Genomic DNA, 142589 nt, shown 5'->3' with positions numbered 1-142589 from the left:
TCAATTGTACTACTGATGCATCAGTCATACAGCGCTCGGGACCGCGCCTCATGACGAGACCAATTACTGCCACAGAAACAACAAAGAGATGCATTCTAACATAACTGTGGCATTACACTCAGATGGTGAGGGCTCGTTTAAAATATTGCACATATATAGGCCAGATTACTTGTTAAAGTGCAATGAAATACCTATCTGCAGATGATATACATCTGTTTGTGGATGGAGACTTTGTAACGGCCAAAACTCTGTATTTTGCATGCATCACATTATAGTGCGTTGTGCAAGAAAATAATAAAAAGGTGGCAGAGCGAACTTATCCACAGTGGTTCTCACGTAGTCCTTCTACGTCACCACATAGTGTGCGTTATAAGTTAAGTGATCAGTCTTTAAAGAGAAGGACTACGTGAGAATCACTATGGATGAAAAGTTCGCTCTGTCGCTTTGTTATTATTTTGTCTTTACTTTATTTGTAAGCCATGAAAGAGTTAATCTCTCATGTATGAGAAGAGCACATTATCGTGTAGCAGCCATTAAATGTGTGGGACATCCAACCCTTGTTTTCTATCCCTCTAATTTCATGTATTTAACGAGTTATCCGAGTCAAAGCAGACAACTTCAGCGACTACAAGCTCTAATCCTCCTGCGCTCGCTGTGTGTGTCTGTGAGAGAGACAAATGCGGTGCTGAAGTGAAATTGCTGGGCAGTTTGATAGCCGAATTATAATAAGCAGCCTAATAAAAAGAATAGTTATTATTATAATCTAATACATTTATAGTAAAATGAGCCTAATATCGTCTTGATTATCGACAGAGAAATCTGCTTATGTCGATATCTCTGACTATCGTGATACAGGATACTATCGCCTATTGGCACAACCCTACTGCAAATAGCTTCTGTCAAAACCACATTATCGATGCGTGGGGAGGGTTTCCTATAGCACAAAACCATACATCAAAAAAATATAATTTAGAAACTAACTAGGTCAATAGGGTAAAAGCTTCTGTCAAAACCACATGATCGATGCGTGGGAAGGGGTCATAGGTTAACCCATGAACTCATTCAGAAAGTTCAACCCATCCATCATAAGGTTACCGGAAGTTCATAAATCATCATGACAGAAGCTATAGGATAAGTACTACTGTTGTTATTGTTTATTATGTTTTATGATGCAACAAAACTTTAGATTCTGCATTTTGACTTTGACTCTGCAATAGGTGTATCTAGGTTGTGATTTATTTCTGTTATAGTTGTCTTCAACCATTTTGGTGTGTTAAATTTGATTCAGTTTTGGAACTTTCCATTTTTATATTTAAAAAATTTACATTGTGATAAAAAAGGTTGTGTTCCATATTGTGGTGTTCTGCAATTTTATGGACAAAAATAAAACCATTCAAATATTAAGTAAATAAGTATTGTGATATTTGGTGACACAGTGACACCCTTGAGCTGGGTCTTTACAACGCGAGCTATGATGACTTTAACCTTGATATTTTGGTGCAGATGTATACCTAGCCGAATCTGTAGGGGGCGAGAACGAGTCTTTAAACCTGTACGTATGCCTACTGTGAAATTACCACATCAAACGCAGAATTCACATGAGCAATTTTAATGTAGATTAATCTAGATTAATTCCAAAATAACAGTGAGATTAATCCAGATTTTAAAAATTTATCTATGACCACCACTAATATATATAAATAAAACACTGGATGGAAATGGTAAGATGTGCATAAAATATTGAATAATGTTTACACTCAACTGAAGTATAAACACATTTACTGAATTAATTCCTGGATGCACAACCAGAAACTCACATGGTTTTGCCTCAAAAGATCATTTGACAAATCAACTAACTAGGGAACCAATCTCATCGCACACCATCTTAAATATTGTCCAAGTCTTTATGAAATGCCTGAGCTGAAGTCATCAAAATGATTTGATGACTTCAGCTTATTATTTGAACACTTGGGATGGAAACGTTGTTTTATTCGCAAATGTTACATGCAATAGTTTTGTCACTGATTTAATCCACAACTTTGGATGAAAACATAGCTAGTGACAAGATATTATAATTTGAGTATCAAGCAGTATGCCAGTAAAGACCGAATATATTGCAATGCATGCAAATATTAAGCCTCAGACGTCATGCCCACCGACAGTTGGCTGAAAGTCTGATGCATATGATACAAAATTGGAAACACTTCAGGAGTTTCTTAATCAGATAGGTTGAATTATACTGGATTTTCGGGAGACATGTGTCACTTTCTTTGACATTCCTCCTGGAAACAAAGATGCGTTGATGCCAAACCTCATAGAGAAGAAAGCCATCGTGTTTACAGCTGTGAAAATGAGCGCTTATCAGGATCAGATAAACTCTGGATTTATGTGAAATATGTAAAGTTTGAGTTTTACACTCTGGTCTGTTTTTGTGGGGACACTTCCTCGCCCATATATACAGTATGACACGGCACAAAACTAACTTTGTGATTGGTTGCTTTACCTGTCTGTTATATGGCCTCTTGTGGGGGTCCTTGGCCATTTAAAGTGGCCAGAGTTCCCTGACCTTCTGCTGTCAGTCTGAAGGTCTGTCTACACGAGACTACAATGACTTTAATAAATACAGAACTGCATTTGGCCTACTTTTTTTGTTTATTTAAATACAAGAAATACAAGTAACATTTATTCAATTATTGTATTTTTTCATTCTGCATTTCAAATCAACAGAAGAAAAGCCACAATACAATCAGTGCATCTGAAAGTGAATATTGTACAGTAAGAATTATATTTGGTTTTGTCTACTGTTTTATGATTGTGGACTTCTAATCTAAAAACACAACTTTTGTGAAATTTGCTAGTTTTCACAGAGCTGAGAATGCATGATTTTACAAGAACACAGCACCCCAAAAGATTAATCAACATTCACTTTTAAGCAAAACCAAAGCACACTGACTAGTCTAACATCCTTCAGTACAGGAAATCTCGTTTAGCAAACAGATGTGTAAAACATGGAAACAGCCATCTTTGAATTATAGGTATTATAGGAATATCCCACACATGTTATGCAGCTTAGAATCAGGGCTATATGTGCAAATTGTGGACAAATCCCTCTTTTATAAGTCTATATTCTTTTAAAGAATCCATGATTCCGGTTTTAATCCAGGCCTATTCTCACTGTGTTGTGCATCATTGCTTATAGCCATCTAAAGGTAATGCAGATAAAGCCATTAATTTAATCTGATCAAACCTGAAGTATCATGACTCAGCTGAAGCCAAAGTTAACATATGAAGAGATGATTGTACTAAAAAAGCATGCACAAGTTTCTCTATCCTTCCTTCACACTGAAGTCATCATATTTTGTGGCTTCAACAATTTAAGAAAAACAATTGTGTCTAAAAAACAATTGTGTCTTTTCCTTGAATTTCTTTGCCAAGTCTAAATCCTCATGGCCTGAGAAGTACTGAATACTGCCAGAGGAGAATGACAGTTTGTCTGGCCGTAGTGACAGGCCTGCGATAGATTAGACTGCCGTCCCAGAATCACAAGGCAAATGAGATGACAGCAGTGGCAATGTCTCGCAGGACTGACAGTCCCATAGTGATGCCTGAAGCCAGTGACTCATGTTCACAGAAGAAGAAGATGAATGAAGAGTCCAAAACAGACAGCTGAAGCTAACGGTTCAATCGACTGAACAATCACAACACTGATCCTGCCACCTGGCACTCACAACCTGATTGCCTTATTAATATACCATACTATTTAAACAAATGTTCCGAAAAACATGGTAAGGTCATGGCAATGTTGTGTACTGCAGGAAAATTGTGTTGAACTTCATCGGTTATAAATGCTGACAGAAACTGTCAACGTTTTCAACAAAACCGTAGAGAAACAAAGTAGAGATTCATTTACAAATGGAGCATCACTACTTCTGATTCTAAATAGATGCCATAAAATTCAGAATACATCATCATTGCAATAATATTGTGAGAAAATGTATATAATTTCGGTGAATATTCGTTGATTTTCTTGACCAGACAAGGATTTATTATTAAGTCTCAAATTTTCTATTTAATACATTTCTTTATCCAAAAATATCCTAAGCTTACGAAATGTAGCGACACAGGTATATACAGTAAATAAATAAAAATTAATTATATTTTATGTAGGCACACTACTTAAATTACAATAAATAAATTCTACTATAGTTACACCACTGGCATGCATGCATAAATAAATAAAATTGGTATAAATACATATATACTGAAAATACATTTATTTAACATTATAAACTTTTTTTTTACCCCATTTAGACAAAGCATCACATCTGATTAAATAAATGTATGTGTATGTATCTACGGTGCGTGTTTTGTGGGTAGGGTCTGTGCTGGATTATGAGCTTAAATCATCCTGTTACCTCTCTGTTGACCTACTCTGAGCTCATAGAGGGGAAAACCAATTAGTCTGATGAGATTCTTCAAATGCGTTTCTGCTCTCCAGAAGTGATGTGATTCTTATCCACATAAATGCAGAATTTTTTTCATGCTCAACTAATATATATGCCAAATTTCCAATAGATTTTGGACTAAGTGGCGTTGTATGTCCATCTACAAAAATAACTAAAATTAGTCAGTCACAATTACTAGTTACTATTAGTCTTAATAACACAGAAACAGAACAGATGTTAGAAGGTTGTTTTTTCTTTTCTTTTTTTTTTTTCTTTTTTCTTTTTTGAGGAAACTATAGTCTCATCTTGCCCAACACTTAAAATAGTTCCAGTCTTGTTCTGACTCGACTGACATGATTCTTCTTTCAGGTGTGTGCAATATTTAGTTCAGCTAGAAAAAAGTACTCTGCGTGATCACAGATCTCTTCTGGCCAAGAATTTGGAAACACATATTTAACCTAAATATTGTACTGTCATGTTTTCACTTTATTTGAAGTCTCTATTTTTAAAAATGAATATTAGTATAATATTTTATATAACATAATAATCTATATGATTTTTTAAATTATATGAAATTGTTGAATATTATATACAGTATGTGTGTGCATACTCTACGTTGTAGTAACACCAGTAAATCTTGACCTTGTGAAGACTTTTTTGTTTGTTTTTTGTCCCTTTGAGGAAAACAGCTTAATCGTCATACAGCATGATATTTTTGAAAAATCTAAAACAGCAGAAAGTTTTGTTAGGGGTACGTTTATGGGTAGGGTTAGGGTAAGGGGATAGAAAATACAGTTTGTACAGTATAGAAACTCTCTCTCTCTCTCTCTCTGTGTGTGTGTGTGTGTGTTATCTGGCTGGTTATAGGTTTCTTTCCAGTCTTGAAATATGAGGGTGTGGCTATAGAGGGACAGTAATTAGCAAAGAAAATCACTGTTCCTGTTTCATTTGAGCACATTCATTGCCATCAGTCACATAACCTGCTGAAACAGGTAAGAAAATTCAGTGACAGTTGAATCAGTCTTATTGTGTTGTGTGTTATTGTAAAGGTCAGTGATTATAGCTAGATGTTTCATGTCAGCAATAGTGATTTCTGTTCTTTTTTGTCTGGTTTATGGTTATCAAGGAACCACTTCTTTTGTCTGTGTAATTGCTGTAGGGTATGTGTGACGTTTGGATAATCATAACACTAAGTATATGGCCAGAAACATACTAAAACTATTTTTGTTTCCCGGGGGTATAGGGAGGAGTGTAATCTAGGCTAACAAATATTCAGCCATAAACCTAAAAGATTCATGGTCTGAATATATTCTTTGTGTGTAAGGGTTATGATTTCTTTTGCAATCCATTGCATTTTTCCCAGCAGCATGTACAGGCTTAATACAGGCCCAAAGGCTTTTCTAGCAAACTCCCTGTGTTAGTCTTTAGCTTTAAAAGTTTTTCTTCTACATATGTGAAGGTAACTTTGTGATCAAAATGTCAGGTATATTTGATAGAAAACCTGTATGGGTTTACAACTATGTAGACATATCGAAACTCCCCTCATCCCCTGAGGTAACAACAACTATATTGAAGGGCTTTTACATACAGCAGTCAACATATAAAACATTTTTGTTTGAGCTAGAAAGAACTACTGAACATAAATAAAATGTGCAAAAGAATTTTGAAAAAATTGCCTTAGAAAGAGCTACTGTATTACTGCATTCAAACTCCCAAACTGACTCAAATGATTCGCGAACCCACTCCGAACTCCCGAACTGATTCAAATGAGTTGCGATCCCCAAACTGACTCAAATGATTCGCGAACCCGCTACTAACTCCCGAACTGATTCAAATGATTCGCGTTCCCCGAACTGATTCAAATGATTTGCGAACCCGTTACGAACTCCCGAACTGACTCAAATGATTTGTGATCACCAAACTGACTCAAATGATTCGCGAACCCGCTTTGAACTCCCGAGTTGACTCAAATGATTCGCAAACCCGCTACGAACCCTCAAATTGATTCAAATGATCCGCAAAGCCGTTCCGAACTCCCAAACTGACTCAAATGATTTGCTATCCCCAAACTGACTCAAATGATTTGAGAACCCGATCCGAACTCCCGAGCTGACTCAAATGATTCACGAACCCGCTCTGATTTCTCTAACTGATTCAAATGATCCGCGAAGCCGCTCCGAACTCCCGAGCTGACTCAAATGATTCACGCTCCATACTCTGAACTAGGAAGAATTATGAAGCGTGCATTGTGAAGGGCGCTCTGAAAAGCGGCAGCGCAGGCAAATGATTAAAACCTCTATTAAAACAGATGTCCAGATGAGCGTAGCGGTACGCTAAAAGCATGTTCTGGGCGCACTGAGAGGTGGTGGTACGCTCAACAGCTATATTTGGAAGTGGCGGTACTGAGTACCAGTGCTTACCAGCCCACTTAAAGCACTGAACAAATATATAATACTAATCTATAATTGTATTTATATTTTAAAATTGCATATTGATATAATATAATAATGTATAATTTAGAAGAAAGTAGCTATTCCAGGTGCCATATTCCATACAATATAATGGTATTGCTGACATGTTTTCTGTACTATAACAGCTAGCCAAATTCAGTTGGAATTTTGCTTGGTTTAATTAATAATTTACTGTATACTTTAATTGGGTCTTTGCACATTCAGTTACATCTCAAGTGACATAAGGATGAGTAATTGATGACAAAATTTGCATTGGCTGAACTATTTCTTTACAACATTTTTAAAAAGTATGCTTTAGATTATGTATTAGTGGAGCCAAAATGCAACAGTTTTTTGTCTTCTACAGCTGACTCCAGCAGTGAAAGCCACAATCATCACTGGCATGTGTGAAGGATTGTTGTTTCTGCACACTAAAGACATCGTCCACCAAGACCTCAAACCTGATAACATTATGGTGAGACTGAAAATGAGCTGTTGTTTTTTCAACTAAGTTTTCAACTAGGTTTCATTTGTCTTGGATATTGCTCCTAATAGTCTTCTGAAGAAATCATTGAGCAAAATTTGAGTTCTTATTGAAATCTATGACTTTTGATTGCAAAGACTCAAAAGCCTCTGCACTTGAAATCTTCTACACATTGTGGTGTATATTGACTAAATAAATAAACAGGTTCAATTTGATCAGCTTTTTTCCTAGAACATCAGAAAAGATACTTACTTCTCTTTTCCCATTTCAGGTAGAGCATCAAACCCATCGTGCCGTGATCATTGATCTAGGACTTGCTAAATTCTTTCGAAATGGACTCTCCTCTGCAGTAAACTTGGGCAATGAAGCATACTCTGCACCAGAGATCCTACAGATGAACGGTGTTCGTGACAAGCGCTCAGACGTTTGGGCCATGGGCAAAATCATAGCTGAACTCTGTGCCAGGATCAGGTTACCCACCCAGTTTGTCTCTCCCGTCAAGATTCGTGAAACTCTAAAAGACCAGCCGTACTGTAATCCAGTATCCAGAATGGTGGAACCCAATCCCAATTACAGAAGTACTATGGCTGGAGTCATTGCAGACATCAGGAGAGCTCCTTCAGCTCAACCAACAGACATTAGACCAAAAGACATCACAAGAGACGTTACAAAAGACGTTACAAGAGATGTTACAAAAGACGTTACACAAGACGTTACAAGAGACGTTACAAGGGACATCAAAAGAGACATCACAGTGACACATGGAAATGACATAAGGCCAAATCAAAAGTGGTATCCAGCAGGACCTTCTGTTCCTAAAGAGTTAAATAAACCTCAAGCTTTATATTATCGACAGAGTCCACCTCAACAGAGAGAGATGGGAAAGGCAATAGTACCGGTTAAGGGTGAGGCCTTGAATAAGCAGCTGTCCCTGATGTCATTTCCTTGTCCTCTCCCAGAAACCGGGAGAGTGACTCAGGAAAGCTACATCGAGGAGAATGGAGCTCTAGTATATAAAGAGATCGTCACGAAGGACGGGAGAATCGTTAAGTATGAGAAAGTGCAAATAACCAAAGATTCTTAAAAATAACACTTGTGAATAGACTTGTGTTGTTATAAACGTTGGCATGCACTTTAATTTTACACAGGTGAAATGCTTTTTTTAAATAGAAATTCCCACTGGAAAACTATTATAGTGAAGTTGGTGTTATTTTAGGTTTTTGTCTTTGCTGATATCCTGTTTATGTTCATTCAACAGTATTTTTTTTTTCATTTGATGTAAAGAATAACCATTAAAATGTCAAAAACACCAATGTGTTTATTTATTTTTCTGTCATTAATAATGTGTATATCACACACTGAAATGTATTCAAATTCATTTGCGCAATAATGGCAATCCGGTCTCCAAAAGTGGGGGAAAAGCCATACAGAGGAAGGATACTCTGAACTAATATTTTGGCTCCCTCTGGTGGACTGGAAAAGTTGGGACCTCAAATGTCACTTCATGCATTTGCTTCATTCATTCCGAGAGATATTTCAGTATGTTTCCTCCAGATATGCACCTTATGTTTTAGAATTACTGCTATATGAGGACAATACTGCATCTTTAAAAATAATCAGAACTGATAATTATGTTTCCTGCATTTTCAGTTTAAAAAATATTAGATTTGATTTTATCAATACACTACAAAATGTTTTAACTGCTTCATTTTACATTAAAATAATAATAATAATAATTTAAAAAGGCTGTCTCTCTAATGAAATAAATGGTAATTGATGTTATCATTGATTAAGAAATAATTTGTGGAGAGTTTCAAAAACTAGCTTGCAAAGCATGCAAGGAGTGTATTTTAGGGAAATAAATTATGAAGAAATCTTCCTTTTCTACAAGTTTGTCTTAAACTGTGCATTTCCCTTGATTTAGAACATGTGCTCAGGTTAGTTAAGAATGGACACACTTATTAATTACATTTATTTTATTTTATTAAATAAAAAGTCAATAATTTTAAATGTTGCTATATATTTAGTCTAATTTGTCAATTGCATCACATATACAGTACAGTAAGAAGATTTTCACTGCCATATCATATCCTTGATGTGCTGAACTTTAAACTGCACTGTAAAATCTTGTGGTAGTCTTTTCTGAACCAACATAAAATAATGGAGTGAACTACTCTCTGTTTGGCAAAAAAGATAAAAAAAATAATAATAAATAATAGTAATAATAATAATAATAAAAAGCCTTTACTGTAGGTAAAGTATAGTCCTAGTATAGCTTTTCCAAAATATGTTTTCAACGACATCTGTAGGCCTAATATTTACTGAAAGGGTTCAGGATTATGAGTTTTTCATATTCAGTTTTTTTGTATTATTATTATTTCTTTCACCAACTAAGGCCCTAGGAATTCCCAATGACTTACCTTACCCTCCTTTTGTTTAACCACTCAACACCGATTGTTACTATCAAGAGTTTCCTACTAAAGCGATTGAAACATCTATTTGTATTCTCAAAAATATGTCTCTGTATTAAGCACTATGTAAAAGCTGTTTCAGTTGCTCATGAAAAAGTTTGTAAAACAACAAATATTGCATTTAATTCTCTTCATCTGTGATAAAGTATGCAAACGCCACATGAGTGTCATTAACTGGAGCTGAAGATGTCCAACTTGACATGTCTGTTTTCAACTCTGCCCCCGACTGCAAGCAGCTACTCTCGTTGATCGCCATCTGTAGCCGTTCTTCAAGTCTAACTCACCCTATGTTAGGGCATAAAAGAACCAGTTCATTGAAACGAACTATCCGAAAGAACTGGTTCAGGGAAAAGAACTGAACTTCCCATCACTAGCCTATACATGAGTTGTACGGAGGACGAGAAATGACTTAAGAATAAATAAATAAATAAATGAAATACAGAGACGTTGGTTGAGACGTGCAATGAGCTAAAGTAACGAGCCTGATTTGAAAATGTAAGAAGCAAAAAAGTACAGATTTTTGTGTAAAAAAATGTAAGGAGTGAAAATACAAAGTAATCAGAAAAATAATTTAAAGTAGCCTACTGATACCAGAAAAATCTACTTAAGTACTACTTAAGAAGTATTTGTAGGCTACTTTGTTACTTCCCATCTCATAGGCCTATTTATAATATATAATGAGGTCCAGTTATAAAAATACTGTCCCCAGCACTTTTCAGTAAATACTTTTAGTTTCAATTTAGATATGGTGGGTGGAGCTGATGATCTTTCAGTCTTAAGATTTATATCTCTGTTGAACACAAGTTGATCCAGTTTGCTTCCACAGGGTTGAAGAGGTAATTGCGGACTGGACAAATACAGTGAGTACACATAATATTATTTAACCATTGTTTAAACGTACACTTCTTAGGGTGAAACCCAAATAGAAGTGAGCATCCCTATGCCCTATTACCTTCAAAGGGCAGAGCCCTTCAAGTGACTTATTTTGAAGGGTGTAGGGTCATTACAGTCTCATGTAAACTTTTGGAACTCCCTTAGCAAAGGGACTGACAGACTAAATGTTGTCTAATTTTGTCTATCGCTGAAGAAACTTATTTTGTATTACATTAAAATAAAGACAAATTGAATTATTTGACAAATTAAATTATTAAATTTGTATGTGAATTTGAAAATTTGCTTCAAAATGCACAGCAAGAACTCATAACCCAAGATCACATGACTACAATGAAATCACATCTTAAAAACTGATCATCACACATTTATTTTAACTGACAGACTTCTGGAAGGGCCCTTTGTAAAAGGTTACATTTGGTCAAATTTGTTCACTTTTATTTTTAAATGCCCCTACAAATGACATTCCCTTCATGAAGAGCCCTTCAAGGAAAATGTGTTAATGTAGTCACCATGAGATCATCCACGATCATCCATCTTTCTTTAATATTGGTGATTTTTTTATATTTTTCATGTAAATCTTAAATGAAATTCAAACTTTTGATCTTTAAATTAATAAGAAATAAAACATTTTTGAAATCCAAAATAAATAAATGAATAATTCTTATAAAAAATATATTCTGAGTTATATAAAAAGGATTACTGGAAAGTAAAAACTTTACTTATATAGACTTTTAACTTTGCTTACTGAATCTTTACAGACATGTCCAAAATAATTAATCATCATCCACTGGGAAAAGCTGATTGCTGGACATGTGGGTCAGTATATATATATATATATATATATAATTAATTAATTAATTAATTTATTTATTTATATGAGTCAATGAAGTAAAACGTAAAGTTTGGATTGGAAAGGATGATTATTTACCAAAATTCTAAATATAGAACATTATTCAGTTGTAATATATATATATATATATATATATATATATATATATATATATATATATATATATATATATATATATATATATCAGCATAATCTAATTCATGTTTAAATGTTCTTCTATTCTACATTAAAGGCATGATTGTTTTTCTGATCGGTCAAAATCCCATCAAGTCTGTAAGAGAAATGAGGCACCTTATTTTGAGGTAGGCACACCTCCTGAAACATAAAATATTTCTTTGAATTGTATATATATATATATTTTTTTTATATAATTTTTTGTAGGTCAATTTTTCAGTGATGGGTGGTCTGTGGGATATCTAACTTTAAAAGAACAGTTCAACCATAAATAAAAAGATTCTGAATATTCATACCTCTTCAGGCCATCCAAGATGTAGATGAATTTGTTTCCTCATCAGAATGAATTTGGTCAAATGTAGCATCTTTCATTAGTAGAGGCAGCCATAGAGGAAGAGGAAGTCAGATGCGGTATTGCACAAAATGTAGATAAAAAACAATATAAGAATAGTATGCCCTTATTCTCAGTATGTATAAAACAGTAGAAGAAAAGTACATGAAAATGGCAAAAATTAACTACTATTTCTGACAAGAGAAGAAAGAAAGTGTTTGGATTACTTAATGTTTGTGTAATGGGACTGTTAGTTTAAAAATAACCTTTAAGGGCCTTGTGGCAAAATAAAACCAACAATATCAATAATTTTTCTTATTCTTATCTCAGGCGAGCAACAACATCCAGAGTTCCATACACCTGCCAAGAAATGGTGTATTTACTCACCACTACAACAATATGGAGAACGGCAGTCAAACATATTCTATGAAAATTATAAAGAATGGCAGAATTGTTGCCTGTGAAGACATCAGCTTTGTTTATTCAAATTAAAAGTCAGACAGAACAAGCTTGAAGTAAATTATAAGATTGAAAGTTGTAATGCAAATTCAGACTGATACCGATAAAATGTATCTACTTTGTTTGATATCAGTGGTATAGATTTAGTTGTAAGCAGATGTATAATTAAAACTCTACAGTTGAAATACAGAGGTTTTGTGTAAATTTATTTCAACCAATTGTTGAATAAAAAGAGCTAAATAAACCTATGAGATTTTTGACCATATTTGTTATCTCCTCCCCTCTTGACTCAGAATATATAACATGCAAATTTGTATATAAAATATAAAAAAAAAAACATGGTTATTGGTTATTAGTTAAACCATGGTAAAAACAAAGTTTTGCTACACTAACCATAGTTTAACCATGGTATTTATAGTGGTTATAGGCTGTAATTGGCAATAAAAACGCCCCAAAAAAAAAAAAAAAAAAAAAACCTGGCTAGCCTACTATACATTTACAATAGTAATTCCATGGCTAATTTTCATAAGGGATTGTGTTAAGTAATGCAAAATAAACGTTAATAGATTATGACATCACAAAGTATCAGGGAGTGATTTTTATTTGATTGTGATGCAAAGTGTAAAAATGTAAGCCATGCAGGGGAAAGGACCAATGATAGTAGTGTAGCCTATGTGTGCTACCCGCTCAGTCCGTCTGTTTATCAGTCATATAAATCTTCATGTCAGTTTTTTTTTTCACATATTAGAAGTACAGAACGCCACATAGCAACTTTTCGGCACTGCTCTAAGCTAAAATCAATCGAAATCATCACAAAAAGTAAAGATCAAGTGCCTAACAAAGTCTTCGGCAATGGCGAACCCTGGTAGAGCATCCTCCAGCACCATGGGCAGTCAGACCAGATGAAGAAGTTTGACACCACTTTGATTTTGCTTTTTTGACAATGAACAGGTGAAAGAGAATAAATGCTTATCAGACCTAGTTGTTTTTTATGTTTCTTATGATAAATATACTCCTTTTCCCTCAATGAATGCAGTGTTACACACTGTCGTTTTCACTCTTTTTTTTTTTTTTTTTTTGCATCCACATGGAAGTCTTTAAACACATGAAATATGTGGCTTCTATAAATAATGCTTACAAAAGATTGGTTTTTGACATCCAAATGAAAATATATAAAACAAAAAATTGTATCCAGTAATTAAAAGCAAGGATAGTACACTCGAATAAAAGGTGTGGAACTTCTGCAAATATCAGGTGATCAAAGTAAAATTTCATAGTAATATGTTTGTGGTAACTTAATAAGTAATATTATATTAATGATAAAACAAAACCATTTAACATTGTGATTGTTAAACTAAACTAAAAGGTTATTTTTCATTTAAAACATTTATTTTACTGTTTAAATCCAACTAAAACATATAGAGGCCTCATAATGAGCTTCTGTTAAGCGCACTGATAAATCGGTCTTGTATCAAGGAGTGGACAACCAACATGATTTAGTAATGAATTTCCTATCCATTTTTAAGTTTGTGTGAAAATCTGTGTAGTCCATGTAATGACGTACTTTGTTATGGTTAAAGAACTTGCTTTTCAAGTCCAAATATGTAACCATGAATCTTTGTTTTGCCCATAGAAGCTGCTTTTCCTTTCTGTTTTACTCATAGTGGGTGTTGTTCATCAGTCTTACAACAGTGATTTGATCAAAGCATACAGTTCACAGCATTTCATGGAATTGTAGAATTTGAAATATTTTCCTATAAAAAAAAAGACAGCTAACAGAAAACAACCCTAATTGACTTCTGCCTAATATTCATGTCTTCTCTAAGATTGGCTTGTATACATGTCAAAAATCTTTATAATAAACTGGATATTCCAGTCTCTTCTGACAGACAATAGAGGTCACACTTTTCCTTCTTGAAAATATTCCAAAAAACAAGTTCAAGAGCCAGAGAATGGTTATATGGCAAATGGAGATTATGTTTCAATCTTTTGGAGATTATATATCAGAACTTTATTCTAGTCTCAAAGGTATTTACACCTATTAAAAACTTTTTAAATTAATTAGATTACCTAGTAAATAGCTAAACATTATTTTGGGGTGGAATTTTGGTTAATTCTGAACTGTGTAATATATAACACCTTTCATTCGCCCAAAGAATTCTATTTTAGTCTCTATTTTATCTACCTGAAATAAAATATGTTTGTAAAACACTGTTGTGGAGAATGTGTGGCCTTGTTAAGTTCATGGCATGAGTTTCTCATTCTTGTCCTTTATTTCTGTTTCTTGCTTGCCTTCCTCTGAAACGTTCCTGCTGACAGATGGGCGGAACGGTTATCACACGAAACTTACAGAGATCTCTGTGGAAAACTAGTCAGTTAGGTCAGACGTGAGTCACTAGAGGAGCATTAGCAGAGAAAATGGTAAGGAAATAATGAAATACATTAAAATTCACGATGAAATACAGTATTCTGTCCTTTGAGTTGCTTAAAATAAATATATTATCATATAGATATCTATTTTTATTTTATTTAATTAATGAGACCATTCAGTCTCATTAAAAAAATAAAAAATAACAGGCTTGCAGTTGTAAATATCATTTTTGTGATAAAAGGCATTTAGATTGAGTGCTGATGTGATCTTTTCTTACCAAACTACTAGGCAACAACATCCTGTAATAAATGTGGGTTGAAGAAAAACTACAATGGATCATTACCGTATGTATTTATTTCAGATGAATTATGGACTTTTGATGTGCATAGAAATATGTTTTTTACCTGTGGATAACTTCTGACACAACAAATTTTTAAACTTAAGGTTTAAATGTAAGTGTGACTCTGAAGAAGAGCCCTCCCCTTTTTCTCTGGTAAGAATTCCAAAAGAATATTTTTTTTTGTTTTGAATTAGTTTATATTTTCTGTTTACATTTCAGTAAAACTTTTTTTTTGTTGCCATTTTTATTAGTTTATTTATGTATGTATGTAGTTTTTATTAACTTTTGTTATTTTAGTAAATCAAGATAAACTTAATGAAAATGAGAAATGTTGCCTTGGCAGATAACTGTAATAAAATAAGTTAGTTTATATATCCATTAAAGTTTACTAAAATAACCCTGGATGAGTTTGAGTATATGCATTAGTGAGTGTGGTGGTGCTTATGGGGTATGGTCACTTATATTAACTGTTTCAAATGCACCCCTCAAAAATTCCTGCCCCCTTCTCGCCACCCCATCAATAATTTTCTAGATCCGCCCCTGCCCACCTGTGTCTATTAACTCATTAGTTCGGTCCCACTTTATATTAGGTGGCCTTAACTACTATGTACTTACATAAAAAAAACTAAGTACAATGTACTTATTGTGTTCATATTGTATTGTAATACACTTTTGCTGCTATTGAGGTGGGATAGGGGTAAGGTTAGGGAGAGGGTTGGAGGTATGGGTAAGTTTAAGGGTGGGTTAAGGTGTAAAGTATGGGTCAACAGTGTAATTATAAATGTAATTACAGAAATTAAATACAGATGTAATTACATGTAGTTTTTTTTTATATAAGTACAATGTAAAAACATGTATGTACAGAATACATTGTACTAAATTATTAATTAAAATGTAAGTACATAGAAGTTAAGGCCACTTAATATAAAGTGGGTCCATTAGTTCTATAGTTTAAAATCAGAGTGAATTCAATGACATTAATTTTGACAGAAACAGATCCAGTTTACTTTACTCTGGTTTCTTACTCTTGTATTAGGCTATATGTAAAATCATGTTTAGTGAGTTAAGTACTGTTATGGTTTATTGAATACTGTCGAATACTTTTCTATAAACCCACGACAAGCATAAATAAGATACAATATGATTATACACAGTTTAAATGATACAAAAACTTAAGACAGCACTAACCCTTTTTTTTGCAGTTAAACTCCATTCTGTACTATTGAATGTGTTCCAGTGCTTTTTTTGCAGTTCGTTTTTCCACCCAGCAGAGGGTGTGTGCGAACAAAAACTAGAGAAACTTCTTTCAGTTAGTAAGGTCAAAGTCCTTTTATAAATTGTCTCTGGTAAGGTGCATTCATTTGAAAAATAAAAAATAAAAATAAAATAATAATAATAATAATATATATATATATATATATATATATATATATATATATATATATATATATATATAGTCGTATTTACGTGGGAACAGTAGATAATTTCACCTATATTGATAGATAAATAAATTTAGATAATGCAACCTCCAACCTCAACAGCACGTGTTGCAACTGTGTGACACAAATCACTTATTTGTACACAAGTCAAACGTGTGTGATGTAACGGTTTAATTGTTTTATGAATTCACTGATTCCGAAGAGAAAACGGATATGTCGAAGTTGAACTATAACTGTTTTTTTTTTTTTTAATGGACCATAAATGTTTATTCTATTGCAGTGATCCATCTGTACAGTGAGATCACCTGAGGGTGTGAGCATCACGTGACAGTGAGAATCTGGATCATCAGTGGGGTGTGTCATCGGTGAAGCACCTCTAATGATTGGCTCACGGAGGAGAAAGAGAGGCAGAGAGATACATTACCTCATAGCAGAGGAAAAAGAGATGAGGTCATACTCACCTGACTCATATTCCCAACTCAGAGAAGCATTTTCACTCAGTGTAAACCTCAAGTGTGTGTGTGTGTGTGTGTGTGTGAGTGAGAGAGAGAGAGAGAGGGGGGGGGGAGGGGGTCAGTACAGTCATAGAGCTCAATAGCAGGAAGACCTGAGTGATGGTCATTGATAATAATATATCTTCAAATATAAATGATAAAGCAAGTGGATATAAGTACATATTATAATGAAGTAATAAGATTAATTTTGTTGTCATTTAAAAAATATATTTACCAATCATGTAGTCCATATTAAGTGTGACTAATTTATATTGAATTCATATAATATATTATATAGTCTATTATGATATTTTATATATTATGATAACTTATATTGTATTATATAATTTTTATACTATCTATTAATTAACTATTAATTAAACACACTTAATTTGAATTACATTATTGTCACAATCCATATTAAATCCATATTATTATTTGCACTTCAATTCCAGAAGGTGCTTAAGAAAAACATAGAAACTCATTTTGACAAATATTGTAGGTAAAAACAGGGAAGATGTTTTAATTATTATTATTATCAACATAAGTGGAAAATGTTTGTAGTTGTTAATTACAAATCTACAACATTTACAAATCATGTTATCCATAATAAGTGCAGTATTATTTAAGATGATGGTATTAATGCTGACTGATTGCTTTCATTGTTATGTGACACCACATTACGGCATCTGTGTGTACTGACAAATGCTCTTCTGGATGATGTCATATTAGGTCATTATTTACAGAATGTGGGTGCAGTGAGTACAATATGAGTATATGGGTTTATGCAAACATATAGGCTCTGCCAGGAAAGAGGATGTTCCGCACGGACTTCAAGAAACGCTTCCAATGACTAGATGAAGATTTGTTTGAAACAAGCAAAGTGAACGAGCGGAAAGACAGAAGGGGACTTAATAAACAAAAGACCCAGGCCCACAGACAGACGGGGCAGGCAGGGAAACATGATCTCTTATCCATAGTTGATATTGATTTGGGCCTTGGGTTCCCAGTGGGCACCATTAATGGAGGCAAATGACCATTTGGACATACTGACTGTCACTAAGGTGCTGGAACTGATCCAGAATGTGTGAGAAAGACCCGTCATGCACAGTACATCTCATATCAGTGATGCCATCTGATCAACTAATGCTGATGCAACTTCAAGTGACCAACTGTTTGACTGACCAGTTAAAACAATGGAAAACTGCAGAGGTAAATGGGAAGAGATTGAGTGTAAATAAGCACCTCTATATTTACCAAGAGAAGAATTTCATGAGCATTTCCTAAGGAATAAGATAAGTATGCTCACCAATTATGGTAAAGAAATACACAACACTACATTACACTACACTACAGCCTCATGTGGTCACCACAACTACATTTTTTTAATGTAGCTGATGCATTGCATGCATTTGTAAGTCTATAACTGCATATCATCTAAATAATATATTCATGTAATATATTTTTTTAACAAACACACATTGTTTTTTTTTATTCTTAGTATTTAAACTCTTTTACCTAACCCTACCTAACCTATAAAATACAGTGACAACATGCCCCACGTTGAGGTCAATGTATAGTAAATTAACTAAATTAAAATTAAAATGTAGATAAGAACATGTATTTTTTAAATATGTTAATGTTCAAAGAATTAAGTTGTACAATTTAATAGATTTAAATATATATAAAATAAGCAGCTGGTGTCAGTCCAATACAATTCAAACAAAAAATGTTGTATTATTATTATTATTATGTTGTATTAAGTTATAATATGTTGGTTCCATTATAATTTCTATTGACTAAAATGGTGTTTTTATTATTATTATTATTAATGTATTATTTAAACGGTTTTAAGTACATGTATTTTATGCTTTAAGTGAGTTTTAATAAAAACCCCACCTTGAAAATATAAAAAAATATTATATATATATATATATATATATATATATATATATATATATATATATATATATATATATATATATATATATATATATATATATAAAATAAATGAAATTATTAATTAGGTTAAAACTATGAGTGTTACGAGTGTTATCAATTTGCTTAATATAATTTTTTTAATGAATATATCAACATCTGGTAACATTTATACAATTCAAACTACGACATGTTTGTATTATTATTAGCAGTAGTAGTGTTAGTAGTATTGCTGCTGCTGCTGTTGTTGTTCCAGATTTCATCTTTGCCGCCAGGCGTGGCATCATGAGGACAGTGTCGTCTGAGGTGGAAACACGAATGGTCTTTGTTCAAGGTTTGCCTTCGATGTTGCTAGACACGTGCTCGCTCTCCTCTCTCTCTCTCCTCTCTCTCGCTCTCCTCTCTCTCTCTCTCTCTCTCTCTCTCTCTACCATAAATGTGCAGTGCAGATCCTGCAACGTCTGTCCGATAACTCCCCCTGTCTTTTCTTCTCAATGCCTTTCAGTGTAACAGCACTCCATGCGCAACTGTAGTCAAAACAACAACTCAGTGACCCGCTGCAACTAGCAGCAAACAGAGTGGGCGGACCCCCCAAATCATGTCAGTTTAACTCTTTCAGTTAAACTAGGGGGAAACTGTGGAAATATTGGGGACAGATGTTTCACTTCCTCTGTTTAAAAAGCCACCGACACTCGCCGCGTATTCTCGGTCATGTTATGACACTCAGCTGACCAAACATCACAACAGAAGTGCTGCTGTTGAGGAAGCAGAGCGGCAGCTGCATGCTGTTGTTTTCAGGCGCACATGTGTGATCATTCTGGCACGCCTCTTCTCACAACACAAGGCAATGAACTATGATGTCGTAACCTGATATTTACGGCATACAAATCATTTTTTGTATTATTCATTAGAAGTGAGTTGTTGTTGGTTGCTACAAAGGAGTCTGAAATGCAACGGGATGGATGGATGGATGGCTGGTGACTCTGTCTCAGGGAGGCAGGTTATGGCAAGCTGTTTGAACATTTTTTTTAACTAGTAGCTTATGCCTTTTAGAAATAAATAAACAGATTCCACAACAACAAAAATAATCGCGATTATTATTATTATTATTAATATTATATTAAGTTATTACAAGGGTACTATATTAAGTACATATAAAAGGGTATGTTCAAGTAATATGTTCAAGTAATATATATATATATATATATATATATATATATATATATATATATATATATATATATATATATATATATATATATATATATATATTTCTTAATAATATATTCAACATAATACAAACATAACCTTTTTCTTTTTGTATAATGCTGCAATTTTCTACTGGTGTTCATATTAATATTTTATGAATGATGATGACTCACTTGCGAATGATAATTAAATATCACCATGCAATCAATCAATCAATAAAAATAGCATGTTGTTAAATGTCACATTAGTGTATCTGGATAAGTATTACTATAATGAATTTAAATAATAAAACAATCATATTAATATATATATATATATATATATATATATATATATATATATATATATATATGAAATAATATATTTATTGCCAAGGGAAATTAGAACAATTGTAATAATATGTATTAATAAATGTTTTTGTATTAACCGAATACACATTACTACTAATAATAAATGAAAGTTATATATATTATTATATATATATAATACACCTATAAATAATGTTTTTTTAAAAGTTGTTGATCAACCTCGTTTGGGTCGCCTGGAAGAAGGTGTCTGTTGAAAGACCTGAAACACCCAATGACTCAAAAGAATCAACACTGATAATGTGTCCAAGTTGTGCATCAGAGCATGCATAAATAAGTGAATATTTACAAATTGAAATATTCAACTACAATTCTGTTTATCATTACTTAAGAAATTAATTAGTATTTTTGTAAATGTGTGATGTGCGAGTATAATTTATAAATATTTGAAACATTTTAAATTCAATTTTTAAATAAATGATTTACAATAAATATATAAAATGTTAGTTAATTAACATTTTATGCTTTTTCAACATAAATTAAACAATATATTTTTGTTAAAAACAAAATCATTCTGCACAATCTGCATACTTGTTAAAAAAATTTATATATATATATATATATATATATATATATATATATATATATATATATAATTTAAAAAAAAATGATTCTAGGGAATATAAGCATCAACGGCTTGCCATAGGCGGGGACTGAGTGAACCAGACGGGGTGGAGCATCGATTCGCCTGGCCCCTCTCGACGCAGACATCCTTGTGTCCCGTTTGCCTTGTGCATTTCAGAACCGGAGAGGGGGCAGGTCTGTGGGAGGGACTAGCGCATAGGGGGGACTAGGACCAAGAGGGGGCGGGGTGGCGGCGAGGGTGCTGTTCTTCCAGTCTCTTACCAGTGTCTTTGTCTCACACTCTTTTGTTAGCCATGCCTAGCTTGCTGGTTCTAGCAGGGATCATGGAGAAAAATGGGGGCTACGGCGGGGATTTGGCCGGCTCCGGCTTCGGCAGCGAGGGCCTCCTGGTGCCGCCCGAGGAGGAGGAGGACGATTCCCGTGCCCTTAGAGTTGCGCTGGGCCAACTGTCGCTGCTGGGTCTTGGAGAGGGCGAGGACGGGGCTCCTGCGGGTGGAGGTGGTGGTGGAGGAGTTCAAGACAGGAGTAACAATAACCACCACAATCACATCCAAGCCGAATCTGGGATGTTACAAGGGAAGAACAAGTTATGCGCCTTGTACGACAGCTCGCCCACCGAAACCAAAGGACGGGGCTGCAACATAACGGAGTGCGTCCCCGTGCCAAGCTCCGAACATGTGGCCGAAATAGTGGGGAGGCAAGGTAAATACAACGATGCGCACTTTCACATGCTTTCCAACTCGTTCTCCAGGGTGCGCAGCTCAAACTAAGTGTGGAGCTGTCTTAACAAAGAAAAAGGGAGTGGTGTTGCTTTTAACGTGTCTGTTTTAGCCACAATTCAGCACTCTGTTTCGGCGCGTAGATGGCATATACATGGGCATTTCCTGTCAGCTTTAAGCAAACTTATCAGCGGGTACGAGAACAAAGGCGTCATTCCACATCCACGCGTTCAATGTCAGCACGCTGCTTTCCCTTTGTCGTCTGAGCGCGCGTAATTCTGCTTTTTAAAAAACAGAAAATGGAACGCGTGGTGCGCTCGCTGGATACAGTGTAACAGTCAACGGTCTTTGTTGACTGGATACATTGTGTCGTTCGCTCCTTCGCGCGCCTCTGTAGTTCCTGCGGGCTTTCATATGCAGAACCACGTTGTTTTGTCGGGCTACCTCAGACAAAGAGGACTTGTAGGGTAACTTTAGTCCATCACTGATGTCCGAATGTGTCTTGAGCGTCTAAAAGTGATGAAATATGACAGCGTGGTCAGACAAAGAAGCAAAAGTCCTTGTCTGCTTTGAGGGCAGAGATATATAAACGTGACTTGTCGAAAAAGTTGCATTTTGAATGTGTGATGATATTTGGAATAAGTTGAGGAGGCAATTATGTGTTGTTGGATCACTTTGCTGACCCTGTTGTCTTATTACCATTAAGAAGCCACTTCGTGATACATTTCCAGTATCCTGGAAAGCCATGTTGCATTTGGTCCTGGAGAGACAGACTATAAAGACTGTATATGAGTCACGCCCCGTCTACCAGTACAGCAGCCCTGCACTCAGAGCAGGGGGCCAGGAAGCCTCTGCTGTCCATCCGCGAGGAGCCTAATATCTCACCCAGATTAATTATACACTAATAAATGTCCCAGCAAGTGGGTTCCATGCATATGACGACTTTGTTGAGTTGTAAAGTGGCCTGCGTGTTTTCAGAATCCAAATGGCTCTAATTTGGGATGCAGTGAGCATGTGGATTGGAAATTGCTGATTAAGAGGATTCGAAATGGGGTCTTTACCTCATTAGTCACTGATAGTACTGCCACATCCTGTGACATTCGTTTGGCCTTTATAAGGTTAATTTAATTGCATTTTTATGAATAGATAGATCCATTTGCCCTCACAATAACAAGCAAGAGTGATGTCAAGAAAAAAGAAAGCAGCACACTTATGTATCCTTGTTATCGCCATTAGTTGGAATTTCGAGCTGTATGGTTCCAGTGCTTTGTTCACCTGCAGTGGCTGCCATCATGCCTGTTAGGAGATGTGCTCCTGTAGAGAGAGAGGTACGTTTCAGTGGCGGGAGGGAATCTGTGCTCCCCGCTGTCAGTGCTAGACAGTCCATCCAGGTTATTTTTTTAGCTTCTGCCATACACAATGAGGCATGAAACCAGTGTGCAGAGATCTATCCACTGAACATGCCCCTGGGCGGAGAAAGCCACCCCACTCTTGATAAGACACCACCGAGGTGCTAATAAATACTCTGGTGCTGAACACTAGGCAGATGCTGTGGAACACCACACCTCGTCATGAATTCATATCTCAACAATAACTTTATGGGGGATTTTGTGTGCTTGCTTTGTCCTCAAGTCAACTCCATCTGCAAAATAGTTGGGAAATTTACATCAGAAACATTTTAATTTGGGCTTTGGTGCTGAATATCATAGTGTTTGTAACTGTCAGTTAACACATGGCACTGTTGCTGAAGAGGCGCCATTCAGATAACAGTGATTTTTAAGCGCTATTGTATTTTTTTTAATAGGATACATCAACACAGAATGGAAAATGTTAATGGGATTTATTATGCTAAATAATTAAAAGCAAATACATTTTTTTCTATATTATGAATGAAACAGCAGAATAGTAGTGTAATGCATACAGTGAAAGGTTTAAAAAAAGAAAAGAAAAAAAAGGTCATTTACCACAGCAGAGAAGAGTCATTTCCAAATTCACTCTGGGCCTCATTCATTAAACACGAGCAGAATAAATTTCATTGTGCATTGTTCAATCAATAGTTTTCTGAAAAGAAATGACACAGAAAGAAAGATTAACACAGATATTTATTTTGTCTATGGATAAGGTCAAGTGGGTGTAATCAAATAAAACAAACTGCAAGATAATTCTCATTTTTATCATCAAAAGTATATTTTGTAGAAATAAATTGCCAGGCAATGGGTTTTTTTTTCTTTTTCAGAAAATGTATATTTTAATAAATTACAAAAAATGGCAAAACAGTGTCCTTTTTATTATATTATAATTATATTCTGGTTACATTAGAAATCAGTTACAATAGAAAAAAGGCATGGACAGGCCCAGACGGAATCTGCTGACTTTTGCAATGAATCTGCAGAATTTTTTATGTAGAACCATGGTAAAATTATGAAACATGATCAATTTAAACATAATAAATTGTTTAAATTGAATATAATAAACAGTACTATACATTTACCGAAAACTGAAAACAGTCAAAATGTATAAATGACACTCAACACATAAAGAACTTTGCGAATGAGTTGTTCTGCTGCAGATTCTGAGCATGGGTGACCTTTTGACCTGGAGACAAACAAGCAAAATAAGTATTATCTTACAGATATTAGTTATACTATTATTATAATACTCCTTCTCCCCTCAACAGGTTGCAAAATCAAAGCTTTGCGTGCAAAGACAAACACCTACATCAAGACCCCCGTCCGAGGCGAAGAACCAGTCTTCCTCATCACCGGCCGCAAAGAGGACGTGGCCCTGGCCAGACGTGAAATCATCTCAGCTGCGGAGCACTTCTCCATGCTGCGGGCCTCCAGGAACAAGTTGGGCGTCTCTTTCAGTGGATCGCCTCCTGCGCCGTTACCTGGCCAGACCACCATTCAGGTGCGGGTTCCCTACCGCGTCGTGGGTTTGGTGGTCGGACCGAAAGGCTCAACTATAAAACGCATCCAGCAGCAAACATGCACTTACATCGTGACTCCGAGCCGTGACCGTGACCCTGTCTTTGAGATCACCGGCTCCCCTGGGAATGCAGAACGGGCAAAGGAAGAAATCGAGGCGCACATCGCCTTCCGCACGGGTGGCCTGCATGACCACAACAATGAGAACGACTGCTTGGGACCTGAGAGCGGCAACGGGGGTCTGGAGAGCCGCCTGCAGCAGGTGTGGGGGCTACAGGGAGCCCCGCGCAAACCGCTTGCCAGCAGCTACCGCCAGAATTTCTCAGACGCCATGGTTGGAAGTAGTGGAGGAGGAGGAAGTGGGATTTACAGTAAAGGTGACTTTACCAATCATGGCAGTGGGGACAAGCCATGCTCCTACTTCGGATCTGAGGGCACTCAAAGCTGGGGCGATCCTGACTATCCCAAACAGGTGGCTTACTACGCCCAGCAGCGCTCCAAAAGCTTTGGAGGCCTGCCTCTTCCTCTGACCAGACTGTCGCCGGGACTGCCTGAACCATGCGGCACCGGAAACTCCAACGCTGTCGGGTCTCCTCACGCCCAGGCGCGCCGTGCCCACAGTGAGCCCACCGCTGTCACAGCCACATTCACCGGACGTCTCCCCGTCCCGGATTCTCCGCCTGCCGTGGCTCGAGAGTGCATGACCTGTTTTGAGAGCAAAGTGACCGCCGCTCTGGTCCCGTGTGGTCATAACCTCTTCTGCATGGAGTGCGCCATCCGAATTTGTGAGCTAAACCATCCGGAGTGTCCTGTCTGCCACACCCTGGTCACACAGGCCATCCGGATATTCTCTTAAAAAGTCGTCGTTGTTTTTTGTTGTTGTTTGCTTTGCTTTGTTTTTGTTATTTTGTGGCTCGTTTTTACTCTGTAGAATCAGTTCACTTTTAATCTTTTTTTATTTGGTCAGTATTCACTTTTTTATTTTTAAGAAAACACAAAACCAAAACAAGCAGATATTTTAGAACACACTGCTTGGTTTACTAAAAAAAAAAGAGGAAGAAGTATTTTCAGATTTTTCTTTTATATGTACACATATATACATATATATTTTATAAAAGTTTTTTTAAAAATGGAAAGAACGTAGTTCTTAGCATGTTGGTTTCTTTTACTTTATTTTATTTAATTTTTTACTGGTGCTGTTTTTTTCCACATGGTGTGTGTGGATGGTAACAGAAGAAATAATGTGAACATTTTACACTTTTCCTTTGCTGGGAAGGTTTATTATTATATAAAAAATATCATTACAAGTTTATTTCCTAAGATTGGAGTATAGTTTTTTTAAGGCAAACTAGAATCTTAAATCTTTGCACCTTAAAACTGATGTAAAGTGATTGTCACAAAAAAACAACAACAACATTACATTTCTAGATGTCTATACAGAATAGATGGCATAGAAATAGGGGCTGATATGTACAACCTGATGGCTTTAAATTTGGATCATATTCTAAATGACACAATTACCCATGTAGTATCTGCTTTGTAAACAAATTGAACGGGTAATTGACGAGTAAAACAGGGAGTTTCTTTTTATTCATTTTGTTTTGTTTCTGCTCCAGTGAGCCTGTTATGTGATGCATCTAAAACAGTCTTATTAGGTACAATACGAAAAGAAGACTATTTGAGCAAACTGATTGGTCAGCTCAAAAAAACCTTGGAGTTCATCCAGCGTTCTGTTTTCAAGAGGACTTTCCCGGGTTCTTTCAGTAACGTTTTTATTCTCCTTTCTGCACTCAGTCAGTATGTTTATGAATTTTTCTTTCTCACAGGCTGAGCATAAGGCATAAGATGAAGTACAAAAAAAAGCAGAGGGGGCGATCGAGAGGAGGGGGTCTGTAATCTGATCCTGAATAGACCAAATAGACAAAAGCAAGCAAGACTCCGAGCTACCGTACTATGTAAATCACCCATTCCTGAGGTGCAAAGCGTCCTCCGACTGTCCGTCTGTACTGAGGCAGGTGCTGGATATCGTACTTTAGATGAAGTTTTTGTATTTTCTGAGAGTCTGGCTTGTCGGGGGATGACTGTGCTCTAAATCTACAAACCTCTCATTCGCTGTAATAACTCCAGATCTCCTCCCAGTGAGTGTATTGTTTTGTCGCATTGGTGGTACAATCCCCGGAGCGCCCCGACATGGCCTGCCCTAGGAGGAGCTGATAATTAGCCATACATCAGAGTCCAGGTGCAAAGCAACTGCTGTAGGAAGGAGGGGTGGCGTACAGTGGCGTGAATAAGGACAGAGACGCCGCACAGGGGTCTAAACTAGGTGCAGCTGGGGCCCCTCCTGTTGATCGCTTGCCCGCTCTCGTTCTGGTATTCCCATTGGGGAGAAAAGGGGCCTCTTTTGTCCTGCCATGGGGTGGAAAAAAAAAATTCAAAGAGAAAAGCTGGCCGTTCTGAGTAGAGAGTGTGACTAGATAGACCCAAAGCATTTTTCTTCTGATATTTCTCGTTTAATGTGCACGAGAGGCAGGCCGTCGAAGTTTCCATGGAGTCTTCCTTCATGAGCGGGACATCCTGCCGTGACCCCCTCGAGACAGGCCTGCCAGCGCACGGTCACGAGCAGCCAATCGGAGAACAACTTTGAACTCCACAGTGAAATCAGACAATTGTAATTGACAAGAAAGCAGGGGGAGAAACGCCCAATTTGGTGTCCGCTCATGCTGAATCAAATTACACACCCACTGCCTGTCTCATTGCAGGCTGGGGGATTTCAGGATAGGGGATTAGAGCGTTCTGAGGTTGGGAAACTATCTTTTTTCCCCCCTTGCTAGAAGGCAACTACAAAAGAACGGAGCCACTGAAAATGCACTCAGATTGAAATGGGTCAGTTTTTCCCCCATCGAGCCTCTGCGCGCCATTGCCACATGTGCGCGGTGTTAGAAGATATGCTAGGGTAAGCCTGTGATTGTATTTAACTTCCTATAACGATTTACCTTTGAGCCATTAGCATCTTAGATATTAGTTCTGAAAAACTTTTGACTGTTACAGCAGATATATTTTGTTTGCTTCATCTGAATTCATGTATTACGGCCGCATTAGCGCCTTGTTTTTGTTTTTTATAAGCGTTAGTGTAATAAGGTACTTTGTTTAAATCAAATATATTTCAAGTCCCTTTACGTAACTCAGATTTGAGATACAAAACTGAAAAGACTTAAATTAAAGCTCTTAAAAGCACCTTATTTTTAAGCAAGCAAACAGCATTTGCAATCGAAAAGCATGTGAATTTCTCAACAGTGAACTCAAATGGCAAATACTATCGTTATTATTGCACTTAGGTTATATTTTGGGTTAGTCGGTTGTATTTGCACGGATAGCATATTTTGAACTAGTCACGTAGTGGTATTTCTAAATCGAAATAGAATTTAAATTTACTTTAAAATGAAGGGACGATACGATGGCGTTTTCTTGCCTTCATTTCTGGTTCTTCAAATCCCCAGCACTGATCAGGGACAGAAGCTCGTCCACTGAAGGAATGTATGTTTGTGCATTTCGGCCATTTATATATATGAAAACCAAAACCATTTTGAAAAAACAGAATCAATTATGCAAACCTTAATAGCTTGAATTTTAGAATCCGATTCAGAACAACAGTTGTCTGTCTATATACCACATTTCGTTCTCCTGCCTCTTTTAAGGTCACTAGGTCACAGTATGCAGGAAACAGCAATAACTGTCTAAATAAAATAAGTTAACCCTTATCCTAAAATGCACTGTTACAAAAATGCTTCTGAATGGTTGACAACCCTAAGAATAGTTAAAAGCCATGCACATTGTATTTCCCCCGATTAAAGCCCCTTTTGAGAACAAAAGCAGTAACAACTTTCCCTATTAGAAAATGCAGCAATTCAAATGTTTTGTTTCTTAACCAAATGTCACAACTTCTAATAGAGTGATGATATACTTCAAAGAATGTAGCCTGAATCAATGGAGAAGGAGCAGTGGAAGTATTCAGAGCGAGATATTATTCAATACAGGCTTTGAAAGAGACTTTATACAGCCAATCACAGCAAAACTTTTTTAAGTATTATTTATTTGATAGGAATAAGACTATATTTATTGACATTTAGGGAGATATATAATAAAGACTGACTACCATAAGCATATCATTAAATATATTTCACTTTATAAGCAATTCTGAAAATATTGTAATAGTCTCTAATAGCCTACTTGCTAGTTTGTAATATTGCGTAAGGTGTCATCCCAGTAGAAAATTAAATAAAGTGTGATGTTATTGATGCCCAAAATCTGAAAGCTCTTCAGAAAATACATAGCCAAAAATTAGGGTTATCACAATCAAATAGGGAAATTAATTCATATAGATTAGTTGTACAGCATTTCGCTTTGCCTATACTGATGCATACGGTTATGAAAATACAAAAATATATTTACATACCCTATTGACAGGATTTAGTGCATGTAAGAGCAGCTCAGAAGAAATACAGATATATTTCAAATGCATATCAGAATGGTCTAATCATCTGCATTCAAATCCTTTAAACTGGCAAGTTTCACTATAATTTCAGAATGATGAGGGTATTATTATTATGCCTAATCCAAAATAATAACTGCCCGTGCAAAAATACCATTCTGATGGAGAAGGGGGAGTGGTCACAACGTACGACTACAGATTCACCATGAAAAGTGGTCCGGTTTAGAGTCTGACAGGTTTAGCAAGAATGTTTTATCTAACGTGAAGTTTAATATTAAGAACCACTGTGAACCATTTCCGTTTCTGCTTCTTTCTTTTTTTTTCAGTAATTATGTGGTGTTGTTAAACCGTTGCAGTTCAACCGTTTCTCTTGCTTCCTTTTTGGTTGTGCATGCTGGGAAATTATTTTACAGAGCACTATTAACCTTTGAACAGCCTGTGTAGATAAAATATAACAGAGCCACTTGTACTACAGAGATTTTAGTGAGGACTAGAGCTGGTGTTTAATGTAATGCTGCACAAAGACACCAGTTTATTTTTCCAAACATATTTCTCTTACCCAACGTTAATTATCTAATGCACAAATACCAGATAAATACAGTTGTGCTCATGTTTACAAACCCCAAGCAGAATCTGTTTAGAAGGGGCTTAGAATAAAAAATAAAAAATTGTATTTTCAGTACTGCCCTGAAGATGCCATATACTAAAAGATTTACACAAATAATTTATCTGTTCAGAAATTTGCATACATGGAGTTTGTAACACTCTGTTGTCTTCTTGAGCGTCAATGATTGTTTGCCACCTTTTGTGAGAGCTGCATGAGTCCCTCAATTGTTCCGAGTGTCAGAGCTGGAGATCAGCACTGTATAGCCACTGTGGGGAAGAACTCAAATGTGCAGAGCATGCTGGGAAACCAAAGAACTTGGATGATGTTCATCAAGAACAGTGGGCTGCTTTAGCATTCAAAACTGATACAAACAGTCATTGATGCTCGAGGAAGAAACACATGAAAATAAACAAGGGCATGTGAACAATTTCGTCTTGTGGAATATGAAGGCAAGACACTCTAGGTGAATAGGATAAAAAATGTAAAAATTACAATAGAAATCACTATTTTTCTCCAGTTGATTGATTACACTTTTTGTATTTCAAGTGTTGTGAAATGTTAGGTTTAAATATGCACATGCATTATCCTATTAAATAAACAAATGTGCATACATTTCCAGAACAAACATTAAAAACACTGGAGAAAGCCTCATTAAAAATTCTTCTTTCGTATTAGTGTTAAATGTTTTTAAAGGGAAATTTGTAGATCTCTTTTTTTATCAGTCTGTATAAAAAGAAAACAAATTTTCACGTCTGAAGGGGAGTAAATGTATAAAATCAGGCATAAAATATCTAGTGACTGAAATCTACATTAACTGCAATACAATATTCACTTAAAAGTGTATTTGCAATTTTGCATGTTTTCTTTGCACTAGTCTGAAACCACCCGTAACAAAAAGCCAGATAGCCCAAAATCTCAAAAATGACCAGTGCATGAAAAATCAATGATTTTGCCTGTAGTGTCTTGCCTTGTTTCAAACATCTGCATAAGGGATGTACTAAAACAAAATAAAATGCAATTTCAAAATTCTTCAAGGGGTTTGCAAACTTATAAGCTGAACTGTCCCTTGCATTCCTGTAATGGATATATTTGCATTTAAAGTCTTGTTTTTTTATGCGCCCGATTAGGCGAACAGTATATACCCTTATATGTTCTTAGCAGATAGTGAAGCTGCATGTATTTATCTATAACCACTGCAGCGTCCATTCCATAGAATCACCAGAGAACATATACGTGATGCACTTAAGCAATTATAATGCCTTTCAGTATAGTACAAAGGGCAAATAATGTATTTGAATGTAAAAATGGCCACCCAACCAATGTCTAATTTTGCCTTTTGTTTCTTTATCAAAAGTGAGCTTTAAGTTGAATTTCATGGCTAGAGAAATACCACCATATCTGTTTAGGTTCTTCCTCACAGCATTTATACAAAGCAACTTAAAAGGGAACGTCAAATGTCTTATAGCTGTTTCGTAAGATTCTATTTTGCTAACATGCATTATTATTTCATAGAGGAAGAGGTCAGTATCTGGATGTTATTTATGAATATCTTTAATGAAGCAAACATATTTATAAGTAACTTCGAGACGTTTTGTTTTTTAATTAATAAATTAAAAAGTTAATATATTTCTAAAACGCATGAAGTTGATTTCTACTAAAATGATTAAAACTATAGAATTTTTATTTATGAAAGTTAGAAAAAATCCACACTTCTGACAGCATAAAACGAGTGGGGTGGGGTTTCAAAGGCTTATATTTTAAAAATGCCGGCTAGGTAATGTGTGCATTAACAATGGGATAACGGCAGAAATATTTTATAGCATTTGGGGGTATTTTAGTCACCTCAACTTTGTGCCTCAATACCGCGTTTTTGCATATTAGAAGAGCTCAGAAGTGTTGTGTACTCATCCTTTAACACATCATAGCTGAGTGAATAAAGGGTCCCTTCCTTTTTTTTATTTTAAATTGCGTTTTTTTTTTTAATGCAATTGTTACGAAGTGATAACAGGCTGAAGTAAAACAGGGTGAAACAAAAAAATGATTGTGCATAGTACATGCATACAGCAGTAATACAAGAAAAATCATTTACATGTAACGCCGTTCCAATTTCCAATTGTTTAACAATATGCATGAAGAAAAAAAAAAAAAAAAAAAAACGTTTTCCGCAAATCAAATGTACTGTTATCATATTTGTTTGCAGGTATGTGAACAGAATACAGATTTCGAGCACATTCACAGTAATACCGTTATTTGCATGTAACATCTATCAACCCGTTTCGTCACATGTAAATGAGGCTTATGTACAAACTGCTCTCTAGGGTTGATTCCTATGTTTCATTATTACCAAGAGTGTCTCAAACATGTCAAAGCGGTGAACTATTGTTTACAAGATTACACGGAGAAGCATATATAGACTCAGTACTTACTTCATGGTGAACACGCATCTCGACTTTGTTTTGGCTCTGTGGTGGCAATGATAGTTGTGTAGTGGTTTCAATTTCAGTCAGACAGGAACATGGGGGGTGGGTGGGGGGGTTAGGATGGTCACTGATGTGACCCTGCTTGGGATGAGTTACTCCGGTCCGACAGTCTGTATTTGGTAGCTTCCAGCACAGTAGAAGTGTTTCATACAGCTCTCATAGTGGTCTTAGTGCATTAGTTTGGTCAAGCATCTTCTGGTACTAGTGTTCAATTTATTGTTGATAAACGAGGGGTTTGCCACATCATAGACGAGGCTAGCCGATAATCCACGAGTCGTTTTAATTTCATAATTCAGTATCGTGTCCACACGGGGCACGCAAACTGCAGGTTTTTTCCTTAGAACATGTTCTCTGTGACTTTCATTTTTGATATTTGATCAATGTATCTATGCCATACTAGTTTTGATTTTTTTTTTTTGGTTATTTTCGAGAAATTGTATCGTAAATGTTTCTAATAAAACAAACTGAATAATCTGTCACTGCTCCCCTGAATTCTGTTGCTCGCACACACTTGATGGTTTGAAACAAAATTGATTTTATTTATATATGTATCGCACAAATTACCAAAAAAAGGATAATAAATCATCAAAAAGTTTAAAAACAGAAGCATTTACAGGTTCCCACGGTCAGGGAAGTATCAGGGAATTTTTTAATTAATCACATTTCAAAAAGCTCATACATATTTCATCAACAAGAAACTGCTCTTTGTGAGAGCAATCTCTATACGATGAATTTCCCCTTATCCGGTATTCATGAGCGACTGAAAAGGTCATGTGGAAGTCACTGGTCAAAAGATGTGGGAACCCTGGAAAATACACAAGTTTCCAAATGTCTACGTAAAATCCATGGATAAACATCCATGTTAACTGGAAATGTATTTGCAGTGTTCAGAGTCTTTGTTCAAGAGTCCCACTGGGAAAAGAACAGGCACGATGACAGAATCTTCCCAAAGCAGTAATTATCAACGACTCCAGCTAAACGCCTGATATTCAGCATAGCAGACTGATGCCATTAGCATAAATCTTACAGACAAGGCATTCAGGGTCTTTAAACAAATGACAACACTACTATAAAAATATAGCACGACCCGGCTGTCCCGTCCTGAGCCGCGGAGGATCTGAACGCCACCGGACACATGTGCAAAGATAAAACCACACCAAATGCCATAGAAGACAGAAAAGCCGGGACAGTGAATGAAATCTCAAGAGAAATACTGCTCTTCGGGTTACATGTAGCAGATAACAAGAGTGGCCAGAGTGGAATTCACTTCCAGTAAGAAAACCTCAGCCGTACATCACAAGCCATCAGTTCCCCTGCCTTGCAATATAATATGGTCAATGTACCCAATCACAGAAGCTCCGGTTAGAGAACTGCATCCCACCTGCTGCTCCTTTACCAAGCAGAAAAAAGCTATTAGTCAAAGACAACACCCAGAAACCAGCTAAAGCAAAACGAATCGTGCAAATTTCTAACATCATGAAATCATAAAGCAGAAAAAAAAAAAAAAAAAACATCTATTCTCCGAGTAGGGATGGGAATCATAGCGATTTCAAGAAATAGCTCTTACAAAATAAAAAACTGTGCTAATTTAAGCAAATTACATGATGGTATGATTGGATGAACAATTTTTTTTTAATAATTCTGGCACCTTAATTCATCTATAGTAATTTGAGATAGAAATTAAAGAATGGAGAACATTTGGAACAATATTATTAATATAATAATAAATGATCTCATTTTATGGGGAGACAAAAGCACTACACAAGTAACATGCATATCACAAATGGTGTGTTTTCGTACTGTCAAATGTTTGGAAACAAAAATAATATACCTGAAAGTTCATTACTGATGTTAATGCACAGCTGGGAGCAAACGAGATCATGACAACAAAAACTTTAAAGCAACTCAATATTGTATATTTTATTATGCATAAAATAACAGATTTAGAATGCATAAGTTCAAGAAACGATAACCAAATCAAGTGTCGTAAAAAATAATCAAATCATTTAAGAACTAGTCAATGATTCCCAACCCTAAATCTGAACATACTGTATTCTTATGAAACACTACAGCACATCCAGCCATTAACATTACTCTGATCCCAGCGCTTCTGCAAATGAGTGCCATGACTGGAAGGAGAAACCCTGGAGAAATTCTGATCAATAATCTAGTGACAGATAAAAGCACGACAAAAAAAGAAAGCAAAAACACCACAGAATAACAAGATCATATTTGCATTCAATAAATACAAGAGGGCCGTTAAAGTGTAAGAATTATGATGACCACAGTGTGAATTTCTCAGGTGTTGAGATGCATGATAGTTTTCTGACTGCTTCTACAATGGCACACTAAAGGAAAAAGAATCTATAATTTCACAATTGAATCCCCATTGTGATCAGAAACCATTCAAGAGTTACCTAAAAGTGGCATTACACTTATTCTAAGCACTTTTTCTCATTCTTCCAGTGCACTGTTTGTAAGCAGACTGTCTGTGGCAAAAAGTGCAGGAATAAAATAAAAAGAGCAGTCATGTCTGAGCACCCCAGCTAACTGCTCGTTTCTTAATTTGTCTGAAACAAGAAGCATAGCCTCTCATTTCTGAGGAAATCCTTGATCCATTAAATTTAAACATCTCTTGCTCTCCAAATTTGAAGATTATTACTTACTGATTCTGGGCATAACTAAGCAAGTCCATTACATACATTAAGCACACACTGTGCAGGGAATACAATGGTCATGGTCAACCTTGCAGCCCAGCCCAACAAAGCTGACGATTCTCCCCAGATCCCACGGTGGTGCTGTGGCAGCTCAGTTATTCTGACAGCAGGCACCCTGCTTGCCCGAATTCTGTGTGGGCTGCACGGTAATGGGAACCACTCTGGAACCACTGGGGGAGAAACTGTCATCACCACGCCCTGACATCTGCCTCTGGGACACGATACGGTAGATTTCTGTGCGAGAGAGAGAGAGAGAGTCAGAATTCAGAGTCCGGCGTGATGTAGGGTTGCCTGATAAACATGATCTTTCATGTACAGTGCAACAGCTTTAGTTACGGTTCATTAAGACACATAGAAATAAACAGTGTAACATGGTGCGGCTGAAGAGAGGTATATCCCAGGCCAAACAAAAAAGAAAAACGGCAAAAAAATTATTCACTATTTCTACGTGGCAAACTTCTAAACCTCAAAACACCGTTTCATTCATTCACAGGAAAAGCAGAGGATATCTGTGATGTGGAGTTTGACGCCATCTAGAGGTTATACTAGAGAACATACAAAAGCACCTTGGAATCTAAAAAAAACGCCCAAGAAATGTGTTGTGTAAAATAGATATAATTTTATAAAAAGAAAATTGTCCCTTGTTTTTTTAGGTCATTAATAATTTTAAATTCCTCGCAACCCCAAACTCTAATGTAATGTGACAAAAATAATAATGCTAATATTAAAGCTAGAAATAATATTTATAAAAGTAATAGTAATAATTGTGCTTTATTTCGAAATTAAAAACCATTCTGGGTGATTTTTGTATTACAATGACAACTGTTAATTTTTTTTCCTCCAAATGTTTGAAGAAATATATCATGAACAAAAAAATCTGTAAACATTTGAATGATTTGAGTATATACAATTTTTTGGATTATTCCTTTATGATTCTTTTTCCTTAAATTATATATTGCATTCTTTTACCCATACAAGTCTGTTCTGAAATTAGTAATAAATCATAAATGATTCATATTTAACTACAACAAACAAGAACAACAATAATAATTTTGTTTTGTTTTTGGAAAGCATCACAGAAGTGACAATTGTTCCACAAATTATGCATTTCCACTTTTTAGGGATGGGAACAAATCACGAGCCTGAAAGTTTTTTTTGCTGATGTATTTATTGTACATGTTCTTCATCTTTTAATATGATTCATTTGAGCAGAATTGAATGTCAGAAACATCCAGTTAATAAAACATCGCATTTCTCTCTAAAATTAAAAAATGTACAACATTTGAAAGTGACCATCATTGAAAATGAATCTCATTATGGCAATGCATCTGGATGTTTAACTTTTGAGCATTTTCATGCCCATGTTTTTTTTTTTTTTTTGATACTAATTGAATATACTAAATTATGCATAAATACCTTGCTACTGAAATACTACTTCTCTCATTACAGTAATAAAAATGTTCTTAATTTTATAAAATGACTGGTACGTGTTCTTCACAGTTTTCATAAGACTGACCTCCAGAAACTTTATGATACTGATGCTACTAGTTGATTTGTTCAGGACTGACCTGTAAGAATAGTCTGAAAGGCAAGTTCAACATTAGAAGAGTCCAGCGCGGAGGTCTCCAGGAAAGAAAGTCCATGCTTCTCTGTAAATCACACACACAGTTCACCGGAGTACTTGACATCTCATGAACACAGAAAATATAAAAGACGTTTTAACTATATCTAGCTTCTCAAATAAAGGTTTTCCTTTAAAGTGACCTTTTTGGTTTTTAGCAAGAGTATTTAACAATTATTTCGTTAACTCTCAAGCTGTCTTCACAAAAGCAGAATATTAGGTCTTATTTTTACAGTCAAATATTTAGTTAAAAACAATTCATTACTATGCTCCGACTCCTTTATATAAATCTGGGTACATTTTAGTCTAGTGTTAGTTCAGATATCATTTTCTAACTTTGATTGGCCAGAAAAAACGTCACTCATTGAAACTCTTGAGTAAGTCCTCACATAACTAACCTGCAAATGCTTTGGCTTCATCAACAGGAACGGCCCTCAGATGACGCAGGTCACTTTTGTTCCCTACTAACATGATGACAATATTACTGTCAGCATGATCCTGCAGCTCTTTCAGCCAGCGCTCGGCGTTCTCATAGGTCAGATGCTTGGCAATGTCATAGACCAGCAGGGCTCCTACAGAACCTCTGTAATACCTGTGAACACACACACACACACACATATTTGAAAGACGCATTCATTATCCACAAACAAATAACACATTTCTTCCACAATCTAGTTACAGTGTGTGAAATAAAACAGCTTTAATTAAAGTCTTCATCTAATCTGAGGGAACATCATTAGGGGCCAAACGATGTTGTTTTCTTAATATTCGAGACTAGAGTCTGTCTTCATATTGTACTATACTTTAAAAAGGCAAGAATACAAGATTAGAAATCTGGCACAATTATCCACCATACATTTCTAACATAAGAACGGGCACGGCGATTTTGAACTTGAATGTGCATTGTTTCCAGTGTCAGCTGCTTCCAGTTAACTATGCAAAAACATTTATTAATTTATGATCATAATCACGAACGCAAAAGGTTTAAAGATTTACTGCACTTTGCTATTCTTCTAGTTACCTCACACATTTAAGCTTCCATGTTTATCAATTATTATTTATTAAATACAATATTTCAAACTTTTTACACATCTAGTCAGGGACAGAGTGCAAGCAAGTGCACATCTCACATAATTCAAAATTTTAACCAAACAGAATCAAGAATATTTCTATTCTGGTTAATGAACAGTACTTGATGTTAACTGGTGGTTATCATGTGGCTCAGAAGAAATAATAATAATAATTATAATAATAAAATCATACTTTGTTTTTTGTTTTTTTACTTCGTTTAATTAATTTTTATTATTAACCCCCATGTAAGCTACAGATTATCAATTATATAACATTACAGAGTATACTTTCCCATCCCTACATTTAATCAAACAGAAAATATCATATAAAGATAATAAAATAACATTCACCAATGTAATAAATAAAAAATAAAAAAATAAATATGTATTACAATGGATTTCAGATTACAGTCATCATTATATAACATCCCACTTTATCTATCTATTTACAAATTGCCTAAAAGGGGACCATACCTTTTTAAAAATATTGCATGTGTTCATTTTTCACGAGCAAGGTTGTCAGACGTTTCTTTAAGCCATTGTGAAAGAACAGGTCTTTGGATGTTTTTCCATACTTAAGCAATAACACGTTTAGCTTGTATTAAACTGTTACTGAAATCTATGAACTTCTCTTTACTTGCACTAACTGACATACTTTCAGGATATATATGGAATAAACAAAGCTTTGATTCCAAGGGAATATTTTCTCCAGTCATTTCACAGACTTTTTTTTTTTTTTTGTGGAAGATTATATTTTGTAACCAACTGCTAAAAGTTCAAGAGTGTACCTACTTCATATAAAATGTGGCTTTGTTTAAAGTATTGTGAGAGTACGGTATTGTAAGATCAATTATTGTCTATCGAGAGTGTATGTTTTATGTTTGTTTTTTCAATCTAAATTACACTTCGATCATACCACATCAATCTTAATAATTGAACCTGCAGAAAATTGTACCTTTTCTCTCACAACAAGTATTTATAACATTACGGTTGAAGCACTGATGTCACAGACTATTTTATTGATGTCCTTGTCGTTGTCGTTACTCCCTTTCTGGGCCTTGAATGTGTCAGTCTCACTGTTGTCTATGCAGAGTCAGAAAGCTTTCAGATTTATTAAAAAGATATCTTAATTTGTGTTCTGAAGATAAATGGGACAACATGAGGGAGAGTAATTAATGATGGAATTAAAACATTTTGGTGACCTATCCCTTTAATAATTTGAACGATTGAATCTGAATATTAGCCGTGTTTTTTTTTTTTCACTTATAAATGACTGTACAAAATTAATAGTAGTTATTAAGACTTATTGCTTGATTTGGAATTGGTAAAATATGCTTGGGGAATCAGAATATTGACTTGACTAATAATTATGCACACACTTTAGTTTTTATATTATTTGTTATATTATATAGATTTTATTAGATGTCATTATTTTTAAATTACTTTTTTTTTTAAATGATATAGACATATATTAAATTGTGCACAAAACAAAAGGACATTTTAAAATGAGTTGATGTCCTGATAGATTCTATGAAGACACTTACGCTGATGTGATGGCCCTGTATCTCTCTTGTCCAGCCGTATCCCAGATCTGGGCCTTGACGGTCTTGCCCTCCACATGGATGCTGCGTGTGGCAAACTCCACCCCGATGGTGCTCTTGCTCTCCAGGTTGAACTCATTGCGGGTGAAGCGAGAGAGCAGGTTACTCTTGCCCACGCCCGAATCGCCGATCAGAACCACTGTGGATGAAGAGGACACGAGTGCGTGAGATCAACCGGCTCTCTTTATAATGCTTTTAAACACTATTGTGTTTGCTATTGTCCCTGGAGACACACATGACACTGTAAGAGCTCTTTCATTTGTGCGCTTGCATGAACCGGCCTCCCTCCGCTGCACAACAGCAATTAGATTTGAATATTTCACACACAAAGGGTGTGTTTCTACAAAGCTTTTAACAATGAATGAAAAGGGCACGACTGATGAACAACTCCCTTTTTCATCCACGAAATACTGGGAACATCTGTATCTCATGCTGACACAGGCAAAAATGGAATAGTTATTACTAATAAAGATTCCTGAATTTATATTTACAGTTACACTACCGTTTAGCTAGTTTAGGGTCAGTAAGAATTTGTTTTGTTGTTGTTGAAATTAATAATTTTATTCAGAAAGAATGCATGAAATTGTCAATGTTACAAAAGATTTCAATTTCAAATAAATGCTGTTACTTTGACTTTCTATTAACAGCAGAAACGTAAAAATATTAAGCAGCAAACCTTTTCAATATTGCTAATAATTAATGTTTCTTGAGCAGGAAATCAGGATATCAGAATGATTTCTAAAGGATCGTGTCATATTAAAAACTGGAGTAAAGCCTGTTGAAAATTCAGCTTTGCATCACAGGAATAAAATCGTTTTTAAAATATTATATTCAAAAAGAAAAAGTTATTTTAAAATTGTAATAATATTTCATTACTGTCTATACTATATTTTTGATCAAATAAATGCAGTCTTGGTGAGCAGAAGAGACTTAAAATCTTACAATAATTTGTGAATTGTTTTAAAATCTATTTTATTTGTATTTATTTATCTTTTATGAAATCAGTGCAGCCTAGGTGGGCATACTGTAAGAGATAAAAGGAACACTTACATGTAAAATAAGAAAAGATGCTTCGAGGACGTCAAATCTCATATTTTAATTTTTTATTTGAAAGTGAATATTATTTCAAAGCTTTTGTTTAGGGAAATATTATTAGTTAATGACATAAATTCCAGTCTATTCATCATCACACAAAGATGATGTGATACTTCAGAAGACTTGGAACATAAAAAAAGTTGATTAAATAATGACAATTAAAATTTGTAGTCAACCTGAAATAAAACGGGTTAATGTAGCATGCCAACTCGTCAACGTAAATCAAAAATGAAATCCATAACAGATGTCTCAGCTAATAATATCAGAGTTAGGCATGCACACAGGAATGCACTTTGACAAAGACTACTGCTTGTGTTAAAGCTGGTGGACAGACATGTTTAAAGAGCAGAGCGGTGATGACTGGACAGCACTGATTGATTCATGATCAAACAGCAAAAGGTGCACGGTCAGCTTAGACACACACGGAGGTCAAGAGCAGAACTCTGACTAATAGAAGTATCAAATTCATGGACATAACCACCGCAGACATCAAAGAGGTCAGAATAATACAAATAATATCATTAGTATTCACTTCAGTAGTCAATTACTAGGGGAAATTCTCAAACTTTTACATTTGATCTCCTTCGATCCTGAATAATTATTTAGATCTCAAAAACAGAACAAATGAATTATCGGAGTGATCTTCTCAATCAAAAGAGATGTTATTTATTAGATCAAAGGAGAGTTTTTAAAACCTCCTGAATTCAAACCCATCCCGAGAAGGACCTGATTTATACAGGTCTTACCAGTTTAACTGTGCTTATATTGCTGACACGATTATGTTTGGATAGTGCACTTTAAAGCCTATGTTCAAAAATCGGGGGTGACAGTTAAGAGGTCAAAGGAAGCATTGAAATCAATTTACACATGAAAGACAAAAAAAGTGTTTTTTTTTTTTTTCAATAGCATTAAATGTCCTGTCCAAACTGTTACCATTTCTTAAGTTGTGAGTATGATTGATCTACATTAGAATTATAAAGCAAAGCAAGACACATTGCCACAGAGACACAGAAGCCAATCAAAATGGCATTTACAAATTATTAAAATGTATATGTTCTATGCCTTTTTATGCATTTTTCCAGCTGTAAAATCCATATGGCAGTTGTGTTCTGGAAAATGACACTTGATTCTACCTGCTCTAAGATGATCATTAGCTGTTTAACCTGCCACCATGTCCTAAAAACCAGCTTATCCAGCCAAAGCCAGTATGACCAGCTGTTTTTTTTTTGTCTAGCATTCTAAAACACAGATATGCTAGTCTGTGTTTTAGAATAGAAAAAGAAGACATCCTATGAAAACGGAGACAAAGCAACACATGAAGAAAACATGCACGAGCTTCTCTGAAAGTCAGCTGCTCCTGAAGTGCTGCTCACCTTTAAAGAGATAGTCATACTCGTCCTCTCTACCCGTCATGGCTTTAATCTTCTTACCGGCTTAAAAACAAGTCCGTGTTTTCAAATATACAGACGTTATGCTCTTCTGGAGAACCACAAGGCGCCCTTATATATACTACGAAGTCAAGGAAACTTTGTTGACGCATCAGTTGATCACTTGCTCTTACGTGCGCTTCATGCGTTAAAGACTCTCGGAATCCAAAAATAAAAATATATAATTTATTTCCTTCTGTCGACGGTCATAAATAAAGTAACCGTTAAGAGAAACAGGTTCCGGATAAGCTAAATTTGTTTTACAGCTAATCAACTTTGATACGATGTTGCTGCGCTACGTCAACCAAGTTTTGCCCTGCTGTCTCATCTCAAGACAAACACTTACGTCATTTGTGCTGAGACGTAGGCCCGCCTTCCTAATGATCTTATTGGCCAACTAACCTGTCTATCACACGAGTGTGCCTCTGTGACCCAATTAAATGTTTGATGGAACTTCCGTACAGGTGTGTTACGCCACAGGTGTTTCTTTTATAGTTGTCTGGCAATATAAACACAGAGTATAATGATATTAAAGTACATCAGTACATTAGAAAAATAGATTTAAAAAAAGCACGACAGACCTATATTTCAGGTGAGCTCTAACACATTTCACAGCGTGACTTCACTCACTGCTTTACAGAGGATGACGGGAAATGAAAATGCCACGTAGGAGGCAATGAGGAGGCAGAGCTGTGCACCATTCAGAGTTACACATATTAGATTATTAGTCATATGTATATGACTAATGAAAATCGCAGCTTTACCATCATACATTTTATATATATATATATATATATATATATATATATATATATATATATATATATATATATATATATATATATATATATATATATACTTTTGAATTGTAATAATATTTCATAATATTACTATTTTTACAATATTTTTTAACAAATAAATGCACCTTTGTTGAACATAAGAGATTTCTTATAAAGTTCCAAAGATATATATATATATATATATATATATATATATATATATATATATATATATAAACACACACACACACACACACAGTGGTGTATTTCACAATTAATATGAATAATCATAATTAATCCAACATTTATGATTGCAAAGAGCCAGTTCCAATTCAAACTGGTCAAATCAATTAATATTCCAAGTCATTTTTATTATTATTCTGTTTATTGATTAATGATGATTCATGAATATTCATTGTGCCTTTTCAAACGTTTTTGTGTAATCAGTTTTATTTCCCTTTTTTGTTGATGTTGTATGCAAACTGCACTTGAAACTCATTGTGCAAAAAAAAAAAAAAAAAAATACAAAGGATTCAGATATGTTTCATACATAGTTCTGCTTTAATTCTTTATGGAAAATGACATGCTCTCTTTATTTTTATTTGTGTTGTGTTAACAGCAGCAACTGATAGGGCAGAGCGGGGGGAAAGCTGTGAAATTTTTCTTTGTGAAACAGAAGTTAAATGTGTCCAGAAGCACATATTTACAAAAAAAATGTATCTTGACTTATCTAGTGGTTATTTCGGGGAAAAAGAGTAGGGAGGTGTTTCCCCCCCCACTCTACCCTAGTACATGCAGCATCAACATTCATTTGTGAAGATACAAATTAACACTTTGCTTATAAATGTTTTACATATAGATTTTAATAGCACAAAATATTAAACTAGTGCTGATCAGTCTTAAATAATAAAAATACTTTTTTTTTCTTTACCGTGTGTGTGTGTTTTCAGTTATCTTCATTAGGCATGTTAAATAAATCAAATTAAAAACTAAACAGTCTGGATGAACATGTAAATAAAATAAAATAAAAGTTCTTTCCTCCATCTTATGCTTATTAAAGTGATAAGGTTATTTGTCCAGCATCTGTTGATCTCAATAACTTGAGTAAGATGAAAAGCTTGCTGTATTTCTCATTTGTAAGTCTCTAAGGTCAAAACATTTTGTTAAGTGAATAAATGTAAGTTAAAAAAAAGAGAGAGAGAGAAAGGTTTGGCATGACATTTCATAAATAATACAAACAAAAATCTCGTACTGAGAGGGAACATTTAACATTTAAATTAATTAAAACTGACATTAATCCTTGTCAAACCTGAAAAACATTAAAATGCCTTTTAATTGTTACATAATATTTAACAATACAAATACGGCTGTCAGTCAATGAAATGGATTTCCTTTGGGGTTTTTTTTTATCATACTCATTCTTTCTTTATGATAACTCTACTGTTCATGCTGAACTCCTCTATTCAATATGTTCTTTCACAGGTTCTTACAGCAGGTCTTCTTTTCCTCCTGTCCATTTTCTGCTGGACCTTTAGGCTGGGATAATGTCACAGCATTGATAGAGCCTCGGGTCACTTCTTTGCTGCTCACCTTTTTATGGATTTCTGAAAAAAGAGATCAAACAATAACAGCATCATTATAATAATGAAGCAAAGTGCTTACACTGTTTCAAGCCTGACTGAAGAGGAGAAACCAAGAGGGCAAGAAACACATGTTGAGTACATGTAAATATGGTCTTATGTGTTCAGAATAAACAGTAGCTACCTGTAAGCACAGTGTTGAACGCTGCCTCAACGTTTACTGACTCCAAAGCAGAGGTTTCCATGAACAGAAGATCATTCTTTTCTATAAAAAAGAACCCGTCATTTGAATTATGATTTGCACTGTGTAGTTTAATGAAATGAAATAAACTGGTGATTTTATGCAAGGACATTATCCATTTTTCTACAGATTTTGTTTTTCTTACAGTGGGGGTTTCACTGAACTAAAAAAAAATAGACTGGTTTGACTGGATAATAGACTAGAAATGTAAACTGTAAATTCATTGACATTTCCGTTAACTCTAAAACACAATGCAGTGCAAAATTGATTTACAGATTTTTTTCATTACTGGTTTATAGTGGTTTATTTTACTGTCAGGAGTACTTAGAATATATATATATATATATATATATATATATATATATATATATATATATATATATATATATATATATATATATATATATATAAACACTGGAATATCAAACATAAATTTACTATCATAAATGGTGGTAATCAAATCAATTTATAAAACTAACAATTTAGTTAATCTTTTAAAATGTAGTCTAACAAAAATGTAATAATTCTTTTAATTTTTAATAAACAAAATAATAATTATTGTTTCATTAAAACATAGATGAAGCATTTTATTACATAATATATATGATTTCATAATTTCTCCAAGTTAGAAACATTTTATTTTGGCAGGCTATAGTGAAAGCTTTGAGTTTCTGTGTGTTTTAATACATTTTATTATAATAAATTCTTATTATAAATATATTTGTTATAATTTCTTCGTTATAACCCTAATTTCAAAGTTGTGTCATGAAGACCTTTGAGTTTGGGTGTGAATTTTGTGTAAACTGGTATAATATAATAAACCGTCTTCAGTAATGACCTGCGAAGTCCTTTGCGTCCTCCGTTGGAACAGTTCGTACTGCTGCCAGGTCCGTTTTGTTGCCCACAAGCATCACTACAATATGAGGGTCTGCGTGATCATAGAGCTCCTTCAGCCAGCGCTCGATACTTTCATACGTCAAGTGCTTTGAAATGTCATAGACTAGTAAAGCTCCAACCGCTCCTCGATAATATCTGAAATACAGGAAAACAGATCACATCAGATCAGATGACTGGAGTAACTTCCTTTTTTGACTGGACAGAACACTGTCATAAAACATTATGACATAAACAAGATCACATTTTTTAAAATTATTTTATTTGATATGACACTATGGTCACCATTCCTTTTTATGAAAAAGTGTTTTATGTTGCACAGAAGAAAAAACAAAAACGTGATGCTGAGTGTAATTGACAAAATTGTCATTTTTGGGGAACTATGGGCAGGTTTACTTGTTTAGCACCATCCTTTATTCTACCATGTTAAACTCACGCAGAAGTGATGGCCCGGTACCGCTCCAGTCCCGCAGTGTCCCAGATCTGAGCTTTGATGGTGAGATCGTTCAGCTGCACAGTTCTTGTGCTGAACTCCACTCCGATGGTTGTCCGGCTGTCAAGATTAAACTCATTCTTGGTGAACCGTGACAGCAGGTTGCTCTTGCCAACGCCAGATTCTCCAATAAGAACCACTGCAACAAAACAAGGAGGTGCGTATGAGTCTGGAAAAACTTCCACTGCTTGAAGTATTAAGCTACCAATTACCAAAACCACTGCTTGGTGTATCAAGCAACATTCGGTTGTGTAAAATCTACGATTAGTTGTGGATTAAAAGTTCAGCCATTCACAAACTCATGATGTCATTTAATGTCTTGGACTCTTCAATAACTAGTGCAACATTAAGAGGCAACATGTACTATACAGTCACAAATCTGCATCCTCATTATGAAATTGTCCAGGCTTGTTGTTCATTAAAATTTGAGACAGCAGCAGATAATCCTCATATTCTTTTGTCGAAAACAAACCAACACTGGATGAACAGTAAATCCCAGTACAGCACTCCTTATGGAAACTTATTTCAGGTGCAAACATGAATGACTCAAACAGGTCAAAAGTCAAATCAACACTCCACCCATGTCTGATTATTATGACATTTCTGGGATTGTAGTTCATTTATCATATTATTATGTCAGGAGAGCAGTACATAAAAAAGCATTAGAAAACTATAATCTTAAAGTTTAAGCATATTTAAGAAGCCTATGAGTTTTAAAGGAATATATCACCCCAAAATAAACATTTCCTGAAAATTTATCACTTTCAGGCTTCCAAGATGTACATGAGATTTGGAGAAATTTTGCTCTGCAGTGAATGAGTGCCGTCAGAATCCAAAGTCCAAAAAGCTGATAAAAACATCACAATAATCCACAAGTAATCCACTGCACTCCATCACTTGTCATTTTGTGAAGTGAAAAGTGGCACGTTTATAAGAAACAAATCCATCAAGGCGTTTTTCTTTTACATTTAATCATTTAGCAGACACTTATCCAAAGTGACTTACCAACGAAGACAATAGAAGCAATCAAACCAACAAAAGAGCAACAATATATAAGTGCTGTGACAAATCCCTGGTAGCGTAATACAGCACATGTAGCAAGTTTTTATTTTTTTTATTTTTTATAATACATACAAGGACTAAAATGTAGATTTAAAGGAAAGAGAATGAGCTAATGCTAGAGGGTCAAATTATTAGTATTATTTTTTATAGTAATTAACTTTTTCACTGGACGAAGCAATATTATGGACTTATATTTTAGCCAGAAGCAACAGTTTGAAGTAAAAAAATGATGAGTTATATTGATGAGTTTATTACAAACATGCAGCTTTTTATTTCACAAGACATTAACTGATGGACTGGAGTGGTGTGGATTACTGTGATGTTTTTATCAGCCCTTTGAACTCTCATTCTGACGGCACCCATTCACAGCAGATGATCCATTGATGAGCAAGTAATGCAATGCTATTTTCTCCAAATCTGTACCCATAAAGAAACAAACTCATATTCATCTTGGATGGCATGACTATTTTCATTTTCAAATTTTAATTCTTTTCCCCCTTTACTTTTCCATTATTCCTTTAGTTAAAGTGTTTGTTATTTTAATATAATTTCAGATTAATCCACCAGCACAGGTGATAAACACGGCCCTTTAAATCAGTGCTTCCCAAACCTGTCCAGGAGGACCTGTCCTAATCAGACACACCCAGTTTAGTTCTGCAGTCTCTACTAACAAGTGAGTGTGTGTTAGATAAGTGAGACATACAAAAGTTGCAGGGCAGGGGGGCCTCCGGGACAGGTTTGGGAAGAAATGCTTCAAATGATCATTATCTTGCATGTTTTAAATTGTTTACTTAAAACTTCTTGTTCTTTTTGCTTCAATCTAACCATAACGAAACCAACAAAAAATGCAGGTCATTTTAAACAGTCTCTGTGATTTGATAATATTTAAAGAATGCACTAGCGGATCATTGATTCACAAAGGGCTTTAACAGGGAACAACTATTTCCCCTCCTTTACTGAATAACTTAACAGAGTAAGCTTGTGTAAATTAAACCTTGTGGTCGTGGAAATCATATTTCAACCACCCTATAGGACCTTTACAAAAGAAGGAATTAAATTGCACAAGGTACTTCCAAATAATAATAAATACTTTTTTGTTTAATATAAAAATATGCAAAGCAAATGGCACCTTGTTTCTCTTATCACAATTGCTTTATATATTCCTCTATTACTGATTTATTTTTTAATAACTTAAGAAAATACCAACAATACTCTACATCAGCAAAACAGTGAAATTAATGATTGCAGATCACAAAACTAAAAGAGTCCAAAGCTCCATCAGGGATGGAAGTGTCAATTCTTACCTTTGAAAACAAAGTTGTAGGCCTCATCAGACCCCATAGTGTATATCCTGTAAGCAGATCTTCCTTGACTAATCTATATTAGTGCTGCATGAGTCAAAATCTCAACCAATTCCAAGGAAACCTAAGAATATGATCCCCTTCTCTATGCTACAGCGGCTGAAATAGTAAAAAAGCAGTAAGGAATATAAATGAATCTCCACCTTTAATGGTGGACAGTTCAGTTGTTTGTACAAGGAACTAGCCCTGTTAGTTAGCCTGGCAGTTCCGCTATCAAATGTGCCGTACCTGGGGGAAGTGGGCGTGACTTTAGGTGTGCTCAAGTCAGGTCAGACAGGTAGGGCGAGTGCAGGTTCAGTCATCTGAAACTGGGTGCAATAGTGCACCTGCTCAGCCAGTGAAACACCATAAGCAACCAATCGCTCTTTTAAAGCAGTCTCTCCCAAGATCAGTAATGGATTTCACGGTTAATTACTGCTTGAACACAAATATTAGAGAGTTTTGTGAAGATTTTATGCTTTTTAAGACCAAGAAAATGGAATATAAGGAATAATTTGAATGGAACACAAAACATCAGTATAGTCTATAAATGTAAATGTATTGAAGATGCAACTTCCAATTGATCTCCATTACTTTTTAATTAATTATTCAAGCTTATGGCTTGAATACTTTTGCTCACAAACACTAGAATATAGAAATTACTTTTACTGTACCTACCTTCTGAAGCGACATCTTCGTTGTCTTTTCTAGTACAAAGTTTAAAGTTTCTTAAATCAAGATAGATTTACTTTAGAAGCAAAATGACAATATAAGAAGTCTTGTTTTATGAGAAACTGATGAAAATTAAGTTAGTGTGATTAAAACAAATATCTGGCTCAAAAATGTTTTCATACCCCATTGACACATATTTGTTCTTGTTTTAAATAGAACCTCAATTAATTTTGTTCAGTTTCTCAGAAAACAAGACTTCATATCTTTTTGCATCTCAAGTAAATGTACCTCGATTTAAGGATGCTTAGATATTTGTACTGCAAAACAAGACAAAAAACACAAAAAGGAAGATATTTTTTGCAGTTTATGCAACATTTAATGCCGTTTATAAATTCAAGATTTTGTGCTCTGATTTAAGACCTTTTACAGCTTTGATTTATAAAAGTGTGACTTTAAGACCTTTTTAAGAAATGCAGGAACCCCAAACTAAGACAGTGATATTTCATCTTTATAAACATTATGACACACACAATTTTAACTGAATGAAAATGCGTTTAAAGTATTCCTTATTTTTTTATACTTTTGGTTCAACAAATATTATTCCAGATGTAATTAATAAAAAGCATCACGTTCTGGTTTTAAAGGTAAAATAACAACATGTAACAAAAAAAGTATTCAACGTTTATTTCATATTGTTGACACTGACTGCAAAAATACTGAGACATAAAGAAAAGATAATAAAAAGGGAAAATGCAGTTCAAATGTAATTACTTATGTTTATGCAAAGCATCATTCTGGGTCTAATAGCCGCACGATTTTATATAGCAATCATATAGAGTATGCAAATAAATAAAGCCACAGATAATATATTATAAAGGCCTAGATCTTTAGAAGTTTCTGTTTCAATGTACACAAATACACAGAAGTACATCCTACGACGCTGCCACTTGTGTTAGTGGTTCCTCAAGGTACTGCACTAAAGCTTCAGCCTGTGAACATAAACACAGTTACTTTGATTGCTCATGAAAATACATACCATGTGAATTTTTTTCTTAGTAAATAAGTGTTATTATATATACACAAAATCTCACCTTTGCTTTAAGCATCCCAAAGCCTACGGTCTCCTTGGCATACATGCAAAGCAACAAGTTTGCAACCCGTGTAATGGCCACCCTGCCCTCCTGTAATGACAAATAAAATGCAGCAAATTATACAGAAAACTATTGTAGAACAATACTATAGTTTATCATGTTAGCATTAGTTCTGGCATGGTGTAATTAAAAAAAAAGAAGCACATATGTTTTATAAATCCAGACACACCTTGCTCTATAGCACCTGCTGTGCTGAATTTTTACATATCTTGTATAATGCAAATGTTATTGCATATGTCAAAGATCAGGATTCACAATCATTTACTATATAACCCAACTGTTCCAATTTTATTCCTACCATACAATCCATTAGAATTAATTTCAGTTTGTCCTCATTAAAGGCCTGGTGTCCGTTTTTGTCGTAAGCTGCCCAGATGTTGCTGGCAATGGCTGCAGTGACTCTTGCATCAGTGTCTCCATATCCAGAATACGCCAATAGAGAGCCTTCATTATTCAACAACCTAAAATACAACAAAACCACTTCATATATATCCCTTTGACCTGGTAAGTGGCCCAAAAACTAAAACCAATATCTAATGGCATCTGCAAACATCATTCCTCAGAACCAATTTAATAATTTTTGCCCAATAAACACTAATTCATTAAAAGTAAAATGCGTTTTGTGGTTTTAAGTGGATGTTAGTTGTCTCCCCTTTTTCTAATAATTAACACACTTATTTTAAGTCATGATTTGCTTGAAAGATCTGTATGCCGTATTTCTTTAAAATAACTACAGATTTGATCTGTTATGCAATCTTATGCAAAGATATTTCGTGATTTTTAAGTAAGGCGCATGTATGAATTTGACATTGTTAATGATTTATAATGATAATCATAATGATTTAACGACGACATATGCAAGACGACATTACTGAACAAAATCACCTAATTTTAATTTAAGAGAACATTTTATTAACATAAACGTACAATATTGTTTACCAATTTATCTGCTAGCTAAAGCTACGGATACGAACAAAGACTGGATTTCATATACTTACAGCGTGCTTTGTACGCCACTGGTGTTTGCTTGACTCAGTACTTGTGTTAATGCTTTAGGACGCAACATAATTTAAAGGAAAACGCCAATAATATTAATACACGTTTCAATGTTAGCAAAAAATTATAGCAAGAACTTCCAGCAGCCCAACAAGAACATCAGCTGACTTCCGCGCTGATGGTACATGGGAAATGTAGTGTCACGACAGTGCTTGTGAACTACAAAAACGTGGACTACATTACAACTTAACGTACCATGGATGATTTATATATTTGTTTTTCGGGTCATTAATAAAATAAAATAAAAAGTTGTTTTTTGCTGGGTTAAGAAATTAAAAGGTTGTCATTTTAATTATAAATTGCAATATATATATATATATATATATATATATATATATATATATATATATATATATATATATATATATATATATGCGCGTTATTGAATATCGTAAATAATGGCAGTGCTCCAGCGGTATCGTGTCGATAGTCTTCTTAGTATGCTTTAACTGGATTTTTTTTTTTACCAAGTTCAAATGTCTACAAACTGTATGTAAGAACTAAAATACTTTAGGGATTTCACAACCTTTTTGTTTTGGCTTTCCTTTGGGAGATGAGTGCAACAACCTCTTAAGTTAAGAAAGCCCTTTGTTAGGGAATTATCACTGTATCACAATATCTGAACTAAAATCTGAAACCGGTTCACCCTCAGAAGTCACAACCTGTTTACAATATACTGTAAATATGCATATTTAAATATAAATATCCTTTATTGGGTTCAATGGTCACATGAAGAACCTTTAACATCCATAGAACCTTTCCAATGCATTTAAGTTTTTTTTTTTTTAAGATTCTTTTATTTATTGAAATATTCTTTTCTCACTGAAAGGGTCTTTGAGGAACCAAAAATAGTTCTTCAACATCTGGCTTCACCCTTTGGAACCTTGACTTTTTAATCTTTGACCCCCACATTTTTTTACAGTAAATTGCACCCACAAAAAAGCATTTTACAGCTGAGCCTAATGAACTCAACAGTCACTACAGGATTCACCATGTTTCCCATCCTGGAAATCACAATTGTAAAAATTATGGTTTTCAATTTTCATATCATGTGCTTAAGTACGTTAGCAAGAAATTATATTATTGTATCCGTTTAAAGCAATCATAATGTGTAAAGCTTTGTGATCATGGAATTAATTGGTTATGTAATGTATCAGCAAGAACAAATGACTTGTGTGTGTGTGTGACCTCCACATTAATTAGACAATAATCAGAAATGTTGTGATTGTAAGAGGAGAATATGATCGTGCAATACTTCATAAATGTTTAAAAAAAATTAAATTGCATGGCCTCATGTAGCCCCAACACTGCAAAGTAAAAAAAAAAACATTGGATTTAAGACAAACATCAGAGGTAAGAAAAGGAACTACAAACCAATGAATATAGGTTTCTGTAATGTAATTCAGGTTGAATAAAGAGTGGATTATGGACATGCAGTGCAAAAAATAAAAAAAAGAAAATTAGTTTAACATTTTAAATTCACAATAAAGCACACAAAAATTGATTTCCAATAGAAGGGTAGCACTGAGAGAAGCTAGCTATCATGCTATAACTGCTGTTTTTTTTTTTTTGTTGCCAGATGAACTTGATTTATCCAGTATACAATACAAGTGTGTTTCAGGCACTAGAATAGTTCTATGTCAAAGCATAAAGATATGGTTGAAACAAATGGTGCCTACATTCGCCACTGCTTGTTAAGCTGAGAAATATTTTATTGATGCTTTGTTACAACCTTACCCATATGACAAGCCTTTACGGTCAATTCATGTACATTCCTCACAAAGGCAAACGACAAAAGAGATGACTGAATATCTTTTCCAAATCTCATCTCCAAAACTCATTCCTTTCTAAAATAGCTGAAGTGTAAGCGATCAGAGTCAAGGTGTTATAGTGCTCCAACAAGTTCATGTCTATTAGATTTCGATTAACACATCAAAATGTCAAGGAACGCTCAAATCAACGTCAACTCAGGAGGGCGGAAAGGGAGTAAAGGGTAAGCTCTATGTTTCTGCAATAAATACTGGTTTGATCAGGCATGAATTAGGAGAAACAGGGAGAAATTAAGGAAACCAAGCATTTTCACAGAAGACAAGAATACCTCTGGGCCTCAGTAATCAAGCATATGGATTTTATTCCCCAACCACTGAGTAGTGCCTCAGGTGAGTGTGTTCTAATTGTAAGTAATGGTAATTTAATCTTGGTTCAGCAATTGTAAGCTTTGTCCCATCTTACTAGTGATGAGGGGTTAGTGTGACATCATTACACAGCGATTCTGGTTTGTTTGTTTTAGTTTTTTTGTTCAAAGGAACACATTTGAAACCCTCATTGCTGATGATTCAGAGATCGACTGATTGAAGAATAAAAAAAAGGCAAAAAAAAAAAAATACGATTAGAGTAATTGGAATTCTGTCTATATAGGGCTTGTCAGATCTTATGTGATGAGGACTATGTTTGCTTCTTGTCTCCCTTCGCAAGCTCTCAGTTGATGGAATTAGGAAGGCTGGGAGCCGAGCAGTCTTTCAATGGCAGCGTTGATGTCGCCCCCGGTGGCGATGAGGGCCTGAAGGTTGGCTTCCCTGTTGATGAAGCCCATGGCACTCAGCTGCTCCAGCTGTTGCTGGAAACGCACTTCCGGAGTCTGAGTCTGCAAAGCAAGGTGAAAAGAAGTGAGCACAATCAAATTTACACAACATACTCTGTGTTTCCCACAAGATTTGGTGATAGACCTTCCAGAAGAAAATTTTGCACATTTTAAAAGTCTGCTAAAGCCCAATTTCAGTGTCTAACCTGACCGGAGTAAAAAGTCTCTGCACTGACTTGTACCTGGACTCCAAACATCTTTTTAGTTGTGATAGTGTCTCAAATAAGTAGAAGTGAAAAATATTTTGTAATGAGCATATTTTACTTTACAACAGGGACAATTTCAACAGTTTTGTCTTAATTTCTACACTTGCAATAGCGAAACCCTTAAGCTGTTATCTTGGCGGAAAACCTGCTGTTTCAGTGAAAACAGCTTCACAAATGAGTCTCATTGCAAATCTGGTGAAATAGGGATTTATAATGAGAAAATGTGGATCACACGCTGACCGTGAGCGCCTTGCACAACAGACTATTAAATCACAGCCTTTTGCAATTTCGTAAGGGTACTAGGACATATTGTGCATTCCATTTCAGTTCACTTGACAGATTCTTTGCCAAAAGAATGGCACAAAACAAGACAGTTTATGCTATTATGAGAATTTAAGAATATATTTTTTTAATTATGAGACTGCCGGGACAGTTTTGATTTTCGGCCAATCACCAGAATATAGGTAATTAACGAGTAACACTAATAATGTTATAATAAACAACAACAAAAAAAACTTAAGTACCAATGCATTCCCTCCGGCAAACATCTGTAGCATCTGTTGCATGAGCTGCTGCTGGGCAGTGTTTGTTCCAGTGGGGGTGGGGGCCGGGGCCGGGGCTGGGGAGGGGCCCTGGCCTGAGGGTGGAGGGTTCTCAGGAGTCACATTCACCCCTGTGGGCAGTGGGGCACCAGGGATACCAGCAGCCGGGGCACCAGGGATACCAGCAGCCATCCCACCAGGATTCAGACTAGGAAGAGACCAGACACATTTAATAAGGAAAGTGTAGATTGTGCCAGTCTGCTTATTTAGATTATGGGATCTGTCAACTAAATTACATTACTGAAAATTCAGCTTTGCATCACATTAATAAATTATATTTTAAATATTTATAATAATATAACCATTTAATGTATTATTATTGATCAAATACATGGAGCCTTGGTGAGCATAAGAGACTTTTTTTAACAAAAAAATAATCCTATCCATTTGCCCTGCATGTTTCTATAGTGGTTGACAAATGGAATTGCACCTGGGCATGAGACCAGGGGCTTCGGTTTGAAGGGTTTGCAGTCCCTCCTGGATCTGCATTAGGGCTCGCATGGCTCGAGGATTTGTCATTACAGAAAGGGCTTCTGGGTTCTGCATCTGCAAGTGTGTCAGAAAAACAAGTCAGTAAATAAAACCTATACCCCATAGACAATCTACAACAACGCTAACTGGACACACCTGCTGTAGAAATACAGGTAACTGCTGTCTCATTTGATCCTGTAGCTGTGGATTTCCGGCAAAGAGAGGGTTGTTCATAAATACCTGAAAGAATGTTTAGATTTTAGAACATATTAATAACAGATCATCACAGTAACTTGAACTTTTGGGAATGATGGTCTTGCAACCTGTGAGGCAATATCAGGATTCTGGGCCAGTGACTGCATCATGGTGCGCATATAAGGAGCAGAGAGCATGTTCTGCATTAGCTGAGGGTTCTCAGAGATCTGTTGCATTAGGCTCTGCATGCCAGGACTGTTGAACATACCTAAAAACAAACCACAAAAAATGAAAATAAAATAAAGTAAAATAAATAAATGATGTAAAGCCTTTAATGCAGATTTTTTTTTTTTTACATTAACAAATTTAATAATCTGTGCTCTTACATTATCTGCAAAAAAAAAAAAACATACATACATACACACTATATATATATATATATATATATATATATATATATATATATATATGTGTGTGTGTGTGTGTGTGTGTGTGTGTGTGTGTGTGTGTGTGTGTGTGTGTGTGTGTGTGTGTGTGTGTGTTTATTTTTTATTTTTAACATCTAATTACATGGTGTGGTGACTATGATGTGGTGATTAATTAATCGCACATCAAATTTGGAGAAATTACTCACAAACGATAATGTAAAGTCATTGTTGTGTAAAGCATCAAACAAAGATTACGAAAAGTAGGTTCCGCAAGAAATATTTTGTTTGATAAAGTTTATTACATAATATCCTACTCTTTTGGACCTTGTGAGTAAATGATGACAGAATTGTCATTTTTGGTTGAGTGAACTATAACTAATACTTAATTTTCTTAATTTTACTATTATTACTATGAAAATATGAAATTATTAATTTAATGAAATGATACTCAATAATAAAATAAAACTGCAAGTAGGTGGTGGTAAATGCCTTAATGATTAACTCATCGAGTCATTTATTCATTGGTTTGATTCGTTCAAATGGCTGATTCATTCAGGAGTGAAGTAAATGGTTTTTTATGAATGGTTCACTGAATCATTAGGCTTGTTCGACTTGAAACGCATCATCACCATCAGACCAATCGGTGTGTGACATCAAAGAACCGCAAAAGTGTTAGAGATCAGACGACTCCTTGTGCTTTTGAACCGCTCTCGCGGTACTTTGATGTCATACACCGATTGGTCTGTGCAGTGCCACTTAAAAGCCAACGCATATTCCAATGGTTCAACGTAAATGTATTCATTCATTCATTTATTATTACACGCACATATCATAGACCTGGTTTTAAAATTAAAGCCAAACGTTTACATTAAAGGCTATTACCGTTTCCAAGGCTAGAGGAGCTGATGCCCAGAGGGTTGGACACACTGGGTGTGGTTGAGCTTGTGGTGGAGCTGGTGGTGGTAGCGGTCCCAGATGTGGTGGTGGGGGCGGCAGTAGCGTCAGGGGGACCCCAGGGATTTGGCAGGGGCTCTCGGTTTTCTGTCCTGGAGGGCTGTACTCCAGAGTTATCAGTATTTCCACCCAATGCCGAGAAGGGGTTATTTCCAAACTGTTCAAAATAAGATGATGCAATATAATGCCTGTTTCACAATGCAAGCTTGAGCTTCGTGTCAGCTTCATGTCAGAGTAACTACGTTGTCACACTCACAAGAGTATTCACACTGGAAGCTTTAAATGGGTAAATATTCTATATATATTTTTGAATTTTCATTTTTTTTTTGTAACATATTCCAATTCTTGTTAAATTGGGTGCATTTTTAGCACATTTTGTATGAAGTCAAATTTATTTTGTCCATCAAAAGTGCTCTGTCACTTTAATTGAGCGTGAGCGGCGCAGCAGAAATAGACTCTGTGCCGAAACCATCACTTCAGCTAATGCTTGCGGTGTTAACCCTGCCTAACACTTACTGTTAGCCATTTCAAATGAGTGTTGAGACTTGACTTCAAATTTGATCAATCCGGTAATATTTTACTTGAAAATTACATTATTTTCTAATTAAAATAAATATTTTTTTCAAATCAATAAGTGTGTCTGACCTGTTCACGTGCAGCACTAAACATGGGCTCTTGAATGTCTGTGTACATCCTCCGAAGAGCATTGTAACCCCCGGGAATACTCTCGAGGTTGCTAAGCGCGCGGTCCTGGTTACGCATCATCTCTTGCATCATGGCTGGGTTTCGTGCCAACTCCATTGTCTTAAGAAACAAAAAAAGAATGTTACTAAAAACAAATCAGTTCCTTCAGCAATGAAGCAATTGCACACCTTTTATTGGTGCAAGTTGGAATAAAGACGACAAATATAACTGCACACTAACTTAAGCATTTTATTATTGCAAGCAAATCAACTATCTTGTAAATTTCCATTCTGTAGTACAAGTCCAAGAACATACCTGTCTCATGAGCTCGGGGTTGTTAAGCATGTGTGAAATCTCTGGGTTGCGCTCCATTAGTTGCTGCATCTGTGGATTTGCCACTATCATCTGCCTCATCAGGTCAGGGTTGGACATCATGCTCTGCACAAGCGGGTTCTCCATGATCTGAGACAGCATCTCAGGGTTGGACATGAGCTGTCGCTGCATCTGCTGCTGAAGCTCCATGAAGTTGGCAGATCCCATCCCAAGGTTAGACAGGCCTGAGAGGTCACCAAACCCAGCTGAAAACACACAAGGAGAACCAGCATAAAACCAAAGCTAAAAAAAAAAAAATGACAGAACTGTCTTACAAAGAACAAAAATACTACATTAGGATTCACAATGTTTGAATTCAAACAATTATTACTAGAAAATAAACTAATTTAGAAAAATAAAATAGTATACTTGAATACAAAATTGCAACAAAATACCACTGTAAAATTACATTGATAAAAGACAATGAGTCAAAGTTTGAATAGGTTAGGAAATATGTACATTCTGTCAATGTTTTCCTTGCATTTTTATTATTATTTTTTATATATATTTATTTGATCTTAAATATGTTAGTTTTAGTATCAGTAATTACAAGGCATCATTTAATATATTTTAGGTTTAAGATTAAATAATTTAATTACATTTAAAAGAGACAAAGGGCTGACATCTAGGGTTGGGTACCGAAACCCGTACCTATGGAACCGGTATGCACAGAACCAAATCAGAACGCAGATTTCGGTGCCTCTTAAATTGCCTGAGCGATCAATTGAAATATTTGTCCTGGTTCTCTGAAATGTACACAAGAAGCAGGGTCGTCGCTACTCTTTTTAACGGGACTATAGCATAAGCCATAAACTGTACCCAAATTCACGATCGCCTCAGAGTCAGTCCCCTTAAATTTCAATGAAAATGACGGCAGACCTGTGTCCTCCCATCTTTCAGCTCGCTCTTCAATCTGCATACCACAGTGGAGCAGCACGAATGGGCTCAAACACAAACAGAGGACAGGTGTGTGTTTATCGATAGATTGTTAGAATTAGTGTTGTCAAAAACCCTGTATTTCGGTACCAAGTTGGTACTAAAAAAAATGAAAATGTCACGGTATCAGGTTTCTTTAAGTACCGTTGGTACTGAGGACCCGGTCAACCCAGTTCTTGACACAGAGTGCTATGATTTCTACCAAGGCAGAAAACATGGACGAAATCTCAAAATGCAGTCATGAAAATGAAACTTAAATTTTAATATGGAGAGTCACAGAATTGGTCAAAGTTAGTCAAAATTAACCATAAATTAATCAAATTGAAACTCCATATAGATCAGTATCTGTAAATATTAAGCTTCAAAAGTTGGTTGAAATATAAATGACAGAGACGTGCGGGTTTGTTTACTACATAGACTGGACATAAATACATAAACAACATCACCAGAACTGTTCTGAGTCACTTCACAAGCATTTTACAGTTTCATTTGAGTAAAACCAGTGTCAATTTAAAGGTATTCACGTCAACCCGTCAAAATAAAAGTAAATTTTTTACATTAAGGCATTGTGCTAGAAATATTACTATTATTTAGTAGAATGTATGTGATACTGCTACTACTGTTGAAAAAATTGGCATTGTTTTTATTTTTAGTGATAAAGTGTTTTTTTTATTAGGATATTTTTGTGTTTTGCTTTGGTACCGAAATTGGTACAGAGAACCATGGATTTTCACCGGTATCGGTACTGAATACTGAAATGTTGGTTAGAGTTGTTCCGATTCCGATACTAGTATCGGAAATATCTCCGATACCACAACAAATTCTGGCATCGGCATCGGCGAGTACATGAACCCATATACCGATCCGATACCATTTTCTTAAAAAAGACCTAGTTATGACCGCAAGCTTTGCCTAACCGCTGCACGGTTCTTCTTCGCTGCTCAAAATGCATTGAAAACACAGGAAGTTGTGCTGTGTTGCCACAAGCAACCCCTGTTTAGAGCAGCGAAGAAGAAATGAAAACGCGTTAGCAGCCCTTATCTATATATGACTGGATCACTCATCACATTCTAAACTGCCAAAAGACAGTGAAGCCGCTACTATATTATAGATCAGTGGTTAGCAGTATGTCTCTGTAGTACCGGTAGTTACAGACTCTCGAGTATATTCAGTACCGGCAGCTGCGTTCAGTCGCTTCCGTGTAAGTCAAAGCGCAGGGCTCCAGACAGTAGCCGAATATATACTAGTGTCTGTGAATATTAAACTGCAAAATACTATTTAAATATTACTCCCGCAAAATCTACATCTCTGTGGGTGACTGGCACAGATGCGCGAGAGCTCGCTGTTTTGTAGTCTCTGCTGTGTGTCATGAGGACACGAACGCATAAACCGTCACTTCATGAGAATTTACCGTTTCATTTGAGAATACTGTCATATCATAAACACAGACACACAAAGATCTTCATGGCAGCCCATTAAAATAAATGTTTGGTTTACATGAGTAAATTGACAATATATAAAGCTACTGTTGTAGCCTACAGTAATAATAATACGTCTCTATAATAATAATAATTATGCCTAGATGGTTGCTTGTTTTTTACTTGTTTTGTTGTAAAGAGATTATCTGATTAATAGATCTTTTTTTTATATTCCTAGACTTATTTGTTGCAGTTTTTTTATACAGTTATATTGTAAAACTTAAATACCTTTTTTAGTTTGCGGTGTTATATTTTTGGCTGCATATGCATATGCAAGTTCTTTTTTGCATATGAAAATAAATAATACTGTCAAATTCATGTTAGATAATAAAAATACTGTAATAAATACAGTAGTTCACCATGTATTTGTTCATGTTTTATTGAGGGATCTGTCTGAAGCACACCATAAAAAGAATTCTAGCAATTTACACAGGGCTAGTAGTATATACAGCTGTATATACAGATACACACCCAGGTATCGGATCAGTACTCGGTATCGGCCGATACCCTGAGCCCAGGTATCGGAATCGGTATCGGGAAGAGAAAAAGGGTATCGGAACATCTCTAATGTTGGTACCGTGACAACACTAGTAAGAATATCTGTATCTGTGAAGTTCTGTGAATACTTTGTCATAAAAACAGTTTAAAAGGTAACGAGGGAGCAATCGGTTTCTCGTCTACTGTAAAGTTTTCTCTCCGTTCACCGCTCATCACATCACAGCTGTTTCCTCCAGCGACAATCAAGTCCTTAACACATATGAACGCATACTTTAATTACACTAATTTAATTATACGTACTTAATACACACACTATTGTGCAAAAGTTTTACACGCGTTAGTATTTTGACCACAAAGAATGTCGTTCTGCCAGTTATTTATATCTCTTGCTGTAGTATGTCAGTAGGAAATATCAGTTTACATTTCCAAACATTCATTTTGCCATTCATTATAAAAATAATTTAGTGAGATTTCTGAATGCACAAGCAGTCTGACAACAGCCGGTGCTCCACACAGAGATCTGCTTGTCCATTCAAAAATCTCACTAATTATTATTAAAATGAATGGCAAAATGAATGTTTGGAAATGTCAACTAATATTTCCTATTGACATATTACAGTAAAATATATAAATAACTGGCTTAGAACCCTTTTTTGGGGTGAAAATACTAATGTGCTTAAGACAACATAGTTGCTACTTTATAAAGAATGACCATACAGTCATAAACAGAACTGATTAAAGACAGTGACAGTCAGCACTCATTTTAACTAAATATCAGAGTGATTGACAGAGATACAGTAGAAATATTATGTGTGCTTTTGTATTAAACAATGACCCAGATCATGATATACATTTATTTGGCTTAGAGTATGGGAAGCTTGGAAAATGATAGCATCCAAGGAGTGTATGAAAACTATGGATTTATTTTAAATATTTTGTAATGTTCTTTAATGTTATCCATAGTTTTTCGTGGATCTGTTTTATTTTTTGATAAGTATCGGTTCTTGTACTGTTTAGGGACCAGTACTGTTTTAAAAGTATCAAAATGACACCGGTATCGTAAATAACCCAAGCAATAACCAACCCTACTGACATCTAATATAAGCAAACAAAGATATTCCTCACCCAGTATATTTGGTGGCTGTGTCGGGGTTGGGGATGGCCCAGTGTCCCGTGGAGTGCCCAGGTTGCCGGCCGGGCTGGGGTCAGCGGTTCCAGGCGTGTTGCCCTGAGATGGTCCAGGGCCAGAAGAGGCTGAGGTCTGCGAACTACCAGTTGAACTCCTACAAGGACAAAACATTTCAAATGCCCAGGCATCAGCCTACAACACATTGTGGCTTTGCATATGAAAATCCCATGAGTGTTTTGACCCTAAAAGCAGGTCATCTTACTTTTGTGCGGTTTTGATGACCAGGTGCACCGTGAGTCCGTCTTTAATGCCATGCTGGCCGAGCGTGTCTCCATCCTTCAGGATCTTACCGGCGAAAATCAGAACCAACTGGTCCTGCTTTGCCTTAAATCTTTTGGAGATTTCCTCTTTAAACTGTCGTGAGGACAAAAACACGCGCTTATGATGTTATACGTGAAATCAACCTCACTTTTAGGCAACATCACGGTCTCTTTTCTTAGAACTGATCTCGTAAACATTAACCAGCGACTGATCAAATGAACTGACAAAAACACTGCTTGCACCACCTTTACAGAAAATGTTATCTAACTCGTTACTTAATTTATCCATATATTCTTGAAGTCAACAATATAAAGCAAAACAGAAAGATCGCGCGCGAGCAAAGATGACACACTAGAACCTTCTGCCTGAGCAGGCCGTTTCTTTAACGACAACGGCTAGTTAGAAAGCCTTACTTTGCAGGTGTTTTGAAAGACCAGAAACGATTAACAAGATGCTCAAACTAACCTAATTTGGGTATTAGCAAAAGTGGAAGTCATTCTAAATATCCCCTGAGACGATTTTCGGCTTTGGACTGTTCGTCGTCAGCCGTTAGCTCCTCGGCTAAAGCTGTTAGCCGCTGGTGTAACGAACGCCCGGGTGATACAAACAACAAGAAGCCGCCAAACAATCACCTGTGCGACAGATGAGTCCTCAGCGATGGCTATTTCTTCTTTATCCTTCGGTGTTTTGACGGTGACTTTAATGATAGTCACGCTAGCGGCGGCATTCTCCTCAGTGTTAGTCTCCACGGCAGGGTCCGTGCCGCTATTCTCCGCCATCTTTACTCTTCTTTTACTTCATTACATCATCGCACCAACAAGCAGCGGGGAAAAGTGCTGCAAACGCCGATTGTTCCACAGCGCCTTCTGGTGGCGCGGAGTGTCATCGACGTCACCACACAGCTGACTCCAAGTACGCGGTTATTGGCACATTATGTCAAGTCACTTTTATTTACATAGCGCTTTAAACAAAAAGGATTGCGTCAAAGCAACTGAACAACATTAATTAGGAAAACAGTGCATCCATAATGCAAAATGACAGTTCAAGGCAGTTCATCATTGAATTCAGTGATGTCATCATCTCAGTTAAGTTTAAATAGTATCTGTGCAATCATTTGCAATCAAGTCAACAATATCGCTGTAAATTAAGTGGCCCCAACTGAACAAGCCAGAGGTGACAGTGGCAAGGAACCAAAACTCCAGCGGTGACAGAATGGAAAAAAAAAAGAACCTTGGGAGAAACCAGGCTCAGTGGTGGGGCAGTTCTCCTCTGCCAAGACAAATCCAGCAGTTCAATTCCAGGCTGCAGCAAAGTCAGATTGTGCAGAAGAATCATCTGTTTCATGTGGTCTTGTCCTGGTGGTCCTCTGAGACAAGGTCTTCACAGGGGACATGTATCTGGGGCTCTAGTTGTCCTGGTCTCCGCTGTCTTTCAGGGCTGTAGAGGTCCACGCTAGGTGTTGATCCACCATCTGGTTTGGATACGTACTGGATCCGGGTGACTGCAGTGACCCTCTGATCTGGACACAGACTGGATCTGGTGGCCACGGTGACCTCGGAATAAGAGAGAAACAGAGTAATATTAGCGTAGATGTCATTCTTCTAATAATGTAGCAAGTACATTAGGTGTTATGGGAAGTGTTCCAGGTTCCGGTTTACCTAATTAATGCAGCCTAAAATCATTTAACCGATTTGGATATTAGAATCACATTAGTGTGTTATGTGTAAGCCAGGTTAAAGAGATGTCTCCCTAATCTAGATTTAAACTGCAAGAGTGTGTCATTATGTGTAACAAACAGTATAAACCATCAAGAAAAACGTCTGTGCGTATTTTGTAAGCCTTTTAAAAAAATAAACACAAGTTTCAAATCTTTTTTTTTTTTTTTTTAGCTTTTTTTTGGTTTTGCTCAACAGGATGCTCACGAAAAGTGGGCAAAGAAAACAATTATATATATGTGGAATTATATATGGAATTATATACATAACCAAAAAGTGTGAAAAAATTGAAAATATGTCATATTGTAGGTTCTTCAAAGTAGTCACCTTTTGCTTTGATTACTGCTTTGCACACTCTTGGCATTCTCTTGATGAGCTTCAAGAGGTAGTCTCCTGAAATGGTCTTCAGCAGTCTTGAAGGAGTTCCCCAGGAGATGCTTAGCACTTGTTGGCTCTTTTGCCTTCTGTCTGCGGTCCAGCTCACCCCTAAACCATCTCGATTGGGTTCAGGTTCGGTGACTGTGGAGGCCAGGTCATCTGGCGCAGCACCCCATCACTCTCCTTCTTGGTCAAATAGCCCTTGATGCCTTCAGTGTGACTCTACAATTTTCATAGTCATGAAAATAAAAAAGAAATCTTTGAATGAGAAGGTGTGTCCAAACTTTTGGTCTGTACTGTATGTGTGTGTATATATATATATATATATATATATATATATATATATATATATATATATTATGATCGTGGCCACAACACACTAACAGTAAACTGATAGCTTATTGTTGAAGGGAAGGTGAACAGATTTCATGACTTCTTGAAGCTCTTGGCATTAGCTGCATCAGTATTGTGTGTAACTTGGGGTCAATCTGATTTAAACTTTTTGTTTATTTTTGAATGTTTGTGAACAGTTCTCATTTGGGGTCTTTTATGTGCATGCAAAGTTTTGACACGTATGTGTTTTGGAAAGTCTATACAAATTCTGTTACGGCTTTTGTGTTGGGGTTAAATTGAGTCCCCCATTAACATTGATTGGTTTCCTTCCAATTAGCAAAAAATAAAAAATAAAAAATAAATAATAATAATAATTCACATTTAGAAAACAGAAAACCTTTATTGTAGTTTGTGACCTACATGAGAACAATTTTATCCTTACAAGGGTTTGAGGAACAGACATAACAAAAAGGCAGAGGAAGTACAAATAGGAATACATGCTTACACTAAGTACAAATTATGTTAGACAGCATTTATATGTTTAGTTATTTACACCTCATTGTGTAAATAGTGACTACAACCCTTACGAAAAAGAAGTTTATTCGAGTGTGCTATTAGTATACTTCTTTTAAATATAAAATAGGAAAGTATGCTTGTAGTTTACTTTTTATGCACTTCTCAGAAACGGGCTTTATGTACTCCTCAGAAATAAACTTAAAATGACATTTAAGTATACTTGACTTATACTTCTAATTATATTTGAGCTATACTTCTATTCCTAGAAGCCATGTTTTCATTATTACACGGTAGAGGGCGCTAGTACACATCCTCTATACAGAATTTCCAAAAAACACAAGTGAAGAAAAAAAGAAACCAGATGTAACACAATCATCTGACAAAATACAGCATCAAAACTGTAACATTATGGAATAAAATGTCAACCGATGAAGAGGTAATAATAACAGTCAAGCATTGGGGTGTTGATCAACTCCATCTACGTTTTGATTATCATTCTGAATCCAATTCATAGTCTTTTTTCAGCTTTTTGTTCAAAATGTTATTTCTTTATTTTTTATGAAACACATTAAAGTGTTTAAAAAAAGAATGCATGAAGCTAGAATAAAATGTTTTTGTTTACATGCAGATACCCTGTTCTTCCTTTGGATGTGTTGTATGTTCAGATATTCATAATATATACAAATTCAAAATTCAATACTTAAAGTATGATCTAAAGTTCACTTAAAGAAAGAAACTTATGAGTATACTTGCAGTATAAAGCTACTAAACTAGTAGTTTACTGAAACTATACTTCAAAGTGTACAAAGTATTAAATTAGTAAACTATCAGTATACATAGTACAATTAATGTATAAAGCAAATTGGATCCTACTACCTGCAAATATTCAAAAACTATTCATAAAAAGAGATAGCTGTTACAATTTGAGAGGTTATGGTCATTTTAAAGTACCGGCTTTCAGAACGACGAAGAAAAGTATGTGTGTGTCTGTGTGTGGTGCCAGGCTCTGGAATAACCTGAGAGCCCAACTCAAGCAGTGCCCATTCATTTATCAATTTAAATCAAAGTATAAACAAGTTATACTGTCTAAGTACAGGACAGAAGAATGTCCTTAGGTGTAGAAATGGAATTAGCTGCAGAGCAATCTATTTATGTTGTATTTTTTTTGACTGACAAACTAAAAAGATAATATAAGTTAATCAAGATAATATAATTAAACTATTTATAATTATAAACAATTGTGGCCAGTAAATGTATTGAACTCATAACAAGTAAGGAACAAAAGATCAAATTAAAAGATTGGTGACTAGCGAGTTTTTTTTGTGTGTGTTTTTTTTTGTACTTATTGAAGATTCTTCTTTTTGGAATTAGCAGAATGATTGTGAGTTAATATTGTTGATTGTACTGTCACTGGAATAGGACAACACTAATATGTGGCAACTGTCTTATCGATTATAGTAGATACCTACGGTTTAAATGTAAAAAAAAGGGGGTAGGCGTCAATAAGCTTAAGCTTCTGCCTACTCCTTTTGAGCATCAGATCCACGGTTTTATTTATTTGTTTTAATGTACTTGATCATCTGCGCATGTATCCTTTTTGGTTTCGCCTGTTGTGTTGTGTTGATGATTGTTAGTTGTTACTATGTTGATTTTGTGGAATTCTGATGCCCAAATAAAAAAAAAAAAAACAGAAAAAACAGAAAGTTCACTTTTAGTATAATTGCAGTACAAACTTAAAACATAGAGGTAAACTAGTGTACTCAAAGTTTACTATTGTTATACTTTTATATACAAAGTGGGCCAATTAAGTCCCAAGGAGTATTGAATCCGTACACTTAAGTATGCTACTAGAACACTGATATTTGTATACTTGCACATAAAGTATACTTAAAAATATAAGGGAAGCACTCATGACATCTTGAATCATGACTTAGAAATAAACACATACATTTGACTCCAAAATGCTTCTTAACACATTTATGCAAAATTGCTGCTTAGAAGTGTATATTCAAGCTATTTTGTCCACTTAAAAACATTACATTAGACCCGTACAGTATGAACCCAGTCTCGCTCTATACCTGTTTACATGTCTATTCATTCATTTACACAATCTACATTTAAGAGTTCTCCCTGAAACCTTTTAAAATCTTTCCTTCATATGATTTTCAACACTAAGGAGTGAAGGAAAGTAACATTGGTTGTTACTGTTAACAACCTACATCTTCAGTTTCTAAATGGTGAACTAAGTCGTGGTTGTAGACAACTTTCCTGTTTCACTTGTTTACAGTTAATGAGGAAGTCGCTGCCTGGAAAAATCAAAACTCCGCCTTCAAAAACCCCAGAGAATCGTGCTATATGCACTCATCCGTACTGAGACTCACAGACGTGCCACGCAAGTTGAGTTTAAGGTAACATTCTTATGATTATTAACAATAATATAATAAAGTTTAAACTAAAATTAAAAGACAAGAATGTTAAAGATGTGGTTAGACATTCCGCAGCACAACTTCCATATAGAAATTATATTAACGCAGGTTTCCTCCAAAATAGGCGACAAGACTTCAATCAGTTAGCAATGCTGTTTAGAATATCATGCATATTTATACTTTGTAGAATATTACATTTACATACTATAAAACATTTATTATTACTATATTATTATGCAATTTAATTAAAAGTGTTAATGTTGTCCATCTCTCTCTTTCTCACTCTATATAATGAATATATTTATTCTCCTGAAATCATTTGCTCTTCTTCTTGTTTCATACAGAAGTACTGGTCATTGTTCAGCGCTGCAGCATGACTCTGACAGTGTCTCAAGGTGAGGGTTTGACGGTCATCACCGTCACCTCAAACCCAAAGAGCAGATGGCCCCTACTGTGTCAGATTCTGGGTTTTCTGTGCTACAGTCCAGTCTGTTCTGTATCCCAAGACATCAAAAAAGGGCAACTGAAGGTCGTCCACACAAGTTTCGGAGTGAGTCTGACACTAACATTAATTGCAAAATGCATTTTTGATATGTTCAGGTCTTGTGATTTTAGGATGGGTAGATTTTGGAATAGAACTTTAAAAAACATTTGGTTACAGTGTTACAGTTTAGTTACAGTTATATTATGCCAGTGCACAATGTATAATATTTTTTTTTAAACACATAAATGTTATGAAGCCACAGAGCCCCTGCTTAAAGGGACACAGTGTTGGGTAAACGGGAAAATGCAATCACAAATCAGCTTTATTTTCTCTCTCAACTCATATCTCATATTTCAGGTTAAGTTATGTCAAGTTAAAAAGTCACAATCAACTTTTTATTTTATGTAAACTACTTAATGCAGCATATAACAAGAAATTACGTCCGTCTCATAATTTTGAAAAGAAAAGACAGAATTTTGAGATATATACTTTCCATTACATGTTTTATTTTTATTTTATGGTGGGGGAAAAAACAGAATTGTGAGATGTAAACTCAGAAATATAAGAAAAAAGTCAGAACTGTGAGATATAAACTTGGAATTGTAAGAAAACCAGAAAATGTATATCTTGCAGTTCTGTTATTTTTTTCTCTCTCTCTCACTCAAAAGTTTGATATATAAGCTTACCTTAAAAAAAATAAATGTCAGTGCTTTTGTGAGTGAGCACATAGTCTCTTGGATAAACACAGTACTTTTGTGAGATATTTCAAAATTACTGAAATAGAATTTTTCCTCCCCATCTACCAAAAAAAAAAAAAAAAAAAAAAAAAAAAAAAATATATATATATATATATATATATATATATATATATATATATATATATATATATATATATATATATATATATATATATATATATATTCCTTAGGGTCTCAAAAACATAGGAAAATATGTTGTCATTTAGAAAATTATTAAGGCTATGCAACCAAATGTAATTTATTCAAACAATATGAAACATTCTGAAAACATTGTTTAAAAACATGTTTGTAACATAAAACATTTTTTGCCTCACCACACTGAAAGCAAAAATTTGATTGGTTGACTTACCGTGTCATTGTGCCAACTTTGGTATATTCTTTACAATATTGTTCTGTTGTTCCATAGATTGTGCAGATGTTAATTGGAGTCCTCAATATTGTGGTGGGGATTGTGTTTACATGCGTCGGCTTGTACTATAACATGTATAGAATGGCCCAGGGACCCTATTGGCTTGGTAGTGTGGTAAGACTCATTTTGATCTTTTTTATGTTTCTAAATCAATCAGTGTTGTGAGGTTTCATCTCACAAAGTATCATTCTTTAGATTTGTTAAAAATCTGAAGAAAAAAAAAAAAAAAATGCACAGATGGTTTTATTGTTTGTCTGCTTTTGCTTATTATAGTTCCTTGTTGCTGGAATCGTGTGTATTCTTGCAGCTAGATTTCCCAATTCTTGTCTGGTAGGTGTCTATCAAAGGCATTTGTGTTTATGACAGTTCCAGTTTTGCAAGTTTTATAAATATTGTTTGTATTTTACAGGTGATAATCGGGATGGTTTTGCAAATAGTCAGTGCTGCACTGGCTATCACTGCTGTTGTGCTGTATTCAGTGGACCTTGCAAATGATCATACGAACTACTGTGAAACCTACAATTCTTATTATTCAAGTTATGATTATGGTTATGGTTATGGTTACGGTTATGGAACACCTTCCCCAGAAATTAGTAGGAGAACTGACATCTGTCTGCAATACAGGAACCTCATTGAGGTAATGATCATCTTTCTTTTCTGAAGATGTTACTGCACATCTTCTAAAAATACTTTACCAAAAAATAAAAATACAAAATTTGTCCAACCCCCCCCCCCCTCCCCAAAACATGAAGGGGAGCTGTTATGTTTTATGGATAAAAGTCTAAGATTTGATTTTTCTTATGATAAACTGAGACTCTGATCTTTACTCACCCGTAGATGATCTTCAGAGGACTAGATATCATGATGATAGTGCTGTCGGTCCTTCAGCTCTGTGTGACCATCAGTTTCTGTGTCTTGACTGGAAAAGCTTTGTGCAAGAATGATGAAGATGCAAAGGTACTGAATCATCAGCACTATTACAACAATCACTCAGTCAAATCTACGGTGATCATGAGAGTTTCAGAGAGCTGCTGTGTGTGTTCATGTGTGTTTGTGGTTTTGCAGTCGGTGGAGGATCCAGAACTTCACAAGCCGCTCCTGGAAGATGACACTGCGGGTGCTGCATGAAAAGATGAACATGCAAAAGAATCAAAGTTGTTCTTTGTTCTTGTAATGCAATGCCATTTTGTCTGTGAGTATTGTAGTGAAAAGATTTCAAGCAAATCTCGTGCACCCGCAACTCTTTTAAATGTAAAGAGTATTACCTTTTTCAATTTTGTTGTGATCTTTGGGACTGCTTTTTAAAATAAATGACTGGAGCACTTGATATCAACCCTTTTCATTCAATTTTTTTAATTTAATCTAAAAATTTTCTTTGTACAATGAAAAAAAAAACACATTTATTTAGCAAACATTTTATATAAAGCAGTCATTTGCAAACTTTTCAGGTCAAGTGTCAACTTCATTTATATCAAAGCAATGAAGTTGAATCATGATTCATTTATGGTTTATGATATTCTCTGTCCAGCCTTGCTGTTGAGCATGAAATTAGCCATATTTCTATCAACTAAAATGTTCCTAAACAGGAATGTTTACTTTTGTTTATAGCAGTTGAAATTTCTTACAAAAATTCATCAAAAAGCAGGAGGAAAAATAGTTATTGAGTAATTAAATACTACTTATTGCTAAGTAAATTACATGACACTACAATCCTCACAATTCACAACTAGACTGTGCCAGATTACTTTTGATGAATCTGTAGGTAAGGCAAGGCAAGTCTATTTATAGAAATATTATACAAAGTGGTTGACAGAAAAAAATATTAGAAAAAAAAATAAAAAAAGGTTCATAAGACTAAAATAAAAGTAACTTTTTTCAATTCAACTTCAATTCAACTTAAAAACTGAAGACAATAATTCACAAGAAGTTGTAGGTGTGAGATCTTTTTATGCTGTATTGTGGCTTAATATTTGCTAATATCAACGAGTTTATGATGTCTCCAGTTACATCCTGACTATAGACTCAGGTTCTTTAAATTTCAAAAGGAACAAAAAAGAAACATGAGATTCACTGAAAGGGACAAAAACAGCACCACCTTCAACAGATCAGGATCAGATCCGAATCAACCTTCAGTCTGCACTGTAACCCCCCAAAAGTTACTCCTAAGGTGAGCCTGAACTGTTTCAAGATCTGTAAAATTCACATGCTATTAAAAAAGTGAAACCATTCTAAAAGGTAAACATTGTGTCTTGAATCTCAACAACTTCTTTTTAGCAAAGTAGTTTTTTTTTTTTTTTTTAACTCCAAAAGATTTTGAGTAAGATGTATATATATATATCTATTAGTGGATGTTATCTTTTATTACATTTCAATTTTGTTTGGCCGTTTTTATATAGCTAGGCTAATTAAATAAATGAGCGGAGCACTTTGGCATAAACACTTTTTATGTATTTTCAACAGTCAGCAACCTCTGACATGTTTATACAGATAAGAACTTCAAAATATCTTCTTTTACCCTAAAATGTGAAGCAGATATTTTATTATATTTTTCAGTAGGCTATGATTCAGTAGCAGCTGAAAACCCAAAGTTACAATAGCATGTCCATTAAACATGCCTAAAGTTATTGTGTGGGGATTTCCCTTTTTAAATAACTTACAGTAAACCCAGGACTGGTTTTGCATGGGGTGGAGAAATGATGTCTAAAGCTCTGACTACACAGTGAAAAGATCCAAAGCCTCGGAGCATCAACACCGCCGTCTGCTGCCTCATATGACTTACAACAGCCATCGAGCCTGGAACTTGAATGCATATTTTCATAATTAAAATGTGCTTAAATATAGATGGGAACAGTCTTCTAGCTGGCAGCAAAAAATATGTGAATGCTCTCCGTTCTGTCGCAAAACTTTTGTGCTCCCGAGATATATTTTGTGTGACTGAATTAATTAAAAGCTGGAAGGAAAACCGATTTCAATGCTTTTTCGAGCAAAAATTTAGTTTCTTCTGATCGCAAATGTTTTGCGTGCGAGTTCAAAGTTTTCGGGGGAACTCAACACTTATAAACATTTATATCACCTATATTTAGCTATATTTTTTATATTTTCCTTCCATCTCTCTCTCTCTCTCTCTCTCAAAAAATAAATAAAAATAAAATAAAATAAAAAACCCTAGCGAAGAAAAGACCAATGAAAAGTTCACTGAATTACCCAAAAAAGTACAACATAGCCTACACTCTTCACATTTCACAATTCAACCAGCCACATAAGAAGCCAACAATGCCAACGTAATTTTCACAATTCACAATTCAACCAACCATCGGAAAACCAGCCACTGCTGACGTAGGCTAGAGGAAATGTGACACGCATGCAGCGAAACGCTCACGTGATTTAGAAAGTGAAGCTGAATTTGATCTTTTTATTTTTTTTCAACATTACGAAGCTTTACTGAAAACTGTGCTGACCACTTGATGTGCCTCTGTTTCATACGTTTCCTTAAAATACATGTCAGAAGGTCTTAAATGTTGTGCTTATATATCTTGTATTCAGTGATATCCTGTAATTCCTGTTCTTTACACTTGGGTTCTTATAATATCTTAAGTGGAGCAACAAGGAAACATAAAACACTGACACGAACCAGAGACAAAACAGACCCACCTTCAACAAATTAGGGAGGAGTATAGTATCTAACTGGAAAGTAAAATATATACAATTACTCATAAGGTGAGTCTAAATAAATTTCACATGCTATTGAAAAAGTAAGAACCATTTTAAAAGTAAAAAAAATAAAGTGTGACTAGAATCGCAACCAGTTGCTCTAATAACAAATGTGCACAGGTGAAAGTTCACTTCCTCTTGAATCATCAATGTAGTCTGACTTGCCAGCAATGTTGTTTCAAATAATTATGCATAGAACTTGTTTGGGAGGGGAAAGCAAACTTATGAATTCACATGACTAAGAAACGTTTAATTTTTGTCATTGTGATTTTCTGATGCATGAGTCCTACTTGTTTCTTTGTCATGTGGGAAGGTTGAAGGTTGAAGCATGACTCCGACAGTGTCTCAAGGTGAGGTTTTGATGGTCTTCACTGCCACCTCAAACCCAAAGAGCAGATGGCCCCTACTGTGTCACATTCTGAGTTCTCTGTGCTACGGTCCAGTGTGTTTTGCATCTCCGGAAATGGAAGAGAAGCTGACAGATACCCAGAGAGTAATTGGGGTGAGAGAGAGAGTTGCATTGATTAAAATCTTGATGTCATTCAAAATAAATAAATCAGATTTACGTACATTCCCATATATGTACTCTTAATTTTGCATTTCAAGTTTCAAAGCTGGAAGTCAAATATTGTTCTCTTATTCCATAGAGTCTACAGATAGTAGTTGCAGTCATGAATCTTGTGTTGGGACTTTTTGGCATCATCTTCTTTATTGTTAACAATTCGCCCAGCAGTATCGTAAGACATTCCTCTTTATGTTCATGTTCATGTTTATTTAATTTTATGAAATTAATATGAGTGTATTAATATAAAAATTCCCCGTCTATGTGCAATTTATAAATTCACCCACTTTTTCTCTAGGTGATGCCAGTTCTTCAGCTCTGTGTGGCTCTCAGTTTCTGTGTTTTAACCATAAAATCTTTGTTCAAGAAGGGTGGGAGGGCAAAGGTACAGTATTGTGGTTATAATTAACAGAACTTTACAATCTGCTGGTGTGAAGGCTGTCTAGTTATCTTTATAGGTATCTTTTCTCTACTTGGATTATGACTGTGTTCATGTTTGTTTGTGGTTTCGCAGTTGGTGGAGAACACAACTTCAGAATCTACCATTGGAAAAAGCAAATATTCACTTCCGTTTGGTCACAGTTGTGGCATGACTCTTGCATTGACTCAGGTGAGGGACTTACTGTTATCACCATCATTAATAGGCCTAGTTCAGCAAAAATTTGCTAAAAATATACTCACCTTCAGACCATCGAAGATGTAGAAGAGACTGTTTCTACATCAGAACAGATTTGGAGAAAGTTATTGTCAGTGCTTTAAGTGGCCCAAAAGAGGTGTTACTCTATTATAGCCATTTTTTTCTTTTCTTTTCTTTTCTTTTCTTTTCCTTTTTTTTTTTTTGGATGACTCCCCTCATCCCCTGAGGTAACAACAACTATATTGAAGGGGTTTTATATACAGCAGTCAACATATAAATCCTTTTATTAGTTTGTGGATTTGTTTGATCTAGAAAGAACTACTGAACATAAATGAAATGTGCAAATGAATTTTGAAAAAATACCCTTAGAAAGAGCTACTGCATTACTGCATTCAAACTTCCAAACTGACTCAAATGATTCGCGAACCCACTCCGAACTCCCAAACTGATTCAAATGAGTCGCAATCCCCAAACTGACTCAAATGATTCGCGAACCCGCTACGAACTCCCGAACTGATTCAAATGATTCGCGTTCCCCGAGCTGTTTCAAATGATTCGCGATCCCACTCCGAACTCCCAAACTGATTTAAATGATTCGCGATCCCCAAACTGACTCAAATGATTCGCGAACCCCCTTTGAACTCCCGAACTGACTCAAATGATTCGCGAATTCGCTACGAACACCCGAACTGACTCAAATGATTCGTGATCACCAAACTGACTCAAATGATTCGCTAACCCGCTACGAACTCTCGAATTGATTCAAATGATCCGCAAAGCCGCTCCGAACTCCTAAACTGACTCAAATGATTTGCGATCCCTAAAGTGACTCAAATGATTCGAGAACCCACTCCGAACTCCCGACCTGACTCAAATGATCCACGAAGCTGCTCCGAACTCCCGAACTGACTAAAATGATTCACGCTCCATACTCCGAACTAGGAAGAATTAGGAATTGTGAAGTGCGCTCTGAAAAGCGGCAGCGCAGGCAAATTATTAAAACCTCTATTAAAACAGATGTCCAGATGAGCGTAACGGTACGCTAAAAGCACGTTCTGTGCGCATGGAGAGGTGGCGGTACGCTCAAGAGCTATTTGGAAGTGGTGGTACTGTACCGGCCCAATTAAAGCACTGGTTATTGTTAAATCACATGCTCACCAGTGGATCCTCTGCAATGAATTGGTGTCAGAATGAAAGTCCAAACAGCTGATAAAAACATCACAATAATCCACACCACCCCAGTCTAACAATTAATTGCTTATGAAGTGAAAAGCTGTGTGTTTGTGAGAAATAAGTTAGTTTTTACTTAAAACTGTTGATCATTTGTGATGTAAGAGGATAACAGGGGGCTTTTTGTCACAGGAGAAAGCGTCATTATGAATTTTGGACTGGTAATTTGGCATTATTAAGAGACTTTTTACAGTTAAAGGGTTAGTTCAGACAAATGTCGTTCCAAACCCGTAAAACCTCCTTTTATCTTCAGAACACAGTTTAAGATATTTTAGATTTAGTCTGAGAGCTCTCAGTCCCTCCATTGAAGCTGTGTGTACGGTCTACTGTCCATGTCCAGAAAGGTTCGAAAAACATCATCAAAGTAGTCCATGTGACATCAGAGGGTCAGTTAGAATATTTTGAAGCATCGAAAATACATTTTGGTCCATAAATAGCAAAAACTACGGGTAGTATAAATATTATAAATTACTCTGGGATATTGGTTTGTTTGAGCTCAGATGGAGTGTCAGCCACATTAAAAAAGTTAACAGCTTAAGTAATTTGCGTATTGGAGACGCGAACCGCTTAAAACGATTCAGTTCGATTTGGTGAACTGGTTCAAAAAGATCCGGTTACATCGAATGATTTGTTTGCGATCCAGATATCACAAACTGCTTTGTATTTGAACTCTCTCACAACAGACATGGAAGAAAACATAATGCTGAATAAAAAATTGGACCAAATTTTTTTTCGATGCTTCAAAAAAGTCTAACGGACCCTCTGATGTCACATGGACTACTTTGATGATGTTTTTCTTACCTTTCTGGACATGGACAGTATACCACAGTTTCAACGGAGGGACTGAGAGCTCTCTGACTAAATCTAAAATATCTTAAAATGTGTTCCGAAGATAAACAGAGTTCTTACGGGTTTGGAACAACATGAGGATAAGTTATTAATGACATGATTTAGATTTTTGGGTGAACTATCCCTTTAAACTTTGCAGCTTTTCACCTAACAAGATGTTTATTGATGGACTGGAGTCGTGTGGATCACTTTGGTATTACTGTGATGTTTTTATCAGCTGTTTAGAATCTACTAATAAACTCTGCAAAATGTCTACAAATGTGATCTGTTCTGGTCCTGATGAAGAAACGAACTCATCTACATCTTAGATGACCTGAAGTTGAGTACAATTTCAGCAAATTGTCATTTTTAAGAAAACCATTCCTTTAAAATTAAGGAGCAAATGGCTCATAGATTGTACTTGATGCGACAGTCAAATGTGTATGTATTTTAGGATATGGATGCAAAGCCGACAGAAACTCACACAGCACTTGGGATGAGTCGGATACTTAGATCTTTTTGATATTATTAGCTTTATTATGGTTTATACTATGTGTTTTGTCATCTGTAAAACTGTTACAAATATTGTTCAGACTGTAATGACTGTACAGATAATAGTTGGTGTCATGAATATCACGATGGGTTGTTTCGGCTTCGTCTTTGCTTTTTGGATCGGCGGTGCGGTAAGAGTTGTTACACATTCTCATCATCATGATTATGTTTCTAAATGAGTTCATTTAGTACAATGAGTGAGTGCATTTAAAAAGTGAATTATTTATGACATCGCTCTGATTTGGAGAACACAATACATTAATGTCTTTATTTTTGTCTTTTCAAATGTTCTATGATTTTTCAAAATCCTAATGGGGTGGAATAAAGTGAAATCTGGTGATTTGTATATACAGTATTGTTCAAAATAATAGCAGTACAATGTGACTAACCAGAATAATCAAGGTTTTTAGTATATTTTTTATTGCTACGTGGCAAACAAGTTACCAGTAGGTTCAGTAGATTCTCAGAAAACAAATGAGACCCAGCATTCATGATATGCACGCTCTTAAGGCTGTGCAATTGGGCAATTAGTTGAAAGGGGTGTGTTCAAAAAAATAGCAGTGTCTACTTTTGACTGTACAAACTCAAAACTATTTTGTACAAACATTTTTTTTTTTCTGGGATTTAGCAATCCTGTGAATCACTAAACTAATATTTAGTTGTATGACCACAGTTTTTTAAAACTGCTTGACATCTGTGTGGCATGGAGTCAACCAACTTGTGGCACCTCTCAGCTGTTATTCCACTCCATGATTCTTTAACAACATTCCACAATTCATTCACATTTCTTGGTTTTGCTTCAGAAACAGCATTTTTGATATCACCCCACAAGTTCTCAATTGGATTAAGGTCTGGAGATTGGGCTGGCCACTCCATAACATTCATTTTGTTGGTTTGGAACCAAGACTTTGCCCGTTTACTAGTGTGTTTTGGGTCATTGTCTTGTTGAAACAACCATTTCAAGGGCATGTCCTCTTCAGCATAGGGCAACATGACCTCTTCAAGTATTTTAACATATGCAAACTGATCCATGATCCCTGGTATGCGATAAATAGGCCCAACACCATAGTAGGAGAAACATGCCCATATCATGATGCTTGCACCTCCATGCTTCACTGTCTTCACTGTGTACTGTGGCTTGAATTCAGAGTTTGGGGGTCGTCTCACAAACTGCCTGTGGCCCTTGGACCCAAAAAGAACAATTTTACTCTCATCAGTCCACAAAATGTTCCTCCATTTCTCTTTAGGCCAGTTGATGTGTTCTTTGGCAAATTGTAACCTCTTCTGCACATGCCTTTTTTTTTAACAGAGGGACTTTGCGGGGGATTCTTGAAAATAGATTAGCTTCACACAGACGTCTTCTAACTGTCACAGTACTTACAGGTAACTCCAGACTGTCTTTGATCATCCTGGAGGTGATCATTGGCTGAGCCTTTGCCATTCTGGTTATTCTTCTATCCATTTTGATGGTTGTCTTCCGTTTTCTTCCACGTCTCTCTGGTTTTGCTCTCCATTTTAAGGCATTGGAGATCATTTTAGCTGAACAGCCTATCATTTTTTGCACCTCTTTATAGGTTTTTCCCTCTCTAATCAACTTTTTAATCAAAGTACGCTGTTCTTCTGAACAATGTCTTGAACGACCCATTTTCCTCAGCTTTCAAATGCATGTTCAACAAGTGTTGGCTTCATCCTTAAATAGGGGCAACCTGATTCACACCTGTTTCTTCACAAAATTGATGACCTCAGTGATTGAATGCCACACTGCTATTTTTTTGAACACACCCCTTTCAACTAATTCAACTAATTGCCCAATTGCACAGCCTTAAGAGCTTGCATATCATGAATGCTGGGTCTCATTTGTTTTCTGAGAATCTACTGAACCTACTGGTAACTTGTTTGCCACGTAGCAATAAAAAAATATACAAAAAACCTTGATTATTCTGGTTAGTCACATTGTACTGCTATTATTTTGAACAATACTGTACACTTTCAATCTGAAGAAGCATGTTCGCATGGAACCAATGTTTTTATTTGTTCGATTTGCCTTTTAGTTCCTTGTTGTTGGAATTGTGTGTGTTCTTGCAGTGACATTTCCCCATCCCAGGCTGGTAGGTGTGAATCAAAAGTTTTTTATTTTTTTTATTTATCTTTAAACCCCAGCAATATATATTGTTTGTGTTTTGTAGCTGGTCATCACAGTGGCTCTGAATGTGGTCAGTGCTGCACTGGCTATCACAGCTGCTGTGCTGTATTCAATGGACCTGGCAATGGGAAGCAGTGTAAGCTGTTACAAAGAATATTATTATTCATCTAATAATGTCCGGTTTGCTCATAAAAAGAGTAACTTGGAGCCCTGTGTTTACTACAAAAATCTCAGTCAGGTTTGATTTATTTATCTTTTTCAGTGTTATAAAAATATTTGGGTGTATTTTATTATTATTTAATAATACGCTGATGTTTTTCCACCTCTAGATGATGCTCGGAAGACTAGATATCATGATGATAGTGCTGTCGGTCCTTCAGCTCTGTGTGACCATCAGTTTCTGTGTCTTGACTGGAAAAGCTTTGTGCAAGAATGATGAGGATGCAAAGGTACTGAATCATCAGCACTATTACAACAATCAGTCAGTCAAATCCACGGTGATCATGAGAGTTTCAGAGAGCTGCTGTGTGTGTTCATGTGTGTTTGTGGTTTTGCAGTCGGTGGAGGATCCAGAACTTCACAAGCTGCTCCTGGAAGATGACACTGCAGGTGCTGCATGAAAAGATGAACACTTTGCATGCATATTTTTGTTTGAATATTCATCAAATGTTGTCTTTTCACAGATGTTATGAGGATAATGCATCTTGAAAATGTGATTATTTAAATAAAATAAAAAAGATGCAAATAGGTAATCATAAAATATGCCATGATGTTTTTTTTTGAGTATGGAAATCTTGCCTGTTTCTTAACCATTTCATGCATGACTGACACATTCATCACATTAAGTTTGTTTTTATTAAAACTAATCCATAAATGGAAATTTTATATGTAATTTAAATACACATTTTTAGAGTGTGTAATTATTTTCATAATTGTTTTGACTCATAGAACACTTATTCAATATTCAAGAGCAAAGAAAGTCCTGTTGATCTGTTACTGATGACAAACCGGTCTGCTTTTAGCTAACAACTTTGCTTTGTGATTCATTATTTTGCCACTTTCTAGCGATTCAATGTGGTCTAAACATGTACATTCAGTACATCTCCTGAATATGCACAACGAATGTGAAGAGTGCTATACAATTAGTTCAATTTAGGTTTATCTATAAAAGCTAGCTAAACCTTCACCAGAAGTATAAAATTGAATATTGTAAAGTCGCATTGGGTAAAAGCGTATGCCAAATCAATAAATGTAAATGTTGATAAAAGAACATTACTGAATGTTGTCTGATCATGTCCAACGACATTTATAGTAGGCTACTATGAAATACTTCTTGAATGTTTGACTACCTTCACTTTTGCATATATCAATTTGGAGAGCAGATGTGTAGTCGGTTAAATTTTGCCTTATACAAACATACAGATATGGTCACAAGTCTGGTACTGTAATACAACTGGAATATTGTGTCTTACTAACCCTGACGATTATAATGACAGTGTTCTTTGCAGATTGTAGTACAGAATGATCTATATTGCATTATATTGCTCACTCAGAATTTTCTGTTTTAATAGTGAGGTTATGCTCATTGGCTCTCCTCATCAGCGGTAACACTTTAGGTAACACTTGTTAAATATTAACTACGACATTTCTCACAATAAATTCTTAATATGCTGCTTATTAATAGTTAGTACGGTAGTTGTTAGGTTTAGGTATTGGGTAAGATCAGGGATGTAGAATAAGGTCAAGTAGAATAAGGCATTAATATGTTCTTAATTACCACTAATACATGGCTAATAATCTAGTAATATGCATGCTAATAAGCAACTAATAGGTGTTACCTATTCTAAAGTGTTACCACTATACTTTGCCATATGTTATATTTCCTGTGAGTGAAAGGGTTATTAATCCATTAGTTTTTTCTCACTTGGTGTTCTGCAATGCACTTCTTGCTAGGGTCCCTAATATTTAACAATTTAACAATTCTAAATACACACTTAAGAAATTACAATACATGCAGAATTCAGCAGCTAAGGTAGGATCCTGACTGGAGTCTGGACGAAAGAGCACATCACCCCAATTTTGAGGTGTTTGCACTGACTTCCATTCAGGTTCCGTGTTGATGTTAAAATGAAGTGAGTGAAGTGAAGTGACATTCAGCCAAGTATGGTGACCCATACTCAGAATTTGTGCTCTGCATTTAACCCATCCGAAGTGCACACACACACACACCCAGAGCAGTGGGCAGCCATTTATGCTGCGGCGCCCGCACACTCCTTTCAGAACATGTTGCATAACTCCTTGTTCAAGCTCTATTGCAATGCCATATATATATATATATATATATATATATATATATATATATATATAAAATTATAATTATAAACGATGCAAAGAAATCCAAATGAGTTAAAGTGTTGCTTAAATGTCCAAATGTGACCCTGGATAACAAAACCAGTCATAAGGGACAATTTTTCGAAATTGAGATTTATACATCGTCTGAACTCTGAATAAATAAGCTTTCCACTGATGTATGATTTGTTAAGACAGGACAATATTTGGCCGAGAGACGACTATTTAAAAATCTGGAATCTGAGGGGGCACAAAAATCTAAATACTGAGAAAATCACCTTTAGAGTTGTCCAGATGTAATTCTTAGCATAGCATATTACTAATCAAAAATTTATTTTTAAAATATTTACAGTAGGAGATTTACAAAATATATTCATGGAACATGATATTTATTTAATATCCTAATGATTTTTGACATAAAGAAAAAATCTATCATTTTGACCCATGAAATGTATTTTTGTCTATTGCTACAAATATAGTCCAGCAACTTAAGACTGGTTTTGTACTCCAGGGACACAAATGTATTTATCAACAATTGTATATGCAAATATATATCAAGCTTTTAGCCAATCACATGATACCAATGAGTTCTTATAGCTCCGCGACTGGAATTATCTGTACCAGAACTAAAAGACTGCAGTGATCGACACTTGGATGTCCATCAAGAAGTGTGAGGTATTATTGTATCATTTTTATTGTACCAGTAACAATTGTTTAAAAAATTTAAACTAAATTTAACTGACCTTTAAGAATGTAAAGCCATAACAAATATTGAAAAATCATGAAAGTAATGTTTATATTTTATCTGTAAAAATAATGTAATATTTGTAAAATAAATAAATAAACCTGTATAAATGCAGTTTTGTGCTGTTTTATCTGTGCTACCCTTAGACAATGAAGAGGATGGGAGTTCCTGGGAAAATTCTCTGCATCCTAATGCTGTTGTGAGTATGAAAATCACTAAATTAATGCATTTTATTTTTATTTGCCAAAATGATTGGGGTTATAGACCTTTAGAAAGGACTCAATGTGGACTTTAATATAAAGCAATTTTTATTTAATTAAATTTCTGTGGTCTCCTAAGTAAAAAAAAAGTTATATATTTAAAAGTATACTTAAAATCTTTTAACATATTTACTCACATATTACTCTAGACTTTAGGTAAACGTAATTTGGAGAACTGTGCACAATGCACAATACTTAATATTAAACTTAAAATGTGTTTTAATGTCACTACTGATGAGTATTATTTGATCATTGAATAATATCAGTCTTTAAATGCTTTAAGATATTTAAAGTGTATATGTAGCATACTTGCAATAGTTTCACTTTAGTACAATTAAACATACTTTAAAATATCTTTATATCTTAAGTACAAAATGAGTTTTTTCCAATTTAGCAGACTATAAGAATACCAGTTTAGTATACCAAAAGTCAGTGAATTTACATTTACATTTGTTTACTTACATTATTATTATTTATTTATTTTTTTTGTAAAAGGGATTGCACTGGTTACTATTGTTTTACAATAGTCTATGAATTAATTTGGGACAGACTAAGCAACTCATTAGATTATGATAAAAATGCTCATAAATTAGCATGATGGAGCTGATCAACTAACATTACAAATCTGTTTAAAAGACAAAATACATGAATTTACACATATCTGAGAATCTGAAAATCATATATATTACAATCCATTTAACAATTTTCTTAATACATCTCCATCTAAATAAATCTTAATCTCCGACAACAGGTCTGTATGTGATTAACTGAACTGAAGAATCGTTGACCTGACATTTTGATTCTGTTCCACAGACTGCACAAGAGTAGTCAGCAACAAGTGTTTAATGATGCAAATACACTCCATCTCCCTAACAATTATGACATTGGCTGGATGAAAACTCTGAATGATAACAAGTTAATTTCCGACATCACTATTCCTGGTACCCATGACAGCTTGGCCCTTCATGGAGGACCAGCAGCAGAATGTCAGGCATGGTCGCTACAGGACCAGCTAAATGCCGGCATACGCTACTTTGACTTGAGAGTGTCTGGAGATGAACTGAAAGTTATGCATGGACCGATTTCCCAACATACAACATTCTCTGAAGCTTTCAACACAATAAACAACTTTTTATCTATATACCAAACAGAGACAGTGTTGGTCAGACTTAAGCATAGCAGCAAATTTCCAGATCATGTTATATCCGACCTTGAATATAATTCTAATAGTTGGGTTAGGAATGTCATACCAAGAATTGGAGAAGTAAGAGGAAAGGTTGTTTTCATTCAAAAAAATAGCTTTCATCTGGGTATCTCTCTACATGAAACTGATAAACATGGTGACTATAAAGTAGGAAATGTGGGAAAAAAGAAAGATAAAATTATTGCCCATCTGAATGAGGCTTTGGATACATGTAGGAATGGTAATGTTGTTTTGAACTATTCAAGCGGCACAGGCTTTCCTCTTTTAAGGGTAGACAACTCCCCAAAACATTTGGCGAAAGAAATCAACCCTTGGCTATATAATAATCTCAAAGGCGCTTATGAAGAAAAAAAAAAGTTTTGTTTTGGGGTTATAGCCATGGACTTTCCAGGCTTTGATTTGATACAAATGGTCATAAATTTTAATAAACAGTAAGGCATATAAGTCTGTCATTTTTACAGTACAATTTGTTAATTAAGCATTCACTTTAGTTGGACAGAAGTGTCTATTTTCTGTTTTATTAATGACAAAGCATCACTGCCTTCTTGTCTATATTGAAATATTATGGAGCCCCGCACATGGCATGGCATTCAGGGAAAAAACCGAGGGAACAATTTAGCAAATAGATGGAACAAAACAGTAAACGTGTGCACGTTTCAGTACATCCAGGGAACGAATTAGTAAACTGTGCGCACAATTTATTATTTTTTTTTTCTTGAAAGTCCTGTGCGGGGCTCCGTAATATATCTTCTGTTTATCAAGCTTATTCTTTTAACTTTTGAACCATGTAGATGACAGCAGCTGAGTTGAATAAACCTGAAATTAGCATGATCTGCTCATAAGTGATTTTCTGAGTCATGCGAGTTTTTCTCAATTGATTTGACACATATCTCCAAACTGAGGTCACTGTTCCATAAATAGTTAATGCAGTAATCTAAACACTTTTTTAACTATCCTAAACAGACTGCAAGATTTCATATATCAAACAAATTACCAATCATGTGAATAATTTCCCCAAAACACTGTGCACAAAATTCTTAAATGTTTTCATGATCAATAAAACCAATACCTTAAAATATAAGCATTTGAAAAATTGTAGCTCTGTTCATATGTGTTATACAAGTCACAAACATTTCTGTACGATTTGTCCAAACACAACATACAAAGCTCATATCATCAAATGCACATAGTATATTTTCAGGAAACACAGTTTATCTAATTGTTTACACATGTGTCACAATTGCTTTTAACTATAAAGCGGAAAGCATACAAAGAGCAAGATATAATGTGCAAAAAAGAGGGGATAGGTAAAAAGAAAGAGGTGTAAGCCTAAAAGTGGTGGACTGGGTGGAAAAAGGGGTGCAATGAGAGAGAAGAAGAGTTGAACAGGTAGAAAGATGTCAGAAAAAGAGAAGAGGATAAGGAGAGAGAGAAGAGATGAGCTTGTCAAGTATATATGTATTCAACAATTTCACACCTTTCTTTTTCCAGAACAGGAAGCATGCAAGAGCAGCAAGAATGTAATGCAGATAAAATACAATTAAGATTAAATTCTCTTTCAATTGTAAATGATAGCCAGGATCAATAATTCAGCATAAGTCATGTACTGTACAACAGCAAACACACGCACATATGTATATGTTGTATATAGTACAGCACAGTCTAGTTATTGAGAGTGTTTCAATAAGCATGAAATCTCACTCATGTATTTGTGCATCTATAGCTGAATGTTTTATAAACAATAGATAACACTATTGTTTAATTAATGATTAATTAATTAACCAATGAACTTATTTAATGTTAATTTATATATATATATATATATATATATATATATATATATATATATATATATATATATATATATATATATATATATATATATATATATATATTGTAAATGCATTTGTGATTGCAGTGCTTCATTTCGGTTAAGTTAAGTTTGCATTAAGATAGCTGTGTTAATTGTTTTGACAGCAAATACATCACTTTGGAGAAATTATCAATAGAGAAAAACTGTAAGCAGTTATGTTTGCATTGCTTCCAGGTAGCTATTTTGGGCATTCAAGACCAAGTCCTGAATCCTAAAATCTCAAAACAGCTGGTCACACTTGCAGAGGTGGGTAGTAACGAGTTACATTTACTTCGTTACATTTACTTGAGTAATTTTTCGGGGTAACTAATACTTTTCGGAGTATATTTAAAGATGGGTACTTTATACTCTTACTTGAGTATATTTTCTGAGAAAATTCTGTACTTTTACTTCGTTACTGTGGGCGACGCTCCTCTCGTTACTTTATCTTAATGCAATAAATGTTATAAATGCTTCAGTTTATTCCAAACGCGCCGTCTACTTTTCTCTGGACAATGAGCGATGCCCATTCGCGAATGATTCATTCTTTTGAGTCAACTCTGTTCAAAGGCTTGATCAAATCAATTGGCAAACGAGTGAATTGGTTCATGAATCAGTTTGAATGAGTCGTTCAGTTCCCTGCCGCGTGCCCTTAGCTCTGAAGCGGTTCACTCAGAGTTGTAACGTTTAAGAATATCAGCAGCGTTGAAAACGGGGCTATGGAACTGCACTGAATTGAAAGCAAATCTGCAAAGGCTATTATTTGCTTGCGATGGAGATCCTTATTAGATGAACGCGTGTGCTGTCTACTTTTTAACAGGTAATAACTTGGGCTACATTCGTTTACAGTACACGATACCACTGTGACATTAGCTTGTTGTACGTGTGTGGCTTATAACAGAGGGGAGTCAAGTTGAATGCAGCTTCCAAAACACACAAAAATTGCCGATTAAGATTTTATTAATTTTAATACAATCACACCGGTGCGAGTACGTTCAGCGAGTCGTATCATCAGCTGCTAAATTCAGATCTGTGATCGCTTGCTGGCGCTGAACCAGAGACAGACGCGTTTTTACAGCAGTGCGCATCATAACCAATCACACACGGTTCTGTTGAGCTTTTGAATGCAATGGCCAATCAGAGGTGTTCCGATGAGTCATCGCTAAAATGCCGGTGCTTCCTTCACTCGCTGACTGACTGAATACCTCTTTCTGGCGAATTCTCTCGTCAGAAACAACAGAAAAGTGCAGATGTGTGTACGAATCTATAATTAAGATATTGATTTCACAGTGTTAACAGTTTCAGTGATTTTAATGGGAGTTTCTGAGAGTGATTGAAATCTACACTGTCAGTGAAAATGATCTTTAATAATGTAAATGTTATTTGCTCTCTTTCTGAACAATGAAAGATTAGTAGCAATATTTATATCACATTAACTTTCAATGTTAAATTCACATTTAATATAAAGTCAGTCATATTAAAAATATGTTATGGCATGACACCTATATTTGTTACTTAAGTAAACAGACAGGGTTTTATAATAAATTACATAAATTGGAGTAAAGGCTGATGAAATATATACATTTATACACACACACACATACATTTTATCTATATATCTAAATAAAAATAGGCTCCGTATATATGACCCAAAGTAACTAACTACTTGAGTAGATTTTTTATCGGATACTCTTTTACTCTTACTCAAGTAACTATTCAAGACTAGTACTTTTACTTTTACTTGAGTAAATATTTTGAGAATTACTTTTACTTTTACTTGAGTAAAGTTTTTGGGTACTCTACCCACCTCTGCACACTTGTGATCTAGCTCGTGATCTAGAAGGTGATCTAACAGTGGTCTGGTTAGATCTAGTAAATGCTCATTCCACACAGCGTCATCCTGCTCAGGCTTGAGTATTACCACATACTGGCTATTCAAAGAATGATCACTAGCTATCTACGGGGAACAAACTGATGTTTACATCAGCTCAGTGGACAACCAACTGGCTGGATTTCCAGAAGGGAATCCCAGTGGGATTTTATGAGTAACCTAACTATAACAACTGTGACGCATGTTCAAGTGAGATGGATATCGGCATCCCTGGACAACATAGACACTTGTGCAAGGTTTTTATTTAAGTCAGGAAGTCCAGAAGGCTTGTGATCAGGAAGAGCAGAGTCACAAATAAGTTTGACAACCCTGTATTCCCTAGAAAGTGGTTCAATGCATCACTGAAAGATGGTACCAATGAAGCAAGTCGAAGAATGGTTGAAGAAGATCGACAGGTCTGGACTCCTCGGCAAATTCAAATCACCAGCAGGCTCATTTGACTCCTCACACTCTATGAGTTCCCCTCATCAGTTGTAGAAGGAATCAGGAGAAAATCCACAAGCACCTGCAGAGGAGGTTGGGAGTTCCCCTAAGCTTCGGTGGATCTCTATATCTGATTAGGACAGCTGCAGCTCCCTCTGTTATCTGTTGTGGAGGAATTCAATGTAGTACTAAAAACTGGAGTACTAAAAACTTGTTACTAAAACTTAATTTGAGCCTGAGAGTTAACCCATTTATTTAGTCAGTCTAGCTATTTTACTATCTATCTATCTATCTATCTATCTATCTATCTATCTATCTATCTATCTATCTATCTATCTATCTATCTATCTATCTATCTATCTATCTATCTATCTGTCTCTCTGTCTGCCTAATATTACTATCATTGGGTTTATTTATTTATTTGCTTGTTTATGTTATTTGAATGGATTAATTTGAATGTGTGTATTTTCAATGTTAAAAATTCACAATTTTAATTTGTAGGCCTAATAATGTGAAATCTGGTAGTTTGCGTTTATAGTTTAAAGGGGATATTTACCCAAAAATGAAAATGTTGTAATCCTTTACTCACCCTCATGTTGTACCAAACCTGTATGAACTTCTGTCTTATGTCATTAAAAGAAGATATTTTGGAGAATCCTGGTAATCAAACAGTTGATTGTCCCCATGGACTTCCACAATATTTCTTTCTTTATGGAAGTCAACGGAGACCAACAGCTGTTTGGTTCTTCAGATTTAATGTTACTGTTAAAAACTTCTGCATAATCATTATTATGATCATCATTATCATCATTATTATAATTATTATTTACTATTACAGTTACCAGCGTTTCTGGCCTCTAATTGTAGCATTTTACTTCTTAAAGTCTGGAGAGTGAAACTAGGCAAGTAAAGGAGAGTGAGGGGGAAATGATGCTAGTCAATGTAAGGAAATTAGTGACATTGTGATTAATGGAACAGTAGATGTAAATCCAAAGACAGAAAAGAGTTGATAGTTATCTGGATATAACAGGACTGACATGCGGAATAGTGAGAGATGATCTCAAACCACAGTCTAGTCAGGAAACGATATTAAAATTATTTTGCTTACGTAAACGAAAACATTTCACAACATCGACTTCATTGGTTTTAGCTTCGTGTGGCTATTTGCACGATTTCACCACCAGGTGGTGTTAAGATGCTTTTTTAAAATGAACAAATTCACAAACATCAAAAATAATTTTACAGCCATGACTGAAGTTTTATGCAAATCATTTGACTTTAAACGTTATCAAAAGTAAGAAGAAATTCCTCCATTAGCTCTCAAAACTCTAAATATTGAAATTGAAAAGCCATTTCACACATATACGATCTAATTATCTAAATAATGTGGTCACAGTTTTCTGTGGTGTTAGCATGTATATAGCTAATCATTCTGGCTTGAATTTAACTGCCTTTGTTACCACTTTTGACACTGACAAGATTAATATGCCAAAATAAATAAATAAATACATTTTGATTGTAAAATCACAGCAGCTTATAGCATCATGAAAAAACTAACATTTGCTGAAATGACTGCCTTACTGTCCTTCTTATTATTACAAGGATTATTAAAGACAAAAAAATGTATATTGATCTGTGTTGAAATTATGTTTGTGACACGATACAAGAGGAATGAAACTGTAAACTCTTCCTCCTGCACTCATTAGTTACTGTTACAGGGAGCTCAGTTGTCTTGATCAGGAACAAGTTGCTGTTTTTAGATTTTATATACCGCAGGTATGTCTGCGGTCGAGCTTCAGTGGGATTACAGTAATGCTGAATCACTGGCTGCCACTTTTGTTCCTTGCAGGAGATTCAGTAATTAAAAGCAGCTGAAACCATCAGCAGGAGTCAGAGCTTCAAATTATAGTATTATCATATTAATCCAAAGGCATTTATCCCCACTGTGACATTGTTTCTGTGTTTAATTCATTCACAGCTGTCTGATACTTTGACATCTATGTGATGATGTAATGATTTACACTGTGTGTGCTCTGAGATCTTATTTATACAGTCCAGATGGATCTTAAGTTGTTGAAGTTTTGCATCAAGAAACAAATAGTGTTCCTCTATTTTTTTTATAGGCCATTTTCTTTTAGTCAATCAGAATCAGATTCTGGCATCAGATATCAATTATAAACACAGAATAACAATGTACTGTGAGCTTTGAAGGTAAGAGCATGTTCAGTAGTATAAAAATAAGTAAATATGTATTTACATAGTTAACATACTATATATCCTGGTATGTTTTTTTTAAAAACAGCACAATGGTGTACATGAAACATAATGAATTTGAGGAAAATATCTGAATGTTTTGATTCCCAGCACACTTTTTATATTGTTGTGGCATGAGAAACCTATAAATGTTCAGTCTGGAACAAAATTAGAGTGTGTAAATAATGCCAGGATTTTCATTAATGGTGAACTATCACTTTAAAAGTGTGTGCTTGGTAGTTTGTGACAATGGGTTTACTGACAGTAAATTGACATAACTGCCATGTCTGTTTGCTTATTGTCATGCATATGTTACCTTTTGAGTTAATTAATTTCCAGATCTTCTGAACAAGAGCCATGGGTTCCTCTTAAAAAAACAAGTGTACTCTTTATGTAGACATTTATTCTTTTTGTATTCAGCTTGTTAGACCAGGAAGAACCTCAGGATACTGAAGATTGTCCACATCTAATCAGGTTGGGTGAGCTTATGAGCGTTAGAGAAAACATAAATTGTATGAACATTATGAATTCTTTACTTTTGAATGTTCTCTGAATCATTCTAAACAAGTAACTATCAACATAAAAAAATTAGACCAACTTATCATTTTTCAGGAAAAAAAAAGTTTCATGAACGATGTATAACATAACATTTTTGTGCTAACGTTTTGAAAATGTTATTAAAGACCATGAAAATTATGTTAAAATTACTGTTCATAACTTTGAAAGAAACTGTTTTCCTCCCCAAGAAAGAGACCCAACATGTAGAGAAGGTAAGAGAATTATATTGGAAGTATTTCCATTCCATTCAGTTCTAAAAAAGGACAGGTAAAATAGTTAATTGTGTGTGGGTTATGTATTTTTATGCCTAAAGTATCACAATGTTAGCTGCTAATGTGAAACTGAATTCAATTGTGTCAAGTAAAGAGTTTTATGGAGATGTATCCTCAAATACAATGTTTCAGATTTGTCGGTGATGGGATTTAATGACTTGTTTCTGGAAAGCAATTATAAGTAGCAAATCATGGTTTGTTGGAGTGTTTTAGTTGCACTTTCCCAACTGTCAGTTGGTTCGCTGTAAAGGAAATGGATTAAATTTATTGATTTTGAAAAGTGTCTTCATAGCTTTTGTCCTGCCAGATGTGGTTTTGCAGGGCTGTGACGTAAGCTAAAGGTTTTTGGCTGTAATATACTACTGACACAAAGCAGCTGATGCAGTATATACTCTGTCCAGATGCAGTGATGAGGAGCTGCTGATTGCGGAAAGCACCAGAACACCACAGATTTCTTCCTCAGTGACTGCTCAAGCAGTTGTGCAACAGGGAAGGGCCGTCGTTCTTTTAAAGAGAATTCAGCAATTTAATGTGCATATTAGCTGACATCAAAGATAAAGATTATCATTCTAAATTACTTATAAAGAAATGGTTGATTAAGCATGAAATTTAGAAATCAGAAAGACTGAAATATATTTTCTTGAAAACCTAATAATGGTTTTATTTACAATTCGAAAAATAATTTTCTGTAATAATAAATGAATAAAATAGGTCTAGTAATTTTACAGACATTTCCGTTAACAATGCAAAATTCTAAATACAGGTAAAACACCTTTAAAAAATGAATTCCTTTATATTAATAGATTCCATTTTGCCCTGTTTTTACAGATTTTATAATATCATTTATATGTTGTTGTCTTTGCTTTTACAGACTAATTGTTGGCATTTTTGTTTTCTATTCTAGGTTTGTTTTTGACCCCATCATAGGACAAATCCTGAGATAATAATTACATAATTGTGCATAATTACAGGGTTTGATGGGTATTACACAGTAAATCTTTTTCTGTCCAGTGAAACAAAAGAAGACGTGGAACATCACAATTGTCCACCAATGACTAGTTTGATGTCTAAAAATGCAATCGGGAGAATTTCACTAGAAGTATGATTCATAATTTGCACCATATATAACAACTGATGCAATGATTGGAAATGTCACTGCTTGCAAGGCAGCTAAAGAACAGTACTGACATGTTCAGTTAGCTTGTATTTTAGCCTTGGCTCTGTGTAAGTGAAATGTCACATTGTTTCACATCATCAGTCAGCTGCATACGGGCTATAAATAGTATGCAAGGAAGATAATACCATTCAGCTCCGTATACATATCCAAAAGTCATGATGACTGAACATCCTATGCTACACTTGCTAATAATGTGGTGGAAGGGGATTCTGTCTCTACTGTGAGCGTTTGAAAAGTAATGATGTCAAACACACAGACACAATAATATATATAATAAACATTAGACTGATTTATGGATTGTTTATTAAACAACAGCAAGAGAAAATGTAGGCTGCATTCTTCTTCATGTCAGCAATAAGTGTGTATAAATCTGTATGTTTTATAGTAATAGCAGATTTGACAGATACTGCTTTGATATGATTTCACTTGGAATGATCCATTAGTAAATTAATTAGCGTGAACTTGTTTTTCATGTCAACTTGGGTGCTTAGAAGGCACATTAGTAGACTACAGGAATGCACTAAAATAAAAAAATAATGAACAAGTGATTATTTTTTTGAAAGAAGTTTCTTATGCTCCACAAGGCTGCATATTTGAGCAAAAATACAGTAAAAACAGTAATATTTTCAATATTAATATAATTTAAAATAAATGTTTTCTATTTTTATATATTTTAAAATGTAATTTATTTCTGTGATCCAAAACTGAATTTTCAGCATCATTCCTCCAGTCTTCAGTGTCATGATCCTTTAGAAATCATTCTAATATGCTGATTTGTTGCTCAAGAAACATTTATTACCAGTGTTGATTCTTTGCTGAATATACATTTGAAATAGAAATCTTTTATAACATTATAAATATCTTTATTGTCACTTTTGATCAATTGAATGCATCCTTGCTGAATGCATGTATTTAGATTAGGAACAACAGAAAACTCTGTGCACAGTCAGAATCTATAAACTGTAGTGGTCTCTTGTGCAGCTTTTTGCCTAAACCTTTAATTGTAGTGAAATCTGCTCTAGAGTAACATCACCAGACAGTCTGGTTCACCTTTAAATCACAGTTAAGAACTGTCAATTAGATAGAAAGAGACCTTCCCAAGATGTAAAGTTTTGTTTTGACATGCCGTTTTGGGGCAAGTTCAATCTGAAATTGATTAAATAACAATAAAGGAATTGGCACAGAACAAAATGGTGCAGCAACCCCTGCTAACACACATACTGTAACGAAAACACAGTTGAAAAATGTGTGCAGACTTTGTAATCAAAAGTTCATCCAAATATTACATGTACTGATTATTTCATACAAACTGAGAAAACTAAACAAATTTTCTTCCAAAAGTTCTCCCTGTAAAAATGTTTTTTATAGTTTTTTTTTTCTATGCTTTGCTTATGTTAGCCCACTTTTTGTCCTTTAATTGATTTAGTTTGTTTTGTCACTTGATATTTATTTATCTTAATCATTACTTTATATCATAGGTAAGAACCTAAAATTAGCAATGTCAAGCAATTCATCCAAAAAAAGTTTATTTTAATTTTTTATAAAATATATGTGTGTACTGTGTATATTTATTATGTATATATAAATACACAGACATATATGCATATATTTAAAATATATTTACATGTTTGCGTGTATATATTTAAAATATAAATTGTATATAAATATGAATATTTTATATATAAACAAAACATTTTTCTTAAATATATACATTCATGTGTGTGAATTTAGATGTACATAATAATATACACAGTACACACACATATATTATCTAAAAATATATGCTGATTAATCATTTGACAGCACTACTTAAAATAAGTAAATATTCAGTTTTGCTTAAGAATGTCAAAGACTTGAATTTAAAAACCTGGAAAACTTTGTCAAACCTAGCATTAAGTGTTTTAAACACAACTGTGCAAACATGTTGCATACCTGGACGGTTTGTTGGGGAGCTGTCTGAGACTACTTGTATTACCAGCCTAGTCCCTAAAACACTACCATCACCTACTAAATACAATAATAAGGGAGTACAAAACACTTGGTATATTAAAACACAAATTTGATATATTAAAGTGTTAATTTACAGCTTTAAAACAAGCAGAGATTAAAAAAAAGATGAAAAAAGAAAGAAAAGTGTAGAGTACAATAGTTAATTTTGTTCATTAGTCATAACCTTACAGAGGTAAAGTAGTAGTTATAGTGGTTGATTCAAATATCATCCTACAACATCTGCTTGGCTGTTAATCTTTCTATGTCTCCTCCTTGTTTAAGCTGAATGAATAAAGACATGGAAGTTCTTGAATTCTTCAAAGAAGTGCAGCTCGTCAGAGAAGCTGCTGGAGAAGCCCAGATCTTTGCATGAGGTCTTGATTGTGTGAACCACACAGACTGGGATTGTCTCAAAAAGCTGTTCAGCCAACGGCGTCATTTTGACCTTCTTCTGCTCTGAAATCAGGCTCTGTATCCGGGCTTTATCGACAGGTTCAGGCGAGGCGCTGTAGGAGACCACAACGTTTAGCTTGTCATCTGACGATGGCACCTGAAAGCGGCTCTTTCCCGTCAAACCGTGGAAGTCTTTCTTTTTGGTTAACAGGCTGGTGGGGGAGTTAAAGACACGGACTGACCAGCGAACCCAGTCGTACTTCTTTTTCAGGTGCTCTACCAGCAAGTCGGCCAGTTGCTGGTTGCTTTTGTCGCTTTGGTCTCTCACTATGCGTTTGGCGTCCAGCTCGGCCTGCGTCGGAAAGCTGTTGATGCAGTCTTCAATCACGACGTTCATTTTATCCTGCACCACTTTCATCCTCTCGCTCCAGTCTTGAAGCAGCTTCTCCTCATCATCATCGCCTTTCAGTGCTGAGTGTCCCAGTAAGGCGATCAAACCGACGCAGAACAACTTTTTGAGGGTAGCGCAAAACTCCTCCACCACTCTGCGGCTCTTCTGCTCGTAATTCAGCGTGATTTCCAGCACAGATTCTCCTGAGAAGTTATCGCCGGTTACGGCGTTATAAAGTGTGTGCAGGTTTTTATCACCCCCTGTTCTGTTGTAGTGCTCCAGGAACGTTTTCTTTCTGACCTCTCTGAATTTAGGTTTCGCATTCAGGACGTCCATGAATTTGCGGAATTGGTTTGTCAGGTTCTCCTCTACGGAGAAGTAGGTGGCATCCACGCCGCTCTTCTTGATCTCCTGGTTTATCTGCTGGACTTCTTCAGAAACGACTTCTAGGCGATCTCGCACTTTCTGGAACTGCTCCTTCATGTACTCGGCCTCCTTGCTTTCCACGTTATCCAGCGCCAGCTTCACGATCGGAGCTGCGATGGAGAACACGGGGAACAGATCTCCAGCGATGCTGGCCACCACTTCTGCGCCCTGCTCAAACACTTCCATGACTGTCTCGACAACATCCTTCTTCTGTGAAACAAGTTTCTGCAGCTGCTCAGCCATCTTTCAGTTTCAACAGCTAAAATGTATCTGTTTAAAATTAGATCATTGCATAATAAATGACATAAGAAATAATACTTGAAACACCATTATTGTAATTTCAGCATGTTAAAGTTGTATTAAATTCAAAGGAATAGTTCACCCAAAAATTGCTGAAAATGTACTCACCCTAAGGCCAGATAATATGTAGATGAGTTTATTCTTCATCGGAACAGAATCAGTTCTCAAAATCAGTTCTGATGAAGAAACAAACTTGTTTACATCTTTAAAGGCCTAAGGGTTAGTACTGTAAATTTCCAGCGAACTATTCCTTTAAGACTCTGATTTACAGAGAATACTAATTTGCTTGTGCAATCTTATAAATTGTGTATGGCTTCAAGGCTATATTGCAGGTGATTTACTATGAAATATCCAGAACCACACCCTTATTTAAAGGAGGCTTTTACATGATACCAAATGTTAGCCAGTAAGTGCATTTCAACTATTTTTATTTTGTAAAAACTGAAAGTCAACAATTTTTATTTTGTAATTAACTGAAAGTCTGCTTTAGTAAGTGAGGCCTTTGTCTTCTGAGAGTGGTTTATGGAAAGAAACTTACATGTGTTAGTACTCGTTTCCTCTCAACCTTTAAGTGGTCAGTGGGAGTCAAAGTGGGCTTGCTGTAAAAAGATGAGAGAAATTAGAAATATGTTTTACAACCATAAAAACAGCAACAATACACACCAGGTGTATGCACACATGCTAACAGATGCTTGCTCTCACAACCACACCTACACATTCATGAAAGAAATGGGCCAGATGCATTAGTTAAATTCAAACATGAACTAAAAGATTTGTCAAATGATGTTTAAACAGTTAGTCATACACTATGCAATACATATTAATAAAAATGACAGTTGTTTCAGTTGGAAACAGTTCAAATGTATTTCCCCTTTACCAAATGTTATAGGGATAGCTCACCCAAAAATGAAAATTCTGTCATTATTTACTCACCCTCATGTCATTCCACACCCATCTTCAGAACACAAATTACAATATTTCTGATGGAGTCTGACAGCTCTCTGACCCTCCCATAGACAGCAAGGGTCCTTAAACGATCAACGTCCAGAAACGTAGAAGGAAGATCGGTAAAATAATCCATGCGACATCAGGGGTTCAACCATAACATTATGAAGCTACGAGAATACTTTTTGTGCGCAAAAGAAAAAAGACTATTCAACGATTTGTGACGTGGAGGAGATGAACTGTTGTAGTCTTTTTTTTTTTTTGCACACACAAAAAAGTCTAGAGTCAGGGAGCTGTCAGAATGCATCAAAAATATCTTAATTTGTGTTCCAAAGATGAACCGGAGGTCTTATGGGTTTGGAATGACATGAGGGGGAGTAATAAATGACATTTTTGGGTGAACTAACCCTGATGCAACAGAGTACAGTCCAAAACTTCCTAATAGATCATATGAACTAGCAGTCCAAAGTTTGGACATACTTGACTGAGTAAATGTTTTGTGATCTAAAGGTTTGTGCTTAAATCTAAATAGTTTCTATATACAAATAGTTTTTCAAAACAAAAGAAAATATAAATTTTAATGCCTATCATGTTTTTTGGAGTAGGTGTATGCAAACCTTTGACTGGTAGCATAATATTAAACAAACAAAATAAGATCATATTCTCTTACATAAGATGAATGAATGTTTAAAATATACAATACGGTTCTGGCTGGTGCCAATGAGGTGTGGAAATGATTAGTAGGCTAGTTCAACAAGCTGAACAAGAACCTTTTATTACCAAAGCACGTCAGTAACGATGGAAACAATACAAGGAAAACAGCTTCTCTCCAGACATCCACATTATGCTCTCTTTCACAGGGCAGCAGCTACAAAATTCCAGCGTTACAAGATGTAATCTCACTAATTCCGCAGTATTCAACATTCAACCAAAATAGACCTGTTTGCACATTTGACATGCTGACCATTTAAAAGATCATTTGGTGTGAATCATACAAAATACACTAAACGGGCCCCTTAGCTAAAAGCCTCAACTGAATTCATAACACACTTATTAAAAAAAGTCAGATCGCCTATATGGATCCAACATTACACAATTTCAGTGATAACATATGATTAAATTATGTGGTTGCCTAGTTAAAGTAGCTGAAATTATGTACAAGTACATGTCTGTTTATGAGACAAAATATCCAAAGATTTCTGATATAACCATAGACAGTAAAAGATATAACTGGGATAAATCCATCAGGCCTGATATGTCTCGAATACTTGATACTGATTGGTCAATCGCAGCCGGGCAATCAAATATTTTGTTATTTCTGATTGTTTTTTGTTAAGCAGTAGTGGAACAATATAGAACCATAATGTCAGTTGGTAATTTTCGGAAAATAAACGGTTTCAGAGAGATACGAGACCCCTGTCGCGGTTTATTTTGCGATAAAGGCCGAAAGACTCTACTGTAACTACCTGCACCCCTGCTGACGCAAAGGCAGGTTAATCACTGCTCGGTTTCCATATAGATTAAAATGTCCACCGACACTTAAGAAAAAAGGGAAGCGAATAAATGTTCATTCAGATAGGATTTACTTCACTTATCAGGCTGGAAAAGTTCATACAATGGCTGTTGACATAAACACTTCCTGGTTTAGACTGCAGCCCACAGATAGGCTAAGAGTCAAACACACATTCAATGTTCTTCAGAACGATAACAAATGCGATTAAATTACAGAGAAGTTCATTTTTTTGTGGAAAAATCGATCCGTTATGCATCTCACTCGTGTTTAAAACACATCGACGTCGCGAGCTGGAGAAAATATCACAGGCGGACAGCAGACAGCGAAGAGAAACGCCCAAAAAAACTTTTCATGAGCAAAAACGGAAACTTACATCGCCCAGACGTTTAGACTAGAGAACACATTAGTTCTGTTATGAACCAAAACTCACCTTCCAATCGATCACAAATGGCTTTGAATAAAATAACGCAAAAGTTAACGATGATCTTTCTCGCTCAGCGTCTGATCATGCGCTGCTGCTTCTTCTCTAAAGCGCGTGGCACACCCTTCAACTACACTCTGAAGGAATTTCAACTATTTTCCTTTATCCATTACAAAAATGTTCATTTAACATAGTTTCCAACAAAATATGAAGTATGGTTTACGTGTCTGGTGTAATATAAAAAAAAGAGTATAAAAAGTACAATGTACCATGGTTTACACTAAATTTCCATAGTAGGCTACTTTACATCTTTTATTACTATTGTAAGAAAATGACTGAATTGTCATTAACCCATTAGAATTTATCAAAGTGACCATAGTTTTCATGAAAATACCATACTGCAGTTCAAGAGTTTGCCTGTTGACCTTTTATTATTTGTAATATTGTGGCCATAGTAAGTTTTGTAAGGGAAAATCATTTGAAAAATCAATATTCATTATCTGAGTCTCTTACACATTGCTTTTAAAATATGAACCTTATATAAACCTTGCAAAAAAAAAAAAAAAAAAAAAAAAAAAAGCTGTGACAGATTGGCATGCAGTAAGTTTAATTAAAAAATGCATAATGTTTGTAGGCAGGGATGGGCAGTATTTCAAATACAAAAACCCATTTGGATAGCTTTTGATAATTTGAAACAAATTTCTAGATAATAGTTGTTTTATTTGTGATTACATACCATCATAAACAAGAAAGAGACATGATTCTTGGATTACAGAGTATAGTTAACGGAATGCTCACTATATAATTTTTCCAGTAAAGACCTTTACTACAATCTCAAGTTTAAATGAAATGCTGTTTGATTGTAAACACCATGGCTAACAATGAAACCCTATCTTTAAAGTTTTTCCACTCAACCACTCTTTCGAATGAATTTGAAACTACAATCATACAGCTTCTGTCTGAAATGTCCACATTTATGTTTGGTCACACATACATTTATTTATCTTTATTGTCCTTTTATGCACTGACATGTGAAAATAAAGTGAACCAGCATTAATATTCATTCTTTATAGGTCCGCAGTAACAATTCAGTCAAAGTTTAGTAAATAGTAGTAAATACATAAAAGACTGATTCCCAATTCAATTTTTCACAATGTTTATTCAGAATGAATGCACAGGTATGCCCTTTTGTGCCTCCCAAAGTAGAAACATTCTGGCTGGAAGTTGTTTTTCTCTTCTATTTTCTTATAGCAGCTAATGGCATGGACCACAGTGTTGGGAAGCATCTTCCACAGCGTCTGAGCCACAGACTGCATGTTCCCCTTCAACTTTTGCATCTCTATTTGATCTACAATCTGGCTCTTGTTAATTGGTTTGGGGTCTGCACTGAAAGACACAACGATTCTGATGTTGTTTGGGGTCAGAAGATCAAAAAAGTTGCCACCTCCTCCACTTCCATGGTACTTTTTGCCAGCGAGCCAATTCCAGAAGAATATGCCGCTGTGGTTGAAGACCCGAACTGACCAGAAAACCCAATAATACTTCTTTGCAAGGATATCCAGTATAAATCCTGTGAACTCTGGGTCAACCTTGGCTTGTCGCTCCAGAAGTTGATGCTCCACATCTGTTTTGGCCTGCAGAGGGAAATTCTCAATGCAGTCATCCACCACTGCTTTCATGCGTGTCTCTACGTCTTCCATGCGATCCTGCCATTTCTTCACCATGGCCTCGCCTACCGCTCCCTCTTTCAGGGCGGCGTGACCCATGACTGCTATAATTCCCATCACAAATATCTTCTTCAGTCTGGCACAGAACTCCTCCACTGGCTTCCGGCTCCTTTGCTCTGTGGTCACCACCGTGTCCAACATGGCATCTCCAGAGATATTCTCTCCAGTTACAGCATTGTACAAGGAATCAATGTTCAGATCACCACCAGTGTTCTCATACTGGGTTATAAACTTATCTTTCTTCTTCTCCTTGAACTTGGGCTTAGCATTGACAAAGTCTTGAAACTTCTCATACTGACTGATTATCTTTGCCTCGCGGTCAAAGTTCTGTTTATTCATGGTCGTCCGCTGCATCTCCAAAGCAATTTGGTCGATTTCATCTTGAATACCTTCAAGTTTCTGGTTGATCTTTTCAAACTGCTCAGCTAGAAACTTGGCCTCTTTGCCTTCTGGGTTTCCGAGGAGTTCGGCCGAGGCCAAAAACACGGCCTCCAGGATGGGGTGGAACTGTCCCACGGTGGCTGCTAAAACCTCGCAGCCTTGCCCCATGATTTCCACTCCTTTCTCGATCTTGTCCTTGTTCTCCAAAACCCATTCTTCCACCCGATTCATTGTGGTTCAAAGCAGAGAGACCGTCTTATCCTTCTTACCCTTGTCTGTAACAGATCAAGGCATATATATCATAAAGTGGAAGCCACAACATAAAAATCAATACTAAAATCAATGCAGACATTTATAAGGGTCATGTTTGTTTGCTCAGGATGGGACCTTAACAGTAACCTGAGATGAATTGGACAGTTAGACCACAGGGACAGAAATACCAGAGTGTTTGTACATTTATACAGGTTTTCCATGGGCTCCAGCCATTTAAAAAAAAAACAAAAAAAACAAATATCGGCTCTTGCTCGGGCATGTCCTGTTCCACCTTAACCCCCACCAGCTAAGTCTCAGCAAATTATACAACAATAAAGGCCTATCAGTGAGATGAGGTGTCTACTATAATAATTTAAGTCAGTCATGCTAAAGTTTTTTTTTTTTTGTGCCTTAGGCACACGTTATTGTTAGTATTGTGAGCACACAGTCGTCATGAATTGGAGAGCTGTTCGCTCCCTTTCTTTGGGGAATAAATCAGCATTTAAACCCTAGATTTATAGCAAAGCAGATGTTTTCAGGAGGGGTGGCTGGGAGAATATATTTGACGGCTTTAACAGTTCAGCATTTCAGGACATTTCTGGGCACTTCGATTACCCAAGGGAGATGATATCACACTCGTATCTAATTTCCCAGGACTCAGTATACAGGAAAGAAAGACACACCCAGATCTGAGAAAATCTAGAGCCAATACACTTGTCCTGCATTGAAACCATATTGTATACCATATGACTCAGATTTTTACATACAAAATAAACACAAATAAAAATACTAATGCTAATACTAAAAGACTAAAAGACTAATGCATCTTTTAAAGGAGCGTTCTGATCTCAGTGGAATCAGGAGCAAAACAATACTTACTGAGGAATACAATGATCCTGATTGTTTCAAGTCCTCCTTTGTAAGAATAATTAAGATGGCGTTGAAATTAAAACTCCAGGATGTTTCCGATTTGAGAAAGAAAATTAATTCATAAGAAAATAAAATAAATAATTTGTATCAAAAACACTGTTTTTGATGGTTCTACTCTGTGGAAAAAAGAAAAGGAACCAACCAACTGATTGTAAAAAAGAGGAACTGTTCAAATTCAAAGCCACATCCCTTATTTCTATCCAAATGCTGCTTAGAGCTTTGTGGCAGTCAGTAATATGACTTAAGCACAACATCCAGTATTATATGGACATAATATGGCAGGATGTTGCTCAAGTCAATACTGACTGGCATCAACATTACAATGATTCCCACAAAGTGTCTTCTCCAACTGTTAAAAAAAAAAAAAAGCGTAGATCATAGGCCAGCTATTTTTATTTTTGTGACTTTTTATTGAATGCTCTACAAAGTTTTTGAAGATGTGCCAGTAAAATAACAAAAGATGGAAAAAGAAAAAGGAAGGGATGATAAATGGAAATGGACAAAGGCAAAACATAACAAATAAAAATGAAAGACTCACCGTTAGTCTGATGAAATGTTCAGAGGTATTCTCCAGTGTTCCATCAGAGTCCAACTAAAAGCACCAGCCTCTCATGGTCCACATATATATATAGACTCTGTCCTGCGGCACTCCCCCTTCAGATTAACTCCATCCCCTGCTAGCATTCCTCTGAGCCCACAAGAAGAGATGAGGGACAGGCACACAGACAGATAACATCCTGTAAACATGCCTTCTATGAGAAAATTCAGCATGTACTGGTACAGTGCCAGAAATGTTTAGAAGCGTCTTTCCATTTTAAACATCCTGCATGCTCCGCCCTTCTACACGGGTTGTCATGGGTACAGACACTCTATGTGAGACTATGGTATAACTGAATAAATTTCATTTTAAAGTAAAGTGAAATAGAAAACATGATCAATGTTCAATGATCAAATAAATACAGCCTTGGCGAGCATAACAGATTACACACTTTTACACTGCAGTTTGAATGTTGAAAGTGTGCTTCCATAAATAAAAATCATAATGACATAAAAATAACAATGATGTATCAGAATTGTGTGCGTCAAAGATAAGCAGTTTGCATATAATATCACACTCTGAATGCCCAAACTGAAGTGGACACCATGCATCAGAGGGGATACATTATTATTATTTAATTTAGCAAATAAATAAGCTGTAGTCTTCAAATTGTTCTTCTTTTAAGAAACTTTGGCGAGCAAGAAGCCAAACTAAAATTTGTGTGAAAACAGCCTTTGGGGGACTGTAGCTTTTAGACTTCCGTCACACTGTTTACATGCCAAAGAAAGACTCTACTGTTTGCGGTATTGCAGGCGAACAAAGCCTTTGTGCTGAAGCGGACACTGGGACACACTGGCATGCATTGACTCGTCTGTAGAAGAACAGGGGGCTGTTGGGGATTACAGAGGGTCTGGCTTTAGCATTTCAAATCTTCATGTCACTTTTAGATCTTGCACTATGTAAACCCGTTTTACTCATAAACAATGACGTACACCATAATGCAGGGTATGATTGCTGTTGCACATGCATGAGAAACAGTAAAAAGGCACTAGAGTGTGTTGTGGCAGGTTAAGATTCATACTTTACAAAAAATATCTAGTAGAAGCACAATCAAATGACTAATGGACATAATTCCTAACTTTAAGATTTAAACTTCTCTTCCCATATCGTGCAGGCATGAATTGACAGCTTGTTGACCCGAGTGCTATTACTTTTGATCTAGCATTGACTTTGAAACCATCCAGAATACTATAGCAGCACTGTAGAATTAAAGAAAATGTAAGCATATAGTTTGATTTGATTAATGGTCCCTTTGTCTAAAGCACATCAGTCGACCACACACTATTAGGCAAAGATGATCTGAAATATTAAAGCAATAAATGACTAAAAACAGCTTCCATAGCTTGTACCGTATTAAGTGTGTCTTCTGAATAGCCGTTCTCTGTATTTTTATTGAATTGAAATTATTTAGCATTAGTCATGATGTAAATTTATAAAAAAGAGGATTAAATGTTTACTTTGGCCTGAACAACAACAAATCTGTCAGACTGACAGTTTTGCAAGGTGTGCAAGAAAAGGCAGCTTAGTTCACTGCATGAATTCATCATCAATAATATTTATTATGAGCACTGAAATAAAGTAAATGGAAAATGTGAGATGTGATTTATGCACCACACAAGTTTGTTGCTTACTCTTAGGGGTTTTGAAAAACAGATATGAGCAAAAGTAATAGTGTTACTTGCTTCAGCAGCTGCTTTCTGAAAAAAATAATAATGCTGGGCTTCATATATATATATAGAAAGTGGGTATACAAAATAAATTAATTGCTTTGCAGCCTGAAGTGAAGAAAGACAGTTTTTGTTTTATCTAGATGAATGTCCATGGCCTAGTCAGAGCTCAGACTTAAACCCCATTGAAAACCTGTGGAATGACTTGAAGACTGCAGTCCACAAATGATTTTACTGAACTTCAAATTTAACTTGAAAACTTGAGCAGTTCTGCAAAAAAGAATGGGTAAATATTGCAAAGTGTTGATGTGCAAAGTTGTTAGAGACATATCCCAACAGACTACAGTCTGTAATTAAAGAAGAAGGCGGTTCAGCAAAATACTGTCACAAAGGGATGATCCTTTTTCCAACTCAGTAATTCTGTTTTTATTTTTTTATTTTTTTCTGACATGTTGGTGTTTTATCTTTCACTTGGTTGTTATCATTGTAAATACAGCTGGATAACACAAAAGCTGTGTCACTCTTTATTTCAGGCTGCAAAGCAACAAAATGTGATTATTTTCTATACCCACTGTTTAGCAGTGTTTTGGCTGATGTTAGGTATGTCTGTACTGATTTCAGTCAGATTTCCTAAAGTATCTCTCCCTCTGTCCTTTAGAAACCTCAACCTTATGCAAATGGGAAATGTGATTACAGCCCAGACAGCGATGAAAAGAAAAGGTCACCTCTTTGCAGTTCTTCATTAATGTGTGGCTGTTTTGTCTTGTGAAGGGCATTGGAGTTAATTTATGATTATATGTTATTTAACCTTAGTTTGTCATCTCATTTTGGTTGTCCTCATGCTCAGAAATGTGGATGATTCATTGTTGTGACCATTTGCACAGAAATCGTTATGTGAATCCAATGTTATTGCCTGAAGGACATTTATTGTTATCCATTTTGTTTGGGTTTTATCAGAGTACAGGGTCACTTTGGTGATTACGTGATGCTCCACCCAGAACTCAGAGATAAAATGTATTGGCATGATCGTTAGACTTTCAGCACTGCAACAGACAGATAGAAAACTAGAGGAACGCTGTGTGTTACAGATGACCCTTGTGGTTTTGTCAGGAAAGAACCTATAAAAAGCTGATTGTTAATTGCCTGCTGATTAAATATTACTTAAAGCTGCAGTCGGTAACTTTTGATGCTCTAGCGGTTAATAAACAGAACTGCTTACGTCTTGCGGAAGAACATTGTAGCCGGAACTACTTCTCTCCGTTTATGTCTATGAAGAATCACAAATGTGCTGGGTTACTCCGCCGCGGTATCCCCGAAGCAATCTAAAATAGTCCGAATATAAACACTTATTATAGGTGCACCCTAGTGATTCAGGACAAGCTAAAAACACGGTTTGGAAAACGGATTCATGGTGTACTCGCTTATTATATTCATTTTTCTACATTTTGAACACAAACAAAGTTACGGACCGGACCTCTGATTGGTTGTTTCTTACCGGGAGCGGATGGCTTTCTGCAAATGGCAATAAGACCACTGGGAGGAGCCAGAGGAGCTTGATTTTTTTCGTCTCATATTCTACTGTCAGGACATAATGACAGGTTTAATAAATATGTAAAAATATATATATTTACAAAAGTTCCCTACTGCAGCTTTAATATTTAAACGTCAGGTATAAAATTCTCCCACCCTGTTAATCTTGTGGAGGGAAAAAAATGTCACTCAGAAATTGCTGAATTTCACAAACAAAGAAAATACAGACACTGAATTAAACACAAAATTTTTAGAAAAACTGAAACAGTACAATAAAAAAAAAAGTAAAACCTTTTTTTTTTATAGTGTATATAAATCATTTATCCATAATATTAAACCTTCAACAAAAAGATGAAAAACATCTGGGATCTGGAAGTCAGTCCAGGATAAATTGCATGGTGATCACATAACAGGTAAGTGACTTCTATTAACCATTCCCAGTCCAGAGATGAAGTTCAGTGGAATCCACCCCAGATCTGTCCTCTCTTCCCACCTGACCCTGTTTGTTTAACCAGTTCCTGTCAGACGGGTTTTCACTGTGTACTTTAGCCAAAAGGGTCGTTGGATTCAAATTTCACATACTGTATGTTTTTGGTAGTTTAAAAGACGGATATACTGTATAAGTGCAGGAATATTTTGTATGAGACATCTATATGTATTGTGAAATTTAGTCCAGTACACCCCTTACATGAACTGAAAAATCAAATCAAAAGATCAACACACCATTTACAACTTCAATACACCAGCCATCTTTGTGAACAGATTTTCTTTTGAATTAACTCATAGTTCACAAATTATTTTTTATAGCATAAAACCTTACCATAAACCATATTACATATAGAGTTGATTATAAAGTTCCATTTATTCTGCAGTTTATTAACCCCAGCTATCTTTTCCTGGTTGCACTGTTCCAGCTTGCACTGATGTTTATTTCTCATGCTCTTGACCCTTTCACATTGACTTTAAACTAAACTCGCATCCCAAAATAAATAACCACAGAGAGCACAACAAAGATTAATCACATCTCATGACATGATGCCTAATATTTTTCCCTTTTTTTCAGTGCAGTTTGAAGACAGACTGTGCATTTTTTCTAATACTGATACTAATATTGGTATTTTTTTTGTGTCCAATAACAAATGTAATGTAACCACAAAAAGGTAATTTTCCCTTTTTTCCCCCTCTTAATATTTTTTTTATGCAACAGTCAAATATACTCATATGATTACATACATTTGGAAATAGTAAAAATTTAATCATTTGAACATTGGCTGTTGCATAAAAAAAAAATATATATATATATATATATATATATATATATAAAACTTATGTTATGTTATATATGACTTATGTTTTGTAGTGCTGGTTAATTTTTTTGTACATTTACTGTTAATTAATAATTTTATTTATATAAATTGTATAATAATATTTGTATAAATATTTATATTATAAATATGACCTGACCTTGAAGTTTGATTTTTTGTAATGCTGTATTTGGGTGTTTTTCCTGTAGAGACCCACTAGATGGCATCAATCTGTAGAACTGATTTTCGTAGAAAAGTGTGAATATCAGTAAAAACAATGGATCAAAAATGGTCTCTATCTACAATGCAGTTCATTCAAATAGATTGTCACACTTTTCTCAAACCTTGTTTTTATTATTATTATTATTAGTAGTAGTAGTATTAGTATTACTGGCATGAAAGTGACACCATGTCATGGAAGAGAAGCAGTTGGTTCCTGTCAAAGTTGGAAGTGTTGTGGGAATGAATCAGGCAGAAGGGAGGGAGGTTTATTGACAGTCAGATATACTGCAGTGCTGAGGAGACACCGAGCGGAGGAGTTGAGCTTATCTCACCACCAGAGAGAAAACACTGAGACAGAGAAAGATTCCAGAGTCCTCAGAGACAGACGGAGGAGAAGAAATGCTTGTAATAACATTAACATTCTGTGAAGAAAACTATATATTCAGGGGTTTGATAAACACAGTCAGACACGTGAGTAGGATGAATCCTGTGAGCTGGTGTGTGTCACAGTACAAATGTTTTAACGCTTTTTTATCAGATCAGGCCAATTAAATGCAGGAGGCCAGTCGATGGCCCACTCTAATGTAATGTCATTAGCTCAGGCTGTGATTGGCAGATGCAACCAGAGTGAGGTAGCATGGGATTGATTCACCATCTTTGGTAATACTATGATGCTGGGCTTCATAAATCACTTATTGGTTTATTAAATATTGATAGGCTATATTGAATTTCCTGGAGTAGGTTGGGCCTTTATTTTAATTATATAACAACAAAGTCCATTGTAGTTTGCAATAAAATATTTGATAAAGTATGTGTTTTTAACTGTGGTTAATTTTTTAGTTGCCATTAGCGCTGAGTTAGCTAATTTAAACGTCATCAATTAGTTCCAATGTGTTTTTGGCGCCATCTGCCAGCAGAATGTGCACAATACCAGACAATGTTTCTTCTTTTTTTTTTTTCTTTTTTTTTTAATTAAGTGTAGAAATACGGTATTTCTACTGTATTGTCACTATGTCATACCAAAATAAAATACATATGTTTTGAATTAGTAGCAGCCAGTGTAAGCCACTAAAAACCTTTATCAGCGATGGAAGCAAGTCACATGCAGCTCCAAACAATAGCTCCACCACCACCAATTTATTTTCTGTATGGAAAAAAATATCAGGAAGAATACTTCTGGAACAGATGTCAGAAAAATAAACATTTACTTATAAATGCTATTTCGGTCTTTATGTGAAGACACTAATGGCTGATCTGCTTTAAAAAGTTAAAAAATTTGTAGCAGCAGCATAAAATATGACCACATACTAGCTCTATACATAGGCCCTATACTGGGTGTAAAATGATGGATTGTTCTCTCTATCTGCACTTCAGTGATCTTAATGAGTGGATCTGGAGAGCTGATCACAGCACTCTGGAGCTCGTCGTCTGTATATTAACAGAGAAAGGTTCCTCACCCTCTATTTCTGCAGCCCCTGGCCAGAAACTGCTGACTTATGTACAAAAGCAGTAATTTAATTAGATGTGGCTTTGAGTGCTGTATGTGTCCACTTCAGAGAGTTAATAGCAATGAATGTCAACAATCGCTTGTAAGTCATGTAAATGTGAAACACGCCATACCAGACAGAAAACTGAAATTAGATTTATTATTGCCTGTAATCTTGAAAAAAGCTTAAGACTGTTTCTTGGGAATGTATAAATTCAACTTTGAACTGCCATGAATTTTTAAAGGGTATATGTTAGTCTAACATCATGTGCTCTTGGCTGTGCAAGACATGCATTAGTTTCCTGAGACGTCTTGCTGTGGGCTTTTTTTATGGCTGATGAGGAACAGATACTGTCAGCTCATGTTATTCTCATGCAGGCTAAATGGGGAAGCACATTTGTTTGCCAGTATTGTCCAGTCATATTGCTTCAGTTTTTATTACTAAAAAGCATTTGTATTTATTACTACAAAGCATTTGTTTTGACTGCACTTAACATGTTTGCTGTCTTCTGCATTTAAAGGGAATGTTTTCAGATAGACATTCAGTTATAACATTATGATGCAAGCATGCCCAGTAATAAAGCAAAATAGTCAACCTATCCTCTGCAGAGAATGGGTGCCATCAGAATGAGAGTCCAAGAAGCTGATAAAAATGTAAAAGTGCTAGTTTCAAAGTTTTTGATAAATATAATAGTAGTAATTATTTGTTTGTCTAAATCTACTCTGAATGCACACACACATTCATGTACTTATGTTTCTCCCAGTAGTGACATTCTTCAGGAAAACTCGACAGAGTAAAGCTGTCCTTGTGTCGACTGATGGCATGAACCAGAAACCCAGCTAACTCCTTCTCCAGAAGCTCCACAACAGCTTTGGCGTCTCTCTTCCTCGCAGGACCTTCTATCGTCTGTTTTACGCTCTCGTTGGGCACAGGCTGAGGGTTGCCGCTGAACGAGATCACCAGGTTGGTGTCATTTCCTTGAGATATTTCAAAATAATTCTGTCCGGCCACACACTGAAAGTTTTGTCCAGCTCTCAAGTTGCTAATTTTACCCAAGTTACTAATGGCTCTGATGGACCAGCTCACCCAGTCGTACTTCTTCACCAGGAAGTCCAGCAGTTCCTGGGCCGTTTCCTGAAGGTTCCCATCTTCTTTCTCCTTCACAAGCCTCTTGATGTCCAGTTCAGCTTGCTCTGGAAACGAATGCACACATTTCTCTATCGTTTCCTTCATTTTCATCTCAATTTCTTGGATCTTCGTGCTCCACTCTTGAATCTTCACCTGCTCTGATTCCTCACCCTGAGTAAGGAAACAATATCCCAGCAGAGCGATGATTCCCAAACAGAGCAGCTCCTTCAGCCTGACGCAGAAGTCTTCCAGGACCCTTCTGTTTCTGGCCTCGTATTGTTCCACAACATCCAGGATTGGCTCCCCAAATGTGCTGTTCCCCATCACAGCATCATAAAGCACACAGAGGTTTTTCTCTCCACCTGTTATGAAAAAATGCTCTAAGAACAAGCGTTTTTTGACCTCTTTATACTCAGGTTTAGCCTCCAGAATGTCTATGTATTTTCTAAACTGGTTCCGCAAATTTTCCTCCACAGAGAAGAACTGAGAATCCAAACGTCTCCTTCTGATCTCAGAATCAATGTCCTGTAACTGACATGATAGGACATCCAATCTGCTCCTCACAACTAGAAACTGCTCTTTGACATACGTGACCTCCTTGCTTTCCACATTGTCCAAGACCAGCCTCAAAACTGGAGCAGAAGCTTCAAAAAGAGGACACAGCTCCCCAACAGCGCTGGCCAGCACCTCGGCTCCTCTCTCAAACATCTCCATTAGGGCTTCAATGGCCTCCTTCTTCTGGGCTACAACCCGCTCTAGTGGACTGGACATTTCTTTAAAAGCAAAACCACAACACACACAAAGAACAATAGTAATTTGATTTATGATAAACTTAAGGTACATTTTTAAATAATGAATGTAGTTTGCATTAAATTATATTTAATCAAGTTTTAAACATATTTTAAGTAAATGGTGATGTGATGCAATATATTTTCTTTTAATTTCTTATATTAGTACAACCCACTCGTTTTCATAACTGATCTGCATTATGCACGTCAATTTAGTTCTTTTTTTTTTTCAAAATGCACTGAATCATTGTTTTATGTTTACATAAATTGAAAAGGTCATGTGTTTAAATTGAGGTTGATGACAAGTTTTTGTTCAGCTTTATTCTTCAGATTAAATGATCTGACTGAGACATATAAAATAAAATAAAAATGTAAAAAAAAATAAATAATAAAATAATAACTTAGGCTACATTTGTAAATTTTATTTCATAATGCACTGAAACATGTACATTACAAGTGCAAATGATTTGAATTAGTTTGGTTTATGTTCAAATAAATGCAAAAGGTCATGTGATTTAACTGAGTTTGAAAAGAAAAAGTGTAAAAAAAAATTTTTTACAAAAAAATACAATTTGTTTTTCTTCAAATCAAATGATGGTACTGCAGCATCATAAAACATTTATAGGGCCCAACCAACCCTTTAATGCATATCTATCTATCTATCTATCTATCAATCAATCAATCAATCAATCTATCTATCTATCTATCTATCTATCTATCTATCTATCTATCTATATTCTATAGTAGCTATTTCAGATGTGCATCACCACTTTTTTTTTAAACATAATGACATATACAGAGTACAGACATAAAAGGTTTAACATTTGAATCTAACCTCATGCACAATAAGAATAAATAACTATGGAGCTGAAATAATGATAGATGACTTTAAAATAATGTTGTTCAGTAAAACACATAATCAAACATTTAGGCTACATTTGTGAATCCAGAATTCAGGACACACCTTGCTAGTCTGTCTAAAATGCAGTCTGCCTCACATGAATGTGTCCTAATTATGCACATCCTTGACATCACATCATCATCCATAGCAAAAATAAATAAAATAATATATATATGTAGGTAAAACAGGTTTCTCACGCCTCTCGGGATGAAGAGCTGCTGGAATGACCTCCAAGTTTCCAAATGATTCCCACAGTTTCAGGTTCGACTTCAAAGCAAAATGTCGTGATCATATGCACACTGTGGAAAAGATGAGCTTGTATGTGTGTGTGATAGAGAGCGAGAGAGAGAGTTACGCGCACTGAAAGGTTTGGGAAGCTGTTGGTAACTGTCGGATCAATGTTTCATATTTGATTGCTGTTTATTTTTATAGATGTTTACCGATGGATCTGTGATGTGCGGCTCAGAAATCTATTTTTTTTTTACATGACACTGTTTAATTGCAGTTTATTTTGCATCGTGCGCAACATCTCACGCGCCACTGGATTAACATGAACGTGCGCAGATTTGGGATTTTCGCATCTCACTATCCCAAAGCAGGTATTTCTGTCACAGACTGTATAGGCTACTAGTTAAAATAATATTATTATACTATTCTATAGTATTACATTTGCTGCTATAATCGTCTACCTTTGTGTCTAATAGATTGTGCGTAAATAATGGTTAGCTCAAGTATACTGTAGATACCACGTTTGAAGTTAAACATTTTTAATAAAAATATTGTGAATATTTATTGTTATTATTTATTAGAGTTGAATGAATGAATGATTTTAGGCACATCATTCATATATTAGACTGGGGCTAATGGTCACAGTTTTCCACCCAGAGATAATTTTATTAGGATATAGGGTAGTTTTTTAAAAATGATGTTTTTAGGGAGAAGTACTTAATGTTAATAAAATGTTGTATGGGGGAATAAAGTAGTTAACATGGTAAATTGTCACAATATGATTATGCTGTTTATTGATGCTGATTTGATTTAGCTTATATACAAAATGGCTAATAATTTAATTTAAAGGAGAGAAGCACAATTCATTACATTATTTTCAACAACAAGAATGGCTGAATAAAATAAAACTGTATAAAGCAGCAAAATACAAGACATTGTTTATGTGAGTATACAAATGCAAAGGATTAAGATATGATACAAAAATGATAAAGATATGATACAAATGATAAAAACATGATACAAATCCAAGAGATAAAGAGAGTATCAATGTGACAACATGCCCCAAAGTGAAAACTGACCTTGAGAACATTATAGCTTCCTTATATAACTGAATGTTTTTCAGTGTGGCTTTGATGTTTGGCAGCTTGTTTACCCAATAAAACTTTATGATAATATTGTAATTTAAATTTTGAGTATAAATGTCACAATTTTAACTTAGTGAAAACATAGACAACCACTTCTAGATAAAAGCATGTATACAGTTGTTGTTGTTTTTTTTTTAACTCAATATTATAAGACTTATATCATTATATAAATCCTTTATGAGAACTTGCTCTGCTTTCTAGTATTTAGAAGAAGAACAATGATGTTGAATGTAATTTATTAATGGTGTTTCCACACCTTGGCACATTGTCCTAGAATGGTTATTACTATTATTACTTTATTTATTTTTGTTCATTCATTCATTTATTTCTTACAGTCATGTGTATCCAGGACTCTCCGGCCAGTTATGGTTCAGGATTTGGCTGAAGAGTTGTCTGACAGATAGTCATAATGGGTAAAGGGAAATCTGAATTTCTTAACATATTTTTTTCCCCTACATAATAAAAAAAAAGGAAGCTGGTACTATTATTAGCTCGATCACAATGTATTTGTTTTTGGAGTGTCTATAAAGCTTGTATATGTGATCTGGGACATCTAGTGTCAGGATGAGAAGTTGCACACACTAAAAAAAACTTCACACACATATATATATACATATAACAATATTTATTGTTGTATGCATTTTGTTTATTAAAGATAAATGATTTCTTTAATTTAATTCTTGGTCAGATTCAGTTTGAGTGCACAAAACTACACGTATTTTCAGGAGTACAGTGAGAATGGGTTAACACGTTGTTTGCAAGGAAGCTGTTAGTGTTTTGAGTGAGACAGACAACTAGATGGACAGCAGTTGATAGGGCAATGACAGATAAAATAGATAAAAGAGATGTTGGCTAAGAAAAGAGGGTTAAAATCACTCATAACTGTTGAACACTTCTGATATCTTTTTGGCTACATCTTTCATTTTCTCTTCCCACTCGATGTGCAGAGCTTCCTCATCATCCCCGACGATGGCAGCGTAACTCATCAGAGCAATGAGGCCGATGCAGAACAGGTATGTGAGTCGAGTGCATAGGTTTTCCATGACACGCTGGTCGCCTTGTGACCTGACTGAAGATCTTTGATTCACCCATCACACCGCCGTACAGCGTGTACAGGTTCTGGTCACACTGATTGATCACAAAGCTCATTTGAAATTCTTTCTTGCGCTGTTCATGTGCTGCTGATAGCTCCACAGTGTCCATGAATTTGGAGAACTGATTACGAATGTTTTCTTCTACCCGACTGTACAGGCCATCCACAGTCTCCTTCCTGATCTGATGCAATACATTCTGGTTCTGCTGTGAGATTTCGTCCAGGGCTCGAGTCACGCTGCCAAACTCACGTTTGAGTTTCTGTATGTCTTCATCGTCCACGTGGTGCAGCACCACCCGGATGAGGGAACCAGCCACGCCGAAGATGGGATTGACCACCGCTGCTGCAGATGAGATGGTGGCCACACATTCCATAACCTTCACTAGACCCCTCTTCAGCTTCTCTTGGTCTTCTAAGATCTCATTTTCAGCCATTGTGTCTGGAGGAAGAGCCCTTCCCAGTGAAGTTTACCTGAAGAAGAAACTGATAATACAAAGGCAAACAATATTATCACTTTCGTTTTTTTTTTTTTAGGCTGTTGGCGTCTCTGTGCAGCACACAGTAGGTTGTGTTTCATTCCCAAATGAACCTAATGGTTAAATAAAGACAGTCAGTTGTTTCAAATAAGCCTTTTTGAAAAAATCATTTAAATAAGGGATATCAAGGACCTGGTCGAACTGAGATAAATTACGAGAGCTGCAATGTTACAATGGATTGTTTTATCTAGCCCTAACTAAACAATTCTGATCTGATTTATTTTAAAACAATCTAAAAAAATTTAATGACACTATTGTATACTGTAAATACACATTATTAATTATAATCATGCTTAAATCTATAAAACATAGATGTTAAATATCGAAAATGTTTTTTTAATTAAGCAGCTTTAGACCTTAACTTGAATATCAAAACTATCTTACATCACTTTACAGGCTGTGTTCTGTCTAAACACATTTTTAGTGAGATATAGGACTTAAGTCAATATTTTATTTGAATATCTGCCCAGTGTAAAGTGCGCTGGATGTTTGTTAGCTGCTCTAGGATCAAAACAGAACATTTACAACTTTATCAAGCAAAAACAGAACTATACAACAACATTTTCTCAAGCAATGTGTTGGTCTTCATCCCATCTAGAGTAAGATGACTTTAGCCAGCTGCTGTCTATCTTTTATAGCTCCCCCTAGCTGCTACTTCTGATTTCCTTGTTAATGCTAAGAATGAGTTCCTCTTTCAAACTTTAACAAACAATACCTAAAACTCATTGACATTTGCCTGATCTTGTTGCCTGTGAGGAATATTTCTACTCTTACCTCCCTCAGCTGCGTGTCTTCCCAGCAGTCAATGCATCATGGGCAGTTTCATCTGAGATCAGTGTGGAGGGGTGGACAGATGGACTATACCATTATCTTACAGGGTCCTGGTACGTGAAAAAGATTTGCTCTTTCATTGACCTTGAAATATTCCTAATGCAAGCCATTTGTTTACTGTCTCAATTATGAATATTAATATACTGGCCAGAAAATGGTCAGTATTTAATTAATATCTATCTATCTATCTATCTATCTATCTATCTATCTGTCTGTCCGTCCGTCCGTCCGTCCATCCGTCCATCAATCCATCCATTCATCTTTTAATCTATAGTAATTGTAGGTACTGTCTGTGGTGCTGCAGGACTCCAGATGTCATGTGATCATTCACACTGTGAAATGATGTAGATCTGCTTTAGGCCTTACTGTGGCATCAATGGTAATGTATGTTCCTCTTAAGGTAGAATGATTCAAAATGTGTGTAGTCAGTTCCTAAAACGCATAGTTCCTGTTTTCCTACTTGTGCACTAAGACACAGACACGATGAGGAAGTGGTTGACAGCACTGTGACAAGACTGCATAGACAAAGTACTTGGAGATATCTTCTTTTTCTTGTTATTTTGATGAAAAACACTGAATAAGAGCAGTTTGTCATGCAGGACTCTTGATTCTCTGCTGTTTTTTTTTTTTTTTTAGAAAATTATTCTCTCCACATTTAATAAGATTACTCGTAAAATTGATGACATTGAATGTAAATGGCCATTCTAAAGTGGAGACCCTGCAGTTGGATGACAGCAAGGACAGACACAGATGGAAAAAGTAAGAGATTGTTCTGACATTTAGTTCATTAATTTGACAGCATGATTAATACAAATATGAGTAAGTCTGTTTAATAATAGTCTAGAATGCAGCACATCACTAACTACAATTAGTGATGAGTAAATTTAAGTTTCAGGGTTAAACTTTATTTCTCATTTTTCTAAATTCTCATTTTCATTTAACTGAAGTACTAAAATAATTAAAACTAATGTGTGTGTGTGTTAAATGCATGTTGCCTTTTATTAGTTCAAAACTAGCTTAGTTTAATAACCTAATGCCAGAGGGAAATTACTTTAAGATATTAACTTCTGTTTGATTACTTTGATCACAAACTGTGTTGGGGGACTTTAGTATGGTCTGGTTTATCAGTTTGGTTTATATTTGCTTGTAGTCACTTCAATTCAATTCACGTTTATTTGTATAGTGGTTGTCACCATACAAATCGTTGCAAAGCAGCTTCAAAGAAAATTTGGTAGTTCCTCTTCAGGAACTCGAGCTGCGTCGGAGAACACTTTGGGGAACGCCTCCAGTGTGACGTCTCAGAAATCACGTGTATAATCAGTTCAATGGATGGGCGAGACGTCCGGGGGCCGATTGTGCTTTTCTCGCTGTTAAGCGCTCTGCTCTGGCTGGGCACGCTCTGAGAAGTGTGTCTGTGCATGCGATCTTGTGGTTGCAGTCGTGCTGCTGCTGAGGGACGACGGCTACCACGCTCGCGGGAATCACACATGATCTGGCAAAAGAGTTGGAGACAGCTCGTCCTATCTCCACCCGTGTTCCCTAGATCTAGAGCTCAGGAACACTGTAGTAAGAGGCCACAGAATCCAATTTGGTTCTCCTCCACCTCAATTCATGGGGACTTTCTGATTCTGGTGGGCCCCGAGCAGGCCCTGGTAATGGAACAGAATTGGACTCTCTCTGAGGACGGAAGCCATCGAGGTGGTCCCTCCTCGGGTTACAGAGTCCGGGACAAGGTCCTTTGGGGGCAAAAGCCTACCAATACGGATCTTCCTCTGGCCTTGCACTCTCACACCACACTTTCACAACTCAACCACATTGGCGATTGGTTGATATTAGCTCAATCAGAGCAGATGACGTTTCGGCATTGAGGTGTCATTCTTGCTCACATGAAAGAGCTGGGGTTAAGACTTAACACCAAGCTTTCTCCAGCACAGAGAACCACTTATCTAGGCATGGTGTGGGATTCCACCACGATGTAGGCACATATGTCACCTGCTCTGATCGAGTCGATCCTCATTCCAGTGATGAGAGTGAGAGAAGGCCGGTCACTCACTGTCAAGCAGTCTCGGAGATTGCTAGGTCTGATGGCAGCTGTGTCCAATGTGAATACTATTGGCCTGCCATACATGAGACCTCTACAGTGGTGGCTCAAGAACAAGGGGTTCTCCCCAGGGAGCAACCCACTTTGCATGCTAAAGGTCACGCGGAGATGCCTATGTGCCTTGGACATGTGGAGAAAACCTTGGTCCTCAGTGAGGAAACTGCATGCCTTGAAGTGGAAGCGTTTCACCTCAGGTGTGGAGACCGCCAGCTCGACCCAGTTAACTACCCGGTTGGTACAGTTCTGGAGTTCCTGCAGTCCCTTCTCTTCGCAGGCTTGACCCACTCCACCCTGAAAGTCTGGCAGCGTGGGGATTCTCATTCCCAAAAGCGTTCTCCGACGCAGCTCGAGTTCCTGAAGAGGAATGTCTTAGGTTATGTATGTAACCATGGTTCCTCGCATGGTTCCTTGCATGGTTCCTCACATACACAAGACAGTGCATCACAGTGCCACACTTCCAGCATCTCTGGCCGGTGCTTGCTTCATCCTTTGAGGTTAAATGCCGGCTTCGCAGCTAATGCTTTTATGCTTCCTGGTCTCTGACGTCACCCACCTATGACGTCTCGCCCATCCATTAGACTGATTACCCAAGTGATTTAGGAGACATCACGCTGGAGGCATTCCCCAAAGCATTCTCTGATGCAGCATCTAATTTCCTTGAGGAACCATGGTTACATACGTAACCTTAGACGTTTTGTATGTTGGTTCAGGTTTGTCATCATCTGAGGTCTTCTGAGGGATTGGTATCATCTCTTCTCAGTTGTCTCAGATCTTCATAAGGGCTGGATTCAGACTGAAGCTTGTGTAATTCGGGATGCCCATCCTGTGGCAGAAACAGAAAAGCAAATAGAGAAAAATTAGCGAATAGCTGCTGTTCAGTCCAAGCAAAACTTTTATAAATAATGTGATCAAACCAAGCAAAGAATGATAATATGCATTTGATCAGATAGAACCGGAGAACAAGGTTACGAGATACATAATGTGAAAGCTTGGGTAAAGAGATGTGTCTTTAATCTAGATTTAAACAGAGTGTGCCTGAACCCCAAACCTTATCAGGAAGGCTATTTCAGAGTTTGGGAGCCAAATCCAAATAAGCTCTACCTCCTTTAATGGACTTTTAAAGGCCTTAGTTTTGTGACCTTAGGGAGCATGATGGATTGTAGAAGACTGGTTAGAAACACAAGGGCTTTATAAGTAAACAATAGATTGCAAATTACGTGGAACTAAATAGGTAGCCAGTGTAGAGATTGTAAAATTGGGGTAATATGATCATATTTTCTTGACCTGGTAAGGACTCTAGCAGCTTCATTTTGGACTGTAGCATGTTTAATGAAGATACAGGACAACCAGCTAGCAGTGCCTTACAATAATCCAGTCTAGAGGTCATGAATGCATGAACTCAGAAACAGGTAACATTTTCTGTAGCTTGGCATAGAGCTGTAGTCAAGTCCGGCTTTGTCGAGTCCAAGTCAAGTCCAAGTCCAGGACTAGTCGAGACCGAGTCAAGACCGAGTCCAAAGAGGTTCGAGTCCAAGTCAAGTCCAAGTCCAAAAGTTTCGAGTCCAAGTCCAAGACCGAGTCCAAATGAAAGAAAAAAGGGTCCTCTTCAAGACCACATACTAAACTACTGATAATGTTTGTGATGCGAGAGAAAGCATATCTCCTATTCTAAGAAAATAATTTTACATTATTATTTGTAATGATCAAAAAGCATGTGCAAAGTAACAACTCTGTAGGACAGGGGTCTCCAAACTACATCCTGGATGACCAATGTCCTGAAAAGTTTAGCTCCAACTGGCCTTAACACACCTGGAAGATTAGTGTGTCTAGTAAGAGCTTGATTAGGTTCAAGTGTGTATAATTAGGGTTAAAGCTAACAGGGGTGTTAAAACAAGATCCTGGGCCCTATGCATAGGCAGTCCTGATGGGCCCCCATGGCCCCCACCCATGAAAATATCCAGGTAAAATAAAATATATTTCAGATTCATACTTTTCAAGGGCCCTCTCTTCCTTTGGGGCCTTGCTAATGAGTAATGGTTTTACCCCCAGTCCGACCCTGGGAGCTAAACTTGGATAAACAAACAAGGTTTGGAACTGTAAGGTCAAATAATTTTTATGTACTTTATTTTTTGTTGACATTATATCTGTGGTCAAAAATGTATATGACTATGCCTAATTGGCACAGTGCACAGACACACGCAAAGCTCGGGATATGACAAATGCGCGCAGCAAGGCTAGAATGGATACGTTTGGCTCTACTGGCCATGCGCACATAAATACAGCAATTTTTTTGTCCTACTGTGCTAGTGCTTGCATAGACTAGTCGAGCTCTGTCGGAAACAATCGACTACTCCAGCATGCATTAACCATAATGCATACAAAGTGTTTGCAAGTACGACGTGAATTTTAGAATTACAATATTGCGTGGAGCTGTTACTATATGACCTTATGACCTATGTTGCATGTAAAAATAAAATATGTAATGTAATAATTAGGGTTGTGCCTGAAGCCGAATACCTTATTCGGAATGGCAAGGATAATGGCTTAAAAAACGAATAACGCTCAAGGAATAATTCTGCCTGAATACTCGGCTAAAGCTGACAAAGTCTGGTGTTTGCTAGATAACAGGTGAGCCAGGGCATCAGCGCCAGAAGTGAATGAATGTAAACTTTATGAGTGAAAAGAGCGCAAATCAAACACCGCATTGTTGTCGCCTCTCTGTTTATCTCTCAGAAAGCAGAGCGTTGCAAGAGTAATTTTACCTATAATAATAAACCATAGCTACACGTTATATTATTTGTATATATTTAAAAGGCAAATATTGAAAGCTTAGGCTACCATGTTACGAATGAATGGAATAAGCACAGCGCGCTCGCCAATCAAACAGCCGCGCTGCGCGTCTCATTCTCTCAAAAACCAAATCAGTTCTCTCTCAAGAGTAGGCTAATAATCAGCTTCGATACGGATACATTGTCTACTTGTCCTATATGTTTGCATATTTACCTTTTGCTGGTTTGCGCGGAACACACACATCTGTTTAGTGAAGTTCATTAACATTAAGACTCGCTCAAAGTTTTCTGCGTAATGAAAATGTGCGCATTGAATGGATTCAGTCGTGTTCAAATGATCACTAAACGTTTGTCATGACATCTCTCTGCTTGCATGGTAAATATTATTTTAGAAATTAATAATTATTTCAGTTTAACACGACATACTTGTTCAGTGATAACTACGAAAAAATATATAAAAAGTCATAATAGTCTTATCAAGTAAATGTACGATGTTGTATCCGAATGCAAATACAAAAAACAGATACAAATACTGGCTGTTACATGAAAATGTAAATATGTAATGTCATATATATTTTAACGTTTTTAAAAATTACATATGTAATTGTTGCATAAGGCTATGCATTAATACGCGTTTATTGATAAAAAAAAATGCTATCTAGGTGTAGACGTAAATAAAACACAATCTAGGTAGAAAATTAAATTAGAAACATCTAAACTTTTCAGGTCGCAGTAAGTGCACCACTGGTCATGCACATCCTTTCCCGGAACAATACTGAAAGCTAAGGCAAGATGGAGAAACAGATGATCATAGTTGTACAAGGATAGCCATTTTTTAAATGAATCTATTAGCAGAGCTACTGCAAGTGATTTTAAGTGCTGGAATTCCATTTATTCTTTGCTGAAACTTCTGCGTCATCATGGAGAGCGGGTCATGGTTGCCCAGCAACAGCAGACGCCACTGGAGCGCCAGCGTAGAGTGCAGGCTACAGAGAGCGGCGCGCCTAGCGTTTTCCACACGCTTTCAGTCGCGACATCGTGCAAATGTGGTTTTGTTTTGAGGGAGAAATTTTTTATTTTATTTTTTTGCTGGACTCGGTCGAGACCAACTAGAAGACTTGGCGAGTCCAATGGCCAAGTCCGAGACAAGTCCGAGTGCAAATTCAACGAGTCCGAGACAAGTCCGAGACGACAGAAAAATGTCTCGAGTCCGGACTCGAGTCCAAGACCGGACTCGAGTACTACAGCCCTAGCTTGGCATATGTGAAACATGATTTTTCAAAAGACAAGCTGCTGTCTAATATAACACCAAGCTTTTGACTTTCTGCAGCTCATAATTAGTGCTGATGTTCATAGTAAATATACAATGATCAGCATGATTTCAGATATGTGTGATGAGGGCCTGCAGGGTCAGTGCAAATCAAGCTAGTTTGTCTTGTTAACTGAAACAATATTCTTTTTTTTTTGACTTGACTGACATGGCAGATTTTTGGAGGAGGAGGTGAATTGAATTACTTAAGTAAAATTTGTTGTAGTATTTGTATTTGCCAAAACAGATATCTCAAATAAAATTCACTGCAATGTCCTCCATGCTGAGATCACATGACCAGCTTGCAGCAATGTTTTGCAATTTGACTTTAGTAATAATAATTATTTACTTTTGATAGCACTCTCAAATGTTTGCCAGTTGTGTTTTTGTGCTATGGTGCAGTTGTTTTCAGTCCTGATCAGTCTAATCTAAGACCTAGACACAGTCTACAGACAACCTGCTGCTCTGCACATTAAGTCTATTCTTTAGACTCAAAAGATCGATAGACGTCTTGATCACAGGAAGCAGGCAAATGTTCAGTGGCTTCTTGGAGGCTCTATATGGATTGCAGTCCATTTCACCTAAGCGTGTCTTTAGATGCTCTTAAAAACGACAGATGAAACCTCAATCCTCAAACCCTACACCACAAGACTCTGATTAACAGTGAAAACCAGCACTCTCCAGTCCTTCTTTGTGCTGTGAGGGTGCTTAGGCTTTGTGTTTGATTGAGCATGTATACAGTTTGTCACTTTGGTTCTAGACCAGGGTTATTATTGTTTACTAAAACTATTAAAAACTATTTTGTTAATTGAAATAAAGCTGAAATAAAATATAAATAACACATGATTAACTTAAAAAGAATTCAAATTAGAAATGTTACCTTGGCAACTTAAATGGAAAAAAAATAATTTAAGCACAAAAATTACTAACTTAAAAAAAAAAACTTAATGAAAAAAATAAAATCAATTAAACCTAAATACACTGAAAAATAAATGATTCATTCAATTTACACATTTTTATGGTAAGTTGTTGCAATCAATTTATTTTTGTTGAAAGTTAACCAACTAAATTAGGTTATTTAAATATAGCTAAAATAAATTGATTGCAACCACTTACCGTAAACATTTTTAGTAAATTCTGTTCTATTTAAAAAAAATAAAAAATTTCAGTGTAGAAACATTAAAGAAAATCGACAAACATGCATAGCAAATTACTGCAAATTAAAAAACTGAAAATATACAAAGCTAATTCAAAATATAAATTAAAATATAATAGTATACAAATACTATTCATTAAATAAGGTAGAAACATACTGTATATACTGTGTATATGTGCAATGCAGCATTTTTTTAATTTTATATATATATATATATATATATATATATATATATATATATATATATATTTTTTTTTTTTTATAAATACGGAAACAACTAAGTAAAAAATTATTTGGCTAAATTATGCATAATTTTAATTATGCTTTTGAATTTTGATGTCAATTCAAATATGTCAATTAAGTGTCAAAATCAGAAAACTGTTGACATCATCAGTCAATATAGTCAGTAATATTAGATCTTATTCTGCATGTAAGAAAAAACATTTAGCCCAAGAGAGTCATCTGAAACATAGGTCCAAAAAAATACACAAAGGGAAACTTTTTGGAATTTTGTGTGACATGCAAAAAAGAAAATGAAAATGCCAAGCTGACACAACTGCTGTCATCAGGATAATACTGCTGGTGACATATGCACAAACATATTCATGTGACCTTCAAAAAGGTCAGAAGAGAGAGAAACAGAAAACAGCATCACACTATGAGGCTCGTACACATTGTGTGAAATGAGAGCGAGTGCAGATGGAGCCAAAACAAGATCAATATACCGATTAGAACCGTAATACGCTAATGGTTTGGCGAGCGAGTGGACAGAAATAAACCCATGCGTATAATCAGTGTCATTTACCTCCTGCTCACAAAGACTGAAACTGACACTTTATTTTCTTTCAATTAACTTTGCTTTATTGAAATGAGGTTTCAATATGTCCCCAGCAAATATGACCTAAATATAAACTTTGGCCTGCTGAGATCATTTAAAATGTAAAAATTATTTATAATTATAATAATAATATTTTGTGTACACTATACTGGTTTCATAACTGAAATGAACCAAAATATCTGAAGTTGAATTAACTAAATAGTTAAAACATTTTTAAAACCAGTGTTATTGAAACGCTATTATTAATATGTCTATAGTTAATTTAGCATATCAAGGCGATGAAAAATAGAAACGTTGCTTTAACTTACTGAAATAAAATGTAATAAAACATTTTTTTAAATGTATATTTCTGTTAGTTGTTTTTTTTTTTCTATAGTTTTAGTTTTAGTTAACTGTAATATCCTTACGTTCCACAGTTCCCACAAACATATTTCAATTAATTAAAGGGAATGAGAAAAAACGAAGGGTGTGGTCATAATCTCATGAATATTTAATGATGGTTTCCTGGGCAAGATATTGACTAATTAGAAAAGTGAATAGTCGTTGCTGATAATTAATAATGGATATAGCTTCGGTTACAGTTCTGTTTGATGCAGTTTTGAGTTATTATGCTTTTTCATTTCAGATCATCGTGATTGAGATGTTTTGCTAAAATGCTTTTTTGTTTGCATCATCATACATACTCATTTTGTTAAGAGTTGTCTTTTCGCAATGGTTTTCTAAGCACAGTCAGACATCAGAAGGGAGAATCCAGTGCAGAGACTGAGGGTGAGCTGGTGTGTGTCACAGAACAAATGTTTTAATGCTTTTTATCAGATCAGGCCACTTAAGGCCAGGAAGCTGGTCGATGGTCCACTCTGACGAAAAGGTAATGTCATTAGCTCAGGCTGTGATTGGCAGATGCAGCCAAAGTGAGGTATCCTGGGACTGATCGACCGCCTCGGCACTACTGTGATGCTGAGATTCATAAAATCACTCATTTATTTATTAAATATTGATATTGACTGATGCCCTTTCCTGGAGATGGTTGTGGTTTCATTTGCCTTTATTTAAAAGTTGTCCAGAAAAAACATGTCGCTAGGTCAAACTGGAATGATAGATCTTTGTTTTGGTCTAGTAACAGACAGTTTTAAGGTTCAGAGATGGAAGCCACATGATCAATACTGTAGCTCTAACCAGGACAGAAGCCTCAACCGCTAATGAATACAGACAGAGCCGTGCATTTCCATTCAGACTCTGAAACAAGAGCATGAACATCTGCTTCAGAAACTTCAAATAATCCACCTTGTATTTTTAATAAGACGCTGGCCACCTTCCTAAGGGAAAACATGGATGAAATAATGGTTCTTTTTACTCTGGAACAAGAAAAGATTATTTCTAATCTTTGTGGCATTTTTCAGAATGATGTTTTTTGAGAGAGGGATGATTTGGTAATGTCAGTGGCAGTTTGAAGGCTAGAAATGCCCTTTTTAAACCATTTACATTTTTTTTAAACCTATCAAAAATGTTTTATTTGTTTGTATATTTGTACCTGTCTGGATTTCCTGCATTAAACAATTTAAAATAAAAGAGGTTTATATTGTCATAAATCAAAGATTTATTGACGTAAAGAGGACAGTCATATTGGATTATGTGTGTAGGGTTCAAAGGTCATCACCCATGGTAGTTTGGTTGTAAGGTCACAGAATGGTTATAAATGGCTTTTAAAGATCTTGCATCAGAGTGTCATAATAGGCCTCTAATAATGGTTTATTCTATATTATTTTAATTCCCTTTGGTTTTCAGTATAGCTTTAAACAGTAAGCATTTACAATCAGGTTTTTAGCATTAACTCACAAATTAACTCACACATACAACGGAACACAATACAATGGAAATGGATCCTCTCTCCTGAGTGTCAAATGATGGATTATTCCTTCACTCAGCACCTCAGTGGTTTTAATGACTGGATCCAGAGAGCTGATCACAGCACTTCGGAGCTCATTGGCTTTATATTAACAAAGTGAAACGTTACTCACCATGTTTCTGCAGCCCTTGGCTAGAAAATGCTGACTTGTGTACAAAAACAGTAATTTAATTAAATGTGGCTTTGGGTGGTATATCATCGCAATGGGTGTCATATATTGAAATTTCTTGCGAACATTTACAAAGGTCCTTGTTTTACTTTTACTGAAAGCTTGGTTCGTATGGGTTTCTGAGACGAGACATTTGGACTGAGATGTGTTTATTTTCTCTTTTCATAGTATGCAAGTAGGTCATTCTCACAAAGGCCAACTAGCCAGTCCTGGCACCAGTAAAATACAGTGTACTTGGTCCAAAAGTCGTTTGTCCTACTTTCAACATTTGTGTTAAACATTTATTTATTCATGATATTGTTTAAAGCAGTGGTTCTCAACCTTTTTGTCTTCAAGTTCCCACACAACAACATTAGTAAGCGTCTAAACCTTTCCTGTTGTTTGTTATTTTCTGGATAAGGATTGGCTTTAAAATATTTTTACTCCATTTCTAAATGTATATTTTATCCCATTTTAAAAGGTACAATTTTATGCTATTTTCAGAGTCCCATTTCCAATATATTATGCACATTTCCATGCAGATGAGTTTCCCAGGTGTAGACAAAATATTCTTTAATATATCCATTTTTTTTCAGTGGTCATTCAATGAAAAAAAAAAGAAACAGCTGTTTATTTATTTTTTTACTTGAGTTTATTTAATGCTTGTTTTGTCTTACTGCAGATCATTTTTATTCTTTTTTTTTTCAGGACCACTTGTAAATTTGCTGATGCTCTCTAGTTGAGAATCCCTGGTTTTAAGGCAAGATTTAAGACAGATACATTAAGCTTTGTAACATAAAATAATATGAATTGGGTATAATTGCTTATGAAAGCACATACACAGATGGCCTGGTTAGTTAAACTAGTGGTTAGTCTGAACAAGATCACTTTGGTTTCAGGTTAGAAAAAAAAAAACAATAAATGCAATTACTGTTTGTTAGAGACAGTAAGCTGACAATGAACAATGTCATATAAATACTGTTTTCAAGACATAGATTTTGGATAAATAAGTAAGTGCAGTTTTACTAGTTTTTTATATTTAGTGTGATAACGATCCTGTTTAACCATTTAAATCTACTCTGAATGCACACACACATTCATGTACTTATGTTTCTCCCAGTAGTGACATTCTTCAGGAAAACTCGACAGAGTAAAGCTGTCCTTGTGTCGACTGATGGCATGAACCAGAAACCCAGCTAACTCCTTCTCCAGAAGCTCCACAACAGCTTTGGCGTCTCTCTTCCTCGCAGGACCTTCTATCGTCTGTTTTATGCTTTCGTTGGGCACAGGCTGAGGGTTGCTGCTGAACGAGATCACCAGGTTGGTGTCATTTCCTTGAGATACTTCAAAATAATTCCGTCCGGCCACACACTGAAAGTTTTGTCCAGCTCTCAAGTTGCTAATTTTACCCAAGTTACTAATGGCTCTGATGGACCAGCTCACCCAGTCGTACTTCTTCACCAGGAAGTCCAGCAGTTCCTGGGCCATTTCCTGAAGGTTCCCATCTTCTTTCTCCTTCACAAGCCTCTTGATGTCCAGTTCAGCTTGCTCTGGAAACGAATGCACACATTTCTCTATCGTTTCCTTCATTTTCATCTCAATTTCTTGGATCTTCGTGCTCCACTCTTGAATCTTCTCCTGCTCTGATTCCTCACCCTGAGTAAGGAAACAATATCCCAGCAAAGTGATGATTCCCAAACAGAGCAGCTCCTTCAGCCTGACGCAGAAGTCTTCCAGGACCCTTCTGTTTCTGGCCTCGTATTGTTCCACAACATCCAGGATTGGCTCCCCAAATATGCTGTTCCCCATCACAGCATCATAAAGCATGTAGAGATTCTTCTCTCCTCTTGTTTTGGGAAAATGCTGCAAGAACAAGCGTTTTCTGACCTCTTTATACTCAGGTTTAGCCTCCAGAATGTCTATGTATTTTCTAAACTGGCTGCATATATTTTCCTCAACAGTGAAGAACTGAGAATCCAACCGGCCCTTTTTAATCTCGCAGTTGATGTCCTCTATTTCAGATGATAGGACATCCAGTTTGCTCCTCACAACTAGAAACTGATCTTTGACATACGTGACCTCATTGCTTTCCACATTGTCCAAGACCAGCCTCAAAACTGGAGCAGAAGCTTCAAAAAGAGGACACAGCTCCCCAACAGCGCTGGCCAGCACCTCGGCTCCTCTCTCAAACATCTCCATTACCGCTTCAATGGCCTCCTTCTTCTGGGCTACAACCCGCTCTAGTGGACTGGACATTTCTAAAAACAAACAATAATAATAATAAAAAGATGCCAGTTTCTTGTAGCATTCACAATCACTTTACACATTGGGTCAATTTTAATTCAAGCTGCATGATGTGAAATAAAAGTTAAATTGCTCAGAGGTTGCTCAGAGGTTGTTCCTTCATACGCTCAGAATATTTTGTCTCCATTTGATCAGTCTTCTCATTGTTGAGAACAGAATCAGAAAAGAAAATACAGGAACGAGACACAAAAAAGCTTAAGTGCATGTGGTCAGATTTATTATAAGAATATTTTTGATGTAAATATGTAAGTTTTTTTTTTCATAAATCTTTTAAAACCTAAATGATTACACGTAGACTATTTCCATCCCAGCCGAATGAAGCTGTCTTCACGTTGTTAATTTTACATGATAGCCAAAGTGTGCCATCAGCATTTTCTCCACCATTTTAAATCTGCATGCATGTTAATGAGAAAAATCGTGTTCAACCAAATCCAGGCCAGTTTTAAATCTGTAAATAATCACATTTAGTACATTAATAAAACGATTTGCGCTTAAAATCGTGTTGCGTAGATATGGCACCGCTAAATGTGTCATCTTCTGTTCTGTAAAGGACACACCTCGAAAAGCGTGTTCAAGCGCAGTCTCTCTCTTAAGTGTCCTCCTTGCGCATCTCAGCAATTTACAACAGCAGATAATATTTCAAACCTGTTTCTCACGTCTAGCAGGTTGAAGAGCTGCTATCCGGATTACCTGTCCGAAATTCAGGTTTCCCTCAGGTATTAACTCGAAGGGGATATTTGTGATGATCTGATTCTGAGTGAGTCTGGAATGAACACAGAGGCAGAGCGCGCGCGCGACAGAGAGGGAGTTGCGCGCTCTGAGAATGCGTTAGGATGAGCTTGGTTCGGAAAGCCTTTGGCATTGGCCGGATAAATGTCTCATTTTTGACGTGCTTGGCTGTACCTTGCGTTTTATTCATAATATGACAACAGACAGAAGTGTTCCGAACTGTTTTTAGACGGAAATAGCGAGTTATGTTTGTTCATCAAGAAGAAAATTGCGCGCAGTGCGTAACATGGAGCAGCTCCAGTGGATCACAAGAAAAATGCGCAGCTATTTTCCACACAGGGATGGCAGGTATTTCACCCATTCCTAATGTATTTCAGAGCTTAACGAGTTTTATATTGTATTATGTTATATTGTATCAAAATATCAAATTATATGGTACCTTCCCCCAGGGCAAAATCTTATTAATAGCTATTCTGTGCTAATGTTCTTTTCTCTGAGCGTGTGCTGATGAAGGAGTGTCCTAATGCATATATTATGAAATCATACGCGAATAGCAAGGAAGAAAAAAACGAAATCACATGCATCGTTGTTGTGCATATATGCAAATCAAGTGGTGGATGTATTTTCTAAAAATGCACAAATAAGCGTTTGAAAATAAGTCAGATAAGTCAGCGTGACCTTGTGTCTGAATGCGTCATGGACGGCTGACAGCGCTGAACATGATGACTTATTCCCATGAGGCCCAACAGAGGTGTTTGCATTTCAGTGTTTTTAGCCTTATACCCTCCTCTTTAGTACGAAATAAATGACTAATTAAATATTACATAGGCCCATTATATAACAGTGTATTCTGATTCTGATTATTTTATTGGGGAGACCAGGGATTATCATATGGCAAAGTTTATATATTTTAGTTAATATTAAGTTTTGAGTCTGAAGTCTAATATAACAGTTTTTTTCCTCTCTTTTACTCATAGTTTTTTCTTTTAATCACATATACCCTCTTAATTTAGGATTTTTTGTCAATTATGTTACAATAATAATTTAATCAACACAATAAAACCAAACTGATGCATAGTCTACATTCTATTGAACTGAAAGTGTAGTTTTTGTATAAACTGCTATAGGTTCCTATCTAGATAGTCCTCCCAATTCATTAATTACACTTCCCTTTCCTCAAGTAAAATGCTACAACATTTCTGTGTTCTTTTACCTTTTGGCTGTTTCTTTATTATTATTATTATTTATTTATTTATTTATTTTTTGTGGTCCATAACTCCCCCAGAAAAGCCTTAACATTTCTTTCTTTCTATTTGTTTTTTACTCTCTTTCAGAATCATATCCTTATGATCGCCTCTCAGACTTGACAGAAGAGTCTTTGCAAGCGTTTCTGGCTGATGACGTGAAATGATGCAGAACAAGACTAAAGATCTGTCTTCTGTGATGTCAAAAAGGGTAAAGTAAAGCTTATTGACGTTGATGCCATGCTCTCTTAAATTAAATAGAAGTGTTTAATAAAACAGGAAAAGAAGGATAAAGTAAAAATATCCTGTCGTTTTTGACAACATTTTTTTATTAACTTAGGCTATATCTGCTTTATTTGATGCATAGATACCTCAAATATACAGTAATATATATTAATAACTTTAGCTGTATGTACTTTTTATACAAAATTTATGAAATTCTTTAAAAAGTGCAATATAAACAGATTTATTTTTTTTCAGTATGATAACATATGGTAGTTTAAACTGATTATAGCTGCATATTACGTACTGTTTTTACAAATATTAAAACTAATAGGTGCCATTCACAACAATATGCATTAAGCAGTAGCAGTATGCTTGTGTTTATATTTTTAGGTCTAAAGGCTGAACTCAGTTTATGGTCTTTTGCTGCCATCTAGTGGCAGAAGAACATATAACAAGAAAATGCCCTATAGCTCCTGTAATTTGTTTACATCAACAATGTGTAAGCCTTTTATATATATTTATATAATCTATATTAAATATACAGTATATAATGAATGTTAGTGTAAGTCTGTAAGTCAAAACCACTTCACTTCACTCCATTCATTGTATCTTTATTGAAAAATGTAACAATATTGTACAGCGTTATAAGTGCAATGGCATTCCAAGAGTTTTTTTTTTTTTTTTTGTATTTTAATAATGATTAGGAAGGTAACGTGTTCCAATCCATGAGTCATTAAAAAAGCACACAAACACATAATTTAGTTACATTTATGTATATTGCAGAGCTTTATGGATAAACAAATGTGAAAAAAAAAAACCACGGTTATCTAGATGAACTTCAGCTATGTCGGACTAAATGTGTAGCACTGTACATCAACTGTAATGTTTTAATATATCCCAAACAAAAGGGTCAAAGGAATGCAAAAAAATAACGTTCAGTTTAGATTTTACCCCTCATATTAAAAAATACGCTCTGATAATATGTTCTTAATGGCACTAACATTTTTTTTACGACACACAGGATACAATTAAATGCACACTAAAATCTGTAGCTAATGTGCCGAAAAGATGCATAAACATGAACATTTCAGAGAGACATTTCTATCTTAGTATGCACAGATATTAAATTCCATGCTCTTTATTTTGCAACATTCATAGATAGATAGATAGATAGACAGATAGATAGATAATATTTTTCTAGAATATATTTTATAACTGTATATACTTTTTATTTATTCAGGAAACAAGTTGTTCATCATGTAGCCTTGAAGCTTTTTAAAACAATTTTCAAGATGAGATTGCTTATGAATGAGTATGAACTTTAATAATATTTATATAACCACAACCAGCATTCTGTAGATAAGTGTGAACTATCTTTGTCATGTCGTGTTAAACTGATGCAAGGTATCAGTGAAGAAGAAATGTGACTGCAAAAAAAAAAAAAACCCAGATTAGAGGAAATGATTGTGTACACTTCAGCATGACCTGTGATTATCAGGAATATAATGCTGCAGGTCGATGAAATCTATTAGAGTAAGAGAAAAAAGGCGGAGCACGAAGACAATAAAGAGCATGGTTGTACAGAAAGCTTTCACGATCACTTGCATCTCCTCAGGACCTCCTGCATTTTCTCCTGCACGTTCCTCATATTCTCTTCCCACTCTTCGTTTCGTGATTCCAGATCATCCCCCAGGATGCCGTAGTAGCCCATCAGAGCGATGAAACCGATGCAGAACAGGTATGCGAGTCGAGTGCAGAGGTTTTCCATGACGCGCTGGTCACCCTGTGAATGCTTCATGTAGACGTCTAGGATGGGCTGGCTGAAGAGTTTGCGCTTCCCCATCACGCCTTCATAAAGCGTGTACATGTTCTGGTCATCTTTATCATTGATGAAACTCTCGACGAAATCATCTTTCTTGCGTTGCACTTGCTCAGGTTTGGCCTCCACAATCTCCATGAATTTGCGGAACTGATTGCGGATGTTTTCTTCTACCTCGTGGTACTGTTTGTCCACCGTTTCCTTTCGGATTTGCAGCAGGGCTTGACGGTTCTGCTGTGAGATTTCGTCCAGGGCTCGATTCACGCTGCCAAACTCACGTTTGAGTTTCTGGATGTCTTCATCGTCCACGTGGTGCAGCACCACCCGGATGAGGGAACCAGCCACGCCGAAGATGGGATTGACCACCGCTGCTGCAGATGAGATGGTGGCCACACACTCCAGAACCTTCACTAGACCCCTCTTCAGCTTCTCTGGGTCATCAAATATCTCATTGTCAGCCATTGCGTCCGGAGGAAGATTGTAGAACAGTCTTATCGTTTAGTTCACCTGAAGAAGGAAACAGATCACAATCTTAGAGTTAAACTGACTTTCCTTGAAAAATACATATTTATGATGCATCACTGTTTCACTCAGGGTTACTATGGTTAACTAAAACTAAAACCATGAAAAAAAATAAAATAAATAAATAAATAAAAATAATAAAAATAATAATATTATATATATATATATATATATATATATATATATATATATATATATATATATATATATATATATATATATATATAAATAACAAAAACTTTTATTGAATTGGATTTGAAAACCAAAATTATAAAAATAAATTCAATATGTTAATAAAAAATAATTTATAGAAAAAGAAAAAAGATAAGCGTTAAATACAGGTTAAACTCAGTCAACATTTCTGCCATGTTGTTTATTATCACAAAAATAATTTTGTTCCTCATTTAGAGAAGAAAAAAAATAAGGTTACAGTCAAGCACTTTTAATGTAAATGAGGTCAATTCTTGAGTGTTTAAAAGCAGCTATGTCCAGCTTAAATCATGGAAACATGCATGTTGTTAAGTCTTGCGGCTACACGTTTGAAACAGTGAGTATAAAGAAAGCACCGGAAATTGTAATCAGCTTTATGCCAGACTTGACCGAGCTACTCTAGTACTGTAATACCAGAAACCTGTAATATTAAAAAAATATATATTTTTCAGATGAGATTGACCAACCAAAGCATTCTGCCTTTAATACAAATCAATGCAATTTTCATATTCACCTGCATTGTACAGTCACAGTCTTTAGTGTTCACTTCAGGAATCGACTTATAAATGACAAATAAAGAGACTAACTGCCATGAAATGAGAAAAACATTTATTCATTTATTATTCAAAGAATCAGAGGTTTTCCACAAAACACAAGCAAAAAATTATATAATAATTCATAACATGTAACTCATATCAAAGGCTTTTACAATATATTCACTCAAATTAATGATCAAAACATGCTTAATATACTTAAAAAAAAAATTTTTTAATTGTGATATACAGTGTTAAGTCCTTTTTCAAGCAGGAAAAGATTCACCCAGTTTACACCGACCCTTCAACTTTCAGCAAATGAAATGGATTGTCTCAGCAATTGTTAGTGCAATGTTCCCACTTCAGTTTTCCTCAGTGCATTGGTCCAGAACTTCTTGCATCTTGGCTTGAATTTCAGTGACCCTCTGGCACCATTTGTTTCTCACTTCATCCTCGTCATCTTCACTGACGGCGTAGTAGGCCATCAGCGACATTAGACCGATGTAGAACAGGTGTGCGATATGTGAGCAGCGGGCTTCCATCACCTTTTTGTTTCTTTGGCAGTTCTCTAAGTTAACCTGCAGGACTTCCCAAACAGAACGGCACCCTTCCCTCCCTGATAATACGTTTCTAAGCTCAGATCCATCTTATCATTCTCATAGATCTTCACAAAATCACAAGTTCTCAGGGTCCAGTTTGACGTTTTCCAGCATGGTGTTGAAAGCCTTGTACTGATGCTTGATGACTTCCTTGTGTTTATCATAAGTCTCGTTGATTTCGTTGATTCGGATCTGCCGCAGGGTCTGCTTATTCTTCTCTGAGATGGTTTCCAGCTTTTCATGGATCCTTGTCCGCTTCTTGGTCCTTCTCATCCACGAGGCCTTTCCTAAACCAACCCGACCACTGAAGTCACAATCCCAAAGAGAGGATTTATGCTGGAGGCGAAGGAGGAGATTTTCTCCACATGGCACAGCACTTTGGCCGCGGTCACTTTGATCTGCTGCGTTTCTGCTATAGATGGGTCTGATTCTTGGACTTTGGTTTTTCTAGGATTTCAGTCTTGGCTGATTCTGAAATGAAAAGAATAAATGTTCTTAATGAATCTTATGAAAATGGCACATACCATAATGACACTTAAACACGTCTGTCCTGACTAACATTTAAGTTTGAAACTGGCATGCTTCCTTGGGCATTTGATTTTAGTTATACACCAAAAAATTACTTTGAAACAATGTTCATTTAGAAAATACTAGTCAAATTTGATCATTATTCACTTTGAAAAAATAATGTTTTACAAGTCTTTTTGGAAAAGAAAAGGCTTTGAAAGCTGTAGACTTCAGCATTGTGTAGACATTATAGAGAGGGTAAGTGCAGGGTCAAAAGAGATATGCAATACATTCAGTACTGAATTATAAAAATGTTCAGTGCACTTCACTAATTTACTTAATATTTGTGTGCATTTTGTAATTTTTATACATATTAGAGAATAATGCTATTAGCTCAGCAACATACTAACATCAAATGAATCAAATGTGAGTCAAGTCTTTTGTGCTTTTGAGTAATTTATGTAAAGTGTCCAAAATCGGTCACTCGTGAGGTTCAGTGACCGTTAGATTCTACTTAAAAGACAGCTGTAGGTTTTCTAATAGGACTATATTTTCTCTTTCTTAGACTGTAAAAAGTTGCTGTCCAGTTCTGAATCTGTGGTGTCCAGAGCAGCAGTATTCAACTCTTATTTTCAAATCTTTTTTCCCCAATAGGTTGGTAAAATATGAACTTTCATGCTAGGGACAAAGTTATATACTGTAAAACTTTTAAACCTATATACAGCATTTTTATTTTATTTACAGACTTTTGTGTTTCCAGAATGGAAGTTCACAGGAAGTACTTGATTCAAATTCCCACAAAAGACATATTATTTAAGAGTAAACAAAAACTAATTGGCTCAAGAAGACAAACTGAACTAGTAATTCTACAATTAAAACAATGCAGTTGATAATCACGTTGGACTTGACATAGTTATTAAACCACATGGAATATTCCATGTTTATATCACAGGATGCATGTTTAGTATAATCGAGAGGATCTTACCTGTAAATGTGTCTGTAGCTGCTCAGTTCCTAGTGGTGCTGCTGCTGTTTTTGTACAAGCAGCCACCATTTCACTGTCCGGTCTGAGAAACAGCCCCTCCCCTCTTTGTCATATAAGGGTAGGGTGTGGGAGTGACTCATACCAAAGCAATGCTGATTGGTTTAGAATGGGGAAAAAAAGTATGCAGCTTTTCCACAATATCCTTTCTGAAGAACACACACACACTCACACACACTCTACATGGAAAATGGCTGTAATGCGTTTAGCAAAAGTTAAATTATGTATCTTTTCACTCGTAGACAAGAATTAATAACTAGGGAGACCAGATGAGTAAATTAGAGAATAAAAAAATAAAATAGCAAATTGTGACTTTGACAAGTCTAATATTAATGCATGAGTCAAACAATAACTGTTTAAAGACATCAGATATCAATCACACCGTGCATAGATTTGTACAACTAATCTTACTGTCAATTAAACACAACAATTACATAAGAAGATTTTATTCATTTCACTCGTGCTTTATGAATGAGGCCGTGATAGCGTGTAAAAATGTAGGAAGCAGGTATGTCTTGTTGTGGCTTTTCTGGTTAAGTGAGAAAAAACGCAAAAGGATAAACAAAAGATTAACATAGTGTGAAAAAAAGAGGCTGTCGGGTAACTGTGTGTGTCAGCTGCCATTTGAACAGCTGTGAGAGAGTCAAGTTCATGACAGATGCGTGGTGTGAGCTGGGCTTTGTGTGGGTTCGTTTTGTAGATAGTGTGCCGGCAGATTTCTTTCAACAGTTAATCAAATGATGTGCAATGTATGGAGGAAAAGGTCACATTTTCACTTTGTTTAACAGAGAATGAGTGTCTTCTCTAACCAGCTAAGACAGGAAGATGAATTCTTACGTTGCAGTGAGATACTGGACGTCCCAAATGGAGATCTTGTTTTCTTTTCTTTACAAGTTCCTGGCTGAACAGAGGAAAAAAGGAAAGAAGTTTTAGTGAAGTCAAAGATGTTATGCAAAGCATATTAAGAAAGTCTTGGGTCAGTTATCTGCTAAAATTCTATGATTAGGGAGAATCTTGATAGTATCAGTTACAGTGTTATGAAATGTTTCACACATGCTATTATTTTCCAGAAGGTGTGAATGTATTGTTTATTTTGTTACTTTTTTTTGTTGTAATGCCTTACTGCGAAACTCTGTTATGTTAAAACAGTGACACATCAACAAATTATTAGTGTTTTTTATGTTAAAGTTCATTATGGCTTATTGAATTAGAATGTTATGGAATAATTAGAAGCTACACAGTATGGCATCAAAACTATATTAGTAATATGGAAACTGGAAGCCCCATTTAAAAAAAAAAAAAAAAAAAAAAAAAGAGAGTTCTACTGATACTAGACAACATTTACTGGAAAATATATTTGGTGACATGTTAAAACAGTCAGTGAAAATAGCAAGAATATTTCATGAAAAGAAATCTGTGTTCTGCTCCTAAAATATATTCATGGCTCAGTAAAGATATGGTTTTTCATAAGCCTATATTATGGGAAAACAACTCTGCAGAAGCATAAACAGTTTTAAAATGCTTTTTAAAATATTTAAAAATGAATACATTTGAGGTAATAATCTCAAGAGTTTGCATGGCAAGTTAATATCTAAACTACATCTTAAAGCAGTGAAATATAGTGACACATTCACGCGATATCAATGTTGTTTAATGTCAAAGTACATTACAGCTCAATAAATAATATGACTTCACAGGAATATTATGGCATAATTCTACAGAAGTATATCTATATTGAATTACCTATAAACATATTTTATGTTAAAACTTAAAAAACACTTTAACACGCCAGAATTGTGACTGAAGCTTTGTCAAAATCATGCACTCACAGTTTAACATTTACACTTGTGCATGGGACAAAAAGTTGTAGTAGTTCTGTTCTAGTAGTTCTAATTTATGAGGGTGTAAATTAAACTTCACAGAACAGTTATGCCTTGTGATAGCTATAATGCAGCTGCCTTTAAGGTTAAAACTCAAACTGTTGGCTATGATAGGATTGCACTGAGCACTTGGAGGACCACATTATTAATAAGCAACATATAAGCAACTACATGAGCAAAAGTAAAAGGGTTGCAACTGTAAATGAGAAAATGAGTGCACATCCATTGTTATCATTTTCCCATTAGAGACATAGACCCTTGTTCCTGATCCATCCAGAGGGGGCAGCAATTTACATTTTCAGATTTCTGATAAAAACGGCAGACAGTGACAGAGTGAAAGTGTGTCACCACTGACTCTGATGCCCCCAAGAGGACTAAAATTTAACCCTTTAAATGCTGTATGGTTTTAGGATATGAATATCAAAGTTGCATCTACATCCTCGATTCTTCTATTGTCTCAGGATTTAACCCCTTTTTGTGCATCTGTATGCCTTGTGTAACAAAATATGATTAATTATTCTTTAATCTTTAATTATGATTCAATATTATGTTCATTTATATAAACTAAAGTACTTGTAATATATTATATTAAATTAAATATTATTAAAAAAATATCAACAGGAAAGAGACATATGAAATCAAAAGAAGAATAATTATTGATTAATATGACCATAACTGAAAGGGTTAATAGGTCATCTGCTTCAAACACTAGTCTAACAACAAAATCTTGTTATAGTTTTATAGTCTATATAGTTTGATATGGATGGATAAATAATCAAAATCTGTGCTGTGGTTTTACTAGTCCATATAAAAACTTAAACGAGGGCCTTCTGAAGTGACTAATCAGAGACTAGTCCATACTATGCACTTAACGCGTCCCATACTCTGTGCTTAACTAGAAAAACAGTTCAGTTAGAGTGTTTACACTCCACATTCACTTAGTTCAGACCAGAATCTGATCTCCTAAACATCCCTTAATGTCAGCAATACTAACCATAACTTTGATTATTAATTACATAACAGTAAAATGTGTTATTTTTCCTACAGTTTTATTTGAAAACAGTTTTATATGCTTAATTACAGTGATAACCAACACAGAGTGTCGAGTGAATCAGGAAGTGACCCGTCCCAACAGCATTCTCTACTTTGAGGAGCGGCCATCTTTAAAGCTCTCTAACAGTTCACTCAGAGAAGCTAATTTATCAAAATAATCGTGCAAAATCACATAAATACACAACAATATACACGATTTACATGCGTACAGCACATTTAAGTGTGTTTTATTTATCAAGGACCATCATTAACATGCTTCCTCTCTTTCTTTTATACAGCATTGCCTGCATGTAAAATTGGCCACTTCCCTTGAACAGGAAGCCAAGGGATTCAGACCCAATAACTGCAGACCATCTTTATCAAGCCAAAGCACAACAATACAACATCTTCCTATGTTTTTCCAACCAATGTGAGTATTTTAAAGAGTCTGAAGCCCATTTGGAGTAGCTCATTTCAGCAAGCTAATGTCTGCCCTGTTATAGCTCCCCCTAGCAGCTGCCTCCATATTTCCTTGTTCATGCTAACCATGATATCTATTCTAAACCTTTACAGACATCATTCCAAGACCTGTAAAAAATCCATATACTGGCATGCATTAGGACCAATGTACATCCCAATGAGCCCATCCATCCATTAGTGGCCTGGCCATTGGAAAACACAGCTCCTCTTACCTCTTCAGATTGCTACCTCCTCTCCAAAGTCCCAACACCGACTGTACTTCTTCTTCCCAGCAAACACTGCAAAAGAGGCTCTTCCATTTTAGCTCAATATGGAGGGGTGTTCAAACTGGACTATACCATTTAAACTGGTGTACAGATGGCCCTGGAGCCTCAAAAATGGCCCTTTGGCCACCATATAATGCAAGTCTCCACTTGCTCCATTGCAGAGGCATATATGAACCCCTATCGACCAGCCCCCTCCTCAAGCCACAGATGACCTCCCCCAATGATATTCAAATATTTCAGGCTTCCAACAGTCAGATAGTCTATACAGAGAGCTGACTGTCACGTCTGGAGGCAGCTGTGGGCGCAGAAAGGCTCTAAACAGGCCAGCTGCCAAGCTCTGCCATTGGGTACAATTGGTGCAGACTATTCATAGGGGACTTTTTATTAAAATAAAGCTTTATATAATTAATTAAAGGTTAGAATGAACCAAATGTATTAAAATGAGGGACTGAAATATGAGACATCTATTGCATATGCTGGCACAGAGTTAAAAAGGACACCTTTCCAATGGTGTCAGTGTGTTTCCAAATAGGACACCTGTTTCTATCATTAAAAAAAAGCTGTAATGAGCCTTAAAAATAAATGATTAAGGTTCATTTATCAACAGGTATATACGTATGGATTTTAGTCCAACTAGTGTTGATTGATGGTTTAATAACCATATGAAATGCCTCTTTATCGTTATTTCTGATGGCAGTCATGTCCAAACCACTTTTCCTTTAAAGTCAACAAATATGCTCTAAAATGAGCTGTTTAATTATCTCTTTAATGTATGAATCAACATACAATAACAATAATCATCCAATGAAATGAGAAATTATAAACAACCAGTTGAATTTCTGGGGATCATGCTTCTTATTATGCTGTAACTTGCAAGTCATTTACATTTGTTCTAGACATACAGACATATTTAGTTCATTCATAATTTGTAAGCTTGCATTTACTGCTTTAAAATCGTTGTTCATCTCAACTTTTATTCATAATGTTAAACATATATAAGACGATAAAAATTCAAAAGAGCGAATGAAAAGGCTCTGACTAGAGTGTGGTCATTCTCTCAATTTAATCAAGTCTCCCCATAGGATACATTATTTTGTGAGTGCAGAAATATACTGGTAAATTTTACAACCATTCCAATCGGCTCAGTCATTAAATTTCTTTTTTTTTTTTTAGCATGTAGATGAAAACACTGCGTGGTATATAGAATATAGCACCTGTAAATTAAGATGACACAAGTTCGGGATGGTGGTGGTCCTAAAGGGTAACAATTATTAGCCCGTTTCTGCTTTTTTAACTGGGCAAACTGGTGTTGTTACAACACTCATCGGTGCAGTAGCGGTGTGTAATTGATGCTTGGAAACAAAACGGAATGAACTATTAGAAACGCTTACCGGCGTCGCGCAAAAACTGAAGGAAAAATGTCAGGCGCGCCAAACCACCCAGAGAGACGCTGGTAGGATGTTTTGATGAAAAACAGCAATAATTGGCAACATTTACAATTTATTGAGTTGTTTAAACATTTAAAATGCACAAGTATCTGGGCGAACGTTATTCAACATCCCAGTGTAGGATTATTACCAGACACGCATCCGTTAACGGCCCCGACGCCACGTGTCGTTATCCCAAACAAACAACAGTGCAGCATCACGGCCTGGGAAACTGCTTGATCTAAAAAAACATCGCGAAATAGTCTGTTAATGTTTGATTGATTATTGATTGTGGTATGACACCCATAATTAAGACAACATTTAAAGGTACGATACAAACATAAATGTAACCCTGGACCACAAAACATTTATAGGTCACATGAAAGCTGAATAAATAAGCTTTCCATTGATATATGTTTTGTTATAATAGAACAATATTTGGCTGAGATAAAACCATTTGAATATCTTGAATCAGAGGGTGCAAAAAAAATCTAAATATTGAGAAAATTGCCTTTAAATTTGTGCGGATGAAGTCTTTAGCTATGCATACCCTATTAGCTACTAATCAAAAAATGTGTTTTGACACATTTATATGGTAGCGAATTTGCAAAATATCTTATTGGAACATGAACTTTACTTATTATCCTAATGATTTTTAACAAAAAATGTTTTACTCATACAGTGTATTTTGGAATATTGCTACAAATATACCCCAGCGACTTAAGACTGGTTTTGTGCTCCAGGGTCACAAATGTCAAACTGAGACTCACGGACTGGCTTAATGTTTATGGATTGCTTTCAGAGATTTCTCGTCCGTCAGTGGACGTCAGGTCTAATATACGTATAGACTATGTGTACCTACTTAACCATATAAATTTTTATATAATGAACTGAAGTTTCTTCTTATTACAAAACTTGCAGTAATACAGTAGCCTATTGGCAATAATCTGTCATATTACCAGATGAACAAGTGTGCATTAAAAGACCCAGAGGGTCATAGAAAGATATTAAAGTTTCTTAAAATGTTTTTTTTTCTTTCTGTTAAGCATCAAGTCTAACAATTTATTAAGGCTTTATATTGATTTTGAAAACATTTTGAAAGCTCCTGACTGAAAATGACCCAAACCCATCTTGTCAATAAAGCCAACCCCCTGGATAATCTCATATTCAACACCAGATTATAGTAGTAATCAAAAATTGATCTCTGTGTATATAATGCTAAAATAAAATACATTTTATAATAAATATTATGACACTTGAAATACTGAACTGTGAAATGCCAAATAAAGCCTGTTCCACCTTATGTGCAGTTATTGTCTTCACCTATATTGCATGTGTCTAAATTACTCTGCTTGTGATTAAATACAAATTGCATATAAATTGCCATATTATGCCAGATATGGTGTGTGTTACTGTTAATGCCTGTTCATTAAAACCTCTGGTGTGCTTGACCCATATTTTTCTTTTATCAATATTGCATAAAACCCAGAGTAATAATATGTTTTATAAAAATAAAAAAGTAGCCTATATATACAATTTATCATGATGCACCATAACAGTAATAGAAAGATCAGGGGTTATTTGATTCCTCATGATATGACCCATTCAGTGCTTTGAGGCTGAATGTAATGAACACTATTCAAATACAGTAGAGAGCCTATAAAGACTTCTTCAGCACACACTCATTCAGTGTAACAATACATTTCAGGCATGTGACATGAATGGAAAACTCCTGACGGATCTCTGTCTGGGGGTTGGGCACTGTCCATGGTGCTGTAGGATTTCTGTGACGTCCATCTTTTTCTCTTGGTTTTTTTTTATAACTGCAGATGAAGGGTAGATCGTGTAGTTTGTTTTTCTTTATATTTGTTAGATACTTGACATTTAAGTTACAGTTTGATAGTTTTATCCTCACACATGCTTCTAGAGTCAGTGAGAAATCAAATGAATCAGCATGAAGTGAAAATCTATCTTTGTCAAGTACTTTCAAACATTCATAAGTGCAGAGCTGATGTACTTCATGTTTTACTTAGTTTCCTGGCATTCTATTATGGCATAAGAACAATACATATTTAGACGGACAAAACATTCCCATGCCAATGCAAAAAAAAGCAAAGTGAAGAACAAAAACAAACTTTAGTGAAGAAACAGCGCACACAGACTCTGAGCTCTTGACAGTGTTCATTTCAGATAATAACAGGTCGAGTCACATTCTTGAAGCTTAAGTCGAGTTTTTATTTAGTTAGCTTTCTTCTTCTTCGTGTTCTTTCATAAATCTTAAACTTCGTCTTCATGTTTCGACTTCTATTTCTCCAAGACCTGAATAAGAAGAGGGAAAAAAGAAAAATGTAAGTGAATAAATCCATTAGCAAACAGGTTCTATAAGTATTTTCATTCTATCAAGACGCCAACACTTCCTGTTCTGTAAACGAACGCAGTATTAGTCTAGCAGGTCACGTGGTCCGTGTTTATAACCAGCTCTAACTCGTTTCATGT

At 35.6% G+C, this 142589-nt stretch overlaps 14 protein-coding genes, 3 long non-coding RNA genes and 2 pseudogenes across 26 annotated transcripts; 8 read left to right on the top strand and 11 right to left on the bottom strand.

Annotated features, from left to right (window-relative positions):
• The first annotated feature begins 5385 nt into the window (after positions 1-5385).
• LOC113059672 (carbon catabolite-derepressing protein kinase-like) lies at positions 5386-8686 on the top strand. Its single transcript, XM_026228218.1, has 3 exons — positions 5386-5437; positions 7263-7370; positions 7651-8686. The coding sequence occupies exons 2-3, from the start codon at positions 7299-7301 to the stop codon at positions 8461-8463; spliced, it is 885 nt and encodes a 294-aa protein (XP_026084003.1). The 5' UTR covers positions 5386-5437; positions 7263-7298; the 3' UTR covers positions 8464-8686.
• A 1963-nt stretch (positions 8687-10649) lies between these two features.
• Positions 10650-12820, top strand: LOC113059671 (uncharacterized). Its single transcript, XR_003278123.1, has 4 exons — positions 10650-10710; positions 11503-11560; positions 11827-11896; positions 12430-12820. It is a non-coding gene; the product is annotated as an uncharacterized LOC113059671 (long non-coding RNA).
• A 2072-nt stretch (positions 12821-14892) lies between these two features.
• On the top strand, positions 14893-15496 carry LOC113059670 (uncharacterized). Its single transcript, XR_003278122.1, has 3 exons — positions 14893-14979; positions 15218-15273; positions 15374-15496. It is a non-coding gene; the product is annotated as an uncharacterized LOC113059670 (long non-coding RNA).
• Positions 15497-21432: 5936 nt separating this feature from the next.
• LOC113059283 (RNA-binding protein MEX3B-like) lies at positions 21433-32210 on the top strand. The gene is made up of 2 exons (XM_026227663.1): positions 21433-22001; positions 24696-32210. The coding sequence occupies exons 1-2, from the start codon at positions 21593-21595 to the stop codon at positions 25799-25801; spliced, it is 1515 nt and encodes a 504-aa protein (XP_026083448.1). The 5' UTR covers positions 21433-21592; the 3' UTR covers positions 25802-32210.
• A 2214-nt stretch (positions 32211-34424) lies between these two features.
• On the bottom strand, positions 34425-42393 carry LOC113059284 (ras-related protein Rab-11A-like). Its single transcript, XM_026227664.1, has 5 exons — positions 41999-42393; positions 39474-39669; positions 37258-37451; positions 36807-36887; positions 34425-35472 (listed from the first exon to the last, which is right to left on the bottom strand). The coding sequence occupies exons 1-5, from the start codon at positions 42036-42038 to the stop codon at positions 35330-35332; spliced, it is 654 nt and encodes a 217-aa protein (XP_026083449.1). The 5' UTR covers positions 42039-42393; the 3' UTR covers positions 34425-35329.
• Positions 42394-43373: 980 nt separating this feature from the next.
• Positions 43374-48691, bottom strand: LOC113059282 (ras-related protein Rab-25-like). The gene is made up of 5 exons (XM_026227662.1): positions 48406-48691; positions 45983-46178; positions 45491-45684; positions 44596-44676; positions 43374-44435 (listed from the first exon to the last, which is right to left on the bottom strand). The coding sequence occupies exons 1-5, from the start codon at positions 48440-48442 to the stop codon at positions 44308-44310; spliced, it is 636 nt and encodes a 211-aa protein (XP_026083447.1). The 5' UTR covers positions 48443-48691; the 3' UTR covers positions 43374-44307.
• Positions 48692-49773: 1082 nt separating this feature from the next.
• Positions 49774-51450, bottom strand: LOC113059281 (ragulator complex protein LAMTOR2-like). The gene is made up of 4 exons (XM_026227661.1): positions 51263-51450; positions 50563-50725; positions 50205-50294; positions 49774-50102 (listed from the first exon to the last, which is right to left on the bottom strand). Exons 1-4 carry the CDS (start codon positions 51328-51330, stop codon positions 50046-50048), a joined length of 378 nt encoding a protein of 125 aa, XP_026083446.1. The 5' UTR covers positions 51331-51450; the 3' UTR covers positions 49774-50045.
• Positions 51451-52703: 1253 nt separating this feature from the next.
• LOC113059280 (ubiquilin-4-like) lies at positions 52704-63014 on the bottom strand. Its single transcript, XM_026227660.1, has 11 exons — positions 62868-63014; positions 62177-62328; positions 61911-62068; positions 57817-58079; positions 57463-57621; positions 56746-56974; positions 55564-55703; positions 55397-55480; positions 55200-55315; positions 54692-54917; positions 52704-53964 (listed from the first exon to the last, which is right to left on the bottom strand). The coding sequence occupies exons 1-11, from the start codon at positions 63012-63014 to the stop codon at positions 53812-53814; spliced, it is 1827 nt and encodes a 608-aa protein (XP_026083445.1). The 3' UTR covers positions 52704-53811.
• A 4451-nt stretch (positions 63015-67465) lies between these two features.
• LOC113059669 (uncharacterized) lies at positions 67466-70585 on the top strand. Its single transcript, XM_026228217.1, has 7 exons — positions 67466-67585; positions 67948-68153; positions 69252-69368; positions 69528-69584; positions 69664-69891; positions 70092-70211; positions 70320-70585. The coding sequence occupies exons 2-7, from the start codon at positions 67977-67979 to the stop codon at positions 70380-70382; spliced, it is 762 nt and encodes a 253-aa protein (XP_026084002.1). The 5' UTR covers positions 67466-67585; positions 67948-67976; the 3' UTR covers positions 70383-70585.
• Positions 70586-72783: 2198 nt separating this feature from the next.
• On the top strand, positions 72784-80144 carry LOC113059668 (uncharacterized). 3 transcript variants are annotated; one of them, XM_026228216.1, is made up of 10 exons: positions 72784-72971; positions 73279-73467; positions 73613-73702; positions 73826-73912; positions 74042-74137; positions 76816-76905; positions 78826-78882; positions 78961-79150; positions 79247-79366; positions 79475-80144. In XM_026228216.1, exons 2-9 carry the CDS (start codon positions 73294-73296, stop codon positions 79351-79353), a joined length of 891 nt encoding a protein of 296 aa, XP_026084001.1. In that variant the 5' UTR covers positions 72784-72971; positions 73279-73293; the 3' UTR covers positions 79354-79366; positions 79475-80144. The 3 variants fall into 3 exon arrangements, with proteins under 3 accessions (XP_026084001.1, XP_026083998.1, XP_026083999.1); XM_026228213.1 differs by having other exon boundaries at positions 72788-72971; positions 78961-79155; XM_026228214.1 differs by having other exon boundaries at positions 72789-72971; positions 76834-76905; positions 78961-79155.
• A 1757-nt stretch (positions 80145-81901) lies between these two features.
• On the top strand, positions 81902-84147 carry LOC113059667 (1-phosphatidylinositol phosphodiesterase-like). The gene is made up of 3 exons (XM_026228212.1): positions 81902-81941; positions 82158-82210; positions 83085-84147. Exons 1-3 carry the CDS (start codon positions 81921-81923, stop codon positions 83908-83910), a joined length of 900 nt encoding a protein of 299 aa, XP_026083997.1. The 5' UTR covers positions 81902-81920; the 3' UTR covers positions 83911-84147.
• An 8435-nt stretch (positions 84148-92582) lies between these two features.
• LOC113059279 (uncharacterized) lies at positions 92583-98753 on the bottom strand. Of its 2 annotated transcripts, none has more exons than XM_026227657.1 (3): positions 98289-98753; positions 95939-95999; positions 92583-95370 (listed from the first exon to the last, which is right to left on the bottom strand). In XM_026227657.1, the coding sequence occupies exon 3, from the start codon at positions 95341-95343 to the stop codon at positions 94168-94170; it is 1176 nt and encodes a 391-aa protein (XP_026083442.1). In that variant the 5' UTR covers positions 95344-95370; positions 95939-95999; positions 98289-98753; the 3' UTR covers positions 92583-94167. The 2 variants fall into 2 exon arrangements, with proteins under 2 accessions (XP_026083442.1, XP_026083443.1); XM_026227658.1 differs by having other exon boundaries at positions 92583-95359.
• Positions 98754-98871: 118 nt separating this feature from the next.
• On the bottom strand, positions 98872-102185 carry LOC113059277 (uncharacterized). 2 transcript variants are annotated; one of them, XM_026227655.1, is made up of 2 exons: positions 102108-102185; positions 98872-100662 (listed from the first exon to the last, which is right to left on the bottom strand). In XM_026227655.1, exon 2 carries the CDS (start codon positions 100616-100618, stop codon positions 99437-99439), a length of 1182 nt encoding a protein of 393 aa, XP_026083440.1. In that variant the 5' UTR covers positions 100619-100662; positions 102108-102185; the 3' UTR covers positions 98872-99436. The 2 variants fall into 2 exon arrangements, with proteins under 2 accessions (XP_026083440.1, XP_026083441.1); XM_026227656.1 differs by lacking the exon at positions 102108-102185 and adding an exon at positions 101519-101796.
• A 6364-nt stretch (positions 102186-108549) lies between these two features.
• On the bottom strand, positions 108550-111484 carry LOC113059274 (uncharacterized). Its single transcript, XM_026227654.1, has 2 exons — positions 111392-111484; positions 108550-110278 (listed from the first exon to the last, which is right to left on the bottom strand). Exon 2 carries the CDS (start codon positions 110274-110276, stop codon positions 109095-109097), a length of 1182 nt encoding a protein of 393 aa, XP_026083439.1. The 5' UTR covers positions 110277-110278; positions 111392-111484; the 3' UTR covers positions 108550-109094.
• A 26-nt stretch (positions 111485-111510) lies between these two features.
• On the top strand, positions 111511-113908 carry LOC113059276 (uncharacterized). 4 transcript variants are annotated; one of them, XR_003278074.1, is made up of 4 exons: positions 111511-111561; positions 111700-111793; positions 112903-112980; positions 113515-113580. It is a non-coding gene; the product is annotated as an uncharacterized LOC113059276 (long non-coding RNA). The 4 variants fall into 4 exon arrangements; XR_003278073.1 differs by having other exon boundaries at positions 111520-111577; XR_003278075.1 differs by adding an exon at positions 113819-113908 and having other exon boundaries at positions 111545-111793.
• LOC113059275 (uncharacterized) lies at positions 113191-115188 on the bottom strand (annotated as a pseudogene).
• An 8431-nt stretch (positions 115189-123619) lies between these two features.
• On the bottom strand, positions 123620-128652 carry LOC113059272 (uncharacterized). 3 transcript variants are annotated; one of them, XM_026227649.1, is made up of 2 exons: positions 128224-128652; positions 123620-127532 (listed from the first exon to the last, which is right to left on the bottom strand). In XM_026227649.1, exon 2 carries the CDS (start codon positions 127528-127530, stop codon positions 126349-126351), a length of 1182 nt encoding a protein of 393 aa, XP_026083434.1. In that variant the 5' UTR covers positions 127531-127532; positions 128224-128652; the 3' UTR covers positions 123620-126348. The 3 variants fall into 3 exon arrangements, with proteins under 3 accessions (XP_026083434.1, XP_026083436.1, XP_026083437.1); XM_026227651.1 differs by having other exon boundaries at positions 128235-128652; XM_026227652.1 differs by having other exon boundaries at positions 128269-128652.
• A 1719-nt stretch (positions 128653-130371) lies between these two features.
• Positions 130372-139563, bottom strand: LOC113059273 (uncharacterized). The gene is made up of 3 exons (XM_026227653.1): positions 138613-139563; positions 135846-135909; positions 130372-132102 (listed from the first exon to the last, which is right to left on the bottom strand). Exon 3 carries the CDS (start codon positions 132055-132057, stop codon positions 131374-131376), a length of 684 nt encoding a protein of 227 aa, XP_026083438.1. The 5' UTR covers positions 132058-132102; positions 135846-135909; positions 138613-139563; the 3' UTR covers positions 130372-131373.
• On the bottom strand, positions 132443-133914 carry LOC113059592 (uncharacterized; annotated as a pseudogene).
• Positions 139564-142589: the final 3026 nt, after the last annotated feature.

This window comes from Carassius auratus, chromosome 41, assembly GCF_003368295.1.
Source record: "Carassius auratus strain Wakin chromosome 41, ASM336829v1, whole genome shotgun sequence".
Lineage (NCBI taxonomy): Eukaryota > Metazoa > Chordata > Actinopteri > Cypriniformes > Cyprinidae > Carassius > Carassius auratus.
Note: the sequence above shows the minus strand (reverse complement) of the source record. Positions and strands in the feature narration are given on the sequence as shown.

Bases quoted from the DNA above. Each gene is read 5' to 3' on its own strand.
- LOC113059672 (XM_026228218.1), top strand. From the start codon at position 7,299: ATGTGTGAAGGATTGTTGTTTCTGCACACTAAAGACATCGTCCACCAA. The intron at 7,371-7,650 runs GTGAGACTGAAA...TTCCCATTTCAG, and splicing joins TCAAACCTGATAACATTATG to GTAGAGCATCAAACCCATCG.
- LOC113059283 (XM_026227663.1), top strand. From the start codon at position 21,593: ATGCCTAGCTTGCTGGTTCTAGCAGGGATCATGGAGAAAAATGGGGGC. The intron at 22,002-24,695 runs GTAAATACAACG...TCCCCTCAACAG, and splicing joins CGAAATAGTGGGGAGGCAAG to GTTGCAAAATCAAAGCTTTG.
- LOC113059284 (XM_026227664.1), bottom strand. From the start codon at position 42,038: ATGACGGGTAGAGAGGACGAGTATGACTATCTCTTTAAAG. The intron at 39,670-41,998 runs GTGAGCAGCACT...CTTCATCCACAG, and splicing joins GTATGACTATCTCTTTAAAG to TGGTTCTGATCGGCGATTCG. The intron at 36,888-37,257 runs GTTAGTTATGTG...TGTGATTTACAG, and splicing joins TGAAGCCAAAGCATTTGCAG to AGAAGCATGGACTTTCTTTC.
- LOC113059282 (XM_026227662.1), bottom strand. From the start codon at position 48,442: ATGGGGTCTGATGAGGCCTACAACTTTGTTTTCAAAG. The intron at 45,685-45,982 runs GTGAGTTTAACA...CCTGTATTTCAG, and splicing joins TACCGGGCCATCACTTCTGC to ATATTATCGAGGAGCGGTTG. The intron at 44,436-44,595 runs GTAGCTACTGTT...CTCTTTTTTCAG, and splicing joins GTTCAACACTGTGCTTACAG to AAATCCATAAAAAGGTGAGC.
- LOC113059281 (XM_026227661.1), bottom strand. From the start codon at position 51,330: ATGTTGCGTCCTAAAGCATTAACACAAGTACTGAGTCAAGCAAACACC. The intron at 50,295-50,562 runs GTAGGAATAAAA...TTGTCATTACAG, and splicing joins TAATTCTAATGGATTGTATG to GAGGGCAGGGTGGCCATTAC. The intron at 50,103-50,204 runs GTGAGATTTTGT...TTATGTTCACAG, and splicing joins TTGGGATGCTTAAAGCAAAG to GCTGAAGCTTTAGTGCAGTA.
- LOC113059280 (XM_026227660.1), bottom strand. From the start codon at position 63,014: ATGGCGGAGAATAGCGGCACGGACCCTGCCGTGGAGACTAACACTGAG. The intron at 58,080-61,910 runs GTGAGGAATATC...GTGTGTTTTCAG, and splicing joins ACAGCCACCAAATATACTGG to CTGGGTTTGGTGACCTCTCA. The intron at 55,481-55,563 runs GTTGCAAGACCA...ACATTCTTTCAG, and splicing joins ATCCTGATATTGCCTCACAG to GTATTTATGAACAACCCTCT.
- LOC113059669 (XM_026228217.1), top strand. From the start codon at position 67,977: ATGACTCTGACAGTGTCTCAAGGTGAGGGTTTGACGGTCATCACCGTC. The intron at 69,369-69,527 runs GTAAGACTCATT...TGCTTATTATAG, and splicing joins CCTATTGGCTTGGTAGTGTG to TTCCTTGTTGCTGGAATCGT. The intron at 69,585-69,663 runs GTAGGTGTCTAT...TGTATTTTACAG, and splicing joins GATTTCCCAATTCTTGTCTG to GTGATAATCGGGATGGTTTT.
- LOC113059668 (XM_026228213.1), top strand. From the start codon at position 73,294: ATGACTCCGACAGTGTCTCAAGGTGAGGTTTTGATGGTCTTCACTGCC. The intron at 73,468-73,612 runs GTGAGAGAGAGA...CTTATTCCATAG, and splicing joins ATACCCAGAGAGTAATTGGG to AGTCTACAGATAGTAGTTGC. The intron at 78,883-78,960 runs GTAGGTGTGAAT...TGTGTTTTGTAG, and splicing joins CATTTCCCCATCCCAGGCTG to CTGGTCATCACAGTGGCTCT.
- LOC113059667 (XM_026228212.1), top strand. From the start codon at position 81,921: ATGTCCATCAAGAAGTGTGAG. The intron at 81,942-82,157 runs GTATTATTGTAT...TGCTACCCTTAG, and splicing joins TGTCCATCAAGAAGTGTGAG to ACAATGAAGAGGATGGGAGT. The intron at 82,211-83,084 runs GTGAGTATGAAA...TCTGTTCCACAG, and splicing joins CTCTGCATCCTAATGCTGTT to ACTGCACAAGAGTAGTCAGC.
- LOC113059279 (XM_026227657.1), bottom strand. From the start codon at position 95,343: ATGGCTGAGCAGCTGCAGAAACTTGTTTCACAGAAGAAGGATGTTGTC.
- LOC113059277 (XM_026227655.1), bottom strand. From the start codon at position 100,618: ATGAATCGGGTGGAAGAATGGGTTTTGGAGAACAAGGACAAGATCGAG.
- LOC113059274 (XM_026227654.1), bottom strand. From the start codon at position 110,276: ATGTCCAGTCCACTAGAGCGGGTTGTAGCCCAGAAGAAGGAGGCCATT.
- LOC113059272 (XM_026227649.1), bottom strand. From the start codon at position 127,530: ATGTCCAGTCCACTAGAGCGGGTTGTAGCCCAGAAGAAGGAGGCCATT.
- LOC113059273 (XM_026227653.1), bottom strand. From the start codon at position 132,057: ATGGCTGACAATGAGATATTTGATGACCCAGAGAAGCTGAAGAGGGGT.